Source organism: Catharus ustulatus, chromosome 5 (genome assembly GCF_009819885.2).
Source record: "Catharus ustulatus isolate bCatUst1 chromosome 5, bCatUst1.pri.v2, whole genome shotgun sequence".
NCBI classification, from domain to species: domain Eukaryota; kingdom Metazoa; phylum Chordata; class Aves; order Passeriformes; family Turdidae; genus Catharus; species Catharus ustulatus.
Genome location: NC_046225.1, coordinates 47,781,431 through 47,925,609, shown reverse-complemented (window position 1 = coordinate 47,925,609; position 144,179 = coordinate 47,781,431). Strand labels below are relative to the sequence as shown.

At 41.4% G+C, this 144,179-nt stretch overlaps 1 protein-coding gene across 1 annotated transcript; it reads left to right on the top strand.

Annotated features, from left to right (window-relative positions):
* The first annotated feature begins 72,520 nt into the window (after positions 1–72,520).
* Positions 72,521–127,792, top strand: KIT (KIT proto-oncogene, receptor tyrosine kinase). The gene is made up of 21 exons (XM_033060819.1): positions 72,521–72,630; positions 90,406–90,633; positions 94,087–94,365; positions 96,918–97,054; positions 99,682–99,841; positions 103,020–103,209; positions 103,885–104,000; positions 109,302–109,416; positions 110,604–110,797; positions 111,868–111,974; positions 112,067–112,193; positions 112,449–112,553; positions 112,641–112,751; positions 114,389–114,539; positions 116,285–116,373; positions 116,728–116,855; positions 119,586–119,708; positions 123,320–123,431; positions 123,525–123,624; positions 124,261–124,366; positions 125,493–127,792. Exons 1-21 carry the CDS (start codon positions 72,561–72,563, stop codon positions 125,616–125,618), a joined length of 2,874 nt encoding a protein of 957 aa, XP_032916710.1. The 5' UTR covers positions 72,521–72,560; the 3' UTR covers positions 125,619–127,792.
* The last annotated feature ends 16,387 nt before the right edge of the window (positions 127,793–144,179 follow it).

Below are 144,179 nucleotides of genomic sequence, written 5' to 3'. Positions count from 1 at the left end.
AATGTAAACTTATTATGTAAGTCCCTTGTTGGCTTGCCTCTGGTCTGTCCCATGATCTCCCATCAGAAAATCACATTGTTTTCTAAGTGGGGTATGACAAGAGAGACTGCTGTGTGCTGCTATTCAATTAATGATTCATCTGTCCTGCTTTCCTCCTCTTCTAAACCTCCTCTGTATCTGAATTTCAATCTACATGTGTCTAGACATTCCTTCTGACTTTCTCTTTCCCATGTCTTGGACACATCAGCTTGGCTTTGGTCACTGAGCATGGTGCCAGGGATTGCTGGCCCTCATGCCCTGTTGCAGCCAGGGGAGAGGCCATGGCACCCAGTGCACACAGAAGCCAGCATTAAAATGGAAAGGACGCTGAGGAGGAGCCCCTTTGCTCCACTGTTTTTGGGTTGAGCTGAGCCTCCCCAGAAGATGGGCCTCTCCAACACCCCACCATCCCATGGCAGGCATGCTGCCACAATCAGGCTTTGCAGAGAGAGGTGACACAGTCCCTAAACGTCTGCAGAAACCAAGAGGTGCTCAAACCTCTTTAAAAAGGGAAATAGGGCACCCAGACATTTGTGTTTCCAGTCAGTGCCTTTGCCTCTTACCTCTTATCTCCTACCACACATTTGATGTATTAAACTAAAGGATGCCACAGAGAAATCCCATACCTAGCGAATTTTGAAGATCAACAAAAATACCACTCTTTGAAAAAGCTTTGAGGCCCTGTAGCTGTGGATGCAATAAGTGCCATTCATTAGTGCTAAGAAGGTATAACTCTATGTGGTCACAGGAAAATATGAAACATGAATATGAAATATTTACAGCATTGAACAAGGAAAAGCATCAGGTAGTTAATTCTCTTTGACAAGTTAGTTTTGACAAGGTAGTTAATTTTCTTTTTCTCTTGAAATGAGTAGGTCAATGTGTTCCTCGGAGTCTTCAAAAGTCTTCAGGGCTATAATAATCTATCTCTTTAAAAGACCCTTGACCCCATCCTTTTATCGGTCATGCTCCTCATGCTGAGTAGAGTAAAGTTCGTAAATCACCCTGCAAATGAAGTACCAGAACTGAAAACAGCTGAGCAATGGGGACTGCTGAGGACCGCTACCAGCACCAAAGAAAAGTCAGCTGGAGCTTGTGGTGAGGTTATCTGAAATGTCCAGAAGCCCCAGAATGAGCATGAGCTCAGCCTCCCTCAGGGCTTCCTGCACTGCCTATTGGACCATCAGGAACTGCTGCCACTGGAGCCACAGGTGTCATGGCTCACAGGGCACCAGGGGTGGCTGCAGGAGGAAGAGGATGAAGACAGGGGTGAAGCAAACCTTCAGAAATATTCCTGTAGTTTCTAAGGCATTACTGAAATTTGCTCATGCAGGACTAACTGGAAGAAATACTTTGGTGGCAATGAAGAAACCCAATAAGTGGACATTGCCAGTGTTCGCAGATACTATTTCCAAAATTGCTTTGGAGGTGGAACCAACCCTGAATATTTCTTTGCTCTTCTTTATTCAAAGGTATGTTTAAGACACTGTTTTGCAAAGGCTATTAAGTGGCTGCAAGGTGATCTATTGGGGCTTTGTTAACAGAGCAGTGGGGTGAGGGGTGAGCGGAAGGATCAGAGAAATGCAGACCTTGTGATGGCAGGGGTGGTGCAGCTGGGGAGGAGAGTGGGTGGCTGCAGTGGCCAGGAGGGAGGGCAGCAGCCTGCATCACTGTGGGAAGTGGAGAAAGCCTATGAGAATGAGCTTGCAGAGGGAGAGAATACACGGCAGCTGGCTACCTAGTCTGTCCTCCTGGCAAGTTGAAGCCCGTTAGTAAACGCTGCTATGGTTGTTATACACTGTAGTTATGATATATTACAATAGCTACACACTATTGTCCCTCGGGAATTAATAATGTGTTAATGATACCTTATTTATTAATAACTACTATCATTTAGGTAACACAGAATTCTCCTGTTATTTCTCTGGCTCTACATTTTACTCTCTTTGAAAAAGGCAGGTCTGTATCTACTTATTTGCTTATCTGAATTGCTTTTGCTGCTTTTGCTACCACAGCTATAAATTTCCTAGGAAACCACCCTGCAAAGCCATGGTAGGAATTCAAAATTTCTTCAAGGTCACTCATATCAGAGGTGTTGTTCAAAGCTTTTAAAATAGCTAGCCTGGTGCTGAGTCAAACATATTTTTCTTAACTTGGTTTGTATTAAAGGCCTGAGCTACAAACTTTACTCAGGCAAAACTTTATTTTAACCAGGACTTTGGCTCATGTTGTGTCCTGGCTTTGCTTGCTTTAGTAGAAATCAACTTGCACAATACCCTGACCTACACATATAGATTGACACTAACATTCTTGACCAAGGCATCCTTGCTCATCCTGTGCAGGCAGATATGGTTATCACAACAGATAAGGACTTAACAGTGAGGGAGGGTTTGGACAAACCACCGGGACACAGCCATTTCCTGAACCTCAGGCACAGCTGGGTAAGGTCATTGTGAAGACCAGTCCATTCTCCTGGGACAGCAGTCAGATCTTTGCAAAATATGAAACTCCAGCACCATTTTCCAGCTACCTTGCTTGATGCTAATAGATCTTCCAAGGCCCGAGTTTTTTCTCACTAGACCAGAAGTAGACTTACTAGCTTGAAATGTTATTTCAGGGAGCAGGAGAGTGAGGTGAGGCAGTAGTAACCGAGTAGAAAATGAAGGTGGCCCATCCATGCAGCACAGATGTTCCCAGGAGGTCCACTAGCTCCTGGAGCTGCTCTGGCTGTGGGGCTGGGCTCTGGGACTGCATGGAAAGAGCAGAGTATCTGGCTTGACTCTCAGATTGGTGTTTACAAGGCAGGCAGAGGAAAAATGGATGTTTTACTTGAAATGTTATGGAAATTGTTCAGAAATAATGCCTGCAGAACGCAGTTCTCAGACTCTATTTCTGTTCGTGAAAGGCGTGCACCAGAATAAAAAATTCTGCAAATCCATTTCCTTTTGTTTTATCACTGCTAAGTTCATGAACTAAAAGAGAAGTCTGAGCAGTTTGACTCAGTTTCCAAGGGGAATTATTAGGTTTAACTTTTTAAAATATATATATCTACTCAAACCTATTGTTTTTTTAAAGATAAGCTCAGATTTTTCCCTCTTTATAACAATAGTTAAATCTGATACTCAGTTGCTTGGCTAAGAGACTGATAGGATTAAAACCTAAAAATACAAAAGATAGAAACCAGATTGTGTTATCTAAAATATACATCCTCTTCTGTCGTTCTGGTAACTAAAGTTCACACAGTGTAAACAGAGAACTAACAAGCTCTGGTATTGTCATTTGGGCTAGGGATTTTTTTTTTTTTAAACATAAACTAGGTCCAAGCAGCTCACAGAGCTCTCTGAGAGAGCAGGTACATAGGTTTCAGTGTGTCTTCAGTCCACAAGTGTTTGATTGATATAATACAGTACTCCTGTTCATATAAATATTTGAAGTTTGAAAAACCTTCTGGTTTCAATTCTGCTAGAAAAACCCAACAGTTTAAGCTCATTTCCCATGGCAGAACAGTACTTTCACACACACACACATATCCATGTGCAGCTCTGTTTCTTGTGTGTAGATCCCCACCAAGAATGATGGGTTTCATGTAGCCACTTGGCCCTCACTGTTTCTTACAAACCAACAGGTACCAGGGGCCTGATCCAAAGCCAGCTGCTTTTTCATATTCCTTATTGACTTTGGAGGACAGTGGATTAAACAGAGTTGTATCACTACTTGCTTTCTGGGTTTCACGTGTTTCTAGGGATTCCAGTTGATCTCCTCACCCGTTGTGCAAGCTGCAGTCCCAGCACAGCAGTTACAGAGGTCACCATCCTCACAGTAAAAGGCTTGGAGACCTCCTGGAATCTGATATTCTGGATGTTCAATTGATATGGAAGACTATTTTTGCATTCACGTATTTCTGAAAATATAATGCTACATTTTTATCTTGCAGTTATGAGAAAAAATGTTGCCAACTGATAGATCCCTCATTTATGAGTATCTGAGAGAAGGGAAATGAGAACACTGCAGATTCTTGTCATCCTGGGGAACGGGCAAAAGCAGCGAGTAAGGAAACCTGGAAGAGAATGGTCGACAAAGAAAAATTGCAATGAACATTAAAAAAGATTTCTGAACTTTGCTTGACAATTCAGAACTGGAAACCATGTGTAAGAAGCCTCAAACAAGGAAAATAACAACTAAATGTCAGGAAAAATCAAGAGGCTGGTTCCATAACCAGTGAAGGCAAAAGACACAGTCAAGTCAAAAGCACAAGACAAAACCAGACTCCTGTGCTCTGGGATTTGCCTGTTCTCAAGTTATTATTTTATTTTTGCCTCTAGCTTCTCAGTTTCTCTGCTAGGACTTCTCCTTGCCTACAGCCCAACTCTGAAAATACCATTCTCCTGGATACCGGTGTGGATCAGGGCACTGACAAGCTCAGTTAGCATAGATGGGGAGGAGATGCCTGACACACTCCAGTTGCAGCCTTGGAAGGACTTTCAATTCAACACTAATAAACCCAAGCACCAGCAGAAGTCAGAAGCAATCTTTCAGGTGCTGCTCATGTGTAGCTGGGTGTCTGCAGGAGCTGGTGACAAGTGTGACTCACTGAGCACAACGCCGCTCCCAGCACAGCAGGGAAAGGCTTGGAGATGCCTCCATCCCGTGATGCACATCCTCCAGATTCTGCCAAGTGTGTTGGGAGCCACAGTTTGGCTCCCAGTGAGGAGGGAGCTTCAAGGCTTTGCTTCTTCACTAGCCTAGTTCCTCCAGGTGTTGGTGTGGCTTTGTCCATAGGTTTTTCAGGGAATTAGAGATTGGGTGGCAACAGCAGTATTTTTACTTTTAGGTGGGATTGTTAAGTTTTTTTTTGCACTATCTACCCATCTGTGCCTCCAAGCACAGACAAAATATTGAGAGCCATCTGCACCGGTTTCATTGTCAGGGTGGCCTTTGTCCTTCATCTTACATAGAATTATGGAATAACTTGGTTTGGAAGGGACCTTAAATCATCTAGTCCAACTCCCTGCCATGGATAGGAACACCTTCCGCAAGACCAGGTAGCTCAAAGCCCCATTCAGCCTGGCCTTGAGCATTTACAGGGATAGGGCATCCACAATTTCTCTGGGCAATTTACTCCAGTGTCTCACCACCCTCATTGTCAAATTTTCTTCCTTACATCCAATCAAAACTTATCCTTTTTGTTTAAAACTCTTGTCCCTTGTCCTGTGACTACAGACTCTGGCAAAAAGTTTTTCTCTGCCTTCTTATCTGCTTGTGCCCACACAAAGTCTGCGATGTGTGGAGGAGCTAACAAATGTGTGTCAGCAGGGGAAGAGGTAAAGCCACCTCGTTGTGAAAAGTGGGGTGAAGAAAGGTCACTTGTAGTGTTTACTCAAAGCTGCCCAGACCAGGTCAGTTCTATATCCCTGCATGCTGCTTCCCTAGAGCAGCTGCCTGGTAACCTCCAATTAGCAGCTTCCCTCAGTCCTGCACCCTTGTGAGAGACACCACTTCTCCAGGAGAACTTATTTCAGAGTCAGGAAGCCTGTGGAAGGAATAAAAGGCTGTCTCTAGTGAGGTGTGAGCTCAAAAGCCTATACAGTGTATTGTCCTGCACTTCTCAATACTTGGAATTTAATACAATTGCAAACTTTAAGAAGGTAGGCTGTCTCATTTTACTTCACCTTTGTGACTACTTTTAATTTGCCTTCTTTTTTTTTTTAATTTTTTATTTAATTCTGGCTTATACAGGTGGAGCCAATCTATGCATTAGCTTGTTCCTGTCTTCCTGTGGCTTAGCCATGTATTTTAAGACTGTTTTCCTTTACAGGAAATGGGAAGCTGTGGAATGCAAAATATAATTTTAGTAAAAATAATACTGCCTAACAAACCCCAAATGATTTAGTGTATGCAAAAAAGCCAGATATACCAGAGAGACTCACTTGGAAAGTGTATTTGGTGTTTAACTTTTTTTCCAGACTGCACTTTTTAAAGTTAGTTGGATACATCTAGCAAGGCTGACTTGAGTAGGTGGTTTGTTATTTGTCACTTATTTTTCAGCCATTTCTCCAAGCATACACAAAATACAAACATTCATTCTGCACCAGTGCTCCCAGCAACACTTCTGCCTCTAACACAGTCAATCTGAAGCCACTATCCTAGACAATACAGAATTGTCACTGACAATTAAGTGGTTAAGAAGCAAATATGAATGTATAAGATTTATTTTTCACTGGTGAAAGATCTTCTTAAAATAATAGAACACTACTACTTTTAGTGTTATACTGAGACTGAGAACTTAATCAAAAAGGTGATAGTGAGTGTTTCTAGTTACCTAGAAGACAGATTAGTGCTGGGGTGGTCAGTAGCCTGCAGTACATGGCTGTGCTCTGCAAGTGCAGAGCCTCATAGGGACAGACTTGCTTTCAATAATTTCTACTCCTCAGTGATCTGGCTGCCATTCCTTTCCTCCCTGTCTCCCCACACATGCACAGGTGAGGCAGATCAGCTAATCAAGTAGAGGATGAGCCAATGTTTGAATATTTTCCATGGGCAGAGGTGAAAACTGGGACAGTCCCTTCAGTTTGACCTTGGGTGAGGGGCACGGGTATAGCCCCTGAATCCTTTGCACTTGCAGCTGCTGAAGGCTCATGATTATGATTGCAGTTTGCCATTTGCACCTTTCACACTCCAGGCACCAGGAGCTGAGGTGCTGCTAGCTTGGCAGAGCTGGTGGGTGTTGGAAGGGGTCTGTGGCTTAGCTGCCCACCAGCCAAGATGCTGTGCCCAGAAAATCCTTATGCACCAGAAAGTCTTCAAGAAAAGCAGGGAATCTGTTGGCAAGCCATTAATTTATTTAAGCTGGAATTTGTTGCACACACTAAATTTATTTGCGCAGAATAATTCCATCCTCACCAGTGAACAGTTAGTTTTGTTTGTGGGTGGACTGCAGGAACGAACACAGACTTTTCAGCATCTGTAACTCAGTTTTGACCATGCAGAGCATTGGAAGAAAATATATTAAATAAAGTACGCTTTAGCTTGCATGTTGCAGAGACTTCCCTTGGCACATCCAATTACTTTCAAATGCAGTGATAGGGTGGCATTGTTCTGGCAGAAACTCTCCACAGCAATGTTATCAGAACAACTTTCAGCCAGCACACACGGACAAGAAAGTCAGCCCAGGTTCCGTGGAACTGGGACCATCCCTAAGAGCCCTAAGGCTCTGTTTTGCTTGCCAGGGAAATGAGAGAGGATGTGCATGGTGCCACAGCAGAAAACAAATTAAAAAGAAGCTGGGAATCCACTGACAAGCAAGGTAACCATACCAAGCATATCTCTGCCATGCAGCTGTGTCAATTTGGTTAAAATATTTACATTTTATACATGTCAAAAATACAGAGCATGCTACTGTGTCTTTCTTAGAAAAAGATAGCAAGTTTAATAGTGTAAGAGAGACCTACCCTTATTTTATAAAAATTTTGCTACAGGTATTTTTCTTCATTTATATGACTGCTTATAATAAAACATCAGTGGGAAAACATAAGCCATTGCTATAGCAGGTTATCCTTCATGCTGTCCACAGCATCAGGCAAGTACAGCTTCCTGAGACACCATTTGGCATCATGAGTTTGTTTCTCCTGGACATCATCTTTTTGTTTTGAAAGAGGGGAGAAGAAAACAACATTCACCTGCTGTTGTCTCATGGATGCCTCATGCCTATTCATTTCATTTAGTTGTTTTTCACATTTCAAAGTAAACATGTTCTTCCTCACAGTGTTTGGTGTTTGCCATGTGCTGGAAAATAGATTACTGCTGTCTGGTACCTTCTCTTCTTTTGAAAAGGAGTCCAAACCAGCAAGGTCTTCCACTTGTGAGTAATACTTACTCAAATAAATGGGACACTGCATAGAAATGACTAACTTGAGCAAAGATTGAAAAGCCAGTTTTGTTCTTATAAAAACACTCCTGAACATGAACAGAAAAAGGCAGAAATGCAAGCTGAGAGATGGAAAAGAAACAATAGCAACAAAAAGGACAAAAACCTGAAGACCAGATTTTCAAGTCCTAGAATATACCTCCTGCACAGTATTTGCAGGTAAACAAGTTGCAGGCAAAAATTTTATGTCCACAATTAAGTATTAGGGAGTTAATTCCATTTAGGTCCTTCAGTGTTTGCTTGATATGTGGGTACCACCAGGTGATTGATGGTTACTTAAATCAATCACACCTGGTCATATATACTGGCTGTGAAAATTACATTTCAGTGCTTAAAATCCAAAAAAGCACATCAGATGCTAACATCAGGGCACCACAAATAACATGCCTCCTTTCTTGCAAAGAGTTACAGGTGAGAAAAACCCCGTCAGTGAGTGCCAGTGTTTCTTGCTTGTAGTGGCCTTGGGTCAAATCATCACCAAGAAGAGTAAACGCTGTAAATGGAAGCATCCAAATGTGAGCTGGAGTTTTAAAGTGGTATCTGCTGCCAAAAACATCACATAAAGCCTGACACTTCCCCTGCAATGTGGTTAAAACTCACACCAAGGTCACTGAGGGGAGGATCAGATCCAATAATGTGGTCCCAGGTAGTGATGATGATTTGAATGTTGTAAAGAGTGAGCTCTTAGATCTTGGGGCACTCTCCAAATCCACAAAGTGCCCCTCACTCCCAGCTGGGAGCATTGCTCTTGTTTGGGAGGGCTGGCTCTGATTATCAGGGAAGCTTTTGGTCATCTGCTGGGCTAGTCCTGTTTTTATGAGACTGCCTGTGCAATAGTAGTTTGAATTACTGGCCTTTTCATTTTACTCACAAACAAAATGAGACTTTTAAAAAACCAGAACCACAGGAGTAGATAAAGGCTTTCCATCAGACTGTATTAGCACTGCCAAACTATTCAGATTTGATTCCCATCGGTTTGCAATGTCTTTCTAGTTATTAAATGCAAAATCTTTGTTTAAGTGCGAAAAACAAAAATTTGCTTTTGCCCTTTTGTTCCTCAGCTATTAGGCCATGGTACCATTTCAGTAGTCCAGTATGCTGGAAATAGGTGAAAATAAGGCCATTTCCAGATTAAATCTGGGTTCTTCACACCCTGTCACCTCATTGTGAGATTGGTGAAAGTTTTTTTACTAAGTTGCTGTAGGTCCAGCAGTTGAAATGCTGCATTAAGATGTATTTCTGAGTTGTGCTGCTGGGCCTAGCTGTCTCCAAAACAGAGAACTGGGAATGCTTTTTGTTAGCTAGAAAAGGCATTTAATAGACTTTTTATTCGGTGTAGGTCAGTCTAGTTTTGATATCTTAACTTTCAGTGTACTTTTTTCATGACCAAATATATTCCTTGTGTAATAATGTCACACTTTCAATTGGTCTTATTTATTCTTACTCTTGAAGGGACAAGTTTGCTGCTTTATTTGTGCAGTTCAGTTGTAACAATGTAATACTAACATAATGGTGCAAAGGTATAGGATTTTTCCTTCTCTTTATTCAGTTTCACTTCTTGAAGTCTCTGTATCTAATATGTATGTACGAAAAGTGCAGCTATGGAAGATTCAATTTGTTGAGAAGCACAGCCATTGATTTGTGACTCTTCTGCTATAGTCTCATCTATTGCATTAATGCTAATAGAATAATTTTCTGTGTGAAACAATATATGTGTACAGCATTTTTATTACAGCTCCAGGTCACAAAAGGTATAGATTTACCTTAAAAATTCAACTTCTAGGCTTCTTTGGTTTTTGATTTTAATTTTAATTTTTATTTTTTAGTAATGAAGAGTTAGCCTCACACAAATATTTTTTTCACACCATTCTTGTTAGGCCTGAATAGTATTTAAGTTGCTTAAGTGTTAGGTATTAGAAAAATTCAGTTCATGAGAACCCTTTTACCAGTGCTGGTAGCTTTGGTGCAAGTCTCCATTATTGCAATTCCCTAAGGAAAGATGTCAGAACCTGGGCTTGTGTATGTGCTGGGTGTTGCTCAAAAGATTCTTGTATCTCCATCTTCGTGGAAGTCTAAAATTTGGAACCCTTTGTTTTCAGAAAATATCCTTTGCACTATTTAATGACTGCCAGCCTCTGAATCGCTTTCCTTTAGGCTGACTCCAAAGTTTCCATGACACCAGATTACAGAACCATAAGAAGCTTGCCTTACAGATTCAATTACAGCCTGAGAGAAGAAAGGTGAATAAGATGGAAACTTGCAGCCAGAGCGAAAATCTTCTCTCTAAAGAGAATCCAGAATAATACACTTAGGAAAGGAGGGGGTTTACCTTAAATACTGTGAAAAAACGGAACAGCAGTTTCCTGAAAATAAAATGAGGCTGATGTGTATTCTCTTGTGTGTGTCATTCTTGTAAAGTGTATCTTTTTCACAAGCTGGTTGGAGTTGAGATGATAATTTGCATGTCAAGCAAACTGTCTTAATTTCCTCGTTCTTGCTTCCCAGCTAGGATGACACTGCCTGATATGTGTTCTAACAAACATGTTTGTCAATGAAGAAATCACAGCAAATGCACGAGTTAATGACAGTGTTAGCTGCTAGTCTGGCATCCCTCTCTGACTTCATTGTCAAATTTTTTGGTAAAGATAGCCAGGAACACACTCAGGTACACACAGACCGGCTCAGGGAATCTGTACAATACATTATAGTCAAATATTCCTCCTCACAGTCAAATTAACTTAGAATTTAGAGTGTTTTAGCAGTTATGATGGGGGTCTGTACCTGCATACACTCCTGGTCTGAAATGTATAAAAAGCCCAGTCATACAGCTCTAATTCAAATTAACTTTATCCTTTGTAGCATTAGCATTAATTCTGTGAAACTAAATGCACTGTAATTACAATAAATCCATTGGGTTTTCTAGTCCATTAAAAACACAAATGAGAAAAAAAGTTCCTCCCTTTTTCCCCTCTCTAGAAGGTAGCGGTTTTGAACTGGGAGACAAACAGATATTTCAGGAAGTCCAGGTGTTAATGTGAATGACTTCATCATTTCTGCTTCAAAGCATCCTATTGTGGCAAGTACAAAAATATGAATGCAGACATTTAAAATCAATAATTCCACATCGATAAGGAAATGCCTTTGTCAAGTATGGAGTTAATTACTGGCACAATGATATTACTAAAATGAGAAAAAACCTCAGGGGGGAAAAAAGGAAAAAGTAAAAGAAATTCAAAAGAAAAGGGAAAGTGTTATAAGGGAAAGCCATGCTATCATCTCAGAAAGAGATTGTAAACTAGGTAATATCTTCTCATTTCAGGGTTCACTGGAGTTAATAATCTTGAATGTTCTGCTCATTCCTGAATCTTCATGGTCAAGTAGCAAATATCTAGCCAAGGCCCTTTGATGTGAAGCAGAATTAGAATGCATTCTACGCACCAATAATAATAATACCACCTCTCACTTATGGCCAGGTCACGTTTTCACACTGGACACTGCAATAAGAGCTATTGTCCACACTGGCTGAACTGCTGCACTCTTTCAGCACAAAGCTTCTGCCTTGTCAGAAGATGATCTTTACAGATCAGCTTTTGTGTTAATTAAAACAAATGAAACATTTAAGGATTTTGAATGCTTGTCCTGACAAAGTAAGTCATCTGGTATACATCTTTGTTAACATTGCTCAGATTTGAGAAAGTAGCAAGGGTGCATGTACACTCTTGGAGTACAGGAGGCACTTTGTGTTCACTTCCACTCAGCCTCGAAGTGTATTGCAGCAGGCTTATTTTAGACAAAAAGGTGGGGTTTTGTTTGTTTGTTTTTTATGCTGGTTTTTTTTCAGTTCAGGAAACTAGCATTGGGATTTATGGCAAACACTTCTGCTTTTGGGTTGCTGAGCTGCCTCTCATCCAACTGCATGTACTCTTTCCATAGCAGGTGCTGCTTAACCTGGTCTAGTCAGCAGTGTGATCCAAGAAGAGCTGGTGGTGCTCACATCTCTGCAGCAGGGTGTCCCTTTGCTCAATCAAAAACCTCCTTCCTGGGTCCCTGGGTAGGAAACAGCAGGTCCCTGCAGAGCCTGGGAGGCCAGGACCTTGCCCTGCTTGGCAGGGCTGGAGGCTGGTTACCAGCAGCTGTGTGTCCTCTCCCTTCTGAGCTACACCTCAAAGCACCTCTTTGCAGGGTTACACCGCAGGGCATGATCTACCATAAAACTGTGCACAGAACAGCTCAGGTGGTTCATGCAGAATTCACCTCCTGGCAAAGCTTCCCCTTTGTGAGCAGAAGCCAAAGGATTTTGGATGTTGAGTCATGTTGCATGTGGCAAAACCACTCAATGTAAGCATTGATGCTCTTGCACAGGATCTTAGCCTCTGTAGGCATCCACTAGAACACACCACATCCTGGATGAATAGTCAATGCCACTGAAAAGAGAGGTGTACCTTGAGTGGCTTCTGAGGCAGGGCTTGAAAAGGCCAGACTTACAGAGGAAAGAAGCAAAGGCTGCCCTTCATGTATAGATGGCCTACATATGAAGTTTCAAATCATTCCTGCACTGGTAAATCTAGCTCCTGCTTCCATGAAAACCACCCAGCTTAACTAAGCATCCAGGTCTACAGACGGTGCTTCTCAAAAATGAAAGGCATTAAAGGAATCAATTAGAGATGAAAAGGATATATATAGTACTGAATGCTAAGCAAACCAGATATGTTTTTTATTTACTTAAAATAGGAAGATCCTATGTTCCTGAGAGTGATAATATTTTCCCACACACACTCTTCAGGTAAAATTAAAAAACTCTAATTGAAAGTCTCTGAAGACATTTTTATTGAAAATTCACATCCCAAGAGAGTATCAGTGGCTTTTCATGGTGTCAGAATGCAATTTTGTAATTTTATAATCCCAACAGTTACCTATTAACAAAAACCTGTCCTGAAGACAGTCACCACCAAAATCTTAATATTCTATACATCTGTGCTAGCAATTACAGTCACTTGCAGATGTGTGTTTTATAGTGTGTTGCAAAGATTTTTTTTCCCTGAACATCCTTTTGCACTGCAGCATGTATCAACTGCACAGAATGAATTTCTCAGTGTTTTACTGGGCTCAGCCATTGAGAGCAACGGTTCTTCCTCTGTCTCCGCTGATGCTTGTGCATTGAGCATTGTTGCTGCATTTCTATCGTTCACAGATGGATTGCTAGGAAATGTGTGAAACTGCCTTGGGCACCAAGAAAGCAGGGGCATCAAGCCAGGACGTTAAAAGACTATTTCCAACAACTGCAGCTGCAGTGTGCCTTACTCCACACTGAGCTCCACTCTCCTACCCTGGCTGGTTGGCTTCCTCTTTATGTAAAAAGAGGGCATGTTTCAAGTGCAAGCAAGTTGGGGAATTACAGTAAAAATGAAAAGAAAATCTCCTTTAAAATGTGTGCAAATTCTTTCTTTGGTGCTCTAAATCTACAAATTCCCACACATGAGATGAGCTATGAAAATGCTTAGACCTGAGCATCTTTGATCAGATCCCTCCTTGTTTGTACAAAAGTGCAGAGAATGCAAAGAGCAGTACATAAACACCAAAAATTAAACAGTGATGTGATTTTAAAAATTTATTTTAAACCCTCTTTTTTCACTTTTTATTTCTCGGCAGTTGACGAGACAAATTTGAGAGGAGAAATTGGGAGCAGGAGAGAAGATGAGCCAGCTTAGCATCAAGCTGTAAGGAAAAGATAGGAATTACTGTGCCATCTCAGTGCCCAGCAGACCTGAGGCACATTGCAAGCAGAAGAAAGCAGCTCAAATTCGCCTGTAAATCAGAAGTGTGGGAGGCTGTAAAATCAACTAGTAGCAGGCTCTAAGAGGTGTACCTGTCCCTGGAGGAAAACAGAACTCTGGGACAAAAGAAATCTTGCAAAATTTTGGCTAAGTGACAAAATTGCAGAAACTACTCAAGCTTTTAAGAAGTGTCTAAGGAAAAAAAAAAGAGAAAAAAATGATACATTTGATACCAATAAAAAAAGACATAAATGTAATCTACATCAGTATAAATTACACTGTAGCAAGTCCAGGGCATCATTTGTCTGTCTTACAACATCATCATAAGTGTATTCTCTGCATATTGCAGTTAATTTCATCATTCTGCATCTGAAATGCAAAAAACCCAAGGATACAAAACTGAAAACAGATGGCATTCCCTCCACCTAGATTAATATTTCCATTTCTAGACACTTAATCTCAAAGAAACACCAGAAATGGAAGGGACACAGGAGAGTGAAAAAAATGAGAAGAGTACAGGGAAAACTTCCCTGTTGAAAGAGCTGGACTGTAGAGGAAAGGGAAAAAAACGACAATAAACTGGTAAATCCTGTTTCATATTACAAGGACAAGAGAGGGAGCCAATGGAACTGGAAATCAGTAATCAGAAAGCTAATTAAATCACCACGTTTTGTCTTTACACAATGCATAATTAATCTATGTCACAGATGTTCTAGAGCAAAGAGAGATTAGATGATTGTATACATAATATGAACATCTGCAGCCATGCAGTATAGGATGGAAGCCCTCATGTTGTACAGTATCACCAAGGTACTTAGTGATGGAGTTTTGGACCAAACCTCTCTTACCAACAGGCTATTTTCTAACTCCTCTGCACTGGGCTTGCATTAAATTTAAAGCAACTGGCAAGAGAGCTGTCACACTGAGTTCCTGATGTGTTAAACTATTTGGCCTTTTCTAACCTGTGTCATTTATTCCATTTTGAATTAAAGACAAATATGTATATATATATATATAAATCTCACATAATAAAAGTCTCTCCTGAAAGAAATATAAATATGACTTATTTCTTCATGTGGCTTAAAGCAAAGATTGCATCTTAGATACTTTGATTTAAAATATATATATGAATTCTGCATATTTTATACAGAATTAATCATATGGAAGCAGATCTCTTCCATCAGAAGGCTGGCTGCCTTTAAGCAGCATTTCCCTTTGAAAGTCCTGAACTCTGGATGTGACAAAATCATTAGTATTTTAAAAGAATTACAATGAATGCTAAAGAGAGACCCCCACTTCCCACATACAAACTTTCTGGCAATAAAGAGTCTTTTCACACTGTATAATCCTATTTACTGTTCTTAATTGGAGAACTGTGTTTGTCAAAAATACAGAAGTCTTCAGTTGTTTGGAAGCGAGTCTGGCTCATCAGCTCCTAAGGGAAGAAAAGAACTATTTATTTTAACTGTTAAGCCTAAATGCAAACCACACAATAAATTTGTCTATCCAAACACTGACCTATTTCATGTAATGTCAGGATGAGGCTGGCCTTGCTCTATAAGGCTATTGTGGCACATAAAAAAAAAAAAAAAAGCAAACCCTATTACTGAGCCCTGGAACCAGCTTCTAGAAGGTGGTAGGGTGAATGACTGCCAACCCACTGCTCCCCCAGAAACCACTGCCTGCCAGGAGGCTGGAAATAAACCTCAATTCCCCAGCTCCATCTAGTGTTTGGGAAACAGATTACTCCCTGAAACCCACCCTTGCCCTGTAAGGCTCTCCAGGCTTTTTTTTTCCTCGAGAAGAAAGCATTCTGCAGAGCAAGCAGTGAATGGCAGGGCTGATGGATATGGGTGCTCACATATGGATGAGCATGGCCAGAACCACTGTGTTTCTGTGCCAAGGAGCTTATTCTATAGCAGTGGGTCTTTGCTCCTCTCTGTGGGCTGCAGGATATTGGTAAATAATTCCAAGGTGAGCAGGCAGAGGAACAAACTCTGCTGGGTATGCACAGCTTGTTAAAGGATCTGAATTTTCCCTTGAAGATTTACCAGGTTCAGCAAAAGAAACCCGCTGTGCCACATCCAGGAGGAGATGGTTTTGAAGCTCCTCAGAACTGCACCACGGTGTGGCATTCAAAATGAAAATGCTTCCGGATTTCTAGACAGAAGCAAAAGCATCCAAGCCAATCTTATCTCCCTTTAATTGCCCTAACAAAGGCAAGCCTGTAGAAAGCAGAACCCAAAGAAATTGCAAGAGAAAAGGTTGTCTTTGGGGCCTTCCAAGGATCTCCTTTCTGAAACTGCTGACAGTTGTCCTCTGCTCAGTTTCTCTGGCTCACAGGTGACTTCTCTTTTGCAGTCACTAACAGAGCTCCTAGAAAACATGCAACAGCTCAGCTGCCAGTCACATTTCTCAAGTCTGACATGTTTCAACTGTATTTCCTTAAGAAGGAAATAAATTTACAGCTCTAGAGTTAGGAAACTGTAGCACTTTACTTCCAGTACTTCAGTCTGAGCATTTTGAATAGTGCTGAGATAGTTTAAATAAAGAGCATGACAGTGTTTTCAAGAATGAACTCACTGTAAGGACTTTCCAGGAAATACTTGCAAAATTTCATTAAAGGTCTCCATTTAAAGCCAGCTGGTTTTCTTTCTGGTCAGCTCAGAATCAAAGTTTCTTGTTTTCTCTCTCCTTAATAATTTTATGTCATTTGATTGGCAATGCACTCCAGCCAAATTTCCTGGGTGATTCACAGTTTGGTCCAGCAGAATGGGGACTATCCCTGCCCAGGCTCTGCAGATCAGAAAGGTATCAAGCTGCTGCTTCTTCTGAAGGCTGAATTATAGACTTCGATCAAACCTTACCCTCATACTGCAATGGAATTGCTTCACTGAATGTGGAGAAGGCTCTTTTCCTGAGTTGTAACAATAGTTGTAACTCCACAACAGCAGTCGTGTACTCTCTGCTTCAGGGTATCTGATTTGCATAATAACTAGAGAGATGGTTATTGTTGAAAAACATGGGCCATATGCAAATTCTTATACTGTGGGAGGATGGCAGCCTTGGGAACCAGTTACAGAGAAGAGATTTGAGTAACTCCTTCACATCTGTTTTTGTAGGGATATGTTGCCTGTGAGTTATTTTAAAGTGGTGCAGCTACAGGCCACCAATTCTCCAGCCTTCTGCTGCCTTCACAGGCTGCCTTGCTGGCCCTAGCCCCACCACTGTTTAGAGAATACCAAGGAATCTCAGGCTGCTCCCCGAGGCACAGTTGGCTCATGCACTAGGTGAGCCTGGGTGTCTCCTTGTCCCATGGAAGAGTGTTCCACCTACAATTCCCAAACCCAAGCAGTGCCAATTGCCTGAGTCCCACCTCCAGGTTTCCACACCATATTGCAGGATTATTAATGCACAAGCCTTTTGCCACAGCAACGTGTTGCTCAGCTCTCCTGCAGCATGACTGGATCTGCAGCACCTCCTCCTCTACCTCATTCCAACCCCTGTTGCCTCCTTCTCTATAGTCTCCTTTAATCAGCCTGAAGCTAATCCCATCCATGCCTAAATAAATGAAAGGTAGTATAAGCTTCTTAGATTTACTTAATGGCCCATACCTCCTCCTCCCAACTTCCTTCAAACTCTCTGAGCTAAAATATAATTCTCTTCACAGTAATCCATAAAACAAAGCATATTTGTAGTCCTTTAGCAGTCCTTTTTGCAGATTTCCAGAGTGAACATTTTGCCTCTGAAGAGTGGCAATCAAAAGCGAACACACTTAAAAAACATAATTTTGCAGTCTTTGTCTGCTTCCTTCTAGGACTAAAGTAGCAGACAATATTTGGTCTCATTAGAAAGTAGCATGGGATATTTTATACAGAATATTTTGGGGCAGCGAATGCAGAGCAAATTGCAGATATTGGTAAATGGACTTGGATTTAGCTTTAAACTGACCTGCAATGAGCTTAAGCAATGCGGAACTGAAGAACAGACAGCATTACTAAGACTTTCTACTATTATATCTTTCTGCAGACATTAGCATCTGTATATTGCTTTATCTAGCAAGCTACTGTAGATACCATGCGACCTATTGACTCATGGTTATTAGTAAAGTCATAAACCCACAGTTACATTTATCTACAGCAAAACATTTTGCCATCTATGCTATCAAAATAGAGCAGAAGTCAAAAGAAAATATGTAATTCTTTATCAGGATTTAAAATGTTTTGGAGTAATTACAGCTCAGTGAAATCCACATTGGAAAACAGCTCGCACATCCTTAGGGTTTTGGGATTTAACTTGCTTACACAGAAGACGTCAGTGCATCATTTTAACATGGCACCTGATTATTTTTGAGGACAAGTTTTCTCGAGGACAAGTTTCTGCAAATTTGTAAATCATAGCAAAAAAATAAATGAAGGAATAAGTCTGAGCCACTGATGAGAATGTACCCAGAAGTTCACCTTTCACTGTCCCCACACTGAAATTTTCTCATTTCTACACTTCTTGGAAAGAGAAGTGGGTTTTTGGTATTTTGCTCAGAACAGACAGGAAGTATCAGAATTCTAGATTTTTTTTTTAAATAGTCTGAATATAAGAGATTTCTAGACAGATTTGTTAAGCTCAAAGTTTCTGATCAGTGTGGCTAACCTTAAGATAAGTGTTTCAGCTTGTCTTGAAAGTTTCCTACCTGTACCCTTCAAAATTTAATGAAATGTTTTGGTGTCCTGGATTGAATTCCAGACTGGGGAATAGCAAGTGGAAAAAAAAACCTCTTTGTTGTATGAATAATCACGAAGGGAACATTTGTTGCTATTATACAAATATTTCCTAAATCTCTACTTTTTCGTAGAAGAACGTTGAAATAATTAAATTAATTTAAAATAGAATGTTTAAACAGAACGTAATATTCTCCTGTTAATGAGAAAAATAATATCATTTTGTGGCTGCTCAGGTGTCAGCTGGTCTCCTGGGGGGCTGCTGGCCCTCCCACCTGTGCCTGTAAGCCCCCAAGGCAGAGGCACAGCATCACTGTTGAAGCAGGGGCAACCACCCCAACCCCAGACTACTCAACACCTCAAGCACAGATCTCAAAGAACAGCAGCTTTTGCAACATTTAAAAGAAAACTGAGGTGTTTCTAGACACCCTGAGGGGCTTAGTCACACTCCCAGAATGCTTCAGGGAAATCCTTCCAATTCTGGCATATGGCACCATTTCCCAGGATATGTCTTTAAGCAGAGAGGAGGGGAGTGTTCTGCTCTTCTCTCCTTGGCAGGATTGGTCATAGCTAGAGATGAGGAAAAGCATCTCCACACCATGGGAAATAGCATTGCAGTAACACCTGGAGAGTATGCCTACAAAGGAAAGAGCAATTGAAATCATGCAAGAAATAGGGGCAACCACTGAATACCATTTCACTTCTGTCACCCAAAAACTCTGGCTGCAGGTCTGATTACTGACATCCCCTGGGCAGGCCCCAGAAGCACCTGATGGGGTGAAGTTTTCTGTCATGCCAGTGAGAAGGATCAGCAGCTGATGCCAAAAAGTAGGAAGAGAGGTTACCCAGAGGGCTCAGCCCAGACCTTGTGGTGTTGTACCCTCCTTCTCCCAGCATGCTGCTCTCTTGGCTACTCTAGGAAATTATTGAAGCAGCCTGTGGTGTGGAAGTCACCAATGAATGCTGTGCTGGCATCATGCAGTAGCAAAAGCACTCCAGTTTTAGCTACCACCACTCCTAAGCTCTGCTAGAATAAAACCCTTCAGTGGAAATTGTGGGTGGTCTCTGAGCTTTCACATTGCCAGCAAGTCTAGGACATACTCGGCACAGCCCAGAGTTTCCAATGCAGGACTGATTTCCATTAGACTGGCTGAATTGCACCGGCCATGAGAGGATGTTTTTCTGTAAACAATAATTTCAACCTTTGCAGGGCTCCTGTAATTTCTTCTCTTGTGCAGATGGCAAAGGGTCAAAATAAACCCCTGTGTACTTGAGGATCAACAGAAGTTTTCCATTGTAGTGTTGTATCATTTTGTCCTGGTTCTTCATACCCTTACTGAGATGCCAAATGAAATACTTGAGGACATTCAGAGCAGCAGCAGAATATGACTTTGGGAAGCTACAAGGAAATTGGAGGAGTCTGCTCCATGACTAATGTGCTGATTATAATATCTGCCTGCTGAATTTTGCATAATACATGGGAGAGAGCTACAGAAAAGGAAGTCAATAGGCTTGGATCACTTTGCATGCTGATCGGTGATCTGCTGCTGCTGAACTTACACAGAACTGGTCAAGATGAGGGAGTGGTAGTGCTAAGCTGGGCTGGTTCTTGGCATGTTTGCAGATCAGTGCTGGGAAACTGGAAACAGAGGAGTGAAATTGAGGTTATATTTGGTTTAAATGTAATTATATATTGCTGGCTTGATCTGTACTTTACAAATGTGCGTTTATGAATTTTTTCTCATGATTAGCAATTTCTATTTGAAAGGGTGAGGAAGTGCTTGGAAGAGTGAATTACTGCTCACCGCTGCTGCCAAGTCTCATGTTTTAATTTCAAGTTTCATGATTGTGATGCATTTCTTGAAACTTAACATTCTTGGAATAAAAATTCTATAACATTTCCAGCTTTTTTAAAATGTAAAACTTGAAGAGATTTTACCTAGGAGATCAGATCTAAAACGCAAATAGAAAGAATCCAAAATGTGTTACTTTAAGCATGCTTCATGATGTTGGGTTAATCTGGTGGGACCTGGGAGGCCTGATTCCTGAGGATTTAAGGAAATTCTATGCTTTACTTCCATGAAAAATAGTAAGTCAATGATACAATTATATTTTTTCAAAATCAGTTGCAGTGGCCGAATGAAGAGAAACATTTGCAACAGCATGTACAATGGAGATATTGTTTGTTTCACATTTTCATACAGTCCATTTCAGTTAGCTCTCAGTTTTCCTCCTCTTTAATATGGTAACCATCAGAAGAAAAGGACATGAGATTTTCAGAGAGCAGCAGCTCGAAAAGTACAGTTCTGTATTTGAGCAGGTGATGTAAGACCTATTGAGAGAAGTTTTCTTTTCCATTTAAAATACCTTCAGTATTCTGGAATTTTTGATTCTGGAAGCCTTTCTCAGCTGGTTCCTTCTATTCCATCTAAAGCTCTGTGCACTTGCAAAAGTGGCTTATTCAGAGAAATGCCTTTGATCTGAGCTCAGGTTCATCCTGTCAATGCATAGACAGAAATTAGGCCTTTATATTCCTGGGATTTGAGATTTCTATTCTTCTCCTGCCACAGATCCAATTTGCCTACTCCAACCAAGTCTATTTGTCAGTGATTACTACAATGCATCAGCCGTTACCGTGTAACTGAAGAAATTAATGCAGATTAAAGAGTACATTGCCATAGGAATATTCCATTCAGTCCTAGAAAGACTAAAAGAGTGTAATTGAAACAGCATCTTTGGGCCAGTCCCAGTTTCTTGCAGCTTTCTTTCCCATTTCATTAAAGCTCGAAGCTCATTTAGTGTGGAATATGCAAGAGTGCTAGAGAGGTTTGGAAAAAAACAAGATGAAAGGAATGAATTAAAAGGAAGAAACAAGATGGGGGAGACTGCTCTTATCTGGGCTGATTTTGTGATCGCAGCATGGTGCGTTATAAGAGTCAAATGACTGTAAGTGTTGCAAATTTCTGCATGGCGTGTCAGATCGAGGTCAAATCCTCGCTTTCTAACAGATGGTTTACTCTTGATCAGCATTGATTCTTCATGCAAACAAGCTCAGAGGTTTTTTCCTATTCAGAAAGGTCAAACATGGATTCTGTAAGCTTTGCTTCCCTTTGTCCTTGGTGCAAAAAGAGGCTCTTCTGAACTTCTCCCCTGCCATATCTGTTTCAGTGATCTTTTCCTCTAACTTCATAACATTTTTTTTCCATAGCAATACTGTGCTAGCCCTCAGCTGGATGCAGTACAAACATATGATCTAACAGGATTCTTGTTCCCAAGAGCTTACAGTGTAGGTAAAGCAGAATTACGATACAAGAAATACACTTTGAGAGCAGTTATAAAAAAGCAAAATTCAAGTCCTCCTTCAGTGAGGCATGACTGAAGTAAAAAGAACACTATGTGGACAGATTTGGCCCCTGAAATACATCTGTCCCTTTTTTGCTGTCTCTTCTCAGCAGATGGGTCACTCACTGGTAACAGGGCTCTATTTTGTGGCTGGGCATGTCCTGGAGGCTATAACTTTTAAGCTTTTCTTATTAAACCTTTCTGATCTTTGAAATTTAGGACCTGAAAGAAAGAAGATACGGGTGCAATAAGGAAGTTATAGTGAAATACTGTAAATGTTTGGATCAGGACATATAAGGTTCATGGTCACACAAGAAGAAAGATGATTCCACCTGAATTTGGGGCAATGGTTTCTGCCCTGTTTACAACGAGAAACAGGACAGAAACCCAAATCATGCCTTTTATCTTGGAAAAAAATGTCCTCAAGTCTACTGTTATTTAAAGATCTGTGTCATGAAAGCAGTAGGGAGATTAAAACAAACAGATTTTAAGCTCATTAGCTTCTCACCTCCCTTTGAACCCCTCTGTTAAGTTATGAGGCTCTGTATTTTCCTTTCTTTAAAGTTTCTTTTCAGCTGCTTTTTCTGTTCTGTGAAAGATCCATACAGAGCAACTGGGGAAAACCCACTAGATAAGGGATATACAAATAACACTATCTGATGCACAGACATAAAAAATTATCTTTGGTATCATTTCTCAGAATAATCTAAGCTTCATGCAGCAGAATGAGGTTTCTTAGAGGTCCCAGGAGGTGCTCTGAAGGCAGCCAGAGGAGCAGAGCTACTTCTCCTCTTGTCCTCTTGCCATCAGAGTAGGAAAGAGGATGTTTGAGCTCCCAAGTCCTTCCCCTAATTTCTCAGCTCCAGCAGAATCAGTACAGTGAAAGACAAAGGAAAGGGCCATAATGTGGTTTGATAGTCTCAATAGACAGCTTTTACAGCCAGTTAGAAAACATATTGCAGAGCAAAGGAGTAAAAAGAAATTAAAGCTTCACACCTGTCTCTTTGAACACTGTATTCTGTGACCTTGGGCTGCTGCTTTTTTCATTCCCAGCATAACTCTCCAGACTATAACTTACCCTGTTAAGTGTATAATTACTACAGTGACCACAAATAAAAATTTTTGATGCATGTAATCTGGAACGGAGCACCTTTTTCAGCTTTGGTGCCTGTGTGTGCTGAGGTATGCATTGAGCTTTGGAGACAGGGAAGGGGACATCACAGTTCCTACATAGGAGGATTGTCAGTCATGTTTGCACTGATATTCTTGTCTGCAGTTTGCTTTACTGCAGTTTGCTGGGGTGCAATAGGAACAGTTAAACTTAAAGGTCACTCTGCCCAAAAAAAGAAAAAAATTACAACAGAAAAAATCTCAGGTAGGATTCTCCTACCTGAGAATCCTGTGGTCTAAATGCACAAGAGAATTGGGAGGAAGAAAGCATCCTTGTTATTCACAGCATATGCAAATATTTCTGAAGAATACATTTTTAAATCAGTGAAATGTCAGAACATCTTCTTGTTCTAAGATATATTTGATCCATATTTTGCAAAGTGGTTGGAAATGTAGGATGTTTCTTCTCTCAGTCTCCATTGATCCTGTGGAGTATCAATGGAGTGACACATTAAGTAAAACTGTTTTTCACAAGGTAGCAATGCTCAGAGTAGGTTAAATAAATCTCCAAGCGAGCATCCGGAATAGCTCAGCTTGTCCTACCAGCATTTTGATGTCTACCAACTCTGAATGTATTTCTCCCATGGCTGTTGATATTTACAGTATTAGTATTTTACTGGGTAGGGCAAAGTTCACTTTGTTTGGTCTAAACTGCACTTGGAAGCTGTCAGTAATTTGAAAAAAAAAAAAATCCTATCCTAATTTAGGAATAGTGCTGAAAACTCTGCGGTACATATAAATCCACATTAAAACAGTTCTTTTGCTAGTGCAGCTTATTTTAATTGGCAAAATAGTATGATTTGGACTGATAGAAAGACTGGTTTTGGAACATAAGCTGACCTACAGCAAGGAAGATGTACTGCTCTCATAAAACAAAATTAAACATTTTCTAACAGGCTTTGGAGGTCAAATGCATAAAGATGTCCAGGTACTCAACTCCACAGAAATTAGGCAGGAAAATTGTTTAGCTGAGTTTCTATCTGCAAAGAATCTGAAGAAGGCATGCCAAAGGTTATTTCTCCAACCAGAAAATACTGGTAAAATAAAGATTGCAACATACATACAAGTTTAAGGACATTCATTAAATCTTCTAACCACATCTATTATTTGAACTTACAGGATGCTTGCAGGATCCATGTATGTTTCTTTTCACCCTATTAAAGCATCACAGACTGAATCTGCCTGATGGGAATAATATTGTGGGGATCTGTGTAACCTTACCATAGTCCTGTTGTTTCCTCTGCCTGTTCCTGCCCTAGGACTGCAGAAGCATTTACCCTTCTCTATAACTGCAAGACATGCCTCCTCCAGGGATGAACTTCAGACGAAAATCCCTATGCCCAAACCAGCATAAACCAGCAAACAGGGTAAGAAGAGGCAGTGCTTCTACGCTTGTAACTTTAGGTCCAGCTACACCAGGATTTGTGGGCTGAGTGGAAATGCCACGTCTGCTGATTTCTGAATGCAGACAAGCATTTCCTCAGACTGGGCTCCTGCAGCCACATCTGATTTGTCAGCCTTTTCACCAAAATTGCCTGGACACCTCAAGAGACAACAAACTCTAAACTAAGCAGGAAGAACTGAAGCAGAGAAATGAGAGTAATCACACTGTGGCTAGGAAATCCTGGCTGAAGTTAGATCTGAGTTTATCTGATGACTCTCTGTTTTCAGTGTTCCAATATAATTTAAATGGGGAAGTGCAGGTACCTAAACATAATGCTTTTGGAGATGGTGGCAGTTGCTGGAGTCATGTAATGTGTTGGCAGCTTTGACACAGGATTTATGGCAGGATTTGTGCCCTGCTGGAGCAGCAGCTGCAAGCCAGACGGGCTTCTTGGAGCATCTAAAATGACATTAGACAGCTCTTCTTATATTTAGGCACCTGAATATCTTCAAATGTTCCTTTCTTGGAAGCAAGTATTTTAGCATCCATTCAATGCTACCTCTGAATTACAGGAATGGTACAGTTGTGTAATCAAAAACAGAACAGAAAATTACTGAAAGAAGGGGCCTCAGGCAGTCTCAACATGTCTTCTTGCAAGTACACATCCTGTCAGAGTCCGTAGGATATGGGATAAATTTTTCTGTAAAACCCACATTGCATTGAGCTTTTGGAACGTCGATACTTATGCAAAACTTTCCACCTTTTAATTACTGTGTACCTTTCAGACTCCGAAGTGAATATGAAATTATTAATTTCCTCATGGCAAACTATTAATGAATACTAATGAATACAACTTTACAGTGCCTTTCCCTGAAGAAAAAATTACCTCAATTCCCAGTTTGCTGTGGTAGAGATGATCAAAGGTAGATCAGGTCAAAATCTTTAAAGCGAGAAAGGGGACAGGCAGTGTGGGCAAAATGCCTCGATGCTCCACCTGTATTGTGTCCACATGGGTCTCACTCAGAATACACTGGGGTTCATAGATTAATACAAGGCTTGACCAGTAAATATGATTCACATGCTGTTACAACTTAATAGTGTTTTCAAAAGCTGTGTTTTGTCACCTTATCCTGGAGAGGGGTACTGGTGAAAGGGAATGATAAAGCCCAAATCATTACATTTACACTGGCAGTGTAAGCAAATTAGTAGTGAGAAGACAAAATAGTGTGATATAAGAGTAATGAGGGGGATAAATGGTTCAGATGAGAGGAGATGGGTAGGGAAAGGGGAGCACAGCAGATGAGTTGCTGTGGGAATGCTTACTGCCCATCTCTGCAGCCTGGACACACTGGAGGACTTTGTGGTGACGCACATTGAAATGGTACAGAGAGAATGTTCTTAAGTGTAGAACACTGCTCTGTTTAACCACTGATTGGAATCTCTGTTTCCAGTATTAAAATGATTAGTCCTAAAAGCCTAGCCTTAGGTCCAAAATGTGTCCTATTCTTAATAGGCAGGATGAGCCTCAGGGAAACTGGAGATGTTGAGGTGCGATCTCGCAGTGACAGCAATGAATCAGCAGAGAGGGAACCTGAAGTGCCCACCCCTGGCAGAACAGGAAATCCTGCCTAGGATGGATGTTCCTGTGCTGTCCTTGCTGCCAGCATGAGGCCTGGAGATGTTCTGCAAGGCCCTGAGGGAACCCTGAGATGCCCCAAACACAGCATCCAAAGACGACAGACAAACTTAGTACACACAGGTCTTAAATCCTTTGTAGGCTCAGTCCCACTCCTCTAGGGCCACATTCAAGTGCCTCAACTATAAGGTTGTGCTATTTGCCTGTAAACCACTGTCTCCTGCATGATATGTCTTCATAGCATCTTTAGAGAATGAAATGGGCCCCAAGGGATTAAAAGAAAGTGTTGAAGAGAGCAAGCAATAAAGTATGTGTATAAAGGAAATCAAATGAAGGCTGCATATGAACTCTTAATTTTTCCATTTCCTAATTTCTTCGCTTTTTTCATTATGTGGTATTTGGAAGAAAAAAAATTAATCTCCTCCTGTCACTCAAAAACAAATCCAGACAAACCACAGCAAAAAAAATCCATTATGTGACTCAGGCTTTAGTCTTACCAGTGTGGTTGGGACATTTTTAGGTTCATAGCAAGCCCTCTTCTGTTTTTTGATTAAGGTGAATGGTTTTGTCTGTCATCTGCACACCTCACAGGCAGGAGGGCTGAAGGCTTTGCAAGGCGTCAGGGCCATTTACACGACCTGTAACTGTGCAGACAGAGAGATCACAAATTGGTCCTGGAAATGTTCATGCTGCTTCCTGCTTTTAAAAAAGGACAGTGCTGGAGATGTATTTTCTGATGGCTTTTATCAGACTCCTCTTTAGAAGCTTAAAGAGCAAACGAGTTCTTTAAAGCTACTGTGCATAGTGTTTGATACCTGCCTTAGCAATTTTTCACTTGGCTGTGTACTTCAGTGATTGGTGAGGACCTCCAGGGCTACTGCCAAGAGGACCTAGGAGCTAAACCACCTCCCAGTGCTTGCCTCAGCATCACAGTATATATGAAACGATAGCTGCAGCTGCAAGGCTTGGCACACACATCCCTGAGCAGTTGTGGGAACCCTTGATGTTAGGACCTGAGCCAGCTTCCTCACCAGAGGCTGCAGCCTCACCATGAGGTTGCTGCACATCCCTCTGTATCAAATCACAGTCCTTCTGGTGGAGGGGGCTGAGCAAAGCCTGCTCCAGCCAACCCTCTGCTCATGGTTAGTGTGGACAGGTGGATGTATATCTCTCACCCAAACAGGGTCATGGTTTGAAGGCAGAGATCCACTGACCCAGTGATTGATGTAAATAAAGTTCCATTCCTTGCTGTCAATTACGGATCAATTACAGTAAATTCACGAATACAAGCCGCACTGAGTATAAGCCGCATCTCTGGGTGTTGGCAAATATTTCGGTTTTTGTCCATAGATAAACCGCACCCGAATATAAGCCGCTCTGTCGTTCGCAGCGAGGACCCGCGTGCAATTAGTAACAGAACCGCGGGAGGGCGGGGTTTACTGGCTGAGCTAAGGCTGTGCAGGCTCGGCCCGCTAGGGGCCGCTGACGGGGCCAGGTGGCCCAGCCCGGTGCTGCCGCTCGGGGCCGGCCGCCGCTGCCACTGGGCTCGGTCACCCCGGGTCGGCGCTGCCCCCTGGTGGCAGGCAGGGATGGAGCTTCCCCTGCTCCTACGGCAGCAGCGGCGGGCGGGGACGGAGCTTTCCCGCGCCCGTGGCGCCGGCGGCGGGCGCGGACAAAGCACCCTGCCTCCTCCCCGGGCCGCGGCAATGGCTGTGCGGGGCTCCCGTTGGCTCCCCGAGACGCGGCAATGGCGGCGCCTCCCGCCCCCTCCCCCCGTCCTCCCCAGGCCGCGGCAATGGCGGCGCCCCCCCCCCGTCGGCTCCCAGGGCCGCGGCAATGGCGGCGCCCCCCCCCCCCCCCCCCCCCCCTCCCCTGGGCTGTGGCAGAGGAGGGAAGAAGAGAGCTCTCCCGCCTCTCTCCCCGCCCCCCGTGCTGCCTGCAGGGAGCCAGGGCAACACGGTAACACTGTAACAATCGCGAAATGCTGGCTTTTACTGGCAGGTGCTTGGCTCGGCGCCCTGGCTGGCACGTCTGGGGTTGTAAATGTCAGAAAATTATTCACATATTAGCCGCCCCCGACTATTAGCCACACTTCCGGGTTTCCACCAAAATTTTTGTCAAATTGCTGCGGCTTGTATTCGTGAAATTACTGTAAATGTAAAAGACAAGGTAGGAAAGGATCTGTTGAAACTCTGGGTCTTTCCTGTGAACTAGGGTTATAGGCAATTTCTGGCAATTTATGTATGACCACTGGGAAAATTGGCACAGACAAAAGCTGAATGTGGCTTTTGACATTTAAAGTAGTAGATAAATAGGTAATTGGTAAATCTTGAAATGTACAAATTTTTAAAGGTGAAAGTGATTAATCACTAGAAAACATTGTCAGAGGATTGATGAAACCAAGCATAAGACTTTTAATTCATTTTCAGTCAAGACTACCTGTTTTCTGAAAGGGATTCTCTAGTCCAAACTAGAAATTGTTTGAAAACATCTGGTAGTTTGCTCTGGTAGGTTCCACAAGACACCAAGTCAAGTGATCAGAAATGATCTTTGTTACCTCATGATTATTTCAGAAATGCACACTTCATATTTTAATATGTCTGGTGGGTTACAGACTAGCTGCTCTTTATACCTTAAATATTGCTGTATGAACTCAAAGAGTGATTTGAATATAAGTATGCAAAATTGTGCTCGTATTTTCCTGGAAATTCTTTAGCACTTCCTTTTGAATGTCCTTCCCTTAAGGCAAAGGGCTATCAGCTGCCACCTATTACATGTAAATTCAACTCAGTTCTTTCAAAGTCCTTCTCAATAAATGACAATAGACGAGAATTTCTTCCTTTAAAAGAAAGTCACAAAAACTAATACTGGAGAGCTCATGACTTTAGGTAAAAAAAGTAAAATCTGAGCAGACAGATTTCCAAATCTGATATGTTCCCCAACTTTGTAATTCTTCCTTAGATTGCAAAACTGAAATATCTCTGTGAGCAAAGATGAATGTGTAATAGCTGAATTTGCTACAGATCAACTGATCAGACATCCATGTGTCATCATGTGAACCCATGAGGAATTTCCTGAGTATGAAAGATACCATATCAGCCCACATTTATTATTTTGGTGAAATATAAGTGTGATATATTTAGATACCTTTTTTTTTTCCCAGTAATGTAGTCCTGAAGTTTATTATATGAAATGTCATTTTTATTTGCAAGTGAACAGATACATTTTTATTTTCCCTTTCTCCTTCAGTTCAGGTAATGCGTTACTGCACATGCACAATCTCTGTTACTTAGCAAAATTGTACTGTGCAATATTTGTAGTTCCATCTATAAAATTAAAGCAAAACCCCATAACTTCGTGAGATATTTTTCATATCACTTATGAACAGCTGCACCATACCTGTTAATCTGTTAAATTCCCCAGACCACACCTTCTCTCACATTCGAAACTGTCCTGCTTATTTTCAGTCAGCTAGGTTTTCTTATCTACATCCAGTACAGTTCCAGGCATGTGATAATTACCAAAGAGATATATGCAACATCTTTTTTTTTTTTGTAGGACTGCTGTTTATCTTAACCAAATGGTTAAAACCCAAACTGTAGCACATGTTAAAGCACAGTTTAGGAACTAGATGATATCCACTGCCCCCCTGGCTAATAAGTGGCCATCGTGGCTTATGGAAAGTGCAAATTCCCAGCCGGCAGTACCAGCACAATCAGCTGATCACACTGGCTCTGTTTGGTGCTGGTGTACATTCCAATGCAGGACACAATAGAAAGGAATGTCTGAACCATTTGATTAGTTTTCCTGCAATCATGAAATTGCATTCAGAAATGTACAAAGTTCCATCTTAAAGCCACTTTCCTCTTTCACATCAACTCAGTTGCTGGTAGAGACTGTTGGAGAACCTGTCTCTGCCAATGATCAGCTTTTCATACTTCTTTCAGCATCTCCACTGTCCAAGTTTGCCTTAGTGGCTTGGTTTGAATACTCTGATTGTTCCCACCTACTTTGTGTCACTTTGGTTCCTCAAAGGAACCAAAAGCATGAGGAGGAAGTGATATATGAGAAGGACCTTAAAGGACAAACCCTGTTACAAATGTATTGTAACACACATCATTGGTCCAAGGTGCAAATATGAATATACAGCATCATGGCATCCTCTAGGAGGTCTTTCTAAGTTCCTGTGACAACTGACATCACAAGGACCAAGAGCCACAGAGAATTTACATGCTGCTGACTGCCAGACATCAACTGGGCTCTCTCTGTCACGCTCCAAACAAACATTGCACCTAAGAGAATACCTATTCTGCACCACGCCATATTGCTGTGCAGAGTAAAATGGCACATAGGCATATTTTAAATCAACAAATTTTAGTTGGCTCTCCAGTAATGGGGTGGACTGTTGCATATGGTGAGATGTTGTTACCATTCTCAACCCTCAGGCAGCAACACAGCATGGGTGAGATGCACAGCAGATATTAGCAGGATGTCCCTGCTGTGCTCAGACTACGCCCACTGCACTGTAGCATGAGAAGCAACAGGAGATTCTTGCCTTCTTCACAAGTGCAAAAGAAAAGGATCACTATTGCCAAGGAGGCATCTCTCCATTCTTCCTATGTAGCCTCAGATCATCCCTTTCCTCCCTTCCTTGACAACCCTGAACAACGCTTCCTTCCACATCCCACCCTGAATTCCCTGCCAAGCACAAGAGGTTGCAGAACACAGTTTCATCATCCTTGTACAGAAAGAATATACCAGTTCTTAGAGATTTGTCCTCTTCGCAGTTGGACCTTCTCCCCACTCTTGACAAAAAAGATGTTTTCCCAGTAATCCTACAGAAAACTCTGTCCTTGACCACCTAGAGACGTACTGGGAGTGGCCACTGTCAAGGGCATCATACAGGGACAGGACTGCTGAGTTTGCCTGTCTGTCCTCTATGATGAGGAGCTGGCTGCAAAAACTCTTCTGCTTCTCTACATCCCATCCTGCAGTAGGCATGATGCAGCTACATCCAGAAGTCCATCTGGAGGGAGCACTGCTAGAGTGAGAGGTGTTTTAGAGGAAAAGAAGCTGGAGAAGAGAGAGGCTAAGGAAATGGGGTGGAGAAGGATCCTGTTTCTGTAGGGCTGACAGCACCTCCTGCTTGCCTGGTGACAGACTAGCCAAAGCCTGGAGAGGAGGTGCAAGGAGCAGCTCTTCCCCTGTTTCTCAGTTTATAGCCTATGCTGCGCTCTCAAATTGTCTCCCCGACCTTAGGAGCTACAGTAGTGCCCAGGATACTGAGTTTTTCTATTTAAGCATTCATGAATGTAATGGAAATTGGATGAGAAGGCCACTCTCACTTCTTGATGGTCTTTTGTTTTTGCACTGGGATGGGTGCACAGATAATGTTCTAGACAATTTTAGGAAGCTAGTTCTTGATTTTTACTATTATAGTTTTCTTCCATATATGTTCCTCATTCTTTCATGCGGCTGGGAAATCTTTTGCTGTGTCTTTTAATATCCTTTGCAAGTCTGACTCAACTTTTGTCAATACTCCTTTTATTGAACACAGATTTCTTTGCTGATACTTTTTTTGCAATACTTCTTGAGCTTTCTGCTACCCTTAGTGACTTCTGAGATGCTGACTCAGTTTGCTTAGCCTGGAGACCTTTCTGACAAATTTTCTGTTTCTGCTTGGGTTATAAGTTGAAGATATTATGGCACTTTTGGCTTTAATGCATTTCTTTCCATTCATATCTTCTATTTCTTCAGCTGTTAGAATTAACTTCATTACACAAAATTTCCCTTTAGAAATAGAAAAACTTTAATGTCTTCCAGTGAATTTAAGCAGAATCAGGTTGTGATAACAAACAATTTCATAACCAGAGAATATAAAGGATACTCTATTTTTTTGGGAGAGCTTCTCTATTATGTAAGTACCTTCCCTGAGAAAAATACTCTAGAGTCAATTTCTCCCTTCCTTGTTCCAGTGCAAGCAGTCAGGCTCCCCTGTGTTTCACTCCCCAAGGGTGTGATTCTTTGCTTTTCACAGAAAATCCTGCCCCTACAATTGATCACAAATCCTGATTAAAAAAACAGCTGTCCTTCCCTGGCTGTAAACTGTGAGATCTCTCATCTGTATGACGTCTCTTCACAACACATTTCCCAGTTGCAAGCACCAGCTGCAACCCATACTTGCCTGCAGACCCAAGCCCCTTGGTCGTGGAGCACTGAGCTACAGGAACTGCCTTGTTCCTCCCTGCAGGTCTCCAACCCAAACTTACCCTTACCCTGGCTTTTTCTGCTTGTTTACTGTAGTCCAGTCCAGTATGGCCAGGTACAGCTCCGAGGTAGGACTGGAGCCAGGGCTGGGAAGAATTGAGGACAAGCACTCCAGTTGTAAGACAATGCTGAGGGCTCAGGACATTTTTATCTTATTTCCTGATGCATTTACTAAGTCCCGATGGAAGATTGTGATTCTGAGGATGATGTCTCATCATTAGCAAATTAGATGCCGTAATCTGCTTCTAAATGAATCTTCTTAGGGGGTATTACTCAGGGTCAGATTAAAATTAAGTGAGAGAAAGACTGATTAAAATGCAAGGTGTGCTTCCGTTTTCTGCTTCTTGCGGGTGCAAGATGAAATCCTTGAAAGGGCAGAAATATTCTTAAACCAAATTTTTTTTTTTTTTGTGGCCTACCCTGGAACTGTCTCTAAATCCTGAGGGCTCACAGACCCCCTAGTAATGTGCATTTCCTTCTCTCTTCTGGGTGTCAATGGGTGTCAGACCAGGTCTGTAGGAGACCAGGTTTTCACTGCTGAATGGGTACTTTAGCAGCTGCAGTAAACACTTGTCCTGGGGGTGCAATCAGCACGAGGAGTCCTTCCCATACTTGCCTAGCCACTCTAGCATGCAGGGTTGTGGCAACTTGGGCTAGCAAAGGATTGTGGCTACACCAGTAGTGTTTCCTTCAAAATGAAAGATTCTGAGTTAACTACTAAGGGAGGAACAGCTCCAAATGTCTTCTTGCCCTAGTTGTTCATTTGTTCAGTTCTGCTCTGATTTCTGAGAGGGACACAACCAAAACCAGCAAACAAGAATCTGTAAGAGACTGCACTTTACCAGGGACTCAGACTATCTGGTGGTGTTTCATGGACATTTTTCGCTTCTTGGTTACATCAACCTCTATTTACCTTTTGTCATCTCAGATTAATTCTGTCCAGATTCAGATGTCACTCTGATGCCATTAGAGTAATATGGAGATCTGCAAATGGGCCAGTATAGTGTATTTGGTTGTAATTTTTACAGAAAGAAATGTCTTAGCGAGCTACTATATATCAAAGCTTTGCTATGGCAGATCAAAACTGTCCTGTTAATTAGCTGCCATATTAATTAATTGGACGTGTGTGAGCTGATGTTAGGTGCAGTCAAATAACAGCGTATTTATTTTTCTCATGGTGTATAAATGGCATCAGAATTTCTAGTTTCTTACTTCTCAGAACTGCTGCCTAATTTAATGACTGAACATGAAGGCTGTTTATGATGAATAGAGCTTTAAACTTTTCTGACATGCTCTCCTTTCTTCTTATTTTCCATCCAGTGGCACCAGGTGCATGGGCTTCTTCTGCTCCATGCCCACTGCCTGCCCATGTGGCCCCGGAGCCATTGCATGGCCTCACTGAGCGTGCCAAAGGAGAGCATTTCCAAATGCCTGAATGCAGACTCCTTTTCCCAAGGCACTGACTCCCACCTCAGTGCTAAACTTTGCACTGAACAGCCTCATGTCTTGTGTTCCAGCTGCTAAAGCTCCTTGTAGTCTTGGTAACCCCAGGGGACATTGCCTTTCCTCACTGCCGACTGGTCTGCACCGGGCTCTCCCAGCTGGTTACCACTGTCTTATTCAAAGCCCCTCTTAATCTAATTAGGTGTCTCTTGTTAACATACTAACAACAAAGGCCACGCATCCAGAACAAGTATTTGATGCACCGAACAAAGTCCATTTGGTAGTTTTTCTGTCAGGGCTTCTAATAGCCAAGCTCCACGTTTACTGAGTAATATATTTTAGGTTTTCATGCATGAGCCAATTCCTACTGGCGTCCATAAAAAGGCCCCTGCTGACATTTGGCTGAGGCTCAAGACCTATCTCTCTATCAGAAGGCTTTGTTGTCTGCCAGCATTTTTGAGCCTAATGCACAAACACAGCCAAAAGCAGGGACAGCTGTGAGAACCATGCTAGTGAAACCAGACAGGTACATCCATAACCCAGCTTCAGTCTTTTTACCTGAATATCTGACACAACAGATTTTAGCCTTTTCTTTGAAATAGCTGAAAAACAGATTTAAAATCTGACTAGTTTTCTAGATATCATGACAAAACTATCATTATTTTCAGGCCAGAGATTAATGTTGTTGCACTTAAGACAAATCCTTAAAAAACTTGTGTGTTGTCACTTGGTCTGAAGTGAGGTGTTAGAAAACAAAAGCAAAATCTTGCCAAGAAATGGTGATAGCTATTCAGGATGCAGTGTTTTCTTCTCAGTTTGGTAGAAGTATTTATCTCCACTGGGAAGTGCCAAACAGCTTCTGATATTTCTGTTGACCTTATTTTTGAATCATATCAAAAATTTACTGTGTCATAATCATGCACATATATACATAAAGTACCCATAAGATGGGATCAAACGTGAAACTAGCAGATGTAGGGTGTGTGTGGGTAAGGGTGTGCTGGTGTGTGTTGGACATCAGTCTCTCTACAGCTCATTTTGAAGCAAGAAAAAACACACCACAGGGATATCAACTATCAGGGTGGGATGAGAATAGTTTCAGATGAGCCTGTGCTCATGAAAGTGGACAGTAAATGGAGAGGGACACGAGGCTGAACTCAAAAAGGAGAAAAGTAGCACTTGTTATATAATTTTAAACACACAAAGACCACTAAAAGCATAGCCACCAAAGAAGTGGCTAGATAATAAGGGTCCCATCTATTGTTAAAAGATAGATAAAGAGGAAAGATAAAAACTACTAGGCAGACACATTCCAAATCTCAAGAGACAGTAGGAAATAAAGACTTTTGAAGGATACACTTATGAAAGCGGCAAATGAAGCCCAGAGTGGGCAGTTGTGTCCTGCCAGCTCTATGCAAAATGAATGTAGCTTTGATAAAAGCTTGTTTCAGGTATATTTTTTAATCCTAAATTTTTGTGAGTATATTGAATGAGGCATTTGAAGAAAACATGCATGAAGCTTTCATGATCAGGTAATAAATGGTTCAGGATGAATTAATTCTGGTAAGTGACTGGAAGGAGTTATGGATTGGCTCATCTCTGATTTCCACTGCTACGAAGTAAGAATTATCGCACAAATGTCAGCGGGATACATTAGTGAGAAAGGGAGAATTAACACCTCAAAAATGTTTTTCAGTTTCAACATCCTACTACATTTCAGCAGTGCTTTGGGATCCAATGAGATAAAACGTGCTGAACAAATGTAGATGTGTCTTATTAAGTGTCTGCTAATTTTATTCAGGGAAATAACCCTTGCTGCTCTGAGTTCAGCAGAGATTTGCATAATCTCAGGTAAGTGAATCAAAAATGTCTTTTAAAAAGGAGGCTCAACCCTGAAGAATTTGAAACTAGAGAGGACATTAAAACTATTCAAACTCATCTGAATTTCTAGGTGATTTTCTTTATATTTTATCTTTCCAGGGACATCTAAATCGAGCTGCATGAAGGAAATGGAGGACTGGGGAAGGTAAAAGACATAAACCAAACCCCAAACATTTGAAGAAGTAGCATAAATGAAGATTGAAGAACTACAAAGTAAAAAAACACCTATGAGAAAAAGCATTGCTCACTGAGTGTTTTAGTCTGTCACAGGGAAATTACATTTACAGTGTCACAGATAGATGGAGAATTATTTTTTAGAGGCTAAAAATACCATCCTTGAGCTCCATTATAATGTCATCATTTTTGCTTTGGCATGTTTTACATCTTTTAGAGCATAAAATATGCCTTGACCATCCTTCCAAGTTCTGTCTCTTTCTCTGAGATGTGTTGATTAACAACAAGCATGAATGCATAAAAGTCAGAACACTGGGAAAAAACCTTGAAATCAAGGTTAGTACTCACCTTCACTGAAGCCAAGATTTCATCCAGAGAGTAAGATTGTTTGACACAGCACAATCCTTCATGTACCCTGAGTGCTTCTCCCATCAACTAATTGTTTTCTATTGTTTTCTGCAAATTTTACAAATTACAAATACGAGACATGAGAAGCCAGAAAAGAACTGTCTGGCTTCAAGTTTTTCTTAAATGGTCTTTGAGTCAAAAGTCCTCTAGAATTTGGGGTTTAGGTAAAGATAGGTGTCCCTTTCCTGATGCTCTAAATAAGCAAGGCTGTTCTTTTGGGTCATTGACAAAGATCTTCTTGTCAACAAAATGCTGAGCTTTCCTTTTTGACCATATTATTTAAAAAAGCAAATGCAGGATACACTGGGAAGATGACTACTGTCAGTCACAACAAACTCATTTTAAAAACCTTAGCCAATTTGCTTCCTTGCTCCAATCAGATAGGGCATTGGAGGATGACAACTTACTTTTAATCCCCATTCCATGTTATTCATTATCACTTTCCTCCCATTTGTCCTTGTGGCAGTGTTGTCATCTTACTTAAATAACTTCGAATTCTTTAATGACTACCTGGTGATTAGCCATTTAACAGATACATACGGAGCGATCGTAACTCTGTATTCTAGTCTAAACCACCCACGCTCTTTTTTCTATACTTGTGAAATGAAAGTTCCACTTCTTTCTTTTTGATGACACCTCCCAACTACAAGAAGAACCGAGCTGATGTACCTCACAATTGTGTCTTTATTTTCCTGACTGCATTACATTGATTGATTGATTGATTGATTTTGTCCCGTGAGTGCCTAAATACCCAGGACCTTTTTTCTCAGTCTCTTTACCCGGAAAGTTTTGTTTTTTCCATGCCCAGCCATTTAATCGGGAATGATATGAGGTGTAAGCACACAGTGTGCAATTAGTGAGTTAGATCCTTTCACACACATCACCTGCCAGTAATCCGAGTCTTGAGAGTTGAACCCAGCTCACCATGGAATATGGTGTTTCCACATTGTGGCTTCACCTCTCACAAAGATCAAACCCAGTTCCCATTTCCTGGAGCTGTACATGGAGGAATCACATGACAGTAGAAAGTTTCTGTGACGTCTACTCCAATTCTTCTTCCACCCAGTGCAGTGGTGTCTCCTGGTGCTTTTTTTCTGATTGCACAGCAAGTGTCGTGTTGGGGTGCTTCTCTGCAAGTGTTCCTTGGTTATTTTGGCTTCTACTGTGCTAGACATGAAGATCAGAAGAGCACTGCACTTGCAAGCATCCTTCCCCAGTGAAAACCTCCTTTCTGTCTAGCTTTGAGTAGTCTTGTCCCTCACTGTGTCTGTGGCTTTGGGTCCTAATGTAACTCCAAGAGGAGTTTGTTTTTATGACTGAAAAATACCTGTTATGGGAAACCGTAGAGGTTTAGCTTAACTTTTTCAAGGGGAATTTCAAACTCCTGGGAAGAACCAGAATCCCTTTACTCAGAACGTCAAACTACACGTACCTGGACAGGTTTCAACACAAGACCACAAAGAACTGACACAGGATGTAGTATCAGGGTCTGCTGTTTATTTTAGAAGTTGTGCTGACATTCAACCTGCCATTGTGGAAGCCTGTGGGGGATTTGGAGATTAATTCTGTTCTTAGACTAAGAAATAGGAGGAGGTTCTTGACTGTAAGATACTAGCAGTGAGGATGCTGTTTGTATGGCTATCTCTAAGTCCTGCTGCCTGTTCACAGAGGTTGACCAAGTGCCTCATTTACTTTGGGAGTGTTCACATTTTTAAAAAAAAACCAGGAATGCAGTGCCTGCCTGCTGTGCCTGTTAATATCCCACGGCAATGCCCCTGGGGCTGCAAGTGATAGATACTTGGTTGCTCAAATATGTTTGAGAAGATTTCCTGTTATCATCCTCCCTTGTTCCTGCTATTTTGCTACCATGTTCTTAAGACACAAGAGCTTTGAGTTCTTAAAAAATTAAGGAAACTGTTATTAAACTTTGGAAAATGTACAGCATTGCTTCTATGAATGTTATTTAGAGTCTCAGGAATCCAGTCCAATCCTAATGTAAGTCAAGGGAAAGTCAGATCTGGCTTATGTATCAATGCAAAAACAAGACAGTAACTTGTAGTTAACAGCACACATGGTGAAGGTTGCAAAACTGATGAAAAAGATAAGCTTGAGTTTCTTTAGCATAAATCTCAGTAAATGACAGCCTAAACATCCACAGTCCAAAGCAGAGATCTCAAAGGAATAGCTGCTGTATTTTATATCTTTTATCTATCCAGCCATTATATGGACAGCAATGACAAAACAGAAATGCTAACGCCTTCCACCTGAAGCAATACCAAACACAAGTTAATGAATTTGATGGGAAAGCCGTTTTGAAAGGAGCTTATGGTTGGAAAGGCCCATCTATGGGATCTCGAGTACCTTTGATGCCTGGAGAGGCAACCTAGAGCAGAGGCTAGGCAGTGTTAAAGGAATAAAATAGGTATTTATTAAAAGGCCTTCAAAGGATACACCTTGGGCAGTGCAAGAGCCTGGCCATGGCTCCACCCAAGATGGATCCCCGAGTCACGAGTTTTCACACTTCTGTAAGTTTTCGTCCATTTACATATTGGTGTTAATTGTCCAATTACAGCTTCAGGTTGTGAAGTTCAGTCTTCCCAGATCACTCTCCTCAATTCACTGTTGTTTACTTTTTGGGCCCAAAACTGTAATGGTGTCCTTGGTTCACAGGTTGGAAAAGGATTGTTCTGTCTAACTAAATTCTGAAGAGAACTTGCTAACACTTTATACGAAGTTCAGAGTTATATACTAAAGCAGTACAGAATCTGGAACAAATGAAAGCTAAAACTTGAGGCATCACCTTCCAGATCAGAAATGAGTCCACTGGTGTGGATTTTATGTGATCAGATGTAGATGGCTACAATGAAAACTCCTATGGCTGACCTGGTTGTTGGAAGAAAAGAATCACATAGGTATATGATTTTTTAAAATATTTAAGCAGATGTATACTATGTTTCTGATTAATTACTCCTAAAAACCCCTGGTTCTCACAGTCAACTCTTAGGAGTTCCTAGATTGGTGGCCAGAAGGAACAAACCCATCTGCACTGTGTGCTTAGTGAATAGTATGACCACAGGACACGTGCCAGCTCCTTCCACTGTTTCTGCTTCTCCTGCCAAAGGACTGACTGATGAGCTACAAGTCATCAGATACCATGACCCAATTTATCAGTGCATTGCATCCAACACACTTTTCCATAACTCATTAAGACAGTAATGTAAATTTTGCATTGGTGCAAAAGGAATAGACAATAAGGGAAAGGCAAAAAATGAGTTTATGCTGCTTGAAATCAAACCAGATCAACAGTATTTGCATTTAAGATGTGCACTTTTTAAAAAGATCTCATACAATTTTGAAACAGCATAGTAGCTGTAATTTAATTTGAGGAAACTGAGGTTAAAGATGTGATTCCACAGTATACCAGGTTGAGTACTGCATGGAGAGAAGTGCTGCAGTGGGGCCACAGAAGAATGCTCCTGGGTTGTGGTGTCAGTGCAAATCTGCCATAAAACTTGCCGGGAAAGATCAGGTTACTCTCCTGCAACAGAAATCACAGAAATAGTTAACTCTTCTACAGGTTACAGTCAATTGCTACACTGAAGGTTAAAAACACGTGTATCACAAGTATTGCAACTTCTTGGGATTTGTAGTGCCTCTCTACATGAAGTAACAGAGGAAGAAGAACACACTTGTCCTACCAAAATCAATGTCATTAAGTGCTAATGAGAAAAGCAACTCACCACAAGAGAAATCCATACTGAAAAATACTGACTACACTGAACAAGGGTCCAAATGGCACTACAGGGTAAAGGAAGCTACTGTACTGTGAATAAACCTACAAGAAAACAAAAGAGGTTTTTTTATTCCTGATTTGTTACAGACACAGCAGGTAATGAAAGATACATGTCTTTGAGCATGTTGTTTCCTTCCCTTCCTTTCCCTTGTTTTCCTTTTTCCCTGGATTTCCACCACATTTCAGGGCATATTTCCTCAAAACACAACAATATTGGAGAAGTGCTCCTTGAAACTTTAAGCATAGAAAGAGAAGCAGGATTTCTTGTACAGGTGGGATGGCACCACCTGAAAGTCAGACCATCAGTTAGAAAAGAGGCGCTGCCCGTGCAGGAACAACATTGCAAGGGAGTCTTGGCAAAACTCACTTCAGATGGTGAAAAAACAGGTTTCCTATCAGCTGAACACCACTCACTTGACAGGAATGGACCAGCAGCAGAAGTAGGTACTTGCAGTGAGTATGGTGCCAAATCTTACCACAAAAAAAAAAAAAAAAATTATAAACTCCCACATATTGAGAGAAAAATAGTTGCTAAAAATATATATATATATTGAGAGGATGCTGTCTTTGAGGCCCCAGTAGCAGCAAAGAAGTGACATGTTTTTGAGCAATGGTGTTCTAGGTTACAAACATTAGCTACCCCCAAGTGCTATGGAGACACGAGGGCCAAACTGACTCCAGCAGCCTTTGTCCCAGGAGGAGAGGTTCACCCACATGTCCATAGGCAGGACTGAGGCCCCACCAGGGGTACTTCTCCAGCTCTTTCATCAACCCCAGAAGGTGAGAATGGCCTCATTTTCTGTGCTGTATGTGTTGAGGAAGCAACCCCCAAATTGAGGGGTAACAAATAATCAGCTAAAAAATGACAAGCAAATGCTGATCTACCAGGAGCTATAAAATTAGGGCTCCCATTTGTTATCCTTCTCTTTTCTACTCTTTGAGGATTACTGTATATGCACAGCCCATACTGAGCTTTTATCTACAGCCATTAGGACTGGAACTTTTCTCTTTTAATGAATGCTGAGATTCTCACATAATGACAAGAGCTGTGCAAAGCATCAAATATCATGAGACATGTGAAAAGTATCTTAAGTTGGCAGTGCTGCACATAAAAAGAAACAGCTCTTGTTTTACAGAGTCTAAACACAAGACAAAGACTCGTAGAAAGTAGCACTACCACAATTTTACAGATACAGCAAGATTAAGGAAAAATTTGCCAAAGAGGAAACTGATTAAAAATCTCACATGGCTGTTTTTAGAGCCCTATTTATAGGGATGCATTTCTTCCTCAATATACAGCCTTAATTTTCATGGGGAAAATAAAATATTTTGCATGTTGCCAGAGGATTATGTATTCCTTCCTAAAACAGGCAAATTAGGCTATTGTTTTGACAGATCATACTAACATATTGCTTCAGCAGGCCATAAGCTTTGCAAATAGAATTTGCTGTGCTATGGCAAATTTGTATTTTTCAATGAAATGAATGAAAACAATGTTATGGCACCCAGAGAAAGCAATTTTGAAATATATTCAGTGAGGATTTCTCGGATTATTTGTGCAAGTGTATGTATGTGTGCAAAAACAAACAAAATCTCATCCCCTGCAACTCCTCAAAGCATCAGGAAAGTGACACCTCTTCTTGCATTGCTCTGCAGAATATTATCATAGCACTGACCACAGAATTTCATATGGTAAACAAATTTTACCCATCAATGTGACAGCATCAGTTTTACTACAGGGTTAATTTGCTTCTGACAGATTATTTTAATCAGAAACCTAGCCAGTTCTCAGTTGTGGCTTATTTTGACAGACAATGCCAACAGAGTGTTCCTTCAAGTTGTGGGCACATTGATTATGGTGCTTATGAGATGAGCCAAAGCTATATGCACTTGTTCTCTATTATTTAATGAGTCATTGAAATTAATAACTGCCATCTTCTTATCTTGCATTACAGTTGAGAAATATACTGGTTGTAGCCAAAAATAAGTTGAAAAACTGGTTGTTTTGTTAATGGATCTGCTGTACTTGTACACTGTTGTTGCTCAGTTCCCAGAATTTTACAATCTTTGTGTTCTTTAAAAATTTCCCAGTATCCAGAGCCTATTTCATAAGTACTAGATCATACGTTGTTTCAAGTTAAGGGAAGTGTATGCATCTGTGCTAGTATTAACATAATTCAGTTAATCATATTTAAATCTATTTGCTGGTATTTGCATGAAATAATGACTTGACTAACATGGCAGCATACGCCTTATTCCTAAATTATTGACTTAAAAAAAAAAAAAAAAAAATTGAAGTGAGACTTTGAAGCTTTAATTCAGGAAAAATGTCCAAGCATTTTATTGAACAACAATCTTACAATAAAACTATTGAATCAAATGCAACCTAACACTAATTATACTGTAGCCCTTCATGGCACTTCTCATTCTGGCTTTTGTTGCATTCTGACCCTCTTCCACTTAAGTTTTTATTTTAAACATCAAATGATGAGTGTGTGAACTAAAACTCTGTAATTACTTTGTGCTGCTTACCTTGTTCACATTGGAAAATTGCCTCTTAGCATATGGGGTGACTGTGTCAGAGCCTGTGCTGTGGTGTATGAAATGCAGGAAATCTCCACTCCCCCAGAAGCTTGGCCTGGGTGACACTACGTCTACTTTGATGGCTTCGTTCAGGGGAATTTGATATTTTGAAACAGTCCATTGCCATATCGTTCCTTCAAGCACTATCCTGCATGTGCAGGACTCGTGGTTCCACTCTAGAGTCTCTGATAAAAGCATATAGAGAAAGACTTACAAAAAGGATGGAGCACTTTTAAGTCCTTACTGAAGCTGGCTTTGTCTTTCTTTTTACATTTACTGGATAAGTACTTCTGAAAATTGTCTCCTCAGTTGCAATAGAAAAGTACCACAAAAAATGCCCCACAGGTAAAAGTAAGTTCATACCAGTGTTCACTTGCCCTCCCAATTTGTGCAGCCCGTAGCTATTTCCTCCTCCCTGTCCCCTGTACACACAGCAATACTCTGCTCAGCCAGAAAATCTCATTGCTACAAGTAGGCCAAAGAACTCACTTCCCTCAAGTTATCAATCTGATTGATTTTCCTTTCAGTGTCTACTGATAACAAACCTTAAAGAACATTGCTCAAGTTGCTTCAACAAGCAGAGATGTAAGGGAGATGTAATAACAGTCTTCAGATATGTGAGAAGTAAGTTGGAAGAGGAGAGAGCAAACTCTTCCTCTCCTCCCAGGTGGACAGAGCAAGAGTTTAGGGCTTAAATAGAAACAACAGTGATTTATGTTGGGCAATAGGAAAACTGTTCTCAGTGATGAAGCATTAGAATACATTGCTGAAGGAGGCAAGGGATCCCTAAAAATGCACTTGGACAAACTCCACTGGTAAATTATTCGGGGAATAAATGTCATAGGACAGAAGAACACTATGAATGACCTTTCAGCTTTTTTCCAAGCACAGGTGTCAAGTGGAAGACAGACTTCATTCTTAGACTCTCCTGAGGTTACACTACAAGTCAATGTCAAAATGGACATGACTCACTTTGATCACCTGCGATCAAATTAATTTTGCTGAGGTGTCACTACTCATGGCTACAGCAAGCTGCAGCACTGGTGGCAGTCAGAGCATGACATGTGGGCAAGGAGGTGGCTGCAAAAATTTTTACAGGCCCCCCCAGCATCTCCTTTCCTGCAGACAACCTGCTCCTTCCATAGCACCTCTGCACTCTGTGTCCCACCTCCTGCACACTCAAGTGCAGGATCATGACCACTGGCCTTGCTCTAGACCTTCAATGCAGCCACTCTGCCTTCCATTTTGGTGGGCACTCTGGTAGTTGTCACTGTCTTGTCTTGCAAAGCAGGATATGTAATCTATCACCATCCATTGAAATCAGGTGGGTGGTCATCTTTATCTTTTCCACAACCCATCCTTCCTCTAGGAAGAAATCTTCTGTTAATGGGCCATTGAGTCCCACTGTATGACTGATAAAATTACATCATTTTGAGATGCTCCAGCCAGGGGAAGGAATAAAGCATTTCCTACCAAATAAAAACAGAGATTTGGAACACCAAAGTAGACTTCTTTCCACTGGATCTCAGAGGAAAACCAGACCCTACATCATCACTGGACCTTTGGAGGAAAACTGCACCTTCTACAGAACCACTGCTTCAACTGAATCACATCTGTCACTCCAGGAGGACTGCAGCCACCATTTAATGGGACTGCTACCAACACCCTGACTGACTGACTGATGGGGTGTCAGGTTCTATTCTGACTCTGTCAGTGCTTTGGGTTTGGGTTTTTTTGTATTACTGTATTTTTTATTTTAATTTTTTTACTAGTAAAGAACTGTCATTCCTATTCCCATATCTTTGCTTGTGAGCTCCTTAATTTCAAAATTATAATTACTTGGAGGAAGGGGGTTTACATTGGTCATTTCAAGAGAGGCTTCTGCCTTTCTTAACAAATACCTGTCTTTCAAACTGAGACAGATTTTGAATTCCATAGACACTGGACAAGGAATCTAGTGGAAGTCATTACCTCTGTGGTCTGAAAGACAGAAAAACGTTGCTTTCTGCAGTGGACCTTCCCAGCCCACTGAGGCAGCATGTATGGCACCAAAACTCACACTGAATTTTTCACTTCACTTTACAGCTGGGGACACCTCAGCACTTCTGCAGCTGACAGCATTGGCACAGACTCATGGAAAACATCAGCTGGCAGCCAGGTACCCTCTCCTTTCCTGACTGAGTGCAGTGCTTTCCCACACCTGCAGCATCTATGCTAACATTTTTCCATGTTAGACTGCAGGTTGGATGTTTTCATCTTCAAAGTGTCCTGGTTCTGGCAGTGAAAGCAGCTTAGACTGGGCTGGTGTAGTGGCTGTTGTCAGATGTCTCCACGCTGTGCGCTGAAATGACATCTCGTCATCACATGCAGACAGGAAGCAGCAAGCAGGCGAGAAAGAAAATACAACAGAAAGTATTTCTCTGTCTGCCAAAGGAACAGTCCATGCACAAAATCCTGGCTGCTAAAGAGGTAGAGAGCAATGTCAGTAAATGACAGCTTTGGATTTTTAGTGCCATCGTCTTACCTGAATTTTTATTGCATATCTGTAACTAATAATATGTAGTTAAATGCAAATATCATGTGAATAGTTTTTATAGGTTTCCACCAGTTTGTTTTCTAAACATTATGATATTTCTACTTCTATTTGTGCATTTAGGTTTTAGTTAACTCTATCACATTGGAAGTGCATCATAGCTTTTATCTGTTTTTCAACAGATATATTTTTTAAAAACTAGGTACATTAAAATTACACATTTTTTACATGACACGTGAAATAAAATTTCTCCTCCATTTATGTTTCACCCCTGGATCTAAATTCACACATTCCTCTTTTGCTCTTAAAAAAATCCATAAATTTATTTTGTGGCAGTTGTAGTAAACTGTAGCACTTTAGAGAAGACCTTCTGTGTTTTCTTTTAACATGGATCCTGTTCCCAGCAAGATTTATGCAGAGGCTAAAAAGAAAATCATGCTAGTTTTTATGGTTAAAATTTCCCTCAGATTTTAAGCACTAAAGTGTTCATCGCCTGGAAACTTCTGAAAAATGAAAATCTCATGAGTTTTATCCAATTTACAGCTTTCCAAAAAAATGTCGGCATTTTTTTTTAAACAGCCACTTTCCAGAAAAAAAAATTACATAAAACTCCATTTTCCTGATGAAAAAGACTTGGAAGTTATGCTTTCACATGCTTACCAAGCTCCTCAGGCACATTAGAAAATTATTCCCTTTAGAGAGAAACACTGAGGGTTTGGGACAGGAATAAGCAATCCCATTGCAGAATACACTCAATGTGCTGGGGCTCAAGACATTTCTCTGAGGAACACTTTGTGGTGTTATGTTGCTGTCTTCTCTATCTCTACTCTGTATCTCCCTCATTTTATTTCAAGATGTATTTGAAGAGAATGTTTTAGTCCCAAATAGATTTAATTAGATATTTTTTTCTTTTTTTCTTTTGGTAATGTGGGCATTCATCTCTTTCAGTTCCAGCTGGAAGACAGAAAATGCCATTTTGTTTAACAGAGACATTCAGACATTATGAACACCCTAAGCTGGTGTTTGGCCAGGGAGTATATCCGCAGTAGCAGCCATGCAGCCCAGCAAGAGTGAACTGCAAAGCAACACAGTTCTGGTGCAGGGGAGCCTATGTTTGTGATATGCAAGTTTCTGAAGGTTTTACTTCAGACTAGCTGCAGTAGCACCATCTCTTTTGTGGATGGAACAGCACTCCTGATCTGCAGTGCCTGGTTTAGGTTGATCCCAGAAGAATCTAGCTTCGGTTTTCCAGCAGTGCTTCACAAAGCATGCTGAACTGGGACATGCAGTTAAAAAGAACACTCCTGATCCAAACAGAAACACTAGTGAAGATGCATCCTGAGCTGCCCTGGATTATACCTCAATGCAGAGTTACTGGGACCACTGGAAGAGTCTGGTAGCTGGAATAGATAATTTCATTCATTTGAGTGATCCTCAAAAAAAAACCACCCTCCCTTCAAAATTAACCTTCTCTTCCTAGAGTTCATTAATACACACGTCCTGGATGTATAGCTCTGTTAGTGGCCACTTTCTTATGTAAGGAAATATCCTTAGCAAACAGTGGTTCATCTCCACCTCCAATCTCCAGGGATACCCACGGGAAGCTGATATGAGGTAGGTGCCCAAGTACTTTTGTAGATTTCAGACATGCACACTTTGGCTAGTGTTAGGTGGTGGCAGGCAGTGGTTAGAGAACTAGAGATGTAACCACCTTAGACCTGGGCTTTCCAGACCCATGAAAATTAAACTCCACATCTCCCACCTTTTTGGTGGCAACTCTCAGTCAAGGAGCAGTGCCTTTTTAGACTGTGATTTCTTGATCCTTTGTGTCCATTTAACTGTGGTTGTATTTCATGGAGTCATCCACATCAGGAAACAAAGGTTTCAGCTAGTGAAAACTCTCAGCTGAGACTGAGGGGTGATTGCTACAGCCACCAGTGAATTCAGTACAAATGCAGTAAGACCAATTTCATTCCACATGGGAAAGTCTACACACGATGAACTAGAATTCATCTACTTTTCTCAGTCTACAGGTCTGATGAGTTTGGATCAATGTAAACCCAACATCTCTATGAATGCATGTACACAGGCTTTTTCCCATCCTCTTCAGTGAGAGTGTGTTCATGCTAATTTCCTCTGCTTTCTCTGGCAGTGGGGAAATGCAGCCATTCTGCCACAAATGAAATGAATCCTTCACAGACAGGATAGTCATTGCAGCTTCCTGCACAGAGCCCAAAATTTTCATCCTGTTTAATAATCAGACACTGTAAAATGGCATTTTAAATGTATTCACAGATTTCAAACATCTGGTGCATACTGCTGGTGTGCAGCAGAAAAGTAGCGTACATTTATTTTGGAGCATAACGCCATGGGCTATTTAAGAAAGAATATACAAGAAAAAACATCCCAAAGAAAGGCTTATTGGTGAACTTAACTGCCACCGCCCTTTACTCATTTGTTGGAACAGTATTTGTATATCTCCATAACTCGAGCTGCTCAGCAGCAATCAAAGCCATCACTATCCTGCTATCATTAGTTTTTGCATCATTTATGCAAATATCCATTTGCTTGGGTGAGCAATATGGGTCTTACCTTTTCCTGTGTTTCAAAATTACTAGCAGAGGAGAGAAGGTTTTGTCAGAAGCATTTAGTCTTTTTGGAACCCTTTCTGTAGGTTTTGGCTAAGCATTTTGAATATTTCTTTAAGTTTTACAGTCTCAATCTAAACGTGAAATTTCTGATGATGTAGAGTTTCTGCAAAAGTAGTAGTACCATGTCATCTTCCTTTACTTTAATAACTTGTCTCCAGCAATGGTCAGTCTCATTACAAAAATATATTTTAGTTTGACAAGGTTTGTTTTCCATAAACCAATTTTGATTTGAAACAGCTTTCTTTCTATCCTTAAAATCAAGTCCTAAACTCACAATTCAACATTTTGTTTTGCTTCCACACAGTTCTGATATGCTTGTAATATCCAAGCTTCCTGCTATGGGTTTTTAAAATACTGACATGTCATTGGCTTTCTTCCAGTCTTCTGGACACTGCTGGAAATTTTCCGGTATGTTGAAAATCACCATTTTTGCTCCTTGGTTAGCTGTCTTAAAAATCATAGGTGCAGGTTATCCATACCTGCTGATTTAAAATGTTTAATCTTTGTAGTTGCTGTTTAACATCATCTAGATCCATGCTTGGAATGACAGTCTACAGAGGGAGCTGTGATATAATCAGTTTTTAAGTAGCACAGATTTGCACACACACTGGCCCAAAAGGCTTCAGCAGAGGCAGCCTGGTTTCAAGATAAAAGGCTTAGTGGTATTTCTGAGATCTTAGACTGGGCTGGTACACTGATCTACAGAATACATACATATATATATATATATATATATATATATATATATACATCTCAAAATCTAGCTGGCCTTTCATTTTTATAAATAAGTAAGGTTTTTGCTGTAAGAGCTGAAAAAAAAATCTTGTGAACATGAAATGGTTGGTTATGTGCCTGAAGCTAAAGGAAGCCTTGGACAACCACTTGGAGAAACCAGAGATAATTTTCTTTCATAAAATGTGAACTATGATCTCAGCATGTATAATGAACTTGCAGTGGAAGAAGAAAGCCTACTTGACTTCTGTCAGAGAATTATTAAGAATTTTCTTGGCAGTACTTTCCATGAAGATGGAAAGAGTTATGCCCCATGTAAGAGTCATGTCCCCAATGTACCTGACACAAAGCCCTGTCTCCCCTGGCACATTCCCCAGCTGCCTACCAGCAAAGCAGTAACTTTAAACAGACATAGCTGGACCATTTCAAATGTCTTGATTTGGAGAGGGTACCTCACTGTTAAAACTGTTTTTGATGGTGGTCTGTTTTCACCTTCTCTTCCTGCTTGCCTTGGCAGGTGTCCTAGTTCTGGCCAGGACAGAGCTAATTTTGGCAGTGGGCAGGAGGGGGCGTAGGTAGGATCTGGAGGTTACTCTATAACACCTCACTGATTTTCTGGGGACAGGGGACAGAGTAGCCTGGCATAAGGAGCAGTAAGTTATTGTCAGGGGTGAGAACTTGTGCAAACCGTTCATTTCTTAAAAAACACTTTTATTACTATTGTTGCTGTAACTCTTTATTTTCTTATCTCATTGCTGTTTCCAGTAAATTTTTCTTATCTCAACCCAAGATCTTTACCTTTTGTGCCTCCAATTCCCCTTTTCATCCCATCACAGGAAGCAGAGAGAAGGGAGTGAGTGAGCAGTGCATGGTTTGGAGTGTGTCACTGGGAACACTAAACCGGGGAGTGCCATTCCTAAATCAGGATGCAGGTGTATTTTCCTACAAAAGAATGCAGAAAATAGCACATGGTGTCTTTGCCTCTCCAGGGGCCAACATAACATGAGAGTTGACACATGACAAGACACGTCCAGTTTTCTAGACTGAGATAAACACGCTAACAATCCAGCATGTCAACAGCTAACATCCCCACCTCCATCACACACACACAGAGACACACATAATTTTATTTGCAAGCAAATTTTGTAAATATATGGGTTTAAACACCACTCTAGACAGTCAACAATTTGATGACATCACAGTTCATGATAAGAAAAAACAAGATGGCCCTGGGTCACAGCTCTGGCAGTGCTAAATCTTACATACTGTTGATGCTTTTCTAGTTTCATGTGGTTTACCTCAAATACTTAACACTGGGCATTATGTGCTGTGTACAACTCTCCACAGAATGACTCCTTTTAGCATCTGAGACAAGACATCTGACTTAAAAATTTCCCAGCATGCAGGTCTTCGGCACAGTGTTTGCCTTTGAAGTGAAAGAAAACTGCAGCTGACAGGGAATGCTTTGATGACAGTTTCTCATGAGAAAATGTGGATTCATAAACATGGAAAATTTTCATGGAAACACATGAGGCAAGAAGATAGTTTAGAGTGAGGATACATTCTGGGATACAGGGAGACTCCCACAATGGTTGAAGTGTTGGCTGGGATGAGAGGCATCAGTGTCTGTCATAGCATTCTCAAGTGTATCTCAGGCAGTAAATACGCTCAGGCAGAGTCAGTGTAGTCAAGTGCTCATTCAGTGCTTGAAAATGGTAGTTAAAGCATCAGAAGGAAAGTTTTTCAGCACAGAATTGGCTTTAGGTGTTGCTGATCAGCAGTGGGTTAATTTGTGGGTCTCACAGCTGAAGTCTTGTGAGGGTATTATTGAGCGTTTCCCATGGATAAGTTGTTGCTCCCATGCTGTCTAGAGAAATTTGCCATGTCAAGGAATGTTGTCACCCACAACAAAGCAGCAGTGCATTCCTTGTCCATGTTTGCAAGACATTCAATCACACATCGTATCAAAAAGGCTGCTTATTGTGGAGCTGAAGACCATCAAGCAGAATCAGTGGAGCATGATTAAGGTGCTAATGGAAAGACCCACAAATTAACAGCACCAAAGATGTTGTGGAAAGCAAGATGGTAAGAAGTGTCTTTGGATTTTGTCTTGCCCATTGAAACAAGCTTCTCCTCCAGCCAGGCTGCTGTCATACATGTTGGTTCAGCCCATGAGCTGCTTACTAGTAGCCACAGAGGCGGCTGAGCCCCAGAAGCACAGCCAGGACTGCACCAGAGCAAATGAGACTATTTGAAAGTCTAGCAGACAGCTGAATGACCTCTGTAGCTGAGTTTAGCTCTGTCCTGCCACCTCTGGGTGCAGACACAGCTAATGTGTGACTGCCCTCAGCAAGCTGCCAAGCCCACAGGCATCTGTGTAATGAGATTCTTCTGATAAATGCTAGAGCCATGGAAAAGTCCATCTGCAAAGCTCTCCTCCAAGCCTTGGTATCAATGACAATCAAAATAGGAAGCATTCAAGGCTGGATATTTGTGGAATCTTGGTTAGGACAAGTCTTAGACTCCATAAAACAGACATAAAGCATGTTGTTAACTTTTCTCATGGTTGGCTTTTATTCACATGAGATCTCAACTGCTGAACAAACTTCAAACATGGGTGCTAATAAATGTCTGTCCACATTTGAAAATCCATTAGTCATGGCAACCTCTCATTTCCTGAGATATGTCTGTTCCCTGAGATGTTCCTCAGCAACATCCCTAATCTAAGCAGCCTGAGTTGGCTCACAGTGAGGTTTCCAGGTGGGCAGAGGGGGTGACTGCAGCTTCATGTCCAGCCCCACCAAACTTGTCCTATATCTTAATGATGGGCTCTCACATAAACTTAAAAAACTGAGCTGCTTCTAGAGGTCAAAAAGTCAGTCCCCAGACTCAGGAAGAGGTGACCCTTTTGGTCTCTGGGCCTTACAATGCAAGAGCAAAAGTATTGTCCTCCTGACAGCTTCCTTTCCACTTTTTTTTTTTTTCTTTCTAAGATGATGCTTGTTTAAGAACACAGTTTGTTTTCTCGCCTCCCAAGACAAGGCAATTAGCCTTCTTTAGGCAAAGCCTCTTTAACTGGAAGCAGTTGATGTCAATCATGGTAATGGTGTTAGAAGCCACCTTGCCTTTACATTGGGAATGTCTGTCCTGGTACAGCCTGTCCCAGACTGGAGTGCTCACAATCCATATAACCTCTCGCCTTACTCACTTACGTTACAGAAGTGACTGAATAATTCTGAAAACATTTCAAAAATGAGGAATATCCCTTTTATTTGCTTAAGCTGTTACTACTCTGCTGCAGTCTATCACTGCCCAAAACAATGATACCTGAAAATACATATCTAATTTGATATATGCTCATGCTAAAGTGTATTAAGCTACAAAGATATATGTGACTGAGGGTATACTTGCTACTGAAAGAACATCTGAGCCTTATTGCCACAGGCTCTAGAAATGTAGAAAATGCTCAACAGTCCAGTGACATAATATTGATAAATAATACCTGCATTTCTGAAGTACCTTTAATGTAATTCAAAAGGGGTTGCTGCAAAGGCCCTTCCTTTGAAAATTAGGGCTCCCCTTCCATCATGCAGACTGGAATAGAGGGGAGCATGTCTAAACACTTGGCACCCTATGCATAAAACATATTTATTTATTTATACTAATCGTAAGTGGTATCAAAAATAATTCTATGCAACTAAAACAGGATCAAGCAAAGGAATCTGATGTAGTGGATTTTGAAGCAGCAAGGAAAATTAATGAAAAAAAGCTGTGTGTCTGTCAGAGAGGTGAAGACACTCCAAACAACAGAATCTGGGCAAGCCTAGAACTCCCAAGGGGTCAGGCAATATTGATCTGGCCGAATTTCATCACACAGGAAACCTTACTGTGCTGTATGTGCTGAACAGTTACAAAGCCTATAACATTTTCTAAGAAGACTTGAGTTCTCATGTCTGGACCACAGCTCTATGAAAAAAGATTTACTGTGTTTTGGAAAGTTTTTCCCATGGAGGACGAAAGGCTTTTTGGTTGTGAAAACTTTTATAGCTGTCCAGTTTGGTTATGCTTAAGGCTCACATTTTTCAAATTGCACAGCAATTTTTATGGCCAAGCTATTATAAATTAATTTTAAGAGCAAGGCTTTTCAAGGCACTGTATCAAATGTTGTTGCTGTTTTTAATTTAAATTACTCCTACCATGTTTTTTTTCAGTTGCCAATTTATCAAAAGAATTAAGCGCCAACAAAGGAAAGCTATCAGGTTTCTCAAGCAAGATTTGATCTTTATGAGAAAATGCATGCAGAAGTTTCATTCTTATTAAGCACTAGTGAGCATCCAAAGATAATGAAAATTAGGCTATGTCTTCCTGATTTCAAATGTGTATCTCAGAGGCGAAAGGCGCTTTGAGGCTGTATCACAGAGAGACTAGATCTGTGAGCTTGACATTAATCGTATTTTTCATGTCATGCTTCACGCCTGCTGTATTGCTATATTATTTGCATTACGCAGTAAGCCTCAGTCATAAACAAATATATCTGAAAATCTGTATTGTGAAGGTTCAAGAACCACTTGAAGACATAGTTCATACTGCAACACTTAGGTACGTACATTGAAAACTGCTGGTAATTGCAGGAAACATTTTGAACATTTTTGTAATTTCACTTTCCCCCCACCTTTATCTTGATAATCCCTTCTCTTGGATTGAAACTCTTACTATTTTAGAGGTGCCTGCAAAAAGCATATTATAAAGTTTTCCTACCAAACTAGATTTGCTGGAGACATACAACATTTGCAGAGGGAAAGTTAAATTACAATCTGAATCCAAATACAACAGATAGTGCCTGAAGAAGCTGTGAATGCCAGCAGTATCTCCCCCAGCACGTTATTATGCTGAACATTTTGAATCACAAGTTCAGTGCCCTTTCCAGACAAGTGGAGGAGAAAGGTAACTTTAAGCTTCTTTAGGAATATTTCTGGAGGAATTAGGTGCTGCAGAATCAAGCTACCCCAGATGTATGACAGAATTCCCTTAATTGGCAGGAAAATACAGGGATTGGGAAGCTAACCAAGCTTTGCTCGAGTCCTGCGTTATGCTGGGCTTGGGGCATGCTACCTTGCTGACAAGAACCAGAGAGCCAGAGCTCAGCCTTGAACATCATCACATGTATCCACCAGAGCAGAAGCTCCAAGAAGAACTTTTGGAAAGAGTTCATGTGACCCCTTGGTGATGCCATGTGGCACCGTCCCCAGCCACATGACCCCCTGAGACCATTTTGGGGCCTTTTTTGAGGATTTTGGGACCATTTTGGGAGATTTTGGGATGAAATTTTGGGGTTCTTTTGAGGGTATTTTGGGGCGATTTGGGGGCCCTTTGGGGGAATTAGGGGTTTTTTTTGGGGAATATTTGGGGGATTTTGGGTCCATTAGGGAGATACAGGCGGGATTTGGGGTCCATTTTTGAGGCCAATTTTGGGGAATTTTGGGACCTTTTTCTCTGAGAATTCCTGTGAATTTTGAGGCCATTTTGCAAATGGCTCCATGGTGACCACAGAGCAGCTTTATTGGAGTGGGGGAGGGGCTTATCTAGGGGTGAGGGAGAGACCCCAAAAAATTCCAAAAATCAACCCAAAAAATCCCCCAAAAATCCCCAAAAATCCTGAAAAGTTCCCCAAAAAATTGCCCTAAAAATCCCCCAACCCCGCCTATGTTATCCCGGTGATGTCACTTGGCCCTGCCTCCCAGTCCACGTGACCCCCGGGGCCATTCTGGGGACTTTTTTGAGGATTTTGGGGTCATTTTGGAAGATTTTGGCATGAAATCTTGGGGTTCTTTTGAGGTTATTTTGGGGCCATTTTGGGGGAATTTTGGGCTTTTTTGGGTGAATTTTAGGGGATTTTGGGGTGACTTTGGGGCCCTTTTTAGGGGATTTGGGAAAAATTTGGGGCATTTTTGGGGGAATTTTAGGGTCTCACTGGGGACATTTAGGGACATTTTTGAAGAGATTTTGGGGCCTTTTTCAGGGAATTTTTGGGAATTTCTGAAGCAATTTTTGCAGTGATTTTGGGGACATTTTAAGGGGAATTTGGAGCCATTTTGGGGCCATGTTGGGGGCTCAGTGGCTGTATTTAGGGACATTTTTGAGAGGATTTTGGAGCTTTTTTCCCCGGGAATTTTGTGGATTTTTGAGGCTGTTTTGGGTGACATTTAAGGGGAATTTGGGACCATTTTTGTGGGATTTTTTGGCCATTTTGAGGAGTATTTTAGGGGGATTTAGGGAGAAAATTTAGGGCCAATTTTGGGCAATTTTGGGGCATTTTCCAGTTGAATTTGAAGCCCTTTAAGTGATGATTTTTGGGCCATTACGGGGCTGATTTTGGCAGAATTTTGGAGCTTTCTTTGGAAAATGTTAGAACAATCTGGGATCCTTTTTGGGGGATTTGGGAGAGAATTTGGGGGCTTTTCTGGGGAATTTTAGGGAGATTTGGGTGGGATTTGGGGGTCCATTTTTGAAGCAATTTTGGGGATTTTGGGGCCTTTTTTCTGAGAATTCCTGTGAATTTTGATGCCGTTTTGAAAGTGACTTCATGGCGACCACAGAGCAGCTTTACTCGTGTGGGGGAGGGGCTTATCTAGGGGTGGGGGAAAGACCCCCAAAAAATCAAAAAATCCACCCAAAAAATCCCCCAAAATTCCCCCTTACAGCTCTATTAAATAAAAAAACCCCATCCCATAAATCCACAAAAAATCCCCCATAAATCTCCTTAAATTCCACCAAATCCACCCAAAAACTCCCCCCCCCACCAAAATTCCTCCTTAATCCTTCTTTAAATCCTCCAAAAATTCCCAAAACTCCCACAACTGCTGCCTTAAATCCAACCAAAGAAATCCACCCAAAAATCCCGCTTAAGCCTCCTTTAAATCTCCACAAAAATCCCTAAAATGCATTCAAAAATCCTTCGAGTTCTTCCTGAAATCCCCTTCAAAAAATCCAAAAATCCCCTATAAAATCCCTCCTGTATGGTCCCTTAAATCCCCAGAAAATTCCCCAAACTGCCTAAAAATCCCTTCTGAATCCTCCTTTAAATCCCCCAATAAATCCCAAAAATCCCTCACTTAAATCCCCCAATTCCTCCTTTAAATCCTAAAAAAGTCCCCAAAATGCATCCAAAAATCCTTCTTGAACCTCCTTTAAAGCTCCCAAAATCCCCCAAACCCACCCAAAAATCCTTCAAGTCCTTCCTGAAATTGCCCTGAAAAATCAAAAAATCCCCCATAAAATCCCTCCTGAATGCTCCTTTAAATCCCCAGAAAATTCCCCAAACTGCCCAAAAATCCCTCCTGAGTCTTCCCTCAAATCCCAGAAAAACCCTCCAAAATCCTCCAAAAAATCCCGCTTAAACCTCCTTTAAAGCTCCCCAAAAATCCCCCAAACCCACCCAAAAATCCCTCGAGCCCTTCCTGAAATCCCCCCAAAAATCCCCCATAAAATCCCTCCTTTAAATCCCCAGAAAATCCCCCAAACTGCCTCCAAATCCCTCCTGAATCCTCTTTTAAATCCCGAGAAAATTCCCAAAAATGCCCAAAAATCCCTCCTGAGTCCTAGCTCAAATCCCAGAAAAACCCTCAAAAATCCCCCCAAATCGTCCCTGAATCCTCACTCAAATCCCCAAAAATGCCTGGTAAATCACATTTAAATCCCCCCAAAACTCCCATAAATCTCCCAAAAATCCCCCCATAAATCTTCTTTAAACCCCAAAATGTTCCTCAAAATCCACGAAAAAATTCCCCTTAAAACTGCTTTAAATCCCCCCAAAAATCCAAAATTTCTCCAGAAATCTTCCTTTCATTCTAAATGTCCCTAATTGCCAAAAAAAAAGAAAAACAAAAACAAAAAAAACCCCCCAAAAAATTCACCCCAAAAAACCCCCCCAAAATACCCTAAAATTCCCAAAAAATCCTGAAAAGTTCCTCCAAAAATTGCCCTAAAAATCCCCCAACCCTTCCCACGTTGCCCCGGTGACGTCACTTGGCCCCGCCTCCCAGTCCACGTGACCCCCAGGGCCATTTTGGGGACTTTTTTGAGGATTTTGGGGCCATTTTGGAAGATTTTGGCATGAAATTTTGGGGTTCTTTTGGGGTTATTTTGGGGCCCTTTTGGGGGATATTTTGGGCCTTTTTTTGCAAATTTCAGGGGCATTTTAGGGCCATTTTGGGGTGATTTGGTGCTCTTTTTAGGGGATTTGCTGAAAATTTGTGGCATTTTTGGGGGAATTTTAGGACGATTTGGGGGGATATTGGGGCCATTTTGGGGACTCGCTGGGGGCATTTAGGGACATTTTTGAGGGGATTTTGGTGGTCTTTTTCAGGGGATTTTGGGAATTTTTAAAGCATTTTTGGGTGGATTTTAGGGATATTTTAGGAGGAATTTGGAGCCATTTTAGGGGGATTTTGGGGCATTTTTAGGGGAAATTTTAGGGTCATTGTAGGGGTACTTTCAGGCCATTTTTAGGGACATTTGGGGCATCTCTTCAGGGAATTTTAGGGGGATTTTGGGGGAAATTTGAAGCCATTTTTAGAGTGCTTAGGGGGTATTTGGAGCATTTTGGGGGGAGTTTTAGGCCAATTTGTGGGGGATTTTGGGTCCATTTTGGGGGATTGGTGGGGGCATTTAGGGACATTTTTGAGGGGATTTGGGGGCCTTTCTCATGGAATTTGGGGGAATTTTTGAAGCCATTTTTGGTGTGGTTTTGGGGACATTTTAGGGGGAATTTGGAACCATTTTGGGGCAATTTTGGGGGCTGTTTGGGGGGAATTTTAGTGGGATTTTAGGGCCTTTTTGGGGCCATGTTGGGGGCTCAGTGGGGGTATTTAGGACATTTTTGAGAGGATTTTGGAGCTTTTTTTTCCCCGGGAATTTTGTGGATTTTTGAGGCCATTTTGGGTGACATTTAAGGGGAATTTTGGACCATTTTTGTGGGATTTTTGGGCCATTTTGAGGAGAATTTTACAGGGATTTGGGGAGAAATTTTAGGGCCAGTTTTGGCCAATTTTGGGGCATTTTCCAGTTGAATTTGAAGCCCTTTTAGTGCTGATTTTTGGGCCATTACGGGGCTGATTTTGGCAGAATTTTGGAGCTTTCTTTGGAAAATGTTAGAACAATCTGGGGTCATTTTTGGGGGATTTGGGAGAGAATTTGGGGGCTTTTCTGGGGAATTTTAGGGAGATTTGGGTGGGATGTAAGGTCCATTTTTGAGGCCATTTTGGGGGATTTGGGGGCCTTTTTTCTGAGAATTCCTGTGAATTTTGAGGTCGTTTTGGAAGTGACTTCATGGCAACCACAGAGCAGCTTTATTGGTGTGGGGGAGAGGCTTATCTAGGGGGGTCCCTCCTCACTTTTTTCTGTCTAAGAATAATGAAAGTCTTTCAAAACATGTTTTTTTTTGGTGCAGGGTTTATTAGAAAAAAGGAGGTAAGACACTACATGGTTCAAATGTGCAAAGTATTGCCACCTTCCCATGTATGCATCTCTATCCCTGGCAGCAGCCACTGGCCCATCTTGTTAAAGAGACACTCTAAAATATAAATCAATTTGAGCAATGGACATGCAAGCAGTCTGACTGCCCACAGGCTCCACTATCACATCTGGAGAAAAAGATGCAATTATTAGCTTCCTTTATCCCAACCTTTCACCAGGGGTATCACAGGCCAGGACAAATGATAAGCAAGTCATCGACAGAACAGTGCTGCTTTCCAAGCTTGAATGAGCTCGCAGCAGCTCCTTGCAGGGTCATCAAACCTGGCAGAAACTCAGCTGCTTATGCTAATATTTGGGGTTGCAGCAGGATTCCCACGGGGAAGCTCCCTCAGCTCTGTCATATGATAGCAACAATGAAACAAAAGCTGCTGTAGTGCATCAGCAAGAATAGCAGCTGCTAGAATAGTGATTCCTATAATCTGACATCAGTTTTAGTAAACTTTGTCTGTCTGATGTGCCCAGTGGGATCTGACAGAGGTTATACCCTTCTCACACAAGACTGCAGCCTTGGGTTTTGCTTGCAATTAAAAAAAGTGGGACTAATGTAGTATTTTTCTAATTAACAGCCTCCTAAACATGTGAGCAGAAATTGCACCAGATACCGGTCTGTATTAGTATGATTTTAATTTATACTATGTTAATAAATTTGTTTTGGTTTTTTTTGGTTCTTTTCATCCAATTTTTGTGTTAGCACTTTAAAATGTGTGTTATTAGTATGCAACTTAATCTTTAGCACATTATCCACAAGATTTAAACACAATGCATGGTCTCTTAAGTTTGGTTATATCTCCTGTGACATTTATATTTACTTTCCCTTTTTCCTATGCTGATAAGTTAAAGATGCCCTCAAGCATTTTTAGTTTATATCTGTGTATTTGTTTCCATGGAATTACACATTTCATGTTGCACAGAATGTGCAGCAATACGCTTATCTGGAGACTGGGTTTTTGTTTCTTTTTATCTTGCAGATATCAATAAAACCAGATCTCTCTGTTTCTCTTCTAGGTTAAGGAAAAAAAAAAGTAATTCTCTTCCTGTTAATGAACATTATTAGTGATGTTTTCAGTTTCCCAATTTAATAGTCACCTCCTGTGTTGACAACTCTTTCTTTCTTCACAGAACAAGGGCACAAAGCATCTCATATAGGGACAGCCTATGACAGATTGCCCCTTTGCTAATGGGGGCTCCAGATATATGACTGAAACATTTACATCAGAAATGGATTGCCTAGACCTAAATTTTTCCCACTTCAAAGCCTGAGGGTGACCAGATCAATTCACAAATACATCTTTCTTCTTTCATTTCCTTACTGTGTCATCATCATGTGAAAGTCCTAAAGGGTTAGATCAGAAATAATTAGGAAATTTTTATTTATAATGGGGTATAGAAGCCAAAGCAGAAAAAAAAAAAAAAAAAGAAAAGATGAAAGAGACCAAAAGGAAACTGGGGGAAGTCCTAGTAAGTCTGCTTAATGGATAGGAAACAGGTCAAACAAAGAAGGCAATTTGTGTGTGTCTGGGGGAGATTTCCTAGGGTTAGCAGAGATGCAGATTTCCTTGGCATTTTTGAAAAATTGGGACTTACTTTCTCCTACTTGGATGTTCACAGTCTGGATGGGGAGCAGTATTTCACATTCAGCTCAGTGGAGCATCCCATCCTGAACACCTGCAGAGATGTTCCTAATTATCAAAAGTTGAAATAACTACTCACCACTTTCAGCTTTCAAAAGTCATTATTGTCAGTGAGGCAGTGTGACAGGAGAAGGGGCTGGAGAGATGGATGGGAGGGTAGGAAGAGGAAAGGATAGGCTGGAAACAAAAAAAATCACAAAACATGAAGCAGTGGGTGGAGAAGAGGAATTCATAGCTCCTAATCATCAGTGACATGAAAGTCTGAGCTCAGGTCACAAACCACCATGGAGCATGGCTCTCCATGACAGATCTGGGAAAAGACATCTTCCTGCAGCAGGAGCTGTGGAGACCCAGTGCAATGCAAGAGAGAGCTGAATGACCTTGTGAGTCTCCCCATGAGTCATGAAGAGTATTAAAGGTAGAGATCTAACACTGTAGTTTTAGGCTTTGAATATTTGACACTCTACAGCTAACCAAGCACACTCATATGCCTCTCATTTAGCTCAAAGTCAGACTTTAATCAACACTGACATCAAGTTCCAGACACTACAGCCTTCTCCTGGGTCACAGGTAATGCTCCAGCTCTTTATTACCCCCTGGGAGAGGAATTTTACACTTAGTCTTCCTGGATGCTGAGGACTAAGCATCATTCTGAAGACAATACTTCTCCAGGGCCTGCAATTCTGTCCTGAGCCATCAGTGGCTAAGAAATCTGCACGATTTCTTGAGGACTTTAGTTAAATGCAGTCTAACCTTTCTGTGCCAGCTGAGTGTAAAAACTGCACTGCTGGTTGCAGCAAGAGCCAATGCTCATACACTATTCCTATGCCTAGAAAACTAAAAAAAGTTGCTTTCAAAAACTTCATATTTTGCCATGGGCTTTATTCTCAGAGAACAAAGATATGTTTGAAGAAATGGCAAAGGTATATATACTATATGTATATACAGGCAGTGTGTGTCTCTTTAAAGGTATACTGCAATGAAATTTAGGCCCAGCATGTAGTTGGAGCACTGGTCGATTTACAAACTTAATATTCTATAAGGAAAAAATACTTGTTGCATATTCTCTGGATACTGTTTCCATGTGTAAAATTGAATGTCACTTCTGTGCTAGTTCTCTTAGTTGATACTCCTAATCACAGCATTAGTTGTGATTTTGGCTGAAATAATGGTATCAAGGGGAGTCGATAATACACAGCTCTCAGAAACACAGTTGTGCTTGCGAGTGCTGCCGGGACAGCAAAATTGTTTTCGGTATTGCTGCTTCTGTTCGGAAAACTGTGGGAAATCACTTTATTTTGGTGCAAGCAGTGATTCTTCAAGAGGGTTTGCCAGGATTTCTTTAGAAATAAAAGCCCTCTTCTAGAGTAGACAAAGACTGCAGTTGATTTTTTTTCTTATTTGGCAGAGATGTCTTAAAATTCCATGTTGTATTTGCATGTCTTGACTCTAGTGACATTCTAGTTAAAAGTAAGAAACGCTTCTTGTTGCCTGGTTTGATTTAGCACAGAAATTAGATACAGTTTGTTTTAAAAAGAACTTTTAATTGTAGCTCAAAATAGAGTGAAATGGCATAAAAACGGATGTCATGGTCCAAAAATACTATTCTATTTTGAACATCTAAACGATGTCTGGTCTTATAAATGTTCAGATTATCATAAAAGTAAAAGAGAATCAGAAGAAAACTGAAAGTGCTCATTTATAGATCAGGCAAAATCTATGATTTGCGTAACAGAAAGATGCCCTCTAAAGATATGCTTGCTGTCAGAACTGAGATACTGTTGCATGCTTGTCTAAAAAGGAGTTAGCAAACATCTTCCTTTTTATCCAGCTGCAGTCAATCAAAGAGGGCAAACAGGCTATGAATGAATATGAACTAAAGTTTTTTGTGGGAAATGTAAGTGGAGCATTCTCAGAAACATTATACATGAGAATGTACCCAGGCCTACCAGCAATATGTGCACAAATAGTTTGTTTCCACGGTCCTTTCAATACAGATATACTTCTGCCGATGATGTTTAGTGTAGTGGCATCAGCGATGTAACATTCATGTCACAAACTGGGGGTATCAGCTTTCTTTTCCCCTTGAAAGGGGATCACGTGGACAAGGCACAAGTAGCCCAAATCCTCTGCTCAGCCTGCCAGTGAGCTGATACAGGTGAGAGAGCTTTGGGCCAAAGCTGGAGTGCACTCAAGAGCTAGTGCCAGGAGGAAATCCCTTTTTGAAATGTAATAGTGCAGAGCTTCCTGAGTTCAGACCCTTGCTGCCACTCAGGAAAGGTAAACCCATACTATCTCCAGCTGTCTGGGGAGCCATCTCCACCTCCCCACCTTCTCTTGCCCCAAAGTGCATACTGCTTCATGATGCTCCACAACTGCACAGTAGGTTCAGTGCACATAAACTCAGAAGGGCATTCATTCCTTGTCTGTTCCTTAAGTTTTCCTACATTTTCTGTAGAAGGAAATCAAATCTATATGAAACCACAGCTTAGCTAAAGGAACTGAAAACAGAGGCAGTGCTAGGAAACAACAAAGACCTAGAATACAACTGCTGGGGCTGCAGTTCACAATGCTCCTCATTGACAGTGATGTAAATTTAATTAACCCTGCTCTCTATCTCCCTTTTTGTATTACAGTAATACTTCAGCTCAGCTAGTTCCCTGCCTAGATCTGTGGCCCCACAGAGCTCTGCCTAGCACAATGGAGGGGAGACAGCCAAGTAAGTCACAGAGAAGGTAGCAGCAGCTTACTGACACCCAGCTACACCCTGTTTTACTGGGTTACAAGCACTCCTAGAGAACTGTGACAGTGTGCACCAGTGGAGGAATTTACCTACAAACAGAGTTTCTAAGCTTGCTGCCTCCATCAGGACATTCTATTCAATCCACACCACTGTTAGTGGAAGGACAACTGTTCAGGCAAGGTACTTTGGGAAGTACAGTGGGATGCTTCAGTGGGAGAGGGCATCTGCATCCCACAGTCTTTGTGCTATGTTGGTTTTGATGCACAGCAAGCAGAGCAGCTTCAGAGAGGAGTATGTATCACCCAGCTGAGGAGGCCCTCTGGAAATGCCATGAGGCATACTGGAAATGAATATAGCACACTGGAGATGCTCAGAAACTGTTCTGGGAGGCTAATACCTAGCCCTACATTGCCCTCACTAGCCACAGAGCACAAAGGTCAGTACACTTCATAGCTGGACACAGTGTGGCACAGAGAAACTTCACCAAATTTCTCCAGTGGGGAAGGGCAAATGGGGTCTAAAATCCCACTGCCATACGCAGTTGCAGGTTCCATTTTTTCCCACTGAGCAAGGAGACTTGCAGACCTCCTTAAGACTGTGCTGGTCACAGCTGAAAACAGCAAAGGGGTATGAAACATAGCTGGTAGTAATAAAGATGTAGACAGATCTGGGCTTGTAACTGAGTCTCCATGTCCAAATACTTGGTTAGTTTTGCTTTGGATTTATTTACAGGGAAAACTTATTGATTGTATTTGTTCACCTTACTATTTTTTAGACATTTAAAGGAAATGCCTGTTAAACTTTGAGACTAAACACCATATGCAACCTTCACATAATTTCAGCCACCTAAAAGTGAGATGTCTGTTTAAACCAGTTGTCTACATTCCCTTTGAGGAGGAAAAGGCATCTCCAGAGGACAGTTCATCCCACCTGCAACAGGTTGAGTGACTGTCACTCCAGACATCCCTGCATTTCTGCACTAGATATAGACAGCAACTAGTTGTCTAGCTTAGACACAGGTGAATCTTAACCTCAGCTGGCTCTTTTCAACAGAGATCCTGTCTTCATCAAGTAACTAAGAGAAGCAAAACTCAATGAGCTTTCAGTCAATAATATTTTATCCACTATAGCTGACCACAGAGCAGTATGACATGAATACAAAACGAATGTGATGCCAAATTGATTTTTGCCTTTTTTCTTTTATGTATTTCTAATATTCTTCACACATATTTGTAGCTCTGTAGCATATCACATTATTCATAGCTAGCATTTTACCTGTTCTATTAGACAGAAAGACAAGATAAATTCCCCAGTGGCTCCAAGCTGGGGGTCCAAGGCTAGATTCTCAGGGAAGCCAAGATTGAAACTAGCTCTCTGAGACACATTTTCATAAACAAAGATTAGCTCCTATCTAAAAGAGGGGGAATTCAAAGAGGGATGAACTGGGGGGAATTCTCTCACCACTTATGTCTCTAATTGGGGATTTTTGTCAGATATGCTAATGTGCTAAACATAAAAATTGTGTATGTGTTAATGCTAAGGGTGCATCTGTGGCGTTTTCCTTCCGAATTGTGAATTGTGTACCTAAGGATGCTTATAAAGGTAACCCCTTTTTATCACCAAACTGTGTCTGGCTCATGATTTTAGGACCAGCAAAAAGGCATCAAATGGACAGTTGATTTGCTGATGCAAGACCCTGTTATTGCTTTGAATGTAAGTTTTCTCTTGTATCAGTGACTGGTAGTATAACTTTGGTTAGTTAGCCAAACTAACCCAAGGACTGTGATGTGTGGCTAGTTCAGAATCAATCCAGTGTTTGTGTGCAGGATTTCTGAAGTGATTGGAAAGAAACTTGATTCTGGGCTTTTAAGGGTCAAAATGACACATTCTTGATCATATGATTATGTTAGAGAAACTGAGAAATCATCTGTTAAAGAAGATGAAAGAAAACTTCTAAACAATGTTTACATTTTGTGAATGTTTCTGCTTATCAGCTGAACAGTGGCTGTGCAGTGAGGATTATTAACATGGCATCAAAGTTCCACAGATAAAAATGCCCCAAGACTTAACCGTAGGTTGAGACACTGACTCAGATTCAGCTAACAGCACCTCCTCAATTTGCCTTTGAAAGGAGCCACCCTACCGTGTTATTTTGATTTCTTGTCACTGTCATAAATCCAATGCATGTTGTCATAGACTATTGAGTGGACATTTTCCACAGCCACATCCTAATTGCTGTACTAATTTCATCTCCAAAGCCCCAAACCAAATGATCCACTTCTTACACAGGAACTTGAGCAAAATCTGGGAGGGAATTGCTGCCTGCTCTCTGAGGTGTAGCAAGAAAAGCAAGCTGTTCCTGGGCTGACATCTGTGTTAACAATGGGCCATATGCAGGCTGTACAGAGAGAGCTGGTAACACACCCGAGATCATGCATTTCACAGATTGTACCTATTACTGACATCTTGTGTAACATTTAATATAAGGATAAATAGGGGCAGCAGCCACTCGGACTGGGCACTAAACAATCAGCCAGCCAAGGCAAGGGAAACAGCTCCAAGATAACCAGAATAACTACTCCTAAGAGGAGATGACTGCTGCCTTCCATTGTTTCAACCACCCTGGCTATTTCCTACAATGGGGAAATCACCTGCAAGTACCTTCACACCTGGCTTCAGATAGAGGCACTATGGCATCTACTTTGGTATTTTGGCTCCTGTAGAAAAAAAGTGTTTGCTTTTATGAGATGTTACCTTTAGCAGCAAACCAGTGTAATTTCCTTCTCACTGTTTTTTCTCACTGTTTTTCCTCCCTCAGTTTGGCAGTAGACCTGCTAACAAAGCCACACAGTAAACCAGATCACAAACTAGATAAGAGTGAAAAATAGCCTTTTCTGTGGCTCCTCAAAATATCTGCGACAGCAAAACCAAGAGCTAGCAAGTTAAAGTGCCTCAAAAGGGGACCAAAATAGGGCAAGAAGGTCAGGAACTTCCTACACCTACTTCATGGCCAGTGTCTCACAAACCAATGTAACAAACACGGGCCTGAATGACACAGGAGTAGTTTGGGATGGACACAGACACAGAAACCGTGCTATCAGCCATGAAAACCCAGTCCCAGCAGATGCACCTCCCCTCAGCAAGAAGGGCCTAGAGGGGCAATGGGCTCACAGGATGCAAAGCTGACATTTACATTTGTGTTATTTCCAACAAGGAGCAGATGGCAAAGGGATGCTCTGTAATTTCCATCTGAACCCTAAAGAATCCATAATCTCCATTTCAGTTCGGGGCCTAAATCACTGCTGTGTGCTGCCAGGTGACAACAGCTCCCTCCTCAAAGACAGCTGCCTTTCAGCAGGGGATGGCTGTACAGGCAGTTAATTAGGGACCCTGACTTGTCTGTGAGATTTGTAACAGGCAAAAGCAAAATCCTGGCTTTTCCACTGCAGGTACAAAAAGCTGGTGAGCTCTGAAAATGAGACTTGGTACAGATGCTGGAGGTCACCTCCTTAAGTACGTGAGCATGGGAACCTGTACACAATTTGTAGCCTGGCATGGTGTCCTCAGCTGGGATCAGGGGTTTTCCAGCAGTGCTCTCGAACTCAGAAGCAGAAACAACACACAAGAGGCAACCAACTTAACAAAAACAGATATGGTCTTTAGAACTTTTATAACACTAATTTGTTTATATTGCATATCAGATGGATTTGTAGGGAGAAACGTTTAGAAACATCTAGATAATTTGCACACCTAGCAATCATAATTTTAATATCAACTCCCTAAAAGAACCAAAATAAAATAGGAAAAGGATCACAGAAAACATATACTGAAACTCATTTGTTTGACTTTGAATATACTGAATTGATATCATCCTAGTAAATATCCTTAAACTCAGAAGAGGAGGAGAAAAAATTATGAGTAGCCATCTTATTTAATAGAATATCCAAATTCACAAGTCTTCTAAATCTAAATGATTTCATTAGTATCAGCAGGCTTCACAATACCTGTCTCACAGGCACAAGTATAATTTTTTATGCTGAGCACCTTCACTAATGTTTTTGTTTTTCCTTCTGGTATCCAGTCAAACTAAGTAATCAAAATACAAATATAACAAGGTGCAATCCCTTGGTGCAGGCCTTTCCAGGTGCCGGGCAGCAAGTATTCATTGTGGAGGAAAGTGTCTGCAAAAGCTCACTTATGCTATGTAATGGACTGCTGACCGAAATTTCCATCTCATTGCACCATCCCATTTTGAAAACTCTTAAAAGGACTGAAAAACCTTCTACAGGTGAAAAAAGAGAGGACTGGATTATAAATGTGATGGGCATGACCTTCTTAATGAGGTAATTTTTGACAACCCTTAACTCTTCCAGTGTTGTGTATGTCTACCAACACTGCGGGCATGGGGTTTATAATATACACTGCGTTCACAAATACACAGAGCTGAAAAAAAAAAAGCATGTCAAAGCCTCTGGCAGTAAAAGATAGCTGTAGGAAAATGGAATAAGACTGATAGAAAAATAATCTCTTAGAGGCTTTTGGTTACCAAGAACTGTGAAGCCAGATAGTAATGAAAGCCTAAATACATACATACCTGCTGTGTGGTCCCCTAAGGCACCACAGCACTGCCTTCGTAAGGGTCACTTACTCCAGAGAGAGGGGCAACAGCATTTACAGCATTTTAATTTAGTAGAGATTACTCAAAAAGGTTGCAGGGGCAGAAGTGAGAGGCAAAGTTAGCTCTGTGGATACTTCATCCATCTGTAGCAAGCTGCAAGGCTAGTTTTCCCAATGATGGGAGTTACCCTCTTAATGGAGATGCAAACTAACAAGTGTCTTGCTCTCTAATTAGTTCAGCTGCCCATGGTCATCCTGGGAGCAGAAACGGAGACAAGCTTTGTGGAGAGGCAGCCAAGAAGACCAGGCTTCTGGGTCTTTCCATGAAAAATAGTAAATGGATCACACGTGCAATCTGTTTACTATTCTAAGAACTGTCTTCTCTCAAATACTGGCTGCTTTTTAAGGCAAAACATGGATATCCTTGTTCCAGACAAGGTGGCAGTGTTGTGACAAATCTACCTTGCTTTGTCCAAGGGGACAGGCAGAGTGGGCACTGCAGATGGGATGAGGACAGAGCGGGAGGCTCATATGAGGATCTTCTGACAAAGGCTGAAGGCTCCACAACAGACCCGTGAGAGCAGCACTAAAAGGGGGAGTCAAAACAGGCTGCTTGCCCATAAAGTATAACCCAAGTTAGTAGCAAATTTTAAAGCTGAATATGGGGGAGCTGACACATTTCTTCAAACTACAGAATGCTATAAACAAAATGGTACCAAAAGAGCTTTGAAGGCACCTCGCAAAACTAAAAAGGAGCCAAGCAATTTATGATACACTTAAAGAATATCAAGTTAAAATAGGTTAAAGAAAGATACTTTGAGAGGCAAGGTGACAAGACATGATGAAAACATCCAAGCTTTTTTAGTTCATCTACTTAAGGGACACAGGCCAGAGAAACACCTTCTTCACCACATCATGCCTTTGACATACATTATCTCAATCAAGGCAGTTCCTTTGCTTTTGCTCTAGTTTCCTTCTTATTTGACCCCCAAATTTATAAGTAAAATAGTGCAATTTAGCAAATATGTCAAAGGAGTCAACTGGATCTCATGTGGCTTTAATCACCTCTGAGAAAAACGCCTGACAAGCCTCTCTCTAGCCATTTGTTTAGATTGCAGATATGACAAAGCACTGTAAGAAAACACAGAAAGACTCTTTATAAACGGCAAAGCAAAGCTAGTTCTTGTCACAAGATTCAGAGCCTGGATATGGTTTCATCAACTGAGGCATTAATATCCTGTGGGGGTCTGGTAGAGAGGGCAAGGACAAGGCTCTCTGGGTCAGCAGCCCAAAGCTGCTGTATATGTGAAGGCCAAGGAAGAATGGATAGGGCAGCAAGCTGGGAAAGGAGAATGCATTTGAGGAAGCCACATCAGATGTTTCTCCACAATTATTGTGATATGCTCAACTCAGGAAAGAAACCCCAACAATAACCCAGCAACAAAATTAAGTAAGACAAAATAACACTTGAAAAGACTTAGGTTGCTGCATGGAGTCAATTCTCAGCAGTGGCCTGTGCAAATAAAGCTGCAAGCGATAAAGGCATGAACTACGCTTGCCACTTCATAAAGAGACAAATCTCTTTTCTTAGCAAGATTGCGGGCTATAAACTAACAAAAATGCTATCAAGCAGATTAGCGCCTTTATTTTCCACTTAAGCTTAGACTGATAAAACAGTTTTTACAAAAGTGTGCTATGCATGTGATAATACAAGATGTCTTCAAAACCAAGCTTCAATGATGACTGTGTCTAGGCTCTTGACATTCAGTGCTGGAAAAATCTTTAATTAACTAGGATGGCAATGCTGGTTTAAGATCACAGGAACAATGGGATTTAGTGAGTATTCTTCTCAATTGGATTAAAAGGGAATAAGACACCTCTCACTTTAGTAATACTGAATAGATTCAGTTTGAAGATTCATATTCCAGGGGAAATGAGATAAAGGTGTCCACTTTATCTGAATTTATTTTAGTGTCATCCCTCTAAAAATAGCAGATTCATCAGTTAAACTGCATGAAGACATTATAATCCTGCCATCTACAGATGAAGTCTGAAGACACATGCCTATCAAATGCTTCCAGTTTTCTCCACTTACCCACTCTAACAGGTCAGCATGAAGAGCAGAAGACTAGAGACTAATAAAAAACTGCAATGGGATGTCCCAAAATCTCAAGGTTTCTAGAAAACAGGTCCAGCTGGATTATACTTTCCTGTACCAACACTTTAGACCAGCAGACTTCATACTTCTTTCCCCCCTCCCTTTTTTTTTTTTTTAATTAATAAAAGAAGAGGCTGAAAAAATTTACAGCTACAGTTTTGTTGATTAGGATCAAGATATAGCAGAGTGCTGAGTATATATTTTTGCACAGCGGTCATATGACATTCCTAACAGCCACTCTTCAGAAATGCTGCTTTAGATGAATGTAAAAGGCAGAAATTTAACCACTTTTTACTTTTAAAAAGCTAACAAACTTTTATGCCCGTGATTAGACAGCTTTTACAGCAACATCAGTAAATCAATATGTGTTCCAAGCTCTCATAATTTCTCAAAGCCCTCAGGAATCAGGATTTAATTCTGGAGCTGTCTGGCTTGCTGGGGCTGCCAGTTCATGTGAAAGAGCCATGCTCCTGCCTAAAGTCAGTCAATCTGCAATTTAGAAAAAGGAAAGTACAACCTTACAGAAAAAGTTGTTATCATGGGTTATCAGGGAGGATTCTAGCCAGCATTGATTGGCTGTATCAGAAGAGTATTTTCCTCTCTTCTCAATAGATACATTTTGTCACAGATAAAAAAGATTCTAAGATTATTTATGTTGAAAAAAAAGTTTTCATAGCTCTGACAAATAAATTGGTTGAAACCATCAAACTCGCTAATTTCCAAATGCATTTCTATTCAGATACAAAAATGGCAAGTCCTTCATTAAAGCTCCAGTTTTTTTGATGACATTAGCTTAATCTTACCAATATTATTGATCTATTCAATGTTTACTTCAGCAAGCAGTCCCATGGATGTCTAAAAGCAATCTTTTGAATTGACTTTTCAAAGGAGCTCGTCCACAAATTTTAAATCACTTTAAGGCTTTCAAGCTGAAGTGAACTTAACAAATATAATTTCACATATTTTTCCAAGCTTAACATTCTTATCTCCAAATCTGTATCGTGTCCAAAGTCTGTATATCTCTCGACTCTCTCTTCATTCCACACCCCCCCAAATGTCAACCTACTGCAAGTTGTCTCCAGCAGATGATGAGGAGAGATGGCATTACCTGTTCTAATGTACTGCCACAGCACCACAGTGACAAATGAAGAGAGGAACACATGAGGCTGGCTGCAAAGCCAAAGAAGAACCTTTCTGGTTTATGCTCACATATTTCAGACAAAGGTAGGAAAAAGACCTAAGAGACACCTCCACTGCTTAAGAAACTTTCTTTTGCTTCTATAATGCAAACAGGATATAGACAAGAGAACTTACAGCATTCAGTGCAATACACTGGAAAGGGCAACTGCGTTTATAATTATTAAAAATAAATGAAGGGGAAAGGTTAAAAGCAATTCACCTTTGTTTCCCACTTACTGTTGCTATTTATAGTCATCAAAGCACGTGGAGAATACTCTTGTCACTTTGATTTTGAGATCTAACATTGAGCTAATGCTCGTGAAAATGAGGCATATGATGCAGAGCCACGCGGAGCTTGGCTTCATGTGATCAGGGATGTGCAGGACCTAAGGCAGGCCACCAACTGAAAGAGCACTAATCAAGGGGAACAGGGAAAAACCTGCCACAATAACAACATCACATGCTCCTTGATAATGCTTTAGTGAAAACCTCTTATACTATACTGTGTCCTGCCTTTCCATCTTTAAGGAATTAAACGCTCCAAGTGTTTACACAAAAAATTCCAGCTCACCTTTTTTCTCCTACAGAAACAAAATTCAGAGACACCTGGAAAATGGGGGACATCAACAAATTAAATATTTCAGTTCTTTTTTTCCTCCCTAGGATTAATTTGATGAGGCTAGCACCTAGTAAGAAATATGATTTTAAAACGTTATTTGATTTTGATATTGTTGGTGTGCTAACAAAAATGTATTCCATTTTGCAGCAGAGGGAGGATTCACCTATCAAAAGATACTGGCTGTCAGAGATGAAAGAGAGTAAAGAAATGGAGAGAGCCATTTTAAACATATAAGACAAGACTTTCATCTCATGCTGGACCATGTGGGACAGCGTTATTAACCTTGGGGAAAAATCTGACAGGAGTGAAAAAGAAAGGAAGATGAAGGAAAAAAAAAGCAATATTTCACTTTCAGTAATTTTTCTGATCTCTACTGACACATTTCAAGAAGTCTACATTTATGCTTTTTCTAGGGGTGAAAGTTTTGCCATATGTCCTCTACATCTTTCTGTACATCCAGAAGTGTTGTTACAGGTGTGCTGACAGTCTGTGTCCTTTGCCCACTTGCCTGTTCAGGTGCTGCCTGTGGATACCTTGGGCAGAGAGCATGACTGGTGAATGCATGCAAGACTCCTTTGTCTGGGTCACCTGCATATCTTTCCTTCACCTCAGCAGTGTGTGATACTGCCAAAGCGGTGTTAATGCTAGACATTTGTGTAGTTTGTGTTATTTCTGCCTGCAGAGCAGCTCCACTCCCGTTCTGCAGCTACAGAAGTGAGTGCTCCCAGATTCTTGTCAGTGGTCTCATCGGTGCTTAAAACACTCCCTCTGTGGGGTTCCACAACCCCTTCTCGCGTTTGTAGTCTAAAATCCTCCTTGCTCTTTGCCTTCCTTACATTTAAGCGTTTTTTTCCCCCCTGAGAACAAAATGGACAACTTTTGATCTTGCCCTTGAGGGACATGAAAAACAATCGCTCACAATCCTTTTCTTAAGGATAATTTCTATGTTTAAGCTCCCTGTCGGTTTTCTCTTTTCCATACAAAACCAACCACTTCTTTCAAGTTTTCGCTTTGTGCCACAGCACACACTTTTAAGCCTCACTCGAGGGGCTCTGGCCCTTAGTAGGTGGTGGCCCACAGCGGGCTCAATCGATCGCAGCAGGGCGAGCCAGGGCGGAGGCAACACCTTTGGCGCCTCCAGAACCTGCTGTAACACCTCCAGGAGCGATCAGCGAGGATTTCAAAGCTAGGCAAATGGCTTTGTACCTGCCCTTTAAGGGATGCTCTCTCCGTGTGCAGCTCCCGTGCCCAGCCCGGCCGCCCCCTCCCCACCTTTCTTCGCTCCACGCTGCACTCGGGCTCCCGCAGCCCCCATCCCTCGGGGGCTGGGCACGGCAGAACGCTGCCCGTGAGGAGGGCGAGCTCTCCTCCACGACAGCACTGTGCGCGCGTTCAGCCCCCAGGCTCTGTCCTTTTTCCTTCAATCGCTCTGTTCGGGGGCCCTGTGGCGAGCCCACCGCGGAGCGCCGCCGTTCCCGGGGGGCGGGGGAGCTCCTCACCTGCGCCCATCCCCGCGGCGGCGGGGCGGGGGCGCGGCGCGGGCGCGGGGCGGGGCCGGCTCTACTCCGCTCGCTCCCGCGGGGGCTCGGGCATCTCCGCGCCGGGCGCTGCGAGCGGCGGCCGCGCCGGGATGGAGGGCGCGATCCTCGCCCGGGTCCTGGCGCACACCGTGCTACTGCTGCTGAGCCTCTTCCCCGCAGGTGGGAGCCGCGGGCGCGGGCGGACGCGGAGCCCCGCGGGGCCGGGGTCGGCACGGGCGGCGGCGGGGAAAACTTCGGCGCTAGCGGCTCCTTCCACGGGGCAGCGCCGCGCCAGGAGTCGGGCGGCAGCCCGCGGTGCGCCCGGCATCGCCCCGCGCTGCCCTTGCGGGACGCCCCGGCGGGGAAATAAAGTCCTTTGTTTGCCGTGCGCGGCTATCCGGGGCTGGGGAGAGGGGCCGTCAGGGAACCCCGCCACCCCCCTCCACCTCCCCGGCCGGGCTGTTTTGACAATAAACTCTGCGGGGATCGGTACAAAATGTCCCCGCGCTTAAGTGCTCGTTGAACAATGGGCAGGAACGACCGCCGGTGTCAGGTGTGCAGCGCTGTGCAGCGGGTGCAGCCGCCCCGGGCGGGCGGGCGGGCTCGGTGCCCTCGCTGGGCTCGGTGCCCGCTCGGGCCGGTGCCCCGGGTGCGGGGCTCGCCGCGGGACGGGGCATCAGGGCTGCTCTGCTCCCGCACTGACGGACCTTCGCGGTGAAGAGGAGGGCGGTGTGTCCTTTTCAGTACTTCGGGGGGGTTACCTGGTGCTAAAACTTAGGTGTGTTGTAGGTTCCATTTCACTCCTTTCTAAAAAGGAATGTGCTTGACCTCACAGCCCTGGAGCAGAGGTCTAATGGTTTTAAATACTGCATCTGGCTGCAGAGCTGGGCAACTTCGCACATGGCTTTCAGAGCCGCCGTGCATCTCCTTGCACGGTTTGTAGGCTTAGGAGGCGTTTGGCGGTGTCCAGCAGAAGGTGCTGGAAGGAGGTCGCTGCGAGACCTGGGGAACAATTTGGCCCTGGGCACTGAAGTCTGAAAGAAGATAACGTGAAAGGTTCTGTCGCTGCTTATCTGAGAACGAGCCAAGGATCCAGGGAAGCGATGCACAGCGATAGGTGCTTAACGTCTGCTGCCACCACCAGAGCGGAGCCCGGCAGAGCACCCTGAGTGACACGGACGGGGATCTGCCCGTGGGAGCAAACACCACTAAAACACCAGAAACCAACAACAGTGGCAATTTACACTTCTTCATTGTAAAACACTTTAGGATGCGTTTTATGGTTTGGGTAACTTTTTGTGTTTGCTGCCTTTTATTTATTTGTTGTCTGAGTAAGTGTGGTATCTGGCAATTTGGGCTTTCCTATTTAGATATACTCACATAAGGCTGCAAAATGCTGTGGCCGCAGGACTGGAAAAGTCTCCTACCAATGAGTTATTCCTAGAAAGAAATTTTTAAAATGTTGAAATGATTAATAGCTGCCAACTTTCTTTACTTCATGTATTTCTTGCCTGCACTTTTAGGTAATCTTTCATCATATAGTTAGACTGTCCTTAAGGAAAGCTTGGGAAACAGGTCACACTGGCAGCATGTCCTGGAAGACAGAGGTGCAGTTTCCAGAGTACTGGAGAAGCAAGGAGGGAACCTTTCTTATGAACCTTCTTCACCTTCTTGGTTTTTACACTTACTTGTGGGAGACTTCAGGGACACATCAGACAAAAACTTGTGTGAACAAAAAACACACCATGTTGTAAGAAATAACTTGCTGCTGCAAAAGACAGCCGTCCTTGGGTGTGTGTGTGCATCATCTGTGTATCACACAGATGTGGGAGTATTCTGGGCTAGTTTTGTGGTGCTGGGGGAGGTATCAGCGTGGTGGTTCAAGTCCTGGCAGCGGCACAGGAACATCCCAAGTGACAGGCAGGACAGAGCTGACGTGCTGTTGTGGATTGCGTTGCTCCAGAGCTGGTTTGACGCTGTGCTACTTTTGGTTTTGCCTCAGTGTATACACTTGGCTGGGATGATCTTCCACAGTCCTTGTTGAGACCTATCCTGTTTATCAGTATACAGATTTATAATAAGTATCTTTTTTTGGCTGCTGTCAAGAGCTTCTTCCTTTGGTTGCATCCAGGGAAGGAGGATGTAGAAAACAGCTTAATGTAGCTTCTCAAAGGGTGAACCATTCATCTTTTCTGTCCATAGTCCCTTCCTACTTTTTGTTTTTCTTGCAAACTAACATGCTTCCATACTTCCTTCCATTTGGGACTTGCCTTGTCCTCAATTTGATGCAATATTCTGGAATGACCTTTTCTCTCTGCTTCTCCTGTTCTCCCTCAAGGCTCACTTTGTCCCCCATCAGCCAGTACTCTGCCAGAGTCTCTTGCATTTCCCTCCTGTGGTCATGGAAGACTGGACATGGATCCTTTCAGCATCCATCCATCAATGCAAACCCTTTTTTCCCCCCCTAATCAGCTACAGAGTAATGGGAGACTCTCCCTGTGCCGAGAGGGAAGAATGTCTGTTTTCATGATTCCCTGCTACCTGTCAGCCATGAGGGAGGAAGCTTGAAAGGAGGAAGATTGAATTTGATGAGGATTCTGATTGCTGTCATTCAGTCACTGCCTTGACCCCCCTCAAGCCATCTCAGTATCCTGCCCTCCCTACTCCCATTTCCATCTCTGCTCTCTCCTTCCCCTTTCCTCCCTCCCCCGTGGCAGTGCAGAGTCTCCTGTGCAGAAATGTGGCCTAAGGCCACTGCCAGAAGCAGAATGGAAATGTCAAAGATTGCTCAATATTCAGCTCTTTTTCCTCGCGCTGCCACTGGGAACCCTCTCCCTGCAAGTGTGTAAGTGGTTTCTGTTCAGGCTTTATAATAAAGAATGTGACAAATTTGGCAAGAAGTGAGACTCCCATTTACATCCTGTTTAAATGCCATTCATAGAGACTGAAGGCATTTCCATGTGCTTATTTTGCCAGAGAGAGCCTCTTGTCAACAGATGACTGCAGCTGTATTACTGTTGGATTGTATTGGCTCTCTGTGGGTTTTCCATCTCTCTTCAGCTCTCCCAGTGATTGTCCAAACAGTAATGCTTCTTTGCAGGTGCCTGAATTAAGCAAAGGATCCTGAGTCGCCTCCAGAAAGGACATGCTCACCAGGATACAGGTGGAATTGGAAGGGATATGTCTTTAGCACATGTAAACATGAGCTAGGACAGGTCTAGGGAGACACATCTGAGTCATACTCCAGTCAGTAGGAGGCTCTCCTAGTGAAGCTGGTCCTTTTCACTCTCTGGTTTCTTCTGAGAGACTAATGGTATCTCTACAGTATTTGGATTTCTGTCTGAACTATAATTTGTTGTTACTGCAAGCTATTAGAATGGTTTTTAAGGCATATGTGGAGGTGCAAAACTAAATACCAAATACTAGGCATTTGTAGTTTGAATGAAAACTGCTTTCTTGTCTGAACAGTAAACAGTCTGATGGAATCTGAAGGTAAGGAGCAACAGATTCTGGATAAAACAAGAACCACACAGCATCAAAGAGTTTCAACAACATATATGTTTATCTACAATACACAATGACTGATATAATCTCATATCAGTCTTGTAGAAGAGAGGCAGTAATTGCTCAAGGTTAAGCCACTTTTCAGCTTTTTTTTCTGTCCACCACGATGAATGCCATTGCAGAGATCAAGTGTTGCACATTGTCTTGCTCTATGGATGTGACACATAATTTTACAGATGTTGTTTTCTTTTTCATCTAGTACAAACATCTTCCAGGATTTTGACTCATTTCCTTAAGTCTCTTTCAGCTGTTCAGAGAATGGCTAGAGGAAATGAGGTCTGATATCCTAATGCATTGCATTTACTGTAAGTACCCTCTCACTTTAAACGCAAAACTTTACCTTTTTAAAATTTCTGAACGCCTTTCTGACTGTTCCCGTGCACAAGAAACAATTTGCAGATGTTTCTGTCCCTTAGAAACTCAGCTTCCCTGGTTGGGGCTTCTCAGCTGTACAGAGTTCATTGTAACTTTAGACTGGAGTGAAGAGCTGATGCTGCGGTGTCAAAGGAAAGTGTGTTGCACCTTTTGGTCATTTATTTGTAAAAATCTGAAGAGAATGCACACAGAAATTAGGAGACCTTGACATAAAATGAATTTTAAAATTACTAATATTCTTCTATATTACTGCATTCTGTAGTATAGTGCTTGGTTTTTTCAGTGATTTTTGGGAAACTTGAAGTATTTTTTCCCCAGTAGGACCCTGTTTGACAATGAATCCTGCAGTCATAAATGAACGTAATTTTTTTGGCTGGCTGCCAAGCCTGATGACAACTGAAGTGTGTTGTTTGTCCACTGGCCAAGATTGCTGCCGTTAGTGATAAAAGCATAAGGAGAGTGTAAACATCTGTGTTTGAGGGGAGAATGTGACTCCTGTTTTCTAGGGGATACCAATTAGAAAGCTCAGTAAATGTTATTCTCTCAGTGGATTTCCTCTTGGGGATTATATTGATTTATTCTGAAAACACAGGTTTTCAGATTTAATGGATTTTTAATGATATTTTTCATGTTGCAATTTTTTTCTTTTTTTTACAGCACGTAAGACTCTTGACTTTAACAGCAAAGAGGCATTTAAATAACAGAAAAGTTTCTAATGTTTCTACCATGCTATGCAGCTTCTGGGCTGCTCCATAGGGATAATTTCTGGAAATTGAACTAAAATGAAGCATCACTGGGTAGCATTAGGAGCTACAGGGTTTTTTGTCACTGGGGTGGCTGACTGCATTAAATGTCTGTAGTTTTAAATGTCATCTTGGCAGTTGAATCCGTCATCACATAACACAGTCAGATATCTGATACAGAGAATTCTCTGGTCAGCTAGGCACTGGCAGTTGTAAATCTAAGTGATAAAGAGGATGCACGGGCTGATTTAAGTTAAGAAGAGATGAAAACTGTAGCAGGCAAGTGTGAAAATCAGAGAGCTGCATCTCTTACAGGTTCTTTAGAAGCATGGCAAATGCCAGGTTAGTCCTACATCTCCTGTCTTTTCCTATCAGTCGTTGTGTTAAGCTGGGCAGTGCTCCCCTGCTCCTGCTGGCTGACATGCTCCTCAGGAGGGACCAGAGGACTGGAGCAAGTCTCCTGTGAAGACAGGCTGAGGGAGCTGGGATTGTTCAGTCTGGAGAAGAGAAGGCTGGAGTGGATTTGTTTTACAGAAAGGCATTGTGCAAAAGCCACACAGGAAAAAGAAACCAAGCTTGTTGGTTATAACCTGTCATTCAGAGCTTGCATGCTTTGAAGGGGTGGAAAATCCCAGTGAGCTGTGTAATAGAAATGTTTTGGGTGTTCACATACCTAGGCCATTCAGAACTAACTAGATTCCTGCTGACAGGTATCATGAGATTTAAAACTTGCACTTGGCTCTTACTTAATCTGTTTTTTGTTCAGGAGTTAATGGCTGCACTGGTTGTCACATGTTGAAGTTTTTGTCTTCAGGCCTCAGGACTGAAGGAAACGTCATTCTTTGCTGAATGAAATCTGACTTTTTCATGCATTCATCCTCTTCCTGCAGCTGGGTTTCTAAGGGACACAGCAAATTTTAGGAAGCTCCCATAGAACTCTAAGGCTGGAGGAGACCTGCAGAGATCTGGTCTATCCCCAGCTCTTCCATGTAGTCAGATGGAGCAGATCTCCTCACACAGACTTTTGTTCTAACCTGCTCTAAGGCAGATTTGTGCTTCGGAGTCTTACCACCTGTTTTTTCCTGTAAATAGTTATTAAAGGTCAAAAGCTTCTTCTGATACCTAATCTCCCTTGCTGTTTGCTTAATTCCATCCTTTTATTCTCCTGGTCTTTTGGGTATAATGAACTACTATACTACTACATCACCATTCTTTTTATAATAATATTTTACACATGGACAATAGAAACCCTTCAGCTTCTCTTATCTATGATAAAACTTGTCCAACATTTTCTTTTGGAGTGTCTTCTGTAACTCCTCCTCGTGCTCTTCTCAACCCTCTCAGACTTGTTTGCATTTCCTCCAGATAGGATGTGTAAAATTGACATCTGACTGCAGATGAGAAGTGCAGGTTCAATAAAATGGTTACCTCCTCCTGTACTATGTGCTTCAGTTTGATTTCAAAGCATTGTAAATCTGATTTTAATCACGATTTAAATCGGCCAACAGTAAGCCTCATTTTAACTGTTTTGCATTTGTACTTAATCATTTTGCAAAGAAAGGTTTAACCTCTTTTATTACCATTGAGATAGAGTTTTAATTAAATATAGCCTTTGCAGTTAATGTTATACTTACTTTGATTAATCACTGTGCCTGTATTTAAGCAATTATGTAGCTTGTTATATATACACTGATCCTGATTCTTCATGTGTGTTTTACTATGAAAATAGAAAATGTTGACACTTCTTGTATTAAGATAATTGATTTTTACTGATGATTTGCATCGATTATAATGAAGGAAACAAGAATTCTGAAATGTTCTTCCGTTAGATAAAAAATAGCACCACATAGAAGCCAGCCAATTCAGAAGAAAAAACTCATTGAGAAATGTTTTGAAATAAAGAATTGATGCCTGAAAGGCCTATCTGTAGTCAAAACTGGTGGCTTCTAATCACTATGCTGCAAAAATTTTAGCATTAGTCCATGTCATTCTCTCCTTATTCTTGGAATAGCAATGGAAAGAAACATTCATGTTTTTCTTCGGCTCCAGATCAGTAGCTCTTCTTTGAACGGACTAATTGCTTAATTGAGTTATACTGAATGAGTTGAAATAAAGAAAATATTTTCTCTGCACCTGCTAGAAAACTCCAGATGCCAAAGGCTGGTTTATTGCTGCAGCACAACCTGCCTAAAGGTGCTCAGGGACTGACTTTGATGAATCCAGTAGTTATCTTCAAAATGTTGACAGCAAATGTACAGCTTGAATAAATTTTTGCTTTTATTTTTTTAATGATTAGAGGAGCTGTAAGTTTAAATTTACATTGTTGCATTTTCAAAATCACTTTTGAATATTTTTACCTTTTAAAAGGAAAATGTGCATTATAAAAAAGCTGTGGTTTTACTTTTCATGTAATGTTAAATTAAATATGCAGCTTAATAGAATATTTTTACCTGAAATGGTTCTGTTAGTATGCCTTATATACAAATCTATGCTAGGACCTGATCCTGAGGCGTTCATTTTCTGCTGCTCAGTAGCTGGCTGATTCTCCTCTGCATTTTTGATGCTGGTTTGCTATTGTCTATGTCATGGAAGTGCTTTCTATGCCTGGATGAGCATAACTTGTGTACTTTGAAAAGAAATCATGTTATCTTCCACAAAATAAAAGCTTCCTCCCAGTAGTGTTCATTTTAACACAAGCTATAAAAAAGTTTCCTATTCCATAGCATGTCTGACTTCCAGGTATTATACGTAAAATTGCTGACTTTGCAGTAGAGTTAATGTTATCATACCTAGGATTTGAGGTATGCAGCACAATAAAAGAGGTCAAATGGAAGGAGCAGAAGTAAGACCTGTGTTTCTGCTCTCCTCCTATAAGCTAGATATAGTCAGAAGTGATGCTGAAATGGGATTCCCTGTTTAAGCAGGCACTCACATTAAGTTGTCCTCTGTGTATCTCTCCTGGAGCAGGAAGGAGGACTGCTTTTCAGCAAACAGCTACGTATATATGTGCAATTTCTGATAAGGCATATAAGTAGACTAGAAAATAAAGTAAAATTTAAAAATAAAACCTGCAAGTCAGACTTCTGTGATACTGGAGATGAAGTTCAACAGCCGAGTTATTTATCTCATTGGCAGAAGACTGAGGAAATGAAGCTGAATTGTCAGAAATATGTCCAGGTCTCTGTATTCAAAGCACTTCTGTCTAAGACAACATCAGTGACAGATGTTGCTGGGTGTTGGTGTGATTGTCTGAGGTGACATTTTTCACCTGAGTGTGTTCTGAAAAATGTGCCAACGACTCCCCCAGAAACTGCCCTAGTCATAGTTTGAGGAGGCATATGCAAGGATATTTACCTAATAGACTGGATGCCTCACTAAAAAAACGACTTACTAGATTTGATGATGTATTTAAAACAACGCTTTTGCAAGAATTTTTGCCAACATCTTAAGAGCAAAGTTGAAATGTTATTCAGACAAAGGAAATCTAACATCTTGGAGGCTTATTAAAAATCTCTGAATAGATGGATGTGGAAAAATGTGGAAATATCCTAAAACCTGCCTCTTAAATGGATCCTGTGCCATGTGCCTGCATGACATGATGCAATGACTTGTATTTTGGTAACACAACTATATAAATATCTTATTACTAAACCCAGAATTTTTCTCATTAATCTGTTAGTTCTTTCTGTGAAGGAAAAGAGAGTGCAAAATATTATGGATATAAAAGATAGCTGTATCTTTTCTGCAAAATGTGGTGAACATGTTAATCTGAAAGTCTTGTTTATTGCTATAATCTTCTAGGAAAATGTACTGAACTAAATATCTAGAGAAAGTCAAAAGCAGTGTTCCTCTTTGTGGTATTTAATGTGGTCCATCATACAAGCAGTGATAACATAATTATGCAATTATTGGTATATTTTCCCCTCTGGAGGCCTTATGTAGATGATTACCAGTGCACCTTTTAATGAAATTGCGACTATTTGATAAAATTACTGCCAAGACTTGAAATAATTAGAATTCGCATTGCCAAAAGTCTTACATCTCCTTCCTCAGTTGAGCCCTTTCCAAATAGGCATTAATTCAGATTGCAAAACGATTTACTGTTCTCCAGTTTTCTCATTTCTCTTCATTAAAATTACCTTTTCACTGCATTTCAGAAAATATGCTTTCAAGCCTCTGTTGCTCATTACAAGGAACATTCGTTCAAAATGGAAGTTGAAAGACACTGCACCTTTTAATGTAAATGTCAGCAAAGAGAAGTGAGAAGAAAGAGCCATTAAAGGAATAGATGGAATGCATGACAGCTGAATATGAATACACTATGCATTAGTGTGCTTTTTCATTCCTTCGAATCATTCTCCATACTTACTTCATAATTTGTTTATTTATGTGTCTTACAGTTGACAAAACTAACTGTGGGGACAGCTGGTTAATAAGTAATTTTGGAAATTACAGGGAAGAAGGCAGTAATTCAGTAAGAGTAAGGATCAGTCTAAATGTATAAATCTCCATACTGACAAATGCTGTGGCATACAGTTGCTCTTTTTTTGCAAATCTACTTGTGTGTGTACATACGTACATATTTAGCTGTACTCTGCATTTCTCTTTGAGTAAGAATTACCAGGTAGTTGTAAGCACAGGCTATTCTAGTTAAAAATAAAAACAAAACACAACAACCTGGCAGGTCAGTCATGCACTGGGTTTGGTTTTATTCATTAATACATTGCCTGTAGATTCCTTCCATGGTGGAAGTATAGGAGATTTAGGTGTAAGAGACATCGTGCATCAATGTAATATAATGGAATGAATGAATCACCTCGTGTAGGCTGTCACACCTAGTGCTTCAAGATAAGTGACTGGGCTACTGTAGTGCACATGGTGCTCCTTCAAAAAAACAAACCCTGAAACAACAGGAAAAAGCCCCAAAGCTGTGACTTCTCAAAAAAGGAGGATTCAGGGAGGTACCATACTCAGCCTTGGAAGGAAACATGGTGTTTGATCCTGCTGTAGCCAATTAGTATGTGTGCTAAACTAGAATTATATTCAGCTACATGTCTGCCTTTGACAAATGGCTCTATTTGCAGAGAGGGATGCCTGTCAGAAAGGGCAAGCTGCTCAGCAGGCAGGAGCAATAGCCTGTTTGCATGGCTGGATTTTCCTCACCCCAGCAGGGGAAGTAAAGCCAGTGGGGAAGAGGAAGGTGTGTCTGTGTCTCTGGAAAGTGCATTGCTTCCCCCAGCTCCTGGCCTGGAGGGAGTGTTGCGCTTGTGTGTGTAGGGCAGCTCTCGCACGGTTGTGGAGGTCATGTGCAGAATCTGCTCTACTAAGCCTCCTCTGAAGTACTGAAGCAAAGTGCTGTTAGCTACATTCACTAATGGGTGTGACAAGACCCGCTGCAGGAGGATCCCACAAGCCCGGGGTTGTCCCAGGTGCTCATGGTTATCCTGCCTGAAGAATCTGTGAATGTTTATCTTGGACAGTGGGATGTACAGGGTCTATAAAGCTGGCTGAATTTGTCTTCTTGCTACCTGTGTCTGATACTGGCTCTTCCTGATTCACCACATCTTGTTCTGAGGGGTGCATGACCTCTCTCCAGGTGTAGCTGGGTGTCCCTTCAGTCTCCTGAGCTCTTTTCTCTGCAGTGGTAAGCACCAAGTGTCCCTTCCTTGTTCTGTGAAGTGCCCTGCCGGGACATGAGGTGTGTTGTGAGGCAGGTCCATGTAGGGGCAACCCCAGACTGTGGAGCTGAAGGGTTACCATGGGACTGCACTGAAAAGGGGGGTGCCTCACAGCCTCTGTAGTTCCCCCTGCCTCCACAGATGATAAAGACAACCTTTGTTCCAACCTCCTGCCACTTCCTCTCTTGGGTTTGCCATGAGTGGGAATCAGCTGGCTGGTTCCACACTTGCTCTTTGTGTGGGAGATCTTCCTTTCTCCTTGATGCTGTTTGCAGATGGAGTCAGCTTGGCTGTGCCTTTGAGGGCTGTGTTGGTGAGCTCCTGCCCTCCCGCTCTCCACAGTGCCCTTCCTCTGCCCCTTCCCTTTTGGGGTGAGGGGCCAAGCGGGCTGGGGGAGGAGACAGGGATTGCCCTCATGCAGCTGGGTAAAAGTCAAAGCCCCCATTAATTCCCTACACTGGTCTTCTGCTTAGTAATATATAGCTTCCAAGAATCCAAAACTTCAGAGTGAGCACAAGGTCGCAAACTCTTTGTTTTCTCTTTTTGGAAAACACGGCATTGAGTCTGTTGGTCAGCAGATAGCACCGACCTCGGGAGATGGGTTAGACACAAACCGCTTCGTTCTGCAGGGGACTGTAATCAGCCTAGACTTAAGTATGTGTCCAGTGACAGATAATTTTTCAGTCTCTGAAAAGATACTGGGGCAGAGGAGAGGGGCCAGCAAGGATTTGTGTCATTCAGATATGCTGAGAGTCCATGACACTTGTAGGGACAATCATGTCTTGGGTATTTTTTGGTCTATGTCTTTGAGGAAGACGCTAGTGTGGGTGTCGATGCGGATGGTTTATTTTGCTAGCCACCTTCTCCCCCACAGCCTGAAATGGAATCTCATGTAGTTTTCAGATCAAATAATTTAAAACCAACATTTGCCATTGCTAAACTTTTCATCTAGCATAAGGGAGAGTGTCTGTTTAGTGAAGTGGAACAAAACAAGTAAGCATATGATAGCATCTCTCCTTTTAAAAATCTGATTTTATTCATCAGAGTAAATTCAAGTTGTTTCAGTGCAATTAACATGCAAGTTTGACACTTTATATTCTTCCTTGGGGCATGAAATGGCAGGACAAAGAAAATGTAATTGAAGGAATCTTACATTTTTGTCCATCATAGCATGTGTCAACTGTCATAGTGGCTTTAAAAAATAAGAGACAGAGTTGGAAAGGTGATATTCCTCAATTAGACCTGTGTGTAAACACTCTAGAGAGGATTGAGCAGGCTTCTGGCTAGGACCTCTGCACTTGTGTAAAAGCAATGGTTTTGCTTCTGCTCTTCTTTCAGACCTGCAGGGGATTTGTGTGTCTGAAAACATGTTCCAAAATGTTCCTTTTTTCCAGCAGTGCTGGGTATGCTGAAAGAGGATATTACTTCCCTGCAAGCCATGTCTTGCTGATATCCCTGGACCATGGCATCTACAGCAGTGCCCCTACTTTAACTGATAAAGCATATCTCTTATTTCTGCTCTCTTATGTTGTTGTAGATGAAAAACCACGGTGAGTGAGGTCTGTGTGATAGTCCTTGAAATGAAGCCAGTGCCCAGAATACATAGGCACTGAAAAAAAGAGTCTCTCCAATTGTATCCAATCCCCACAATCTTACACAAAAGTTGTGGACATTCTGTCACTTGAAGTTGAGCTTCTCTGTGCATTTATGATAGAAAAACGTTAACTGCTTTAGAAATCATGGTCAGGATCAGGTCATGGTCAGGTCGCTATTTTTGTTGTGCAGTGTTTGTACAGCTTAAATGATGATGACTCTGAAGGGGTTGGGCAGCTGCAAGGGCAGAAGCTCAGAAGAGCCTGCCATGCCCTTTCAGTGTGTCCCAGCCCTTGGGGAGGCAGGGTGAGGGATTTGCCCCTGCTGAGCAGCAGTGAACCTGTTGGCAGGGCGCTGCCAGTCCTGGCAGAGGCTGGTACTGGATGTGAGCAGGTTGTGACTGTGCTGTGAAACCACACTCTGCCACTGCCCTGGGAGATGTTTGACACAACTTGAAAGTGGAAGAGCGTGGGATAAGACACAAGGTTTTTTGTTTTATTTGTCTTTGGAAGCAATCTGTTGTGCTATAGAGCTGCCACAAACTTCTTGTTCCTTTTAATGTTTAGATAAGAGTTGAAAGAGGAAGCGGCCAGAGAGGGACTAACCTGTTGGCCTAAGGTTGTGCAGGAAGTCTGTGGCAGAGCTGGGAATAAAATTCACAGTGTTTGACTCTTCATCTTGTTCCATGGCAGTCCCACATCCTGTGTTTGCTTGGCAGCTGGATGTGCTTGTGAGCTTGATGTGGACTTGCACCTGATGTGCTCTTCCATGCTACAGCAGTGTTGTGCTGAGACTGAAAATCTCCAGCATTAACTGTATTTTTTTCCCAGAATGGTTCACTCCTTAGCCAGAGCTTTTGTTGTTTGCACATCCCTTAATTGTTACAGGAACATTCTGCTGTCCTTAATCATATCCCTGCAATTTGACCTGCATTTCCTATCAGTATTATCTACAGCTGTTTGATTTTCTAATTCCTCCATCCTGGTTTTCCAGATGTTCCTTCTGCATGTAGAATTCACAACTACTGTACTCCTCCTCTTTCCTCCCTCTCCCTTAATTTTAATTTTTTTTCCCAGTTACACAGCCTTGTTCTCAAGTGATCCCAGCATTGTAGTTTTTAACTCAAGTTTGTTATATTACATGGAGAAGTTAGGGTTGTGGAAGTGAAGCTCTTCAGCTGTAGGACTCTAATTTAGCACATCCAGTATAACTTGGACTGTCCAACTCTGAGCTTATTAGTTTTAGTTTTTTAAAATAATGTGACATATTTGCCATTATCAGTGTATTTTTGTTAACATGTTATAACTACACCCTCTTGTTGTTGAGGACAACTTGAGGACAACTCTAGAGGGTCATCCAGAATCCCAGTGTGATACTCTGGCTATGCAGTGTGTGAGGAATGCTGAATGTGTCACAGTGGGATCCACAATCTGTGATCAGCAGTGGGATCATCTGCCCCACTGGAGACCACAGGACCCATGTGGGCAGAAGACAGATTTGCTCTCTTCTCCTTGTCCTGAGTTGTTCGTGTGGTGGAGTGGGCCTTGCTGAGATGGGGACACTCAGCTGAATATTCAAGTAGTACTCCACCTCCTTTTCAAAGGTGTAAAGAGGTGCAGAGAGGGTGTCATGCCCAGGTGTGGGGTAGGTAACAAGTAAGGGTGCACACCCACACCTGGAAAACTTCAGTGGGGACACAGCAGTGGTTCCTGTGTCCCATTGTTCAGAGAGTTTACAGTCCGGCTAGTGGCTGGGAAAGCCATGATCCTGCCTGGGCTGAACACAGAGTTCTGGGAGGAGACAGCAGACACTGTATCCCGTGGGGCTTGACACTTGGACATCCCTTGCTATCTCCAGCATGTATACTGCCAACACAACTGATTCCTGAATTATGAGTCTTGTGTCATGGCTGTGATTACATGGCTGATGTTGCTGGAGTCCCCAAGAGCGACAGGGGGCCTGGAAAGAGCCCCATCACTCGGGTGCCATGCAAATGGAGCAGTCTCAGACATGAGTCTGAGAAAGGATGAGGAGAGAGCAGATGGACACATGCTGTGGGGATTAGTGCACCAGATTACGAGTTGTTAGTTAAACTCTCGGATTTCTGTCACTTAATTATTGCTCCAGAAAGAAGATACAAAGTCATTCTCATTTTTCTAAACACCATCTTAATTCTCTTTTTAAAGACAGATGATATTTTGGTGCATAATACGAAGCAGATCTAATAGTCATTGTGTTTACAACCGGTTGTCCCTGCACTGTCATAGTTTTTTTGAAGAGACATTTTCAGAAGGCAAGATAAAAAATAATTTTCTAAATTGTTTTGCTGAGAATTCATAGACGATGTAAAAGGAACCATAGCAAAATAATCTTGAAATGAGTGATGCTTCACCACATTGCGCTAGTTTCCTTATTTTTTTTTCCCAGCTCTACTGCATAATGTATTTCTTGTGCCTCTGGACAGGTCAGGCTCTGCTGTGTTGTTTACTGCCTTTAAAAACTTTCCAATAACTTGCTAGATAGTTCTGCTAGTAAGTGTTACAAAAACTTGAACTCCTAACAGGAACGGATAAGAGGAGAGCTAGGGGAAAGAGTAGGTAAGAGTCATAAACATTCCATGAAAATATGAAATTAGGTTTTTCTAATCTTTCTGGTGTTCTTTTTTTTTTTTTTTTTTTTAATCTGTACAGTCATGTGAGTTTATGTAGTGGATTAGTGGAACTCATGGAAAATTTCTGGTGATGCTGGAAAAACAGGCACTGGTGGACTTGTCTATTTGGTTTAGCACATGTAAATCTTCACTGGAGGGAGATGGGGACAGAACAAGGCTTCCTCCAAAACCCAGACCACAAAGTAATGAGTCTCTGCAGGTGGTCTGACCATCCTTGGCTTCCTACTCTGTGGTGGATTTGTCAGGAAGAGGAGCAGTTACCTGACCTGGTCTTAATCCATTATATACCTTAAGAATGACTAAAGCTGTGAGATGAGTGAATTAAGTCTGGAGTGTATAACCTCATCCCAAGTAATTATCCGGTTGTTTTTCCTGAACGTCTGTTGTTATCTGTGTGGGTAGGGAAATTCAGCCTCTGAATGGAGCTGCGGAGTGAGTTTTTGCATGCAGGTGGTGCTGGGTTTTGAGAAGTGTTGCCCCCGTCTCAGGCGTGGCTATTCACGTCCAGTCCAGCTGTACAAAGCTATGCTGTGCATCAGAGGGACATGGGGTATCTGTAGGACTATTGAGCTTCATAAGGGGAAGGGTTTGTTACTGCAGAACCTGTCAGCATTTACACACAACACAGTGATATGTATGGTTTGACCAATCCTTCCTCAGGTAGCAGGTCAATTATGACATTAATCTTTACACTGCTACCTCTAAGGTGTCCCTTTTCCTCTGCAAATCTGTTGATGATACCCTACACTTGACCTTCCCACAGCCCTGTGCCCTAGGTTGGGTGCTAAGGTGGGTTTGGGAAGGAGGAGAAGCCTGGTGTCTGTCCCCAGGACTGTGCAGGTTTTGTCTGGGCAGTTTGGAGCCTGTGCTTACCTGTGTGTCATTATTGGTAACTAGCCAGGAGGGAAGTGGAGGGAGCAGTTCAGCAAGCCAGGCTGGCTTGGCATTTCCTCAGGGCCAAGTAAATGAGTGTGTTCTCCATGTAGCTCTGGACACGGGGAACGAAGCAGCTCTGGCTGCAGCTGAGGCTGCTGCCGAAAGAGGGGGAGCACAGCTCGGGCCAGCAGGCTGGTGTGCTCATCCATCCCTGCTGCCTGCATCGCGCCAGGGCTGGGGAGCTGAGGCCAGGCCATGGCAGCACCTTGTGCTGGGGAAGGAGGGCTGTCCTGTGGCCCTGTGGTGAGGGCACACGCTGGGGTTTGCTCATGGCAGGCTCTCTGGGACCTTGCTGGCTGCAGACATGGAGTGATGCCAGTGAATGTTTTCCACATCTTCTGCTTTCTCAATCCTCCCTGACTCGTCTGTTAAGCTAGTGCCAGCACAGCTATACCACACCACACTTTCGCTGTTTTATGCACCTCAAGTAATTTTGTCATTTGAAGTGCCCTGTGGTCTTGTGGGAAGCAGCAGAGAAGTGTTCCACAGAGGTGCCCATGAAGGACCTGCATGGTTGTTCTGGAGCCCTTTTCAGAGGTCTTTGCCCTCTGTCTTCTCACATGCCAAGAGTTCCTGCCTCTGATCTGAAGGGTTTGAAAATTAGAGGTCTTCTGTCAGACACGTCTTTGCCCACGGCAGATAATTTTTCCAACTTTCCTCTTTACCATGGCACTGCTGACTGGGACTTGTTCTTCTGAGACCTTGGACGTTCATTCTTCTTGTTTGAGCTATTGTACCACAACTCAGACACTGCACTTTGAGGTAGCAGATTTGAAATTAACAGGTTTTTTTTCTGCCTTTTTCTGGCAATTTTTATTTCTAGGATGGTTGGTTATGCATTTCTGTCATGGAAGCATGTATGCAGGATTAGTGGACCTCATCTGGAAAATTGCTTGGTGACACTGGAAGAATGAGTGCCAGTTGAGTTTAACACTGGCAAATTATAATTCCAAGGGGAGGGCTCCTTTTAGACTACAAACAAACAAAGTAATTAGTCTCTGCAGGTGGTCTGACCATCCTTGGCTTCCTACTCTGTGGTGGATTTGTCAGGAAGAGGAGCAGTTACCTGACCTGGTCTTAATCCATTATATACCTTAAGAATGACTAAAGCTGTGAGATGAGTGAATTAAGTCTGGAGTGTATAACCTCATCCCAAGTAATTATCCGGTTGTTTTTCCTGAACGTCTGTTGTTATCTGTGTGGGTAGGGAAATTCAGCCTCTGAATGGAGCTGCAGAGTGTGTTTTTGCATACAAGTAGTATTTTCTCTGTCATGACTCTACTACTACACACGGGTGTTGTACAGTCTTGTACAACTGTGTGACATGAGCAAAGAGCACAGTTACTGTAAGCTAAGGATTACTCGAACCACTGAACACCCACTCTGAAAGGGGTAAGGTTGTTACTGCAAGATCACCTCAATATTTGCATATGTTCTTCTGATGTTCAAGTAGGTCTGAAACAGTGAATATTTCTCTGGATTTTTGACTCTGAACTCCATTTTTGCAGGCTCACTATGACTTTCAAATCATGGGTATGCTAACTCAGCAATCCCCTGATGGGCTTGCCCTAACGGTAGAGCCAAGGAAGCCTGAATGTGCACCTTTCTCTGTGTAGACAGTTGGGATGTGGTTGGGAACTGTGAACTGGAGCTGTTAGTTTTACAGAGAAATTATTTTGTGAGAACATTGTGTTTGGGTGTGTTCTGTGACAAAGAAGCTAAATGGTCAATTAGAGCAGCTTTGGTGTCTGGGAGGTTGGTGCCCCCGTGAAACTAATTTGGTAGCATTAGGGTGGAAACTTGAATATTTTGCATGGTTTTTTTTTAATGTAAGAAATGTTGAATTGGCACTTCAGGTAAAAAAACAAGCAAGTATGGAAAGCATATACTGATACCTTCATTTAACTGGACACTTCTAATTCAAGAGTATGACTAGAGCATCTGAATACATGAGAGAGCAGTTATAAAAAGATAACTGTTGAGCAAGGAAACTTTAGTTCTTGGCAACATACTGAGTAAATGACAAAGAATGATTAAAAGTGCTGCCATGTAGGATCAGGCTCATATGTTCTTGAATTTAATTTTTAAATAGCTTGAGTCTGTTCCCATTCAAAAGCCAAAACATTGCAGAAAGTGGTGCATCTGAAACTTTAGTTTCAAAAGGTTTTTTAGAGGCCAGTTTCCACCTGCACTGGTTATTCTCTATTTGTGTCAAAGGTATTAAAAGACGAAAAGTGTCTGTAGAATTGCACAGTGCCACTGCAGCTTAGTATTTTAAAGAAAGAAGTCCCACAATATTAGTTGCACATATACAGCTATAAAATAATAATTTTGCTGCAAAAAAAAGAGAGTGTTCTATTGACAGACATTCTGTTTTGTGCTTTTTTTTTCCCAGGTGGTGCACTGTCCGATGTCGTTGTGAATAAAGGGGAGGAATTAAGGCTGACGTGCAATGAGGAGGGACCTGTGACTTGGAACTTCCAGAGCTCGGACCCATCGACAAAAGCAAGGAGTTCCAATAACAAAGAGTGGTACACCAAAAGTGCAACAGTCAAAGACATAGGCAGATACACATGCCGAAGCAAAGGGAGTATTGTCTCCTCTTATTATGTTTTTGTTAAAGGTAAATATCAGTGAAGGGATTATTTTTGCTTCCCCCCGCTCCCCATCTCCACTCCCACAATAATAGGGCAATAAATGTTGGAGGACGGAATGAATTTGAAGTACAGGGAGAGAACACAGTCTGGTAGAAGAAATCTTCTTCCCTGTCCAGTAGGAAGAAACCTCATTGTCTGCTTTGCTTGCAATGGCCTTTGTCAGCAGCACAAAATTCTGGATGAGTTCCTCTTTACATCCCCCTTCATTTTGTGTTGAAGTTTATCCAAACTCCCTTTCTAGATGCTACCTAAGTGACCTGATTCTGTTGTATGAGTCAGTTATACAGTGAAGAAGCAAGAAATATGCAGAAATGTCTTTTTAATTCTATGCTATCCATCAGTATGGAGTCATGTAAAGTTTGGTCCCAAGCATTTAATTTACCGAGGCAGTCAGCCTAAAGGATTTGGTCTTTTGAGACTGTGCTCCCAGGCCTAAGCCAGCAGACAGTGATGATTCCTTTGCCTTCAGCTTCTCATCTACCTTGTGACTGATCAGAAATGTCTCAGACTGGAAAAAATGTGCTTCTGCTCTGACACATTTCTCAATCCTTTATTACTCTTCTTTGTGCAGTGTTTTCTTCAGATTTCTTCTCTGCTGATGTATGTCTACATCAGCTGCCCCCAAGCTCACAGTTTACCATGCCTGGCATTCCATTTACTTTCTGAGGAAAATGGTTATTTTGCTTCTCCTCCACATAGCTCTGTTGATGGAAAAAGAAGTCCAATAGCCTCCACTTTCTTAAGATGACATTCCTTGACCAACAGGGGCTGTCTCAAAGAGCCCCCTGAGAACCCTGCTAGTCCTTTGAGGATTACTGCAGGGCTGTTCTCCAAGACAGGGAGATACCAGCACAGCAAAGCACAACACAGCAAACGTTATTTTCTTGAGGGAAGATACCTGGCATAGTGGCCACACAATTTAAAGAGTGCTCCTTTGACTGCTCCCGAGTTCTCCAAATAGCCATGCAACTACCATGGATAAGTTGTCTTGACTTTCTGTTTTTCTCTGAGACTTATACTAATGGAAATCTGACCTGTATTTTACCTGTATGCAGTAAACAATCTTGACTTTACCTGCCATGATTTTTTTCCTGAAGGTCATGGTCATTATTCCAGACAACTATGATCATAGAGATGTTTTTGCCTTCAATTACATGAGTGACTCCTTCACCTCAGGATAGCAGACAACTTTCCTGAGCATGCTTACCAAAGCATCAGGAAAGTTATGTGGCCTCATGCAACACTTTATTATCTTTTTTGTCTCAGTTGTGTGAAAAATGGGCAACCTTAACTTTGACAAGTTCCTGGCAGTGAAATAAGTATGTTTGTGAGGTGGACCATCATTTTGCATCAGGCTTGGTTTAATGACATCTTACATCACCTGTAAAATGCTGCCATGTGCTCTGTTGCTTATGTGGTTGCCACAAACATGCCATTATACTTTTCTGCTTCTAAAGGTGGGAGTGAAGAGAGAACAGGACCAAGAAACTTGATCCTGCATAGTGACACCTAGAATGGTGGCATCTGTTGAGATCTTGTGCTCTTCTGAACCTACTAAATCCAAATTTTTCTGTGTTTCTGTGACCAAGAATGACACAGTATTGACAGACTGTGGATGTGTACCTGCTTCACCTTCCTGTTTTGGCAGAAAGTACTTGTGTTGTATCTGTAAAAGCATTTTTTCCTGATTCAAGCAAGCCTCGTTCAGACTCCTGCATACGAGAGAAAAATCTCTTGATTTTGGTCCTAAGTCTACTCAGATGGAAGCACCGATAAACTCTACCATATCTTATGTTGGAAACCTGTTGGAAACCTGCAGTATGCCCAAAAGGCAAGTGCAGTGCAAGATGTCCATGGGGCAGAAGGCCATGGAAAGAAGAACATGATCATGAGCAGCCTTGTTTGTGTCTGGATTCTCTATAGGAAGTTCTTTCGTGTCTTCTGACTGTGCTATTCCCTGTGTTTTTTGGGTTTTTTTGGTTGCAGGGAGCCATACCTTCTGCCTAATGAAGATATCTTGGTTCTGTACATACTGGAGAAAGGAGGGGGACTGAGTAGAAAGCAGTCAGTTACGTCTATTAGCAGGGGCATTTAGATGAACACTTTTAATCCATCCTCTTCATGCTCAGAAGTGACAACTAGTCATACCATTTCTTTAAAGATCTCTGTGTGGAAAATATTGCATTTCGGTTCTGTTCAAAAATTATTTACTTTTTTCTCATTTCTTAGTAGTCTCCATCCTGTAATTCTAGACTGATGCTTCAAAACCTGTAGTTTGTGTAGTTTGTAATATCAAATTCAGCTAAAGCTACACCTTCACTCTGAGCTAGAAACTAGCCTGTAACTTCTCAGTTCAGTGATGAGGAACCCCTGATGTTGTGAATTGCTTACATAAACATCCCAGGCTTCATTTTCAGCCTGGTACTTCTTGTCTTAAACCAAATGCACTTTGTCCATCGTCTCAAACAAATACTCTCGGTCTTCCTTGGTAAGCCATGGTTTGTTGATCTCTAATCATTCAAGTTGTAAGCATGTTTGTAAAAAAGAAAGAAAACTTTTCACTCTGTGTTTTTTTCTAATTCATTCTACTCTGTAGAGAGTGCAGATGGAATCCTAAATAAACTTTTACAGAGGGTTTGTCATCACACATTCCTTTATTTTTGTGTTTGCCAGCCTCTTAGCATTTCAAGGTCATGACATATCACGGGCTTCAACTTTGGTTGTAGAAGTGTTTGAAGTACTATATGTTTGTGTGCTGTTGGTTGGCTGAGATGAAATGCTGTAGGAAAGTTACCTTTTGAAAGATTGCATGATTATTTTTCAATCAGATACGCTGTTTGTATGCCCAGTTTTTTCTTCTAAGAAGGCTAAAAATAATCTCTGCTTTCAGGGAGCAGAGAGAAAGAGAGAAGTTGTTTGCTGCTTCCTCTGGTAGCAATGTGTGTTCATTTAGATTATGTATTTTACAGAAGTGAAAACCATAATTTAGGTGCTTTTCAACTTCCATTTGCTCATAAATTTCTTTCAAATCTTCCCGTGGGCATGAAACCTTACAGCCCTGCCACTAGCTAAAAGCAAATTACTTCTAGTGGTCTGTGAAAATCTGTTTACTGTTGTGGGGATATTTTGGACCTAAACAAGGCAAAAAATGCCCTCCATCTCCAAATAAAAAAAGCAGTAAGATTATTTTTAGTGCACATGATTCTTTAGTGTATCTGGTATTGAATGCTCCTGCACGTCTCCTGTCATGCTTCTCTTTCAGGAGAAAATTTAATGTCTCTTGGTAAACATGAATTAGACAATACTCGGTTTTACTGTCTGAAAGTAAAACTTTTTTTGACAAGTCCCCAATTGTAGAGTTAGGGTAATCAGAAGTTCCCATGCCAGCTTGTCTGACAGATCTTTGTGTTTCTTCACAGATCCAAATGTGCTCTTCCTTGTTGAGACTCTGATCTATGGGAAAGAAGACAGTGACATCCTGCTAGTGTGCCCGCTAACAGATCCAAATGTTGCAAATTTCACACTGAAAAGATGCGATGGCAAACGTCTCCCCAAAAATATGACATTCATTCCCAATCCCCAGAAAGGCATTGTTATAAAGAACGTGCAGAGGTCATTCAAGGGCTGCTACCAGTGCTTGGCCAAGCACAATGGAGTTGAGAAGATATCAGAGAGGATTTTCCTGACTGTGATACCAGGTAACACAGGATTTTTTCCTCCTGGTAGATAATCTGATTCCCAGGAGGTGTAGAGAAGAGCCATGAAGCCTCACTGGTGTCCAGAAGAAAGTGGTGAGCTTAAAAAGCTTGTTTTGGGCAAATTGTGTCAGGGCACAGATTGATCTCGTGACACGTAGCTTGTGGCTGTGCTCAGAAGGTTTGGCCATGATGAGTTTTATTTTTCTGTTCCAGGTGATTTCCAGGCATTTTTTTCATCATTATAAGAATTGTGGGTTATGCTGTTAAATTCTGCGGGCAGACAAACACCCTGAGGTTTGTACAGATTCATGCAGGCACACTTATTTCAGTGCCTGACTCCTGTGTCTGTTGCCCACATGTGACAGTAGAAGGAACTGATTGATGGCGTTGAAGAAGAGGGATTTGGTGGACAGGCAGAGCTTGTGGAAGGAGAAGGTCTTTGTCTTCATATTACTGGGTGAAGATGGCCACAACAGCAGCCGTGTGCACAGATGAGGATGGGGGATGCAGTGGTGGCTGAGCTGCTACATGCAGCACTGCACTTGGCAAATCTGTTGATGATACCCTACACTTGACCTTCCCACAGCCCTGTGCCCTAGGTTGGGTGCTAAGGTGGGTTTGGGAAGGAGGAGAAGCCTGGTGTCTGTCCCCAGGACTGTGCAGGTTTTGTCTGGGCAGTTTGGAGCCTGCGCTTACCTGTGTGTCATTATTGGTAACTAGCCAGGAGGGAAGTGGAGGGAGCAGTTCAGCAAGCCAGGCTGGCTTGGCATTTCCTCAGGGCCAAGTAAATGAGTGTGTTCTCCATGTAGCTCTGGACACGGGGAACGAAGCAGCTCTGGCTGCAGCTGAGGCTGCTGCCGAAAGAGGGGGAGCACAGCTCGGGCCAGCAGGCTGGTGTGCTCATCCATCCCTGCTGCCTGCATCGCGCCAGGGCTGGGGAGCTGAGGCCAGGCCATGGCAGCACCTTGTGCTGGGGAAGGAGGGCTGTCCTGTGGCCCTGTGGTGAGGGCACACGCTGGGGTTTGCTCATGGCAGGCTCTCTGGGACCTGCCCATTCTCCTTGGAGGTTGGCCAAGAGGTTGAGGAGTGAGCACCATCTCAAGAGTGGAGTTTGCTGTGGAAAGTGTAAGTCTTCCTGATGATTTGGAAATTCAGCATTGCCACTCTCAGTATTGTAATTACTGTGCTCTAGTGTTCAGTTCTTACTGAGTGCACCAAGTAAAACTCTCACTTTCTCCTTGGCTCAACATTTAAATGTGTTGGGGATGCTTTGATGGGTAATGTTTTTGTAGTTAGAACCATGACACTCAGACCCTCAGATGTGAGTTCTGGTGCAGAAAGACTGAAGAAGCATCCGTGAAGCAGGGAGCAGGAGTGCAGGAGTACTCAGACATACAACAGCTGTGATAGCACAGGGAGTGTTTATGTACAGCCCTTCTCAAAACAATGACAGGCTTTATGGACTTGGGGCTTTTTTTTGGATGTCCAGGGATGTTTCTGGCAGATGAGAATACACTGCAGTGGCATTCTCCTGTCACCTGGGAAATGCTGAATGCTGAGGGGGATTTTCATGGGAGCCTTTTTATCTGAAGAGAGCAAACGTTTCTTTGTTCTCTTCTGTAACTTCTTACAGCAACATGAGGAAAACATTATGAAAGAATGGCTGAGAAGCATGAGGTTTTCCTAAGTTTTGTACAAATTTACCTAAGATAACGACAAAAATAGTGTCAGAGGCAGAGTGTGGAAGACCTTATCTGATACATGCTGCATTCACAGTTTGTCTTCCTGTGTAAAAGCCCTAGTGGGATGTTAAGTGGAGTATAATAAAAGAGGAAAACTTGAAGAAAGTGTGAAGAAAATAGGAAAAAAAATCCACAAAGGGAACAGAGGAAGAGCTGAAGCGTTTTGCAGAGGCAGGAGACACATAGTCCTCAGGTACACCTGGCTGTTGACAAAAGGCATCCTGAAGCAGAGCAGGGTACAGCTACCCCACGTCTGCATGTCACCCCCTGCATCTTGGGTGACAAACTGTGAGCCATCACTGTAAGCAGATATTGTGGTGCTTTCAGGCAGAGGTGTGCAGAAGTCCTTGAGCTGCACCTGTCCTTCCTAGGCTGTCCATCAGGAACTTTTCAGGGACCTGCAGACAGTACTTTCTGTTGGCTGTAATGTTTTGTAATTAAAATCTGCAGTTAGTGTTGGGCTGCTGTTGTTCAGTGACTGATCTTTACTGTGTTTTCAGTTCCAGAGTGCTACTTTTTAACTACTGTCAGAAAATGAATCATCTCATTGATGGTTCAACATTATTCAGGTTCCTTCATGCAAGTTGCTATGCTCTAACAAGTATTACCTAACTTTCAAGTGTAATTTGAAGTGAGGTTGAAGCAGAAATATGCTTGTTGTAAAGGAACAACTATGTAATATATTAAAAAATTTGAATATATCTCAGAGCCTTGATTTTATTGGAAAGTTAATTAATGACTGTTGATTTTTATCCTCCCCGTAAGAGCTGAAACTAATGAAAAGTAATAAACTTCGAAATTGTTTTCCAGTTCACAAAACTCTTCCTGTCATCACCTTATCAAAAAGCTATGAGCTTCTCAAAGAAGGGGAAGACTTTGAAGTTACATGCATAATCACGGATGTGGATAGCAGTGTAAAAACTAGTTGGATTTCTCACAAAAATGTGGTAAGTTCCTTTAATTGTATCATGTGTATCTCAGTGCACAGTACACAGACTCTGTAGACTTTCACATGCTTGTCTTGGGTACCTGGTGCTGTTTTGATTTGGATTTGTTGCATTTACAAAGATTCAGTATCCCACACACTGGTGAGAGGGCAACAACTGTTCTGTGCCCATGAGGATGGCTGGGAGGAAAAGCATCTGTGTGGCCTTCTTTTCCCAAAAAGAAATTAAAGTTAGGCTCTTCAATGTGAAGTTTAGGTGACCTCTGTTGGGCTTCCTAAATACGGAAGCGTGGAGTGCCTACACATCACATTGCAATCAATGGGAGCTGCAAATATCAACACATGGACTGCAAATTACATATTCTAGTTGTTATCATTAACAGTAAAATACCTGCTTAATTAGCATGGGGTTGTGTGTGACAGGAATAGTAGTAAGCATTCGCAGGAATGATTAATTCATTTAAATTACATGGTGTGCCTCACTAACTGGAAAAGCTCTGAAAAATGAACCAGTGAACTGGCTTCTGTTTGCAGTGATAGATGAAGTTTCTGACTGGCATTGCCAAATTAAATTATTGAGAGGCTCAGTGCTGCAGGAGTTTGATACTGGCAGCACAACTGTTCTGCAGAAAAGGGGCAGGGAGATCCCCTTCCCCAGTAAGCCAGTGTGCTGCCAGCTTTGAAATGAGCAGCAGACACTGGGTTGTTCTTCAGAATGCTTCTTGATCTTCTGGGTATACCCTGAAGTTTAAATTAATTAAAAGCCCTTGAGAAGACCTTTTAGTAACTCCTACCATATACTCTCCCATGCTAATTGACTGATCTTTTACTGCTAGTGGTGGTGACCAGAATACATAATTCTCAGCCCATGTATATGGAAGAAAAGACTCCTGTGATATTTGGATAAATCACATCTCCTCGGGCACATAACAAACAGGAATCCTGTTCCCTGGGGCTGGGCATGCCATGCTTAGCTAATCCACCAGCTCTGGCAAGGTTGTTCTTGCTAAGTGCTTGCTGCTCCAGAAATCCCATTGCACAGCTCTGAACATGGAGAAAGTCTAAGTGACGTGAAGATCTGCTTTTGTTCCTGTGCAGGACCTTCATCTGAGAATTTAATCTTTCTCTCATTCCCCTCCCTTTCCTGTGTTACAGATTGATGAAATTGAGGCCTCCCTTCCTTATTTGTGTTTTTTTTGTACTTTTTATTTAATATGTAAAAGCCTCAAGGAAAGTATTTTCCCAATAAGTTTGACTTTTGTGTCCGTTCTAGTAAATAGCAGGAGCTGCTGTCTTTGAAATTCTGACTATCAAATTAAATTTTGTATTGAAAGAAAACACATAAACTTCATATTTAAGTATATTCAGAATTACATTTTGTCCTGAATAGATGAGAGAAAAAAAATCAAAATGCTTTCTCCATATATGACTGAAGTTATCACCACTTTTGAAAATTAAGCAGATCCGTACTAAATATACTTTCCTTGTGGTTATTATAAGTCAGGAGGAATTAAAATTGCATTGAGAACCTTTGATTTGTCTAGAAGCTCTTGGAAGGTGCAAGAATTGTAATAATTCAATTAGAAAATCATAAGAAGTCCAGGTCTGCATTTGATTTAATCAGTGTAAATTTTATGAGTCTTTCCAACCATACTGAATGTTCTCACAGAGGCTAAAGTCAGCATCTTACAGCATTTATTTTTTCTATGCAAATGTATAGAATTTTGACATATGTAAGAGAATGAAGTTTCCAGTTTCCTTTAAGGTTAATAAATTGAGATTGCTATGGACCAAGAATTAGAGTGGGTACCAGAGGGAGGATGCTGTGTTTAGCCTGCTGCCCCCAGGGCTCTCTGCAGCATGCCTGCAATCAGGAGATGCTGGGGCCTTGGAACATAGAGCAACACAGTTAAAATGAAACCCCAGGACCTTAAATTCTCTCTTGTCATTCACTGGGAAGCATTGCAACCATTAGAGAGTTGCTGAACTTCAGGCACTCTTTGAGGGCTGAACCACACTTCTGAGATGCAATGACTTCAAGCTTCAACTTCTGAGCATTAGGAAAGTCAGTGGTCATTTTTGCATCAAGCCCTACAGTTAAAAGTGTTTTTTGTGCAGAGAAAACCTCCATTTGGTTACTTACCCTCTCACCAATGCTCCCCTTAGTACTGGAAATCTAGTCAGAATGAGCTGGGTCTGATCTTGGGCGCAACAGCCTTGTCATCAGGTGATGGGAACATTTGAAGAAGCTAGAGGTCTAGTTCTTTGGCTTGGGCTGGTCTCCTTTGTTTGGGTCTCTTGGGGCAGGTGAGCACAGCCCCAAATTCACCCCACCCTCACTCCATGTCCCTCCACATTCTTGCCTTAGAAGGGAGCTTGAGGAGAAAAACACAAAAAGAAGGGGAGGGGACAGGCCTTAGGAGAGGACATTATCTCCCAAAGGCAGCTGATCACACACTTGTTGTGCATGGAGAAATTCTAGTGACAGGTTTGTCGTGCTGGCTTACTATTCCGGTTTAAAGTTATGAATATTAATATAGCAAAGTTATAATTACTTCTATTTTTAATTTATCTAGGAAAGATGATGCATACACAGTGTTTTAGATGTTAATTGTTTTTTACCGACAGTCTGTTGCAGCCAACAACAGAAATTTGGGTGATTATGGATACGAAATGAAATTAACATTGAACATTCCTTCAGTGGGAGTTAATGATTCTGGAGAATTCACATGCCAAGCAGTAAACTCTTTCGGAAAAAACAATGCCACAGTAACCTTGAAAGCTCTAGGTAAATACTTCTTGTAGAAATCTTAACATTTGTAAGAGCAGGAGATGAAAAGTGAGAACACTGGGGAGTGTTCCCTTCCTTCTCTGTCCTTTTCCCCAAACCTCAGCGAGTAAAGTTGGTTTTCTGTAAAGGTTGTTGCTGACTGGTGCCATATGGGATGGCTCAGGAAGTTGTGGTGTGTATGACTGTGTTCATTTCTATAACCCCTTGCTTGTTATTGGAAACTGATAGTAGAACAACCACCCAACAGTTGTTTCTGTCCCTCTGGTTTGTCTCATCCTTCCTAGTTTAATCTAAGTTTAAACTGGTTTTAACAAAGCAACTAATTTACCTTCTCCTGGTACTGTCCCAACGCTAAAGCAATTTGGCAGTGCAAGTGCAAAGCACATCTTCAATACCTGCCTTGCAAGCATGGGCAGTTTCACTGACAGTGTGTCAATGTTTTTTATGTAGAAGCTGTATTTGTACATCTATTTAAAATAATGCTGTGAGCAGCATCGTGGTGCATGTAGACAGCATCAAATTGTTCCGGAGGTCACCCCCTTGTTAAACCCACTATCCATCACTTCTACATGTTTTGGATCATGTCACTAAAGAGTGAGCAAACTCCCTTCCTCCTCTTGTTTAATAACAGATGTGTTTAGAGTCTGCTATATATTAACTTGGGTGACAAACAGTGCCTTTTGAATTTTAAAGCTGCTGAAACCTGCTCATTTGATGAATTGAGTACAATTAAGGACATGTTGGTATAGTTAATAAGATCATTCTGCTCTGTGTGGTTGCTACAACCGTTTCAGTTCCATTCAAGGGTGTAGTAACTGAGGGAAGTGTAGCCCTGGATTATTTTTTTCCTTTTCAAATCCGTTTTTCTGTTGCACAGACACGCACTCCAGCCACACTGCTTGTTTTGCTTTCCCTGGTAACGTAAAGAAAACAGAAGTGTTTGACCTGTGTGGGTCAGATCTGCAGCAAACAGGCTGAGGTTTGAGTGCCCTTAACCTTGCTGTGCCAGTTGAAGTGGTAGGGCTCACAATGACAGGGATGCTTTCCTCATTTTCTTACAGGAGAGACTACATTCATATGTAAAAGAGTGAAACAGTGTGAGGTATGAAAGAAAATCTTCTCCCCAAGGGGATCAGTGTGAAAGCTTTTATTGTAAGGGGAAGGAAGTTCTTCACTACAGAAATCCTTAGTACTACTACCTATGCAAATGTAGCTTTAAAAAGGATTGACTTTGGAAAGTCTGGGGTTTAAAATAAAGCATGGCGTTATAAAAAGTAGGAAATTAAATTTTTGTTTAGTAAAATACAAAGTCCGTAATTAATAAAAAATGCCAGAGAAAAGATGGAATCTTTACTTTCTGAGGTAGTTTTCTCTCTCCACCCTCTCAAATTTGGCTCAAATAAGCTCCAGCTTTTGGATACCTTTCACCATTTGTTGCCAAACTGACTAGATTTACCTGAACTGTACCAGCTCCCAGTGTTCTGGGAAGTGGTGTATGGTGTGTCCATAGAGGGAGATCTGGGATTGCAATAGATGCTAAATCACTGTGGCTTTAACATTAGCCAAAAATTTTACAAGAAATAATGTGTATTTTTTGTAAAATTCCTGATTACTTTTTCTATCAGTTAATTTTTCTAACCGTAGAAGGTACTAGAAATGCATAGAGTCCTAATGACTAGAAATGCAGAAAAGTCCTAAAATCTGCACTAAAAAAATCCCAAAATGGCCCCAAAATCCAGGGAGATTCCAGGGATTTCTGAGAAAAAAAAAAAGGAAAATGTGTGGGCAAAAATTCCAGAGGAAATCTGAACCTAAAATGGCCTAAAACCCCCCAAATCACACTAAAAACGGCCCAAGAACTCTGAAATTCAATTTGCACTGGAAAGCACCAAACGTCTTAAAATTCTGGGGATTATTGGGAAAAACATCAGAAAAATCTAGGAAAAATTCAGCATAAAAACCTAGAAAAATCCCTGAAAATCCGCACTAAGAAAAGCAAAAATCCCCTAAAAATAGCATGACTGGGATTGATAGCCTTATAATAAAATTTAATTTGAGGGGAGTCAGGCCTGATTTTGGATATAGCTTGCATAGGGAATCCTGTGTTTATATTTAAAACTGAAAAAAGCACTGCAAAGGAACTGGAAACCTTCAGTTTCCAGATTTGAAGTATTTTCCTCTTTTCTAATGATCCGTTTTAGAGCATACCTGCCTGCTATGAATTTGCTTCGTCCTTTCTTCTTCAGAGCATCTGTCAAGTGCTCTGGCAGATCCATATGCTTTCACCAAGCCCCACTGGCTCTGATTTTCCCAAGCTCGTGTGCCCAGCTGGCCACAGCAGTTTGATTACTAGAAAGTGGGAAGAAGCAGGGATCTGAGGTTGCCTTTAGGTCTAAATTCACGCTCTCAGTAAATGTGTTTCCTTGTAATTGCAATCTGCCTGTCAAACTGATAATTCCCTTATGAATTTCTGTAATAGGACTGAAAAACTTGTCTTTTTAAAGTGAATCCTCAATCTGATGAGTGTATTAATGAAATTAAAGTGCTACAGCAAGGATGTTGTTAGACATGATATTTTGGAACGGAACTGCGCAGTGATAAATCTGCCAAATGAAAGATTAAGACCCAGCAGCAGATGTACAGAAATGTCTTAGTTTAAGATGATTGGTATCCAGGCCTGTGGACTTAGCACATTTTTTTCTAATTACAGCTTTTAATAGCTTTATTTGTAATGTTGTTCTTAATTACACTTGACAAAAACCCTTTAGTACTCTAGTATACTGTAATAAATGATGTTAGTTTGCTTTTTTTCATAATGTTTCTTTCACATCAGACAGTTAGCAAGTCAAATTTTTTGAAAAATAGAAATACTTGAGTTGAATCGAACACATGCTTGTGTTTTTCCAAAAGCATATAGAAGGTATTTGTCACCAGAAGATGGATTATTTATGCTAATGCACTCAAGGTTGCTTTAAGTCCTGTGCCTCATGCTATATGTAGCTAGTAGCCTTGGTTTTGGCAGGTGAGGGTTTAAGTTCTGCTTTGCAGATAAGGTTTCCTGTTTGAGAGTTGGATGTTTGATCACTGATCTTGAAGTTGTCTAAGTGTGGTTAGGGTACTCACAACCTTCTAAATGGCCCTGACATTGTTTTTCTTCTGCTCCTACGACCATCAGCTAAAGGATATGTCCGTTTGTTTGCAACAATGAATACCACAATAGATATAAATGCAGGACAAAATGGAAACTTAACAGTTGAATATGAGGCATATCCAAAACCAAAGGAAGAAGTCTGGATGTACATGAATGAAACATTACAGAATTCCTCAGACCATGATGTCAAGTTCAAGACTCTGGGCAATAACAGGTAATATGAATGGCTGTAGGTGTTGATTTCACTTTGGAACAGCAGATTAGAATCTACTCTGGAAAGAGGAGAGTGGGGATGGTGAGAAAATTTGTCTATAAAACATGTAGTACGTGTGGCTTGCCACAGTAACTGGTGCAATGTCTGCCGACCTACATTTGGAATAGTGTTGAGCTAACCACACCATCTGAGGACCAGCACGCTGTTTACTCACCACTCAGCTACATTCCTGTCCAATAAGCAAAAAAGAGAATTTAGGTTGGTTGTATGCAGAAACTCCCTTCACTGCCACAGCAGTGCTCTGGATAAAAGCTTATGCTTTTATTTTCTGCTAAGCACTGTTTTCTCCTGATTCCTTGTATTCCAAAAATCCAGTGAAGCACCTAGAACATGTGGCCTGGGTTGTGGATCTAGGTTCCCTCCTCAGTGAGAAGGGGAGCAGGTGGTGATCCATGCATGGTCTGAGCTTGATGTTCAGCTGCCACCCAGGCACACATCTGGGTATTAGAAGTGGCAAAACTTCTGGATGTTGGAAGTGCAATGGCAATCATAGTGTAAGATAAGAGTGTTTGCATGGATGACGTCTGCAGAAAATTCCCTCCTTGTTTTCTATGCAGCAATGTCTGTTCAGAGCAAGTTGTATGTCTTCGTAATGCTTAAATTTTTTCTTTACAGTTACACAAGTGAACTTCACCTTACACGATTAAAAGGAACAGAAGGAGGCATTTACACATTTTTTGTGTCCAACTCTGATGCCAGCGCCTCTGTAACATTTAATGTCTATGTGAAAAGTAAGTAAAGTGATGTATGTGAAAAATAAGTAAAGTGAACAGTCTGAAATATTTCATTATCACAGTCATTGTATTTTATACAACATAATGTATGCACAAGATGTCACAGTGTGGTTCAGCATATGAGAGGCTTTCTGAAGTGAAGCACATGCTGAAAAAACTAAATGTCAAGATATAAAAGTGCAGAGTACTCACACAAATCCACCTACTATCCAGCATGACCTTATATTCTAGCGAATGTATTCCAGAGATTACCAGAGAGCAGCTAGGTTGTTTATACAGAAAAAAACTTGTAGCACCTGGAAACATGATCTCAGAAATAAGTATGTATCATAAACCTTTTATAATTTGAGGTGGAGCAGGATACACAGGGATTATAATTTGCATTTTTGGCAACCAGATTAAGCTTTTAATTGTCCTTGATTTGTTTGAGTTGATGCGGAGTTTGAAAGCTTGTCAGGAGAATTACTCACATTTAGATGCCTTTTGGCATCTAAATACTTCTGTATAATGGTATAAATCGCCATTGTTTTAGGGAAATCTGTATAGCTTTACAAATGTGTGTGTTGTCATCTTTGGGACATGCTTGTTAAGCAAGAGCACTGGCCTCAGTTCCAAATAGTATTCTTCAAGACAAAAGCTAAACTTCAAAATTAATTCAGTGAAACCTTCAGAAAACCCTGTCCTTAGCGGAGCCATCCTCTTAGACCATTTCATGTGCTTAGCTGACAGATATTGGCTGCTGCTAAAGGCCAAGCTTAAGGAAAATTAAACCAAGAGGGACTTTGAGCCCAGCAGGAGGAACCATATCAAAAGTAAATGTGCTGCAAATGCAGTTTTGTGTTGCTGTTATGCTTCAGCAGCATTGTGTCCTTTTTCTGGCATAGTTCTATGCAGAGGACTGTCAGGACTTCCACAAATGCATCAAGTCCTTGCAGTTAATTTCTAATTCTTCTCAGTTGTCATTGATGATAAACATTTGTAGCATCTCTATTAGCAATGACATAGTTTGGATCTAGAAATGTAACTTGGGCTCCTTTCAGTACATGGTGTTTCTTCCTTCATCTGTGAATATTGACACTTGCATTGTGCCTTCTATGTTTTCTAGCTCTGATTTCTGAGATAAGAGCACTGGTGATCTCAGATATCCTTCTTCTCAGTGAGTGAGCATGGGTCACAGTCATGGGGGATAATTCTAGTGTTTAAAAGATTAGCGGAGCAAAATGTTGAGCCAGAAGTTTAATTTCTCTGAAGGAATGGGAGAAATTGCAGGTTGCCTGTAGTCTGGGCACAAGAACTAAAAAAACACTATCTCACAATTTTGGCATCATCAGGTGTCAGTTCTCAATGCAGATCTCCATGTTACTGCTTTTAAGGCATGTGCTACTTAATAAAAGTTGAAAATCCCTGTGGATCACAGTTAGGAAACCAGATCAGGAAGAGAATAGAGAAGCAGAATGGACAAGGCTAGAGGGAGCATTGACACTTTCATTCTTCTGAATGGTTTGTCCATCAACCAGCAGCATTCAAGTTCTTTCTTCAACTAGTGGTCTTGTAGGTATCGAGGTCAGTCTTGGGATGCTGTGAGGACACTTAAGCAGACTCACAGAGCTCACATTATCATGCACTGTGGCCCTGGGTGGATTGCAGCCATTGCTAAAGCAATTGGATTTGATGCACTTGACTCAGGAAGTTTCTTTTGGTGTTTTGACTAAGCTCCTGTAAACATTTTTTTGCTTTGAAAAAAGAGACAAGTAGATTGATCTTTCTAAAAGAGACAAATAGATTGGTCTTTCTAGGGGTTGTTTTTAACACAAACAAACCCTAGAAAAGGGGTTTTCACTGCCTTGTAAAATGGCTCATCATTTAGTTGTGGAGCACAAATTGCATGACACCATACCATATTATTCAACATATCAGAGTAACTGCCAAAGGTGAATCACGTGTGGGTGGGTCAGATCCTGATCTAATGGTGTGTCCTCACCTGACGTTGTTGTCAGGGATTTTGCATAAATTGCTTAGATGTACCTCGTGATGTTTATATGTCTGGCTTGGGCATGTAATCAGCAGAAAATAACCAAACAGGTAAAACAGGATTCATAATCAGGAGAGTGTCTTCATGTAAACAAATATCAGTGCTGAAGCATTTGCTGAAAGACATGAAAAACCCAGTGCAAAAGCACTTGCCTTGGATTTAAACATATTTAGCAATTGCATATGCTAATTTGAAACAATACTAAATTGCTTTTAAAATAGTGTAGTAATTCATAATAAATGTATAGAGGTAAGCAGCTCTAAAATTAGGAGCCAAAAAGAAAATTACAGCTTGGCAAGCAGCATACAGTACTCAGTTACAATTAAGAAACTGTAGAAATCTCCAGAGTGGCAAGGTATAATGTATCTAGCAATTTTCAGAGGAATCTTCCAACTAGTAACTGAATTTAGTACAAAATAGTATCTCAGCTTAATCATAGTTACCAAAACATGATCTATGCAGCTGGGGCTCCTTCTGCAAAGAGAAAACTGGTCATGGTATTATAGATCCCATGAAGCCAAGCTCAACTGATTTCCTGTCATTGGACTATGCAGTGAACAATGAGGAATCACCGTGATATTGTAAAAACATTTGTTTCAATCCAGAAAATGTAGCTCCAGCAGGAAACAATTCTCTCTTTGTCTGGGATGACTGACAATACCTATTAAGTGTTGCTTTTTAGACATTTACTTCATTAACAATGAAGAAAGGGAAACTGGCAATAGAAAGCAATTAAACGCAGAATTTCATTATACAGAACATTGAATTAAAATAGAAGTGACCTCGTGTAAGTTGTCTTTGATATATTCAGAATCAACATTAATGAAAGCTGAAAAGCAATTAATAAACTTAGTGAAATTAGAAGTTTAAGACATGTAATGCCTGATTACAGAAGGTGGTATGTGTATATGTTGAGCAATGTAATAAAATGTTAAATATTAAGGGGTTAAAGTCAGACCGGTTAGCAACATCTAGTCATTAGGAGTCTGATGGCAGGAGGGGTAATTAGGCAGTGCAGGTCATAAAATCTAGCACAGTAAAATCCCTTTTAAAAAGAAGATGCATGGTGGCAGCTTGGCATCTGGTTGTGAAAGCCAGTCCATCTTTGCTCCAGCGTCCCCTGAAGTACCTACACTGGTGGTTGGGGAAGGTGCTCTGGCTGCCAGAGAGGTGTGCAGGTTCTGAGATGTGTGCATGGCCTGAGCTGGCAAAGGAGCAGCAGTGGGATTGCAGCAGCAGCCTCTCAGTCCCCTTGGGTACTGGCGTGGGGGGCTCTTTGCTGCCTCAAGGGAAATGCATCCCTTAATATCTCTGAGCCATGGAGGCTGGGGAGCCCTCAGTGCTGGTGGGGAGAGGCTGATGATGCTAATTGCCACATCAAAGTGCTTCAGCAGGCACATGACAGGCAGAGCTGCTCTTAGGTCAGCACTTCTCAGAGGCTGCTGCAGCTCAGCTTCCCTTGGCACCAGGGCTGGACCACTCTGCCTGGGCTGCATACCCTGTCATCTCCTTCCACACTCGAAGGATGAGTCCCTGTGGACTCATGGCCAGGTAGTTTTGTTGAACTAGGTTTTTACAGTGGAAAGAGCCTAACTAATATTTTCTGACTAATAATAGCCTAATTTTCATTTTGAACTAATAGTTGTTGCATTTTTTTTTTCCTTCCCTCAGCTTCAAATGTTACGTGCAGACCAGTTCTGGCACAGTATTTTTTCCAGGGCTTAATGCACAGATGCTTCTAATATTTGACTTCTCGGTTCTCTCATTTCTCAAGTTACATTGTGCTGTAATGTTGCCTAAAACACAGCATATACCTAAACAAATAGCGCATGGGTTGTAGTTTAGCTAATTACAATTTCACAATCCAGCCATTTTGATTGGAATTTCAGAAATGTGAATTACATGTATTCTGTGAGTATTTAGGCTGGGTGAGATGCTGTGTGCTCTCAGAAAGTTCTTCACCAAGTGAGTAATGCTGAAAATCAGTCTCAACATTTTTCAACAATGTTTGGTTCTTGGTGTTTTGCATAAAACACAACATGCGGATTTAGAAAGGAAAGAACATTTGGTTCCTGTAACATGAGTCAGGAGGAGGTGGTGTGTGATTGAGGATATACGTGTGCTTTGTTGACTCTAATTTAATCAGTGAGTAGAATATCCATTATTAACTAACCCTGTGCAGTCTTCGTACATGGGTTTTATCTGAAATAAATCTGTTTTCCCACTGCAGTCTATCCAGCTTCACTACTTTCTAGAATTAGGAGTTCATCTTACATTTCTGTAAAGCTGTATGAACTGGTAACAGGCTCTTGTATCTGTCAGGTGAGCAGCATCATTGCAATGCAGTCTTTCATAGTTTATTTCATTAACTTCTGTTTAGGTGATTTTGCAAGGCAGCTAAGGTTGTTAAGGGAAGTAAGGTCACTAATTCTAGTTTCATCAGGGAAAAAACCTTGCTTTGTTTGTGGTACTCTTGGCTGAAGCCTATGACATTGGACTAATGACTTTGAAATCCACCTGACTGCACTAGTTTCCTGCTATACTTGAAACAGGGCCTCCTAAACCAGCTGCAGGACTAACTCCTGTGCAGGATGTGACAGAAAGCATTGGCTGGATGAATTGCTTTCTAAACTACCAGAGCAGTCACAAATTCTCATTTGGAAAGCTCTCATTCAGCCAAGTGTTGGCTTCCTCTACCAGCAGTGTTTCAGAGAATCAGGCAGTTGGGCAGTTCAGTATCTTAGAGGGATCTGTGTCCTCTGTCAGGAGGTCTGCACTGGTTGCCTTGCATTGTAGTTCCTTTCCTGGCTGCAGTGGTAATATTGAATACACAGGGCAGATGCAGGAGGGATGTGGTTTGACAGATTTAGTACACTTCTAACTGGGAAGAATCTGTCCTTTTTGCAGATGGGTAAAGCCATTTTGTGCAGGAATGGGAGCTGTACTGTTGTTCCAAGCACACACTTCTTTGGGTTGTTTAAGCTCTTTGCTGGTTTAGGATCTTCCATCAAATCAAATTCTGAGGGGAGATGAGGTATTCTTCTAAGCACCAGCCCAAGCATTCAGTGTAAGAACTAATATTTTCACAGATGTTCGATTTTTGCAGGACACCAGTTCAGACCCAGACATCCTTGAGCATGAGAAGGTCTTGTTCTCCTGAGTGATTCCATAGAGTATGAGGCACTCAGGTTGCTGGTGTGAAGAGAAAATAGCAGTGTAAATTCTGTGTTCCCCTAATGGATTACTATTGCTTTTCTTTATTGCAGCAAAACCTGAGATTCTCACTCTGGATATACTGAGCAATGGTGTTCTCCAGTGCGTAGCAGCTGGATTCCCAGCCCCTACCATCTACTGGTATTTTTGCCCAGGAACTGAGCAGAGGTAAGTTAAGTAAACAAGAGTCTCCAAAGGTTATTTTAGGTGCAACACTTCCAATGGCTAATTACAAAATAAGAACATTAAATGACTTGGTAATAGTTACATTCAAATGTTGCATCATGGTTTTCATCCTTTTTGGCATTGCATTATTTGCAGTAGTTTGTGAGAAGGCAGGGATACATTTCATTTTTCTCCCTTGTATTCTGTCCTTGAAAGGGGAATAACCAACATTTTCTGCTGTGTAAAAATAAAAGACAAAATTTCTACTGCAAGCTAACTATGGCTTTTATCAGCTTACAAATGACAGATGTTCTGTATGCAATTTCACAGAATGGCAATCACAGAATCACTTGCAAATATGGCTGTTATAATTTGTTTTATTGTGTAATGAAGTAATTTTCCCAGACATAATGTAATTAGATTTCTGCTCACATGAAACATATTACAAGTAAACAAGTCCAGTGTTGTTATGAATAAAACCGGATGTTTTTAAAACTAGGTGTTTATAAGAAGATTGGTGAGTTTCAGTGTGAAGTGAGTGAGCATTTGTGAAGCAAATTTTAAGGTTTTGCTTGACTTCCCCCGTGGTTATAGATATCATAGTTTCAAGTAATGGGTCTCCTTCCCACTGGTGTAACTTGTTTTATGTCTAAAATAATTGTTATTTCCTTAATGGTTTTAAATAGTACCTTTTTTAAAATCTTGAATGTGTGCTCATGTAGTAAATATGTGACATATGAAGGAGAAGCAACATATTGAGAGAAAAGAACTGGCTATTTTCTGACTGCATATATGCTTAATGGTGTTTATGTATGTAATGGGCTTCTTTTGTGTTGTAATAAGATGATGCTTGGGGAACATTTTCAGAAGTGGGTACTAGACTACAGCTGCTTGACAATGAAATTGGAAATGGATGTCAGATGGTATAAAACCCATAGAGAAGTTACAGACCTGTAGGTATGTCTAACCAGAAGCAAATACAAAGACATCATGGTCTCCAGTTGTGCCAGGCTGGGTGTGTTGTATCCATTTCTCCCACTACATACAAGACCATGAGACACCACGAGTAGGCTGTTTCAGGGCTAAGCTCTTCAGCTGACTCCATTTGTAGACCAGAGTTGTTCAATTCTCTGTTGGTCTGGCACTTCAGGTAGCAATCCATTGCAGGTAACTCAATATTGTTTCTCCAGGTGTTTTGATTCGCCAACAATATCCCCCATGGATGTCAAAATTGGTTACACAAATTCATCAGCACCGTCATTTGAACGAATCCTGGTTGAAAGCACCATTAATGCCAGCATGTTCAGGAGCACTGGCACTGTGTGCTGTGAGGCCTCCAGCAATGGGGACAGGAGCTCTGCTTTCTTCAACTTTGCTATTAAAGGTAACCTCCACAAAACATGGGTGGTGTTCGGCTCTTTCTGGAAAAGGATTTTAAGGGGTTTTGCCCTGAGAAAGTTTAGGGTACTGTGGCTGAGCACATGATAACATACTATGTTGCATGTTCTGCCTGTCAAAGTCTTCCTTTAATTTTTCAATGGCTATTGTGGTGCTGTCTTTTCATGGCACCTGTTCTGCAGTGGAGTAGGTAGGTGGGTTTCTTCTGTCTGTGCAGCGTGGAGGAAAACCACCTACAGCATTACCCTGGATTTCCCCCTCTCTCTCCCTTTTGTTTTCCTGTCATTGTCTGTTGTGACTATTTAGGCCATCACTTCTTTTTTCAATGAAAGATTGTATTTTGTTTTAGGTTTTTACAATGTCTCAGGAAAAAGTTGTCCCCAGCTTGCCGGGAGCCTAAGTGTCCTGCTGCTATAGAAGTAACAACAACATACTGCAAAACGGCTTATGAGTTTTGTAGTGGTATTTGTAGGTTTGTGGGGGAGAAGAAAAACCCACTAGAACATAGATGATTTGAAATGTGTTTGTGAAGCTGTACTCTTCTCTACAAAACCAAATGTTCTGCTTCTTTTTTTTTCTGTTACACCCAGATATAACATACAAACAAATACGCCAGATTTGGGGCAGATGGGTAGTAGAATGGTATTTGTTCACTACTTGGCATAACCTCTCATTGTAAAGACTGTGCTGTAGTGATCATTCTTAGGTGGGGGGCAAAAGGGAAGAGAAGAAATTGGGACTTCAGATAAAAGCTTCTTTCTTTAACCTAACTTGACTGAGGTAATGCAAATCCTTTGCATTAACTGATCTTAGTGCCAAACCTCCTGAATTAATAAAGCTGAGACTCTGAAGGCATCAAACTGCATGGTTTCTGTGCCAGCTCCATCTCCCACAGCTCATTCAGGAAAGACATTCTGATACACCTGAAGCATATCTGGGAAAGTCAAAACCCCAAACTGTGTTTCACAAAGAAGCAAGGAAAGATTTTCACCTGCATCTTTTTAATTTAGTTTTTCTTGTTCAGTATTTTTAGGAGAATTTTCTGTTTCTTTCCAGAGCAAATCCGTACACATACCCTTTTCACCCCTTTGCTAACTGCATTTGGAGTTGCTGCAGGACTGATGTGCATCATAGTCATGATCCTGGTGTACATATATTTGCAGGTAAAATCAGAAGCCTCTTTGCCTGAATTTAAAAAGTGTGTGAGCTACTTGTGGAGTCTTCAGTAGTAACAGATGTTCTCTTTCTTTTCCAGAAACCCAAGTATGAAGTTCAGTGGAAAGTTGTTGAAGAAATAAATGGGAACAACTATGTTTACATAGATCCAACACAACTTCCTTATGATCACAAATGGGAATTTCCTAGAAACCGTTTGAGTTTTGGTTAGTTTAGTTTTATTTAACTTCATCTGCAAGGTGGAACCTTCAGGTCTCATATGAGACTTCGGTCAAACACAGTGGGGTTTTCTCACAAAGATGTGCAGTAACGCAGATAGTGATAATTGCTCGTTCTTGCCTTGGGACAAAAGACAAGCAGGCGTGTCTGAAATAGCTTCCTTGATACAATAAAATAAAATGTTGAGCCCTACAGGAGGAAGTACTCAAAGTGGTTACAAAGTATTTTGTTTTCTTTATTAGGTAAGACCCTTGGCGCTGGAGCTTTTGGGAAAGTTGTTGAAGCCACTGCTTATGGTTTATTTAAGTCTGATGCTGCTATGACAGTAGCAGTAAAGATGTTGAAAAGTAAGTTGCTGTAGTGTACTAGACAGTGTTTTCTCCCTTCCATCTGGTTGGTGTGTTACTTACTGAGCACTGTGCTTTGCCTTGCAGCAAGTGCCCATTTAACGGAGAGAGAAGCCTTGATGTCAGAGCTTAAAGTGCTGAGTTACCTTGGAAACCACATTAATATCGTGAATCTGCTTGGAGCTTGCACTATTGGAGGTGGGGTTATCTGCAGATTATTGATTATTTCTGTTCTTTTTTTATTGCCAAGGGGATGAACTTTGTGAAGAAGAATGCAAGGTGCAGCTCTAAGTGTAGAAACCATAAATTTCATCTTAAAATCTTACATTTCGTGCTGAGACAGGTTGCAGATCATCATGACTATCGCCTGTGATTTACTGAATCTAGATTTTAGGCTCATTGTAAAAACAGTAAGACCACTGTAGCTGCAGCTAAGCAGGAAGGCTGCTTTTATTCTCTTTCATGTGAACCATTGGGTGCTTTCTTCTTGAGAGATGACAAAATGTATGGTATAAATTTTTACCTCCACCACACTGCTCCTCATTAATGAGAACCAGTTCCTTGTTGGTATCCAGTGTGAAGTCAACAGGCTTGTCTTGTCTAGTCTTCTAGCCTTCTGTTTAAACTGAAAATGTATCTGTTAAGGTAGCACTAAAGGTACAAATTCTAAACAGCAGAAAGTTGAAAAAAGTAATTTTCCAAATAAAGTATTGCACAACCCTAATGTTTCACATCTAGTATTAACTGCGTAAGTTTGTTTTCTTACATAATAAAAGCTACAAAATCTCCTGAAGTGTCAATAGAGAGTGATAGAAATCTGTGTTTTTAATTTGTGTGCATTTTAATATGAAAGATGATATTTCTTCTTGCACATTTTTCAAAGAAAAGGAGCTTGAAAAAATTCATAGTTTTAGACAAAGGCAAAACATGTCTCACAAGTAGTGATTTAAAAATAGTATGAAACAATTTTGTTCAAGCAGCCAACTAAGTCGAATCACTGGCCTGAGTGCATGTCTCTCTCAGTGGAAAAAATGGTGTCTGTAAGAAAATCACACCACAGACAATTCTTTTGCTATTGTGAAAGCTATAATTTTTAACTGCAGAAAAATGGAAATAAACCAGTGAGGTTAGGAAATTATGGCACAGAGTAAACTTAGAGATGAAATAACATGCAGTGTAATTACATATTCAGGGTCCATCGCTGGAGTCATTCACTCAAAAGACATCAATTTGATCTATAAACATCCATGCTGAAGATGACTTGATTCCCTTTTCTGATTTCATTTTAATATTCTAAGATGTTGTGCAGTGTAGTTTTCTGTCGCAGCAGGCTGTTCTGTTTGAATGATTTTTCCTATTATACTGCAGAATATAACACTCTACATCATTTCCAAAACATTACTGAAGGAGTGTGAAGCTCTACTGTAAACAGAAGTGAATCAAAAGGATTAATGTTTGAAGCTTGAGTTACTCTTAACGTTTGGAACAAATAACTTCCTTCAGGAAGTGAGCAAAATCAAACAGATGTGTCTGGCCAAAAACATTATCACATGAAGAAAGAGAAAAAGACTTACTTGTTTAATTTTTATACAATTCAATGCTATTGAGGGGCAGAACATTAATTGGGACACAGCTTTAGCTGGACCATAGTTGTTCATCTGTGAAAGGGAAGATGCTGGGTTACTTTCCTATAACTTTTCAAGTCTAGACAGTGCTAGTCAGTGTGATTTTTTAATAGTCCAGCCTGTGTGCTTCACTGAATGCTAGCTTTATGTAAGATTTTCTGCTTTAAAACCGATACTCACCAGCTTTCTAAACGTTACATGCATCTACAGGTCCCACTCTGGTCATTACAGAATATTGCTGTTATGGTGATCTTTTAAATTTTCTGAGACGGAAACGAGATTCATTTATTTGTCCAAAACATGAAGACCATGCAGATGCAGCTGTTTATGAGAACCTTTTGCATCAGTCAGAGCCTGCAGCGTAAGTATGACTTGCTGAAATGTACTTGTGTTTTCAGAAGTTTGGGAAGGAGGAGAAATCAAAGTTTATTAGGGATAAGAGGTGTGGAGAAACATTAAATGCAGCAGGTTTTGAAGATTCTCTGATGCACAAGAAAACAATTCAATTAAGAGGCTATTTGTTCAGGGGGTGGTTTGTTTTAACAGAGGGTCATTATATAGAGAGTGGATTGTATGCACTCTTTGTTTTACTTCTTTATCAAATTTTCTGCAGTTATTTCATGCACTTCCTTGACTCCAATCTTTATATATATTTGTGTTTATTGTTATTAAACTTTGCTAGTGCTTATTTAGCAGCTTGAATGACAATTTCTCCCAAATTCCTGCCTTCAGAAATGACTTTTTACAAAATCAAACCAGCATCTTAAAATGTCAGCAGCAGGCTACCACTGACAGCTCACTGCATTTTGTAGTGAGATTGCTCTTTTACTTAATTCATCTGTGTATTTTTAACTGCTGTATTTTAAATACCATCCTGAAGTTCTTTCTAAGGGTGTTTCCAAGCAGATTTCCTTCCATTTGCAAAGTGAGAGACAGCTTACCAAAACCTAAGGGCTATTACAATACCTGCTCATTCTAAATTTTAGTCTTTTTATTGCCCCAGTGGGCCCATTACTTTGGGTTGGCATTCATGAAAGAAGCAGGCAGACCCAGGGAGTTGGGAAAGTTCTTTATCCCAGCAAGGCATAGTACTGGTGAAGCTGTTTGTGCCATGGCAATAAATGGGTAGCTGGTGATGCCCCAGAGAGGTTGGTACCGCGGGGGTGATGAACATAAAGCTGTGATTTGCCGTTGGAGGTGTGCCCTCTGTTCAGTGAAGGCATCTTGCTGTTTAAGCATATTGAGTAATTGTAAATGGAGTTTACAAACTGCAAATTGTAACTTGAGTTATTAAAAGCAGAGTATTTACAACATTCTCATGTTAGTATTTACTGCTGCTGAATGTGTCAGATGTGTTTCTGATGGTAACTAAAGCTCTTGGTGATCTCATTGCTCCTTCCCATGTTAGCTCTGTGGATGCATTTATTGTTCTTAAACTAAGTAGATGTTTCAGGATAAGGAAGTGTATGACTTCTAATGGCAATGAACTGAAAAATGCCAAAGTACATCCATCATTTCTAAAGGTGCCTAACTGTATATTTATAAACCATATAGTATGAAAATCTGTACATTTGAATTATATATAGCAATAAGAAAATTTAAACTTAAAAGAATGTAGCAGATGGCTGTCCCAAGTCTCGGCTGATTTTTTGAAATACATATGAATTCCCTATGGAACTTGGGAATTTCTGAATTTAACATTTTTTACCATTTGTCTTCTGCATTTCAATTGCCAATTGAGCTGCTGAAATATTCTGGTAGAAGCTGGCCTAAGCCGAAAAAGGAAGCACTAGCAGATCCTGTGAAACATCTGGATGTTAATTTATAGAGAATGAAGTCTGCATAAACAGTATTCATGTGAATGGTTTTGTTTGCTCACCTGAGCCAAACTCCAAACTTTGAGGTGTACCATTAACTGTACCGACAAACCTCTCTTTCTGTACAAGCATTTCCTCATTTTTTTTTCACACACCCTTGGATTTTCAATCAGCTGATCATTTGTAAGGCAATTATTCAGAAGGTTGACCTGATGTTGGTTTTTTGTTTGAATAGCTTTTGAGACCTTTTTCACTAAACTGTGTTTCTTTTGTTCTGCTGCCTCTACAGTGATGTTGCCAATGAATACATGGACATGAAACCAGGAGTGTCATATGCAGTCCCACCGAAGGCTGACAAAAAACGACCTGTGAAGTCTGGTGAGTTCAGTGACAGGGAATTCTGTTTGCTGATGGGAGTGCAGGAAGATGGGCTTCATGGATTTGTTCAGTTTTAGCATATTTGTCTTTTGTGAATGGGTGCACTTAAAACTCAGTAATTGTTGTGAGAAGACTTGAAAAAGAACAATATGCTAAATTACAGTGTCTTGTATTTCTTCACATTTAAATGGAGTATCAGGATTATTTTTTACTTTCTGGTGATGGGCTATTTATGTGATTCTAGACTGGTACTTACTAAAATTACTGTTTTATTTAATGTCAAAACAACTCTACATGATTTCTACATGATTATGCTAGCTTAACTCCAAAGCTGTTGTTGTTTATATTGTGTAGGATCCTACACTGATCAGGATGTTACCCTTTCCATGCCGGAAGATGATGAACTGGCTTTAGATGTAGAAGATCTGCTAAGCTTTTCTTACCAGGTGGCAAAGGGCATGAGCTTCCTTGCCTCCAAAAACGTAAGTTAAGAATTTTTCAGAGATGGACAGAATCAGTAGATTTTTTTGTCATTTTTGGTGTTTAATGTGATGGTGTGTTTAAATGCTGAATATTTCTGTGTTCTTTTCAACAAGCACTGCAAACTGATATGTTCCCTCTCCTCCCTGAAGCTTTACCTGATGTTAGTTATGTAGTGTCTTATTGGCCAAAAGTGGTATTTTATATCCCCTAAAACAGAAGTCAGTCCAAAGCAGTGCTATTGTATATCCCCTGTAGGAATAGTAGAATCAGTGTGAAGGGTTTTTGCATGAGTTTTGAATGACTTGCTACTTCTGTCATGCAGAATACTGCCTTAAATGGGGAAGATAACACATTGTGTGCTCTTTACTGAAAGCATGGCTTAATTCACTGGAGTTGTCATGATTTTTAATTTTCTGGAAAGATAAAATCAGCTGAGAGACCCACAAAAAATCTTTACTGTCTACACTGAACGTAACAGACATTCCTCTGGGTTTCATAGACAACCTCTAGGTTTCAGGAGAGATAGTAACAGAAGGGGATTTATAAACAAGTCGTAAGTACAGCATAATTAGTATTTTCCTGTGGTTATTCTTATGTTTTATTACAAAAATGCCATTTAACATGTAAATACTGCAACTAATGTAGCTACTACAGGTGCATCTTAAATACAGTGCAAAAACAAATTCAGGCAATTTAAGGAAAGGAAGACAATCCTGGAGTCCTGTGTTACTATTGGGAAATGTGTCTCGAACTTTGCTCTGAGGAAAGTTCACATTAAAACTTGCTTTTGCACTTGTTTGTTTTCTCCCACTGTTCCTTCTTCCAAACCAAACTGTAGTTTTCTTCCCTTTATTTTATTTTATTTATTTATTTTAGTTTATTTTTCATCTGTCAACAGGCCTGACATGCAAACATATCATATTACAGATGATACCCAGATTCACCACACTCCTGCATCCTTCACTGTTGAGGACATCCAGTGCTTAGTAATTCATTCTGTATTTCTCTGTTTTCCTTAAGAGTAGCTCCCAGATCCACTGTGTATTATTCATGATGACTTTTTTTTATAGTCCTTCCATTTTTACAGACCCAGTGGCATTAAATAGCAAAGGCAGTAAATGTAACATCACCTCACCTTGAGGATGGGAAGTAATGCACAGTATTGCTTTGGCAGTGCCGAGTTAGCACCTCTATCACAGAATTAAATTGCAGTGCACTAATATGTTACTGGTCCTCTTCAGCTGTTGCATATTTACATTCTTTTGGCTCCTGCAGTTAAATCAGTTAATGCAGAGTGCTGTGGGCTGATGGATAAGGTGCCTCAGGTTGCCTCACCTCCTTGAGGCAGGAGGGTCCATGAAGACCAGCATGGAATGCCCTGCTGCTCTTCCACAACTTGTTTGTGTGTCAAGGCTGTGCAGGAGTTGGGAGAGCAGCTTGTTCTGGGAGGACAATTGCCTTAAGCACTCGGTGGCTTGATCACAAGACAGAGCTTCCTCCCTTGGACAAAGTCTCTATTCAACGCAAACTGCACTGATTCTGGAGGAGCAAGGCAGAGTCATGCTGTCTCTTGGCCGTTCCTTCGCCTTACTGCTTCAGTGCTGTATGACAGCTTCACATACAGAATGCATTCTGCACTTTGCATACAGAGGTGAATGACGGTCTGCCAAGAACAGCGGAGCTATTAAAAATCATTCCTCGTTTAAGCATGCTAAAGGGACAGAGATTGTTACTTGTGCAATATGCAGTCACTTTCTGAGCTTGATTTTCATAACTTTTGATATTTTAGATCATTTTTTGGTTAGAAATTCCAAAAGTTCTGTATTTCAAGGAAACAAGAAAAATATTTTTTTGCCTTCAGTTGTTTTTTAGACAGCGCTAACCTGCATGCTAAATACCATCAGTAAAGCTGAAGCATAATACTCTCCTTTTGAGGTGAAAAAAAGAAATAATTTTGTTAGAGAATCACCTCCATTCTCTAGCAAACACACATGGGCTTCACAGTTTTATATAAAGAAACAGCTGCTGGGAAACTCAGGCACCCTTCTGGAGCTGCAGTTACCAACACATACCCATTTCTAAAGTAGAAACTGGAATAGAATGTGGTTGGGTCACTGAATGCATGACCATCCATTGAAAGATACAGCATGTGAGAATTTCCACTATTTAAAAATACTTAAGTCTGCTTAAGCTCTTGTAGGTACTTAATAATTCAGCTTTTCCAGCGGAGTATTTCTGTTATGGGATTCAGCTTCTGTGTTTGTGTGCTTTGAAGTTGTACCATAACTTATCCTATCTTCAGATTTTTAGCACTTTTCTATCAATGACAATAGTTACTTCATAGAATATTGGGAATATTTTGGAAACAAACCACATTTTCCCTCTATTTGTCCTGTATTGGGAAACAAGCCAGTGATGATTTTGATAAATCAGAAAAAAGTACATTAAATTTCAGCTGAGAATATGAAACACTGCAAATTCAATGACTGCAAATTTTCTAAAATAAAAGCATAGACAATCTTATCAATCTGGATCAATGGAATTATTGTAAAAATATGACAAATATTTAGTCATCTGAGTAAGCTTATTAGCACATGACTTCATTGTGATTTACAACTTGCCTTAAAATGCATAGTACAGTAAGTTACATAGCTAAGTAAACATGGAACCAAGCAATAGCCTGTTAGAGATATTTATCAGCTGTTTTTGTTTGTTTGTCTATTATTTAGTGCATTCATAGGGATCTGGCTGCAAGAAATATTCTTCTAACTCATGGTCGAATTACAAAAATCTGTGACTTTGGCCTGGCAAGAGATATAAGGAATGACTCAAATTATGTGGTCAAAGGAAATGTAAGTATATATGATACTTTATACACTTGTTTTTTGTTTTAAATTAAGCAAGTTCCTATTGCCTTGATGTGCGAAGAAAAGTCTTTCTTAGTTAGATGGAAATCAGGAATTTCCAGTTTGGGTGTGTATATATCCGTGTTGGCTAGGAGGGGAAATTTCTAACATAGATGTGTGTGCTGACAAAATCCTTGGTTTATACTTGTTATACTGGAAAATATGTGCTCACACCTGAATGTATGTTGTAGCAGAAGAGATGTGTTTGCTGCACCAGTATAATGTCCAGTCTTCTTGTACATTAATGTATTCAAAGTTACTGCTCTGTAAGTAATTACTAGTTTTGTCATGGAAATACTCTGGTATCCCAGTCCTAAATTCTGGAATTATTTGTAACTTTTCCCTTGGGCATTGCACTATTTGCCCATTTTTGAAATAGTTTATTTTAAAAATATCTAAATAACCAGGGATATGCAGTTTATCCTTTTCTATAAGGGATCATTCAGACAATGAAAACTGAAGTGTGAATTTACTGATTGAGAGCATCAATGGGAGGCAAAAGCATGTTGGTTTTCTCTGATCCCATACAGGCATCCTAACCTCGTATGAGTAACAAACAGATTTAGCTTGCAGCTGTAGTTCAAACCCTGCTACAGGGTTGGAGCAAGACTCTATGTTTTGATGAGAAAAGTTTAAAACCTCCCATGTAGAAGAGTACCAATCTCACGAGTACCTATTAAACCTCTGGAGGGGTACAAAGGTGCTTTGAAGTGATGCAGATTACCTTGGCAGCGCTTGCAGTGCCCTTTAAAGTGCCAGTGCAGTAAAAAGAGCCCTACTACAAAAGAAAATCGAGTTTCTCTGTGGTTAAGCTGGAGAAATGTTTATGAAGCATAGATGTTTTACATCTCAAACTGGTTTATGCTTCCTGGCTTAGTGTTTTAAGTCTGTGTCAGATAGGTGCAGCCAGCTGCTGCCTTCAGAGTGTGTCTGCTTTCACTCACACTGTTTTTCAAAGGAGAAGATCCCTGTTCAACAAGGCAGCCCTTGTTCCCAGTTCAGCTGAGGGCTCCATGATCTTAGTGATGAGGGGCTGGTCATTACTTAGGGGTTTGACAACACAGGAACTGAAGCTTACCTGTCCTGGCTTTAGCAAGCTGATAAAGAGAGAAAATCCCACACCTGAGCATCTCTCACCAAAGGGGTCTGCCACTCACTTAACTTCAGTCAGTCCCTGGTACCTCAAGTATCTGACATAACTCTGCTGCTGTGCTGTCACCCAGCAGGCCTTGATGTCTACAGCATCCTTATTTTAGGCTGTGGTGACAGACAGGTTTTCTTCATACAATGTCAGTACCAGGCACTGGTTGCCTAGAAGTTGAGGTGAGGGAGCTGAAATAATTCATGAATGGCTGCTGTGACAAAATATTGAGTAGCGTTTAGTGTAACCAAGCTAATTTGAGGCTTAGGGTCAGGTCAAGAGTTGATAAATCATAAAGGGTCCTGGGTGTGGGAAGTTTAGACCAGCAGCTTAGAAGGGAAGTGTGCAACTGAACTTTTTTTGTCTAGGTTGTCCTTTAAGTTTCCTGAGTTCACAGAATAACAGAGTCATAGGATGGTTTGTGTTGGAAGGGACCTTCTAAGATCATCTAGTCCAACCCCCCTGCCACAGGCAAGGACATCTTTCACTAGATCGGATTGCTTAGAGAGCCATCCAACCTGACCTTGAACATCTCCAGTGATGGAAATGTTGCCCAGGTGGAGTATCCCCAACCTCTCTGGACTACCTGTTCCAGTGTCTCACCATCCTCATCATAATTTTTTTTTCCTTTGTTTTCAACCTAAATCCATGCCCTGTCAGTTTAAAACCATTGCTCCTTGTTCAGTCATCACAGGCCCCAGTAAAAAGTCTCTTTCCATCTTTGTTATAAGTCCTCTTTATATGTTAAAAGACCACAGTGAGGTCTCCCTTCTCTTCTCCAGACTATTCTGGATTATTCTCCAAAATAATCTCAGCTCTCTCAAACTTTCTTTACATAAGATGTGTTCAAGCCCTCTGATCATTAAAGAAAGAGGTCTGGTTTCTTCCAAAGCAGGACAAAAGTTTAGGGCAGAGGCCTGACTGGCTCCTGCAATCAGACATGGAAAGGGCAAACCAGGGAGAGGAAGATGGAAGCAAATGCAAAGGCTTCCTGTGTCCTTTCTTCTGCTCCAGTTAGCATTCATCAGAAATGTTTCTATTCCCACACAAATTTACAAAAAATCACAGAATTGTGGAATTGTTCAGGTAGTAAAAGATCTTTGAGATCATTCACTCCAATTGCTAACCCAGCACTACCAAGTCCCCTAAACCATTGCTCTGAGCCCCACATCTTCATGTCTTTTAAATATATCCAGGGATGGTGTCTCCATCACTTTCGCAGGTGACCTGTTCCAATGCTTGACAACCCTTTTGGTGAAGAATGTCTCCTAATATCCAATCCAAACCTTCCCTGGCACAATTCAAGGCCATTTTCTGTGGTCATGGCACTTGTTGTGTAGAAGAGACAGATCCCCACCTTGCTAAAGACTCTTTTTGGGTAGTTGCAGAGAGCCCCCCATCCCCTGCCCCCAGCCTCCTTTTCTTTGGGATAAACAACTTCAGCTCCCTCAGCTGCTCCCTGTAGGGCTTTATGTTCCAGACTCTTCATTACCTTCATTGCCCTTCTTTGGAGACACTCCAGCACCTGAATGTCAGTGTTGTAGTGAGAGGTCCAGAACTGAATGCAGAATTTTAGGTGTGACCTCCTCAGTGCTGAGTACAGGGGGACAATCCCTGCCCTCGTCCTTTTAGCCACACTACTACTGATACAGGCCAGGATGCCATTTGCCTTCTTGGCCACCTGGGCACACACTGGTTCATGTTCAGCAGCTGCTGACCAGCACCCCAAGGGCCTTTTCTGCTGGGCAGCTTTCCAGCCACTCTGCCCTGTAGCACTGCCTGGGGTTGTTGGGACCCATGGGCAGGATTCACCACTTGGCCTTATTGAACCTCATACAATTAGCTTGGCTTATCAATCCAGTTTGTCCAGATACCTCTGCAGAACCTTCCTGCCCTCAGATCAACACTTCTGCCCAATATATATATTAATATCTGCCCTAGATATATTAATATATGTTACTTTTATTTTAATTTAAATTTTTCAACTGATAGGCTGAGGAGCTAATGCAGATGTATTGACTAAAGCCTTGATGCATCTCAACTATGTGAATCTTATTTGTCAGCTAGTCCACCAGAGTAGACTTACTTACATGCTTAAGGAACCATGCCATGATCACTTAAATTATTTTCCTCTGACTGCCTGATATCCTTTATTAACTAGACAGAAGGAGTCAAACAGTATTCAGAAAATCTTAGTGCAAGGAACTGTATTAGCTTGGTAGACCCACTGAAAGATGGATCACTAGCAGTGCAGCACTTGGAGACTCTAAAATGCTAAAAGTTCCATTTTCGGTTGGGTACTTCTTCATTTTAAAAATATATAATGCACATAAGAACAAGAACAAGTTGATTTTACCTTATCAATTCTGTATGCCTTATGTCCATTGTCTTAATTTATTCCCTCTTCCCTGGAAAGGCTCGTCTTCCTGTGAAGTGGATGGCACCTGAAAGTATTTTCAATTGCGTCTATACCTTTGAGAGTGATGTCTGGTCTTATGGGATACTGCTTTGGGAGCTCTTTTCTTTAGGTAAGCTCCTTCAATGTCTGTACTTCTTATCTATTTCGTTTTGGGGTTTACTGTAGATGCAGAAATCATGTTGCTTACCTGCTCTCTCAACAGGAAGCAGCCCCTATCCAGGGATACCAGTGGACTCCAAGTTCTATAAAATGATCAAAGAGGGATACAGGATGTTCAGCCCTGAGTGTGCACCACCTGAAATGTAAGTGAGCAACCAGCACCTCCAATTGTCCAAACATCAGTAAAGATGTGAAGGAAAGGAGCTTGTACTCTTGCACTAAGGCTCATTGCACTGCCCCATTGTAATTTCTTAAAGTTCTTTTCATGTTTTAAATAATTCATGTACTCTAACTAGCAGAATAGACGCCTGTGTTGTTACAAGCAATGAAATACACTCATGCCTTGTGCCATCTGATCACTTTGTCATGGCACCTGCTCTCTGTCAATAAATTATTGACAGATCACAGTACATAATTAAACAGTTTTACTTCAGTTAAAGAAGTCAGTGAGATGTATCACCAGACTGTAGAGCATCTGCATTTGTGCTGTACTTCTTGAGAGCAGGAGGACTGGTTACTGATCTTCTTTATGAGACATTCCTAATTCACTATTTTGTAAATGGATTGGCATTTAACAAGCTGTCAAAGAACACTGTGTCCAGAGCCTCCCATTAGTAATGAGTTCTCTGTTGTCACAAACACAGGTGTTAGCAGCACCATTCTTGTTCTTAAGGTCATTTAAAGAAGATGTGACACTTTAATTTCAAATAATAATGCAAGAGAGATAAGAACTCTAAGGATTTCTTCATGAGCAGAACTTAATTTTGGTATCTTTACAGGTATGACATAATGAAGAGTTGCTGGGATGCTGATCCTCTACAGAGACCCACATTTAAACAAATTGTACAAATGATAGAGCAGCAGCTTTCAGATAATGCCCCCCGGGTAAGTTATGGATTAAGCAGTTTCAAGCAAGATGTTACACTAGAGCTGTGAGAAGCAAAGAGCCCAGGCACTGCATTTCTGGTATTACTTATGTAGCTTTGCAACATCAGTCTGCGTAGTAGGAATGGTATTTGGGCTATTCCATTAAACAGCAGCTACCTAAATCCATACCCAAAATTTACTAGCTGCAGAACATTTTTTGCATTACTGATGTTTCTCACTCACAATAGACCTGTCACAACAATTTTGATGTTACAAAATGCAGTGGTACTGCATAAATTGATCTTATTCTAAACTATGAAAAATTCTGTTAATCTGGGAAACATCTCAGAAATAAAGTATAATTAGTTTTTATTAGGAAAACTATTGGATGAAGGGGTGGAGCCTTGGTGTTCTTCTGTATCTTCTCACTTGCCTTTCCTAATACCATTGACATAACCTTGGAGGTGTGTTGTGACAAATCATAAGTGCTGCTCTTTCAGTCATTACATAGTGACAGCTTATTCTGTGCGGGCAACTGGACAAAACATTCCAAAGAAAACTGGAGGTACATCCTAAACTTGGATTTTCTCTCTCCATAACTTTGTGTGTTACTAGGGTTTACAAAAGTACATTTAAACCTGATTTAAAAATAAAGCTTCCTTTCACCTTCTGGGTGTCTCATTTGGGCAGAGAGTACATGGCTTCCTGACAATTTGAGAAAAGAGGAAACTGAAAGCTGCTGGTGTTCGATTGCATCCTGTAGTGTATTTTTGGCAGGTGCAGGCATTACTAAAACAAAAGCAAGAATCTGAAGGAATTATTAGTGAGGTTTCTGGGGGAGCTTAGTAATAACCTGAGTTTGTTTTTTTTGTTGGTTTTTTTTTTAAGCTCAGCTGAAATTTTGCATGCAGTTGGAAGCTACAGTGTTTTTAGTAACTGAGAGTGAGCTTCATGGTTCTTTAAAATAGCAGTTAAGCCCAAGACCTTTTGAAACTGTTTTGATTTGCAAAGAAGCTCCTGAGCTGGAACCCTTCCACAGCAGTGTGTAGTACTCAGTGGGAAAAGGCTAAGAAAGGAATGCTCTCCAAGAATGTGTGAAGGGAACAGTCTGCAAAGTATTGACACCAGTCTTTGGCTTCTGCAGGTTTATGCCAACTTCTCAACCCCACCTTCCAGTCAAGGAAATGCTCCAGATCACTCGGTGAGGATTAACTCCGTGGGCAGCAGTGCTTCATCTACTCAGCCTCTCCTGGTACGCGAGGGTGTTTAAGTGGTGTGTGGAGAAGAGGAGATCACATGTGTTAGCTGTTTGTATTGTGCAGGGGCTGAGAGAGGGACAACTTCAATAATTTCTCTTTCTTTTACTCACTACTACCACTGTGTAGCTGAAACGTTGTTGTAATACTGTCCTTTACCACGCACTGTTATACATAAACTTAATCTGCTGAGCACGGTTACAGGCATCATTGCAGTGTTAATTGAAGCTGTATATATTTCGCTATATTGTGTGTATTTGCAGTAGAGAGCCAGATGTGAAGGAAAAAAAACAACCGACAAAAGAAAGCCTAAGCCAGGGTGTGGAATTAGATGACTGCAGATCAAACCAAATCTGCAGTGATTCTTCTCTGGATCTGTGCCTGGAATGCATACAGTCATTTTCTAGTTAATCTTCTTTTTCTGAATTTGGAAAATAAACATGTTAATGGTTTTGTAAACCCCTTTCCACATCCAGGCAAGCCTGAGTGGCTTTCCCAGGCAGGTATCTTAGGTTGGAGGCCAGTGAGGGTGCTGTATTTACCTGGGAAAAAGAGGAGAAGGAATCAAGACCCTTCCAAAGTTTATCTGCACAGCTGGAAACCCTCCTGGGAGCTCAGGGATTTAAACCAGAGAAGAAGGGAGGAAGAGCATGGATTTTCATTGTTATTTTCCACCTGTGCTGTCATGCTGTCACCCTTGCAGAGCAGTTGCACGGTTTCCATGGATATATGCACTGCTGGGTCTCACTCCACCATGGAGCCTGAACTGCTGCTCTGGCACTCTGCCTGGGGTGTCCAAAGACTTTGACATTTGTTTTGCTAATAGTTGCATCTAAAGGTGTTCACCAAAGATAGGTGGGCCCTGCCAAATTGGTCAAAACAGAGGAGGAAGGCTGCTGTCAGTAAACTGTGTCTGGAGAAGAGGCCGTTTAACAAATCATCTTATCTATGGGAGAGCAGAGAAAAATAATGCTCTCCTGGGGGCCCTTTCTTTATCTTGTCCTACCCAAGTGAATCTTTCCCACAGGCAGTCCTGGATAGTGCTAACTGGAAAGGGTTATTTTCCTTCACCCCAAGTTGTTTCTGTGATAACAAAGAAGAGTCTAACTGAGAAGTGCCAAATTTATAAATGGCATAAAAAAAAGAATCCTTTCATTCTTCTTTGACAGATGTGAAGCTTTGGGGTCAGCATCTGTTGAGCCCAGGGTTGTGCTAAAAAGTGTTTTCTAACCCCTTTTCTTCCCGCCAGGAGCACTGCTGGTTCTTTTCTTCCTTTGTTTCTGACCCCTAAAAATAAGTAAAGGCGTTGAGAGAAGCATTTCTCAGAGACAGAGTACTACTTGAGTACCTATTTATTTACAATGCACTTAAGCACTCTGTAACTTTTACTTTACTGGGATTTTGGTTGAGTTTACATGCAATTCAAATGTGTAACTAACTGTTCACGTACAAGGTAATTGTAAATACACACACTGGTAGTATATTTTGGGTTGCATTGAATACCGTGCTCCTTCTGTGATTGTGCATTTGGTTTATTGTTACAGGAATCCGTCTTTCAGAGTTAAATAAAAAAATTAACCATTTGCACTGAACTTACTTAGGCTGTTGCACCTTTCCAAAGTTAGCCATTAGTTTGGATGCACTCTTATGCATACTAGTTGTTGAGCATTTTCAGTTTAATGCTATAAAAGCTCTTTTGTAATGTGTTGGCTTTTGGAGCAACTGTAGACAAACTAGTTGTTATAGATGTCTCGGTACTTTACAGACACTTAGCTGAAAGAGGTTTGGGTTTTTTTGTTCTTGAAATTTATATTTTTATAATTTGGGGGGGTTTGAAACTTATTTTGCCATGGCTTGGTGTTTTGAATGGGTTTATGCATTGTTTTTGTAAATATGGAAATGTAGCAATAATGTCCTTTTGACTATTCTCAGTCCTTGAGTCTCAAAAATATTTTTTTATATATATATATGCAAAAACTATATGTATAAATATGTAAGTGTTTGAAAGTTTATGAAACACTTATGGATATGTTGCTGAGTTGTAGAATTGCAGTTAAGAAAAGTTCAAATAAATCTGTAAATATATATTCAAATGCTACCAATGTGTATTACGTTAAGACTGAATATTTTAATGTAAGTTTCATTAATTTTATTAATTTCATGAATAAATTCCTGGGTTGAAGCAAAATCTCAGAGTCTGGCCGCACACAGGTTAAGTCTGGCATTCTGAAACACTTCTGCAAACACATGCCAAAAAATTCTATTTGCTATTTAAGTTCTTCACCTGTGAATATGTGGAACAAATACTGGAAAATTTCAATGCAGCTTTGTTCTGGAACAAAATTGCACTTAGAAGATTGATCTTGTAGTCTGCTGGTGCAGTCTATATGTCATGAATAGTATTTAAAATTAAGATATCTCAGCATTGCTAGGGAAATGGTTGCAGAGGCAGTTGGAGCCACTCAAAGCTGCAGTGATGGGTGAATATTCCCCCTTCCTTAAAAAAAAGTATGTGCTCTTGGCCTCTCTTTCAGGCTGGCACGAGAGCTGGTGCTGGACTGGCTGAGTGCAGCACTGCTGGGAGGCAGCAGGAGATACCTGGGGCTGCTGCTGTGGGAAGGGGGATCATAAAGAAAAAGCTTTCCTTGCTTGAGCAGGTACTCTGTGTCTTACTGGGAGACCCTCTCATGTAGTTACTCCAGGTTTGAAATCTGTGACTCCCTTGATCACACTTGTTCCTGTGCTGCCTAAGGGTTTGCCTGGTTGGTATGTGATTTAATAGTAGTTAAAGAGCCTGTAAGGCTCTAGAGTTACCCTACTAAAACCCCTACTAACTTATAGGAGAGACAGACCTTAACTGTTTTGATCCTTAAACATTCCTGTTCTCTCAGCAGACCGCCCTGAAAAGCTCTCCTCCTTCAGCTTCCTTTGTAAAACAGCTTTTCTTTTTTCTTCCACACAGGTCTTCCCTTTGCTAGTTAAAACTAATTAAGGAAATTATAACCTAGTTTTGTCAGGAGCCACGAGGTACATGCTTTGTTACAATTGGCCTTGTCAATGTTTTTAATAATGCTTCAGAAGATACCAAGATGGTGTCTGATATGGAACCATTTTTTCCTATCTTGTCCACCCCCACATTCAAACAGAGTAGAGTTCATACTGAGGGATTTCTGCAGCTGAATTGTACAAATAATTTGTGAATTCTCATTTAGCATAGCCAGAGGAGCTATTTTATGTATTTATTTGGTTAGCACATCATTAATTTTATTTTCCTGAAATGTTTCCCGTTCTCAAACACGCTAGGATATTGCATCTCTGTTTTCTGAAAAAAATCTTGCTCCTACTTTCTTGCTACAAGGCTTGCAGTGATTGCCACCTCCATTCCTGCTCATGGTCAAACAGCCCATTTCCTTCTGAATTACTTTATTTTTCCAGTTCTAAGCAATAAACTTTAATGGAAAAGCACATATTGACATTTAATATGTATTTTCAAAGCATCATTTGCCCAGCTGTAAAGAGCAACCAGCACCATGTTACCAGCATGGACCATCTATCTGGGCCATGGACCATCATGGACCAAGTGCCTGAAGGGAGGGTGCAGAAGACTCTTCAGGCTCTTCACAGTGGTGCTCAGTGTCAGGACCAGAGGCACTGGGCACAAATGGAAATGTGTGAGTGTCCCTCAACATCAGGAAACACTTTTTTTACTGTAAGGGTGACTAAACACTGGATTGTCCTGGAGATTGTGAGGTCTCTGCTTGGAGATAATCAAAACCCATGTGGACATGGCCCTGGGCAGTGGGCTTTAGGTGTCCCTCCTTTAGCAGGGAGTTGGGCCTCATGACCTGCCTTCCAACCTCAACCCTTCTGATTCTGCAATCAGCCAAGGGCACTTTGGAGAATCTCAGCTCTAACATGCACTTGACCAGAAGTAGAAAATTTCCCCCCCTTATGCTGAAGAGTGACTTGTCCTCTGTTCCCTTTGCTAGCTAGAAGAGAAAATACTTACAGGGTCTGTGGGAGAGAAGAGATCGTGGAAATACTGAGGGTATACATGGAGTTAGTGATCAGTATCATAGGCATCACCAGCCCTTCTTTTATTTTATTTTCATTTCTGGTTCTTTGCATCTCTGCATAGGTCTTTGGGAAGGCAAATGGAGACACAATGTTCCTGGGCCAAGTCAACAGGGAATGGCCATTCACACCCTGGACCAAAATGTTCACACTGATCACTGGAGAAGCTGGACAACAGCATCCTTAATTCTAGTGTGTTGTAGGCTGAAACCCAGAGAGTGAAATGTTTCTCTCTTCCTGTATAGGGATTAGGGAGCTTCCTACTTGTCCCGTAGGGAGGTCTGAGTCTCAATAGAGGAGAAGGAGCAGTTGCACAGACTTAGCTTCTGGTTTAGAACCTAAATTGTAACACAAATGTGATAATCTACTCTGTAGATTATCTGTGGCTTCCAGTAACTTCTGTAACTCTGAGTAATGGTTAAAGATGACCTTCAATTGCCGTGTTTCCTGCGCACTAATTTCTTAGAAGATTATGCTGTAACTAGTAATGTTCTGTCCAGAAATTGCTCTGAAGCTATGTTTCCTGAAAGATTGTCCATATTTCTTAAATTGATTATCATTCACTCTTCTGATGAGGATCATTATCTGTCAGCTGCCAGCCAGGCAGCAGAGATTATTTACTAGCAGCAGTAGCTCCAGTCACTCGATTTTTCTGTCTGTGCCCTAGAAATCATTCTAGCTAGGTTGTGGCAGGCAGCAGGAACAAGTACACCCCAAAGGACCCGCTGGGCTTTGAGTGTGAGCTCCCCACTAAGTGTTGTCAGCACATCAGATAAGAGCATGGCACATTTAGCCTTATCCAGCCATCAGGTCCCCACACGGGAAGGCACAGCATGCAGCTTCCCTTACAGACCAGCAAACATCAGTGTATAGCACAAGTTGCCCCCAGGACTTTCTCTAGGTACAGAAAGTGCAAAATTTGTACATTTTGAGATGTAGGAGTGCCAGTGGCTGGCTGCTCTTCTGCAAATTATACTGCATGTGTTTTTGACCAGTACCATTACTGGGCAGGGAGCCTTGTTCTTAATGTACAGTTATGGGTGGAGTTGGTGTGGCCATCAGAACCCTTCTATACAGCCTGAAGGGTGCCTGCTTACAGAGAGCTGCTCTGCTCCCCTCCGGGGGTTACCCAGCAACAGAGCCTTTCCGTGCATGTGCTGCATGTGCTGTCACTGCCAAGGCGTGTGTCCTTTTGGTGCTTTACCAGATAATCAAATAGCACATTCATAACCCACGGTTCAAGAAATGAAACTAAACAATGTTGAAGCATTAATATTTTAAAGTTAAATCACAACAGTGCAATAAAAAAGGGCAATTGCAACCTCACAGATGCTGTTTTTGGCATTTTCTCTTTTGAGTTAAAATAGCAAAGCCGATTTGAACCTATGAGATGAAAGCATATTTGTATTTTCCCCTTCAGCCATTTTTCATTTGAAAGGTGTTTGCATTTTTCTTGTTTTGCTGGGACTAAACACTAGCTAGTTCCTTCCAGAAATTAGCACTATTTGAGATTTCCCACATTCTTGTGTAACTTATTTTGGGTTTTAAGTCACTCTGGTCGATAGGATGTCTCTGAATCAAAGGATCCAGGGAAGGACTTCGACTAGAAACAAAAGACAAAACGTGGCAAATGCTGCATCAAAAGCATTAAGTAGTTGTACAGCCCCTGATGTGTGAGGACAGCCTGGAGTTGCTGCATTGCTAAGAGAAGCAAAATACTGTCAAGCCTCTTGGGCTGGATACCAACACATGGGCAAGCTTGGCTGCAGCAGAGGAAGAAATATTGGCTTTATCCCTTCAGAAGTCAGGCCTGGAACAGTTTCCTCTCTAATCGTGGTGTTTGCAAAGCTGCTTTTTGAGGGAACAGGGAGAAATTACTTGTGTAATACATTTCAGCTGTTCAATCTGAAAACACTGACATTAAAAAGGTAGTGGTAGGGAATTAAGTGTATTTTACAATACCTTCTCTTTTAATAATGAAAATAAAGATTTGTAGAGGAGGTTTGTCAGCATTCTTCGAACTATATTGATGAAATAAATTAAGTAGGATAAAATCAGCTAGCTTCACTACAAATAGTTATTTAAATTTTGAAGTTTTATTTTTTTCCTTTCAGAGCTTCTAGCATTTTGGGGCATGGAGAAAATATTAAAATATGAGCAGTACTGATAACCCCTCCCTCTCCAGGAAATTAATAGAACACAAGGACTATAATTATCTTTCAGAAATTTATTGCTAAGCTACTGGAGGCTTCAGAGGCCTGGGACAATACCAGGGAATACTTGGTAATGGGGAGTTACCATTTAGAAATAGAGCACTGGGTTACAGGGAGGCAGCTCCTACAGGAGCCAGAGGCCATGGCTGAGCAGTGCCTTGCTGCATCTCGTCCAGCCATCTCCTGAGAAATTTCCTAGCATTCCTCACACCCCTTGGAATGGCAGCAGCTGTTTTGAGTTTCACATGAAAGGTTGCAGGAAAAACTACCAAGCTGATTTGATTTTGGTCATTTGAGTAACCAAAAAAACAAAACAATTTTTTAAATCAAAAAACATTCTTTCAAGGTTCATCCGTCGACTGCAAGTACTGTTGCACTGCCTGCACTCTGCTGTGTGGTTCCTTCTGGGAGGCACCAGCAGGATCAAGGCAGCAAGAGCAGTGGGATTCCACCACGGGGTTGAGCATCTCACCAGCGCTCACCTCTGTGGAGCCACATGTGGCACCTCTAGGGTCAAGGAGAACATCTGCACTGTATGTCATTTGGTGGCAAAGAAGCCACCAGCACTTGATGGGGAGCAGGAGTTTCTCTAGCACTGAGAGGAGTTAACCCAGAGGATTTGCTTCCCAGGTAGTCTCTGTTACTCTTTTGGTTAATCCCAGCAGGAAGTGTATTATCTGCTTCTTTATAGCCTCTGCCCCAAAGAGCTGGAATGAAAAAAATATATTTTAGGATCTTTTATCCTTCTTTGTTTTTGGTGGTTTTCTTTGGTTTTGTTTGTTTGTTTGTTTGGGGATTTTGTTGTTTTTCCATTTGTTTGTTTGTTTGGTTGGTTGGTTTGGTTTGGCTTTTTTATTGCCACCCTCAGCTCTTGCTGGGTTCAATAGTTTTGATTTTTCTGTGAAGGAGTACAATAGTGGAGAAGATCCTGGTTTTAGGCAAACTGCTCAAGGCCTCTCTGTAGCAGGAGGAGGCTCAGCTCTCTCTTTGGGATGTTGTGTAGGGCTGTAGCTGCAGCGAGCACTGTCCCGCAGGCACACACTCTGCCAGGGCAGACATCACTGTCTGACCCAAGCCCCTCTGGCCTCTTCTGCAAATGGCTTTAGGAACAAATACCCTTTTAATCATCTCTGTAAGCTGTTGTTGCTTATGTAGGATCCTGATGCCGTGTGATAGTCATGTGTGCCGATCACCACCCCGGCACTTTTCCAATCACAAGTAATTGATTGATCCACCTCCCTGGGATCAGAGCAGTGCTGTCAGCTCTGCCCCGAGCAATGCCTGCGTGAACAACCATGTGACAGTGTTTTGGACCTGCTCTGGTCATTTGTTCAAAGCAAAGAGCATTCCCTCCTGAATGGAAGGAGGGGAGGGAAGGGAGGGCTGAAGAAGAACCATGTTTTATCATGTTTTTCATGGTAATGAAATAATTCAGACTGAAAACATACCTGCTTTGTTGTACTTTGCCCTTAGTTCAGACTCGGAGAGAGAAAAACGAGGGTCTTGATAGAAGTCCTGTATTATACATTACAGTATCATTAGAAATGCAGTTACAAATGATGAAGAAAATACCAGTTAACCAGTTGGAAAGTAAGAATTTTAATACTTTCATTTACCATCTAGTAACTGGACAGTCCAAGAACAGTCCACTTACATGACAAGAGAAATATTTTCAGAAAAAATAAAATCACCAAGGATGTTTTCTGGCCTGATGCCTACACATCTTGTAGAGCAACACACGCAGCTGGTGTTGCCAGCCCAGAGGGTGCGTGCAGATTCATCATCTTTTCAAGACTTTTCTTCTGATATCAAAAGCCTCTCAGAAGCAGAGCCTGATTTATGCCCAAGCCCATGGATATGCACTAATTAAAACTGTGGACAAGTATCTGCACACCTTGCCTGCCTACCCAAGCCTTCTCCTTTCAGACAAGAACAGTTAGAAATATTGTAAATTTATACTTACGTGCAGCCAGTTCTAGAGCAAAGATGGCACAGAACCACAGACCCCACTTGTGCTGTGCTATGAGATCGTTACAGTCATATGATGAGCTATCTAGATTGTTTGGCACCCAAATTGTAATCTGTGGTTACACAGAAGCCTAACCTCAACAATACCTACAAATATGGTTAAAGCTGATCTACAGCATATCAGCTGGAGAAGGAAATATATCTGCTCCTTTGCACGAGGAACTTGAACACTGTTTTGTTTTTCCTCCATGACAAAAAAACAGCCTCCAGGGCTCAGTGGAAGTTTTAGAAAACGGGCTAAAACAGCTTTCCTAAACTGAAGAATTATCCTCTGGGATGTCTTTTCCTCCAGTAAAATCTAAAGAGCTCAACCATCAAGTAAATAGTTATTTTAAATTTAAAAGAGTAATTTTTCTGGTGGCAGATTAAACTTGAATTGCACACTAGCACACATTTTTCTTGGTTCAAATTAATATCAAAATATGAAATTGCTCAATGCATCAGAAAGTGGGAAGGAGTCAGGAAAGCCAAGCTTTGTGATGTCAGAGCTGACAGGCTGGGCTGAGTCTCTCAGGGGGCAGTTGTAGCTGCTGTGAAATCCAGTGCAGCTGGAGGTTGTTCCTTCAGTGGGGAGGCCAGGACAGGCGTTTTGGAAACTTGCATGAAAGGGGAAGGCACAGCAGCAGCAGTTTCCAGGAGTGAAGGAGCCCTGCAGTAAGGCTGGGCTGTAAGAGCCGTACTGAGAATGTGGTGTCAGACACTCAACAAAGACCCCAAACATGGGGAGATCCAGCCTCAAAGCTGATCATCTATAGAGACTTCATCTGTTTCCCTGGAAAGTAAATTCTGGTATTTAGCATTGGAGTCTTGGACAACAGCCCCATCAGCTGCTTCAGGGGAGGTTGGAAACGTGGTACATGACCTGCACCTCGGGAATAGCTGCCTCATGGCAGGGATGCATCTTATTAACCCAAAGCAGTGACCAATATTTGGAACACTGCACCACAACGCTGGATATTTCTTCTAATTTTCCATCCTGACCAGTGTCATGGTGAATATCTCGGATAATTAAATTATCTTACACTAAATTTCTTTTTTTTAAGAGCCCAAAAGTAAGGAAAGCCTTCTTCAAAAGAAAATGAGTCTAATATTTTCCTCCTTCCCTGAGCAGTGTTGTGCAGACTTGATGCAGTTGGTAATGAGGTTCCGGGTCATTTCTTATTTTGGGTACCATCTGCTGCAAAGGGAAATAACAACCAAGTGTATTTTATAAACACCATATGAACACAGTTAATTTTGTCTAATAATGTCCAAAACCTCTTTGCTAAGTATATGCTGAACTCAAAAAGATCATTCCTGAACATCCGTAAAGATTCAGAAAGTCTATCACTTCCAAGCAGACAGACTCGATATAATTCTTTCGAAATAGATGTTAGCATTTTACCCCAAGTGTAGAAAGTGGGCTCCACAGGGCTGCAGTGACAGCCAGCTCTATGTCTATGCATCATGACTTATGCATATTATGCATATTGACATGACTATGTATGACAGACTAACCGTGGAAACTTTAAAAGAAGAAGAAATACTTTGGAATTTGCATTATTATTTCACCTATCCTTTGTGCAGTATTTTTAGTCTTGCTGTCAAAAGACCTTTTGTCGTAAAAAAAAAAATCTGATTATTATCGACAAGTCTGTCAAGAAAACTCTTTTACCAAGTGCCTGCAGATGCAACTTGCTAAACTAACTGTTTTCTTCTGAGGATACTTACTGTTACTAGGATAGCTCCTGCCAAAGCATATTCTTCATTACGTCCTTACAGTGCTTTCCAGCACCCACCTGTAGTCCCTGTGCAGCTGCTCTTCTCCTCTGTGCCTGCCACAGAAGTATGTGGGAAGAAGTATACAGAAAGGATAAAAGTAGATAGGCTAAATGTGTGGAAGGCATGGGTTCTGTGCTATTTTGTCCACGCAATCTGAACAAGCTCCTGAGACAGTCTGGCACAGGCACCACTGTCAGACATACAGCTCCCTTGGGAGGCACTCCACAGGGTTGATGGCACCCAGCTTTACTGCCTGGAGGAGTCGCTCCCAGGACAGGGAGAGAGAGCAATTTGGGGTAATTGCACTGGTAATTTTGGCTGGAAGGAAAAAAAGTATTCCTGCCAGAGAAATAGTTTAACTACTGGCAGCAGCATAGTATGTACCTTCCAGGTTTGTTTGTTCTTCAACTGTAATTAATTTACTCCTTTGTAAAATTCTACATCATGAATTATGAAATATATTAAATAAGCCCAGGTCTAACACTGATGCTTGTGCCATTCCATTAAGGGTTTTATTGAAACAGAGGTAGCTCCCATTGTGTTTTGTTTAAAGAAGGTTTCAGTTCATGCTTAGGCACCATGCAAACCAGCATCTGTTGCTTGAGCAGGTAGGATTTTGTGTGGCATGGTATGAAGAGCCAGCTGAAATAAAGAAGTATCATAGTTCTTGCCTCCCAGTTTTGCTCCTTAATCTGGATTTACCTGTTGTCCAGGGAACAACAACCTGTGGCTGTGATTGGAGGCAGATCACTCAAGGGATATTTTAAACCATATTACAGTAATTTCACAAATATAAGCTGCACGATTTTGACTAAAATTTTAGTCCCAACCCGGAAGTGCGGCTTATAATCACGTGGCCAATAGATGAACAAAGTTCAGAAATTTGCCAACCCAGAAATACGAGCCCGCCGCCCCAGAGGGGTGGCACCGAGCGGTGGCAGGCATAGCCTGGCCCCAGGGAGGCCCCAAGCCGGGCTCACCTGGCCGCAAGCCAGTAAACCCCACAATCCCGCGATTCTGTTACTAATTGGCAACTTTGTGAAAGTTGCACGCGGATCCTCGCTGCAAACGGAAGCGCGGCTAATAATCCGGTGTCCCTTATATATGGACAAAGAACGAAATGTTGCCGACACCCAGACATGCGGCTTATAATCAGGTGCGGCTTGTAATCATGAAATTACTGTAATTGTATTCTAAGATTCAAACCCAGATAGATAATGACTGCAAAATTACCCCTTAAATGAGGTGCTTAATGACCATATAGATTACCTCTACTTTTTCTTTTATTTAAGCTTATTCCCAAGATTTAGCATTTTTATTGCCATCTTTCCCATGTCCTCAGTGGACTAGGCAGAGGCAGCACAAGGAGGAGACGATGCTGCCAGGCTGGGAAAGATGCCCACAGGAGAAGGGGTGAGAGTGTCTCCCCACTGCTTTCTTCCCACGCAAAGTGTACAGAGTAATTTCTGAGCACTGACCTCTTCCATGCTGAGCACAAATTCTCTTTTTAATGCTCTTATCTTTAGTCTGCATGCCATGACCAGCTGTACCTTATGGGACGTTTTCTTCTGCTTTTCCAGCCCAAGTTCCTGTTCAGAAACAGATCTTAAGTATTCTATCACTAACCAGATTGGCCACTTTTTTCTTCTGTTTTCCACTTCAGTGCATTCATTTCAATGTCTTATTTACAAAACTAACGATAGAAAAGATCATTCTCCCTCTTCTAGTCTCAGACATTACTTCATCTAATTGCAGCACCCTGAACAAGGATCTCATATGTGGGATTGAGTGGCAGGGAGTCCATTTACAATACTGGCTACATCTGGTCACAGCTCGCTTCCCAATTGCCTCCTACCTCAGGCCTGGCCATGGTGAAAATGTGAACAAGGGAGAAGACAATGTACCCACATCTGTGTGAAAAATCACAGAATCTAGGTTGGAAGAGACTTTTAAGATCATTGAGTCCAACCCATGCCCCTAACACCTTAACTAGACCATGGTACCAGTGCCATATCCAGTCTTTTTTTAAACACATCCAGGGATGGTGACTCCAACACCTCCCTGGGCAGACCATTCCAGTACTGATCACCGTTTTTGTAAAAAAATTCTGAATATCCAATCTCTATTTCCCTTGGCACAGCTCAAGACTGTGTCCTCTGGTTCTGTCAGTTGCTGTCTGAAGAGAGACCAACCCTCACCTGACTACAACCACCTTGCAGGAAGTTGTAGAGAGTGAGATAAAGCAGTTTGTTGTTTAATAAAAAGTAGCTGGCACAACCAAGAACAGGAATATTCAGAATTCAATTTAAAAATCAGCAGTCATGGGGAGATCTGATTTCCAAATAGCCTCCTCCTTGGGCAGCAATGCCTGTAAGTGGGAGGCTCAGTTTCACCAGGTGACACACTAGCCATGCTGTCCCTTGGCATTAGAGTGGATGCCCTCTTTGTTCAGGCTTTGCCCACCAGCAGCATGCTCTCCTTGATGCTCTTGCTGCATGGCACCACAGCAGAGATGGGAAAGCTCCTTCTGCAGAGAGCTTTGCAGCTGAATTTAAAGAGTAAAAGGATAGCTATGAACTTAGTAGGAAAGCTGGGCTGCACAGACCTGTGAACTGGGACCTTCAGGAAGCCTTGGTCATATTGGTACTAGCAAAGGGTAACAAATTGTGAGAAACTACACTCACCTTTTAAAGTTTCAAAAGGTTTATTTATTAAATCTTAACAAAATACAACAGAAGGACTGAATAAGGAAAAATTACAGCGCTGGGAGGCCCTGTGACTGCAGCCACTTGCTCGACTGCAAAATGGATGCTCTGCTTTTTGTACTCTTGGCCCCTCCCAAAGTCTTGTCAGTCAACTCCTTTGCTGTCTATTTGGAGATCACTTTCTTATAACTTGGTTGGAAGTCAGGTGTTGCCATGCCACTCCTCCTAGTAACAATCCTGCCCTTCCCTCAAATGTCCCAACCACAAAGCCACCCAGTGACAACAATAGCACGGGGAGGGAAAGAGGACTATGGGGACTAATGTAACTATACATCAATAAAACTTCTCTTAACATATATATAATATTCATCCCTTCATTGTGAAAGCCAACCACATCCATAACAAAACCAAGATGGAAAAGCTAATAGGTTGAGATAAAGAATGACAATCACTTGCTAATTATCATCATGGGCAAAGAGAACTAAATGTGGAGACATGGTTTAGTGGTGATCTTGGCAGTGCTGGCTTAATGGTTGGAATACACAGTCTTGAAGGTCTTTTTCAATCTAAATGACTCTATGAGTCTAGGAAGTTAGTGGAAATATTCAGTTCAAAGTTTCATTTTCTTCATAAGTTTTGCTCTTTTTTTCTTTTTTTTTTTTTTTTGTTGTTGTTGTTGTTGTTTTGGTTTTTTTTTCCCAGTATTTTTTATCCCTAGATATATGTTGGATTGGTTCCATTTTGGAGGCCAGGTTTTGCATAGTCTTTTGCTTTCCAAAGCATTACCACCCAAACAGGTTTTCAAATGCATTTGAGTCTAGCCAAGACCACAGCTATTATTTATTAATTTTATTTAGTTAGTTATTTACTTATTTATATTTATTTACCTTTATTTATTTAATATACTTTAAAAAATGCATAAAATACTGTTATGTTGGGGCATAGAAGCAGAATCAACATTTAAAAACCAGGTTTGAAAGACAGCACATGTTTGTGCATGTGTGCATGTGTGAATGGGTGCTCTCTGGGTGCATATTTCGTCTGGCTTGGAAGAGTGTGATGCTAATTGCAGTGTGCTGAGTTCTCTGAACATGGGCTTTGTGTGTGGATTTCCCCCTCCTGAGTATAAGACTATTTAGGCTGCATGTATTTTTAAAGTAAAATTCGATATCTGTGGAAGGTTTACAGTAATTCACTTTCAATTTAGGGCTGTTTTTTGAACCAGAACAAACAGCTGAGCATCTGTTACCCTGAAAATGTTACAAAATGCAGTCACCAGGCAAAAATCAGGCATCTCTGAAAATGATTATTTTGGCTACATAATCAAGCAAGCAATTACTGCATTATCTACAAAGTATGATCATACATTATTAATACATTTTCAGAGAAAAAGGTTTCAGTAAATGCTATTTTTCTGGCTTTTATGATACTCAAGACCCAGACGTAATTCTAGCTGACTGAAAATACTTCATGGCTTTTTCATTTCCCAGTTTAAGGTGCAGTTTGGTTGGACATGAGAGACAGTAAGGAGGGAGTAGGAAGAACAGAAGGATATGGACATTCGTGTAAGTGATTACAGACATCCTTCCTATGTGTCATGCATATCCAAAGCCAGAGAGCCAATTTTCCAGTGGAAAAGGATTTAATAAATGCAAACAGTATAGTGTGCTGTGCTATATACAGGACTTCGTATTTACATGTTCAGATATACAACCGGGAAAGCATTTTTCACTGAGCACCAGAGTTTCCTGTGGTATAAGATAGAACATTTTCAGAGCTGGGCGAAGAGCCCAAGAGAAGTGCTCACTGACCTTTGATATTCTAGGCTGCCATGACTTTACAGACTAATTCCTATCTTCAAAAGCATCTTAAAGCGGGATTAATTTCAGTTAATTTTGGCTGTCTGAATGTTAGGCATCCTAGCGAAGCTCCTGCCCCAGTTTATTTCTGCAGCCAGCAGAGACTGTTTCACCTGTCTTGGATGCTTACCCTGCGACAGGATGAATCACTCAAGCTTACAAAGAAAGCATTTATACTGCTGAGGCTGTGGGAGGTGAATCTGTTAAACATTAACAGTTTCAGTCAGTTTGTAAATGACTTTTGGAAATGGAAATCAGTTTTCCAATTGACTTGGGGAAGCAAGTGTTATCTCAGTCCTGACATGACCGAGCAGTAGTTTCTTCTTATTGAGCTGCTTGCCATAACCTAATGTCACCAGCTAGAACAGAAAGATTCACAACATGGTTTTGGACAGGTTCTTTCTGGATCCTGCTCTAATTCCTTTTCTGAAAGATGGCCGAAAGTATATCCTAAAATGTCACCAGGAAATACTTTTTGCCGTAGGGAAAAATAGCCCCGGTTGCTTGGGAACTTACCTGCCGAAGACTGCTTTAAAGACGACCTAGGTGAGACCTAGCTGGGAAAGATTTGCTCAGAACTTGTGCTAGTGCCAAGAAGTCTTCTAGAAGGAAGTTGGTATAGAGGGGTGTGTGTGTTTTTGTGTGTGTGAGAGAGAAAACATTGGCAGGCAGGCAACACAATAATTAGTTATACAAATTACCACTAATGGGTGGCAGCACCAAACTCCATGGGATATATTTATCCTTGGCATGAAGAGGAGTAATTAATCCTAAATGCACCCTTGTGATATAGGTAAGTGTTATTATTACCCTAGTTTGACAGACACAGAGAGGTGATGTTTTGCCCTTGGCAATTCAGCTTTCCAGAAAAGTAAGATAATTTATGGTGGAGGATTACGTTATGCTCCTTAGATGATATTCCCTATAACATTGCAACACCATCCCATAAAGAAATGCATGGGGTAGTCAAAGATTTTGGAAGCTGATTTACAGCCAGAAAATCCAGCAAGCAGGTTCATGTTGGGGTGATCTGGAGAACCTCTAAATACACAACACGGCAGTGTTTATGCTGGCACAAATGCGTCAGTCAGGAAAACTTGCTTTCCAGCAATGGAAACTTTCTGAGTGTCTTTTTTCCTTTGAAAATTCACACTTCCATTATGTAAACAGCAGCTCTTGCTCAGCTTTTGAGGTTTTCTATGAAACAGTCCCTGATGGGGCTGTAGGCTTTTCCCTGCAGCATGTAAATCATCCTAATGCAGTGCCTGAGCCTGTTCCCTTCCCCAGTTTATTTGTTGGTAAAGACTCAATGACCATCAGCTCAAAGAGTTCTGCTGCACATTGGGAAGTCTCCCAAGCAAAGGAACATTTTAAAGTCACGCCTTCAAAGATGTGCTATCCATAGCATGAGGAGACTTAAACTGTATACCATATGTTTAGCATATAAAGGTTTCAACACATAGCAAGTTACAGCTGGACAGACAGATTGCATGTTGAATTTCCTCCATACCGATCTGTAAAGCCCACAAGCTATTTGCATTTCCTGTATGTTTTCATTCAGTGCAAATAATTTTGACAATAAAAATCAAAATCTACTAGGACACAGAAATCTAGCTTTCTTGGCTGAGAATGAAGCTTTGCAACAAACAACAACAAGCAATCTAAATTGGCTGGAATATAAGCAATACTTTTGGTATCAGTTTCTAAAGCTAGGATGTTGGGGAAAAGAAAAGCATATTATTACAAGACAAAAGCACAATCAGACTGAATTATGGCTTCATTATACAAGAGAAAAAATTGAAAACATCTGTATTTCTTATGCCTAGTTCAGCTTTTAATGGTTCTGAGTTAATGAGTGTGTCCCTTAAATTTTGCACTTCCTTATATTTTAAAAAATTTGTTAAAAATACAAATTTCTGGTTTATTTTCTCAGAAAAATGTTGCTTGTGACCCTTCTGAAACTCTCAGAGGAAAATAGTATTTGAACACCTTCTTAATTGTGAAACTCCAGGTACAGGACACCAGTTTTTTGAACTAATGTGCATTAGTAGAAAATGTCTTACCAAAAATTATTTGAGAGATACCAAGAGACAGCTCATCATAACATTGTCACGAATATGTTCCCTCCTGTGAAGTATATGATCACCTTCATGTACAATGCTGGAAATGAAGCTTTACGTGCCAGGGATGAGCACCTGACAGAAAGCAGCCACGCTTTCCCTATCTCCAGCTGGGGTGTCACTGCTACCTGCTTTCCAGGGCAAGGGAAAAGAGCCCTGTGATGAGAGCCTGAGCACCAAAAGGTATCCCAGCTTCGGCTTCGGTGATGCCCTCTCTGAACTCCGGTAAATCACTGGGAAAGGAGCCACTGGAGCTCCATTTCTGTCCCCTTCTGAGTCTCTGTGGTCTGTGTGCAGGACATTGTGCAGCCTGCAATATCAAAGACTCCAAAAATGTTGGGTTTTCATCCATGCTCAGAAAAAGCCAGGATGCAAATCACTCAAATGTCTTCAGAAGTCCTTGGGAGCAAAATAATATAGTTACTGCTTCTCTCATGGAGGCAGTGGTTGCCACTCTGGTTAAAGTTTGAGCTGTATTGCGCAGTGAGGAAAGAATAAAGGTCTAAAATGTCTGGTAAAGAGAATTATAAAAGTTTTCAAGCTGAGAAAAAGTGAGAAATTGGGCTGTCTCTTCTCAAAATTGTATCCCACCATGGAGAAAATCAGCGCTACGCTGTGCTCCTTCGAGTGTATTTGTGTGCATACACACATGTGTACACAAGGAGAGAGGAAGAAGAGAAACCCCCTGAAGCAGGCGGTTTCAGTTTAGCCCCATTGCAAAACGTAGGTGGTTTATTATATTTTTGTCTGGGTGGAAAGGAAGCAAACGGCCCTGGCTGGGAAGGCGGTGGGGGCTGCACAGATGCTCAGGAAGCCGAAGCCTGGCGCAGCTTCTGCATAGGAAGCGCTGCCCTGCCCGAGCCCCCAGCCCGAGCCCCCAGCCCGAGCAGAGCCCCCGGCCCCAACGCTTATCTAAGGTACGGTGGCTTCCTCACACCCCCGGCTGTGTGGCAACCTGCCGCTGTTTATTGCATAACAGGGCCGTTGCACAAGAGGATCTTAGGAAAGGATCAAATAATTAACAGTGAATAACTGCCACTGCGCCTTTTGACAATCTCAACCCGGACAATAGTTAGGGCGCAAAATAAAGCAGCATGAGGGGATCTGTTTCCTGGAACGGCGCACGGCTGATTGAAACCCAATGTCACTTTTTCCAGCTATAGACTCAGCCTTAATTAGTCCAGACCAAACCAGCTGGGGCTTAATCATTAGCCTATTTATCTAATGCTGATCATCTTTCACAAGCCCAAGGGAAAACACAGCTCCTTACTCTTGTGACCTCTTGCACGTCTTCTGGGTTCTAGCCCAGCAGCACTGACATGCCCTGGTGCCATCCCTCACCACAGGAACAAAGTGATGCTTAGTTGGTCCACTCTGAATTATTGCACTAAAGGTACCCAACCATGACGTGGTCAAGCGCAACTTTCTGCCAAGAAAGAGATACAGAAACTTGCCCAGAGATGGATAAATGGCTTCAGGAAGGTCTTCTTCCCCTGAAGCTGCTAAGGGCATGTATGAGCACTGGGGATGTTTTGCAGAAAACCTGACTTTGCGGGAAAAGTACCATGGGCAGATGAGCAAGCAAAGACTCTCTGGGAGTCTCCAGTCAGATGACAAAACTGGAGATAATTTTTTAATTTTGTTCGCTGTCGTATCAGCATATGCTAACTTCTGTAAGAGAGAGAATAACATCCCTAAACTTTCTGAAATTAGGCAGGTAAGTTTTCAGGTAGTCAGAGAGCAGTTAGAAACCCTAGAATAGATGACAAGTTGGAAATAAATTACCTCATATTTGGGCATTCATAAAGGCTTGTT

Excerpts from the sequence above, each read along its gene's own strand:
- KIT (XM_033060819.1), top strand. The coding sequence starts at position 72,561 with ATGGAGGGCGCGATCCTCGCCCGGGTCCTGGCGCACACCGTGCTACTG. Across the intron at positions 72,631-90,405 it reads GCTGAGCCTCTTCCCCGCAG|GTGGTGCACTGTCCGATGTC; the intron begins GTGGGAGCCGCG and ends TTTTTTTCCCAG. Across the intron at positions 119,709-123,319 it reads ATTATGTGGTCAAAGGAAAT|GCTCGTCTTCCTGTGAAGTG; the intron begins GTAAGTATATAT and ends TTCCCTGGAAAG.